The sequence below is a fragment of the Coturnix japonica genome, chromosome 12 (genome assembly GCF_054131305.1).
Source record: "Coturnix japonica strain WE chromosome 12, WE-NBRP24, whole genome shotgun sequence".
NCBI lineage: Eukaryota > Metazoa > Chordata > Aves > Galliformes > Phasianidae > Coturnix > Coturnix japonica.
In genome coordinates this window covers 13,438,925-13,560,820 of record NC_140674.1, presented here as the reverse complement: position 1 = coordinate 13,560,820, position 121,896 = coordinate 13,438,925, and the positions used below count along the sequence as shown (strand labels likewise).

The following is a 121,896-nucleotide window of genomic DNA, read 5'->3' as shown; positions in this document are numbered from 1 at the left end:
TTGGTGGCAGGCTCCGCACAACTGAAAGCAGAGCAAGAAAGTCTTCAGCCCTGCACAGAAGACTTGTCCACTGAAAGTAAATCTCCACTCTTTTATGATTTCTCTTTCCAAAAGTAAAGATTGTTGAGTCTGTGCTGATTTTGTGCATTTGGACCTTTGGAATAGTCCTGCTCCCCCCTGGGTTTTCCTGGAAGGTGCCCTGGAATTTGGCTGGAAAAGTTTGGGATTCCCATGTGTGGAGTTTGGGGTTTGGCTCCACACCTGAGTTGGGATGGTTGTCGGGGGCTATTGGTGTTGGCTCTGGCTGCCTGGTCCCTTCCTTTCCTGGCAATGTTCCTGCATTGAGCTGGATCATTGGGGTACTAAAGCCCAGTAGAGGAACTGAAGGGCCTGGGAATTACACTTGTACACATTATAGTTTTCCAGTACTCAGGCATTAATAAGTATGGAGAAATAAATGTTAACATATTGCGTGCATGTATCTATGGATGCTCTTGAGTGTGACTGTAGCAGTGCTCAACACGTCTACACTGAACAACAGCTTTTGATTCTTTCTAAAAATCCCTGCTTTCCCAGTTTCTGCCATCATTCTTTCCATTTTTTCCCCTCAGAAGTCCAGGACTCCAGTTACCTGCATGCCACTCGTGCTCAACTCCATTCCCTCCAGCCAGGCATGACCAGCTCCATCCATGTGGGGCTGATTGGTGGCAGCAGCTCCGGGCTCCCTCCTCCCATCCCCACTGTAGTACAACATCGCTCCTGCTGCCATTCTCCACATGTGGCATCTACAGAAGGCAGACTTTCCTTCTGCTCATGGCCACTGGAACACATGGCAGCAACCTGGGATGCTGAGGTTCTGCCTTTAGCCCAGCCTTAAGAACAAGACCTGGGCACTGATTTTGCCATGCCACTGGATATACCGACACCTGCTGGGATGAGGTTTTTCCTCCAGTATGCAGGCTGTTTTTTTGCTTTTTTCTCTACTGGCTTTTTGATAGCATCTACCTGGACAGACTGCTGGATGGTGAACGCTGATGATTCCCTGGAGGTAAGATCTTTTGGAGAACCTGATCTCTCTAGGACATGAGTTTGATTTCCGACATCATTGGTCCACTTTCATCTGGATTTCCCTTGTCATGAAGGATGAAAGTGGATGAAAATGAGATGAATGGCTCTGGCAAAAGCTGTGGAAAAGGGGGTGTTTCGTGTAATTCTCTCTGGATTCTTCTCTCAGGAAAGGTTTAGAGGCTCCAGATTTAAGTGTGCATGATCTATAGTGTGTCGCCCTGCAGCTCCGGCCTGCACAGCTATTTTGGAGGTGTTCCTAATTTTGTAGGGTCAGACTTCTTGGTGATAAAGTCCAACACGTGCATCTTCAACAAACATTTTTTCTTAATAGCCACTGAACTATAGAGCTAGCAAAAGTCTATGGGGTGCATAGGGACCATGGAGGTGGAAAACCCAAATCCTAAGTAAAGGGAGTCTAGAAAAGAATTGATCCCAGTATCCTGAGGCCGTGTAACCTTGTCTTTTTTGGCATGGAGGCACCTGTGCTGGGCTGTCCCTAAGCGTCCCATTAACACCCCCTGTGGTTATTAGCAGGCACCACTCTCACATTCCTGCTCTGAGTGTGAATACTAAATAATAGAGCAAAATGCCCCCAGCCTTAATACCTGACTGAATGAGCTCCCTAATGGCCCTAATGACTCACTGCTTCTCGCAATATGGGAATGCAGGGAAACCACTCATGGCCAGAAAGGCCTGGAGTACAAAACTGCTGGTTTTAGCTAGGAAAAAGGTAGTTCAAGTGAGTTTTGACTTCAGGAGAAATCACAGAATCATGGAATTACTGAGGTTGGAAAAGACCACTAAGATCATCAGGTCCTGCTATCAACCCATCACACCAGCCCTACTGACCTCATGTCATGCACTGTGAGCAAGGCTGGGGCAGGATTTGCAGTTGTTTGTGCTGGTAAAAACCATAAACTGCTTCCAAACATGCACTGTTGTGTGCACTCTGTCCCTCACTGTTGTAGCTGGATTAAAAGAATCCCTACCACTGCTAAGCAGTGCCTGGTTCACTCTTGTGCTTGGCAGTCACTGTGTGTTGGTACCTCCTACAGTGCTGTAAAACACCGTGTGCTTTCCTCAGGATGGTGAGCATGTGCTTGTTCTTTTGTTTTTTATTTTTGTATTAGAATTATTTTAGTAGCAATTATACATTACGCATAGGATATGATTATATGTATTGCAGTCATTACACAGTTGATGTTTTACATGCGTACTTGTGCTAGGGAAAGCAGGTCGTGGCCGTGTGTTTCACAATCAGAGCTGGAGATGGGAGCTTGGGATGAGATGTGCAGCTCCTCGAGAAGCCCTTGACTGGGTCAGGGAAACCAGAGCAAATTTGCTATGGGAGGAAAGAGAAATGAAGAAATAGTGGTTGGGTTTGCCCATGTTCAGTGATAACAAGAGTAAGTAACAACTGAAACATCCCAAGAAGCAAAAAACGTTCATCAAGTTTTTCCCAGTCTGGAAATTCACAAGCCAGATCAATGATCACTGATTTTGTATCTCTAAGACCTGCCTCTGTTTTATGTGGAAGCTAACAAAGCCTGGAATACTGTTGATGAGGATGTGAGGATGCTGCTGGTAAGGTTTAAAAAGCAATACTAATGTGAGCAAGTGAGGAAGTACTTGAGAGTAGCATCTGAATACAGAATAGTGTGAATAAACCCACAGAGATTTAGGATGAATATGAAATGATATAAACACAAGCGGAACAAAGTGCAGTTTAATAAAAATATGTTAATTTCAAGTGAAAACTAACATCTATGCAATTTTTTTTACATGAAAGTCTTCCCTTGAAAAATAACAGTCGATGAAACCATCTTTTTCCTGCATGACTCTTCATTTTTGTGATGTTTTTAATTTGATTTGCCCCCAGCATTCTGAGAACTTGCAGGTAGTTTTCATCTTCACAAAACAAAACTTATGGATTGTTTTCACTGAAACTTGGGCAATAACTTTTCTTTTACCAGTCTGAAATAGTGAGTCATTTGTAGACACCTGTAATCCACCATTCAGTATCACAGAGAGCATTACAGTTTGGCATGTACGCTGTGTTGTGGAGACAATGCTGTGGTTGGCTTCAGGCTTCAGTACATTCCGAATTAGACTTCATTAAGTGTCTGGGGTGCGTTATTATCTGCTTTGCGATTAACAAAGCATAATAAAAGGAAATTTGTTGCATCACCCAAACCAGTACACCTCCTGTCCCCTGTGATATACCCACTCCCCAAGTACTGTTTCCAGTGGGGTGCCCCTGGCAGCAGCGGGGCAGGCTGGAGTCCTGAGCTGCCCTCACATTATCCCTGCTCCTCCTATGAGCAATCCCAGAAGCGTTTCGGAGCTGCTGGTTGCCATATTTGCATGGGTAATGAAAACGCCTCCCGTGTTCAAGTGATTTATGGAAGGCTGGGCCAGGAATGCTATCTAACGCTTTAGGAGGATGGGAAATGATGAGCCATGATGCGACTGCAAGCTGAACAAAGGCTGGATGTCTCGACGATTAGTGTGATTGGTCCCACAGCTGGCAGTGTGCAGCAGGAGCCCCAGGGCCAGGATCAGCACTGGCTGCCCCTGCTCTTCCAGCTGGTGTTTATGGTTGAGTCATTTGGGGCAGCCCTTGAGAAGCGTCTGGGAAGGGGCTCACACCTCCACTCTGCACAGAACACTCCCTTATCCTGATGGGGCCACCTCCTCCTTGAACGAGGCAGGTCCCTATGAGTCATGGGAAGCTCCATCCTCAGAGCCTTCTCTGCAGGGAGGTGATTGGAAGGGAGTGGAATGGCAGATTCACAGGTCGTCTGGTCCATTGCCCTGCCCAGCTCAGCCTGGACAAGTAGCTGTCAAGGGCTGATCAAACCTCCTCTTAGATTATCTATCTCCAGCCAGCCACCCCTAGATTCTCCCAGTTTTCCTCAGAAATTGTATCCACCCCAACAGGGCTTTTTTTCTTTAATCTGAATCTCTTTTACTCTAATATAAAATCAAGAACAGAAATAGAAAACATTACCTTTTCTTTCCATCTTTCTTCTTTTCTCAGTACTTCACAAGTCGTTAACCATCAACATAGGTGAACCAAGACATTTACTGAACTGCCCATCCACTGCATTGGTGGATATACTAACTTAGGGCCTTTTTTCTTTCTCCTTAACCTATAGGTGAGTACAAAATGCCGTGGTCTGTGGTGGGAATGTGTCACAAATGTTTTTGATGGGATCCAAACATGTGATGAGTATGACTCCATCTTCGCTGAGCACCCTGGTACGTAAGAGGCAAAGATGTTTCCATGTGAGTTGGGGACACCTGAGCATAGGAGAGAGATCAGAAAGGACATCTCTTCTATTTAGTCACAGCTAATTTGGTGCACCCATATACTGTGGCCATATTTCTTCTCAGTTATTAGTCTAAGGGAAGCTGGAGGAAGCTTTACCCCAGGAAAAGGTGTTCCCACAGGACCTGACCCAGTTGCCCACCCTCATGTCAATTCCTTGTTTATTTTGCTTCTGTTCTGCAGTGAAGTTGGTGCTGACCCGAGCCATGATGATCACAGCAGATATCCTGGCAGGATTTGGATTTCTCTTCCTTGTCCTGGGACTGGACTGTGTGAAATTCCTTCCAGATGAGCCACTTATCAAGCTGCGTATCTGCCTGGTGTCTGGAGTTACCTTGCTCATTGCAGGTATTCTTGGTCCATTACCCGCTTTGCAGGGCATCCTTCAGCAAAAAGAATGAGATTTAAAGCCTTCCCGTATTTTGGAGACAGGAGCTGGTGATTTTCTAGAGAGTAAACACTGGGGAAGGATGTTTATTTGCTTTATTTGTGCAGTATAGCTTCCAGGACACTCTGCCTGCTCCTAGCAACAAATAGTTGAGTTTATCTTCTTCCATTTCACTTATTGGCCAGATTCCTTGGTTGCTGAGCTGACTGACTTCCACTTACAGCTGATTTATGGTGAGGAAGTCAATGCTGTAGATAGGGCAAAGAGACAGAATTGCCAGAGGGCTAGAAATGCCCTGGCACCCTAGTTCAGTTCCTGGCTCTGCCACAGATTGTGTGGCCTTGGGCAAGTCACTTAGCCCAGATCACTTCAGCTCGTTTGTAACAAAAGGGTAATAACACAGCTCTCCTTCCCAGGTGATAAATACTTTAATGTCTGAGATGATTTGCTATTACAGCCAGTGGAAAAGTTTTAAATGCAAAAATTAAGACTGCCAACAGGTTCCGAGTCATTTCATTTGACTTTATGACAATATTGAGCGTCCACCTCTGCTTCAGTGTATGTAGATTTAACATGAAACTCACCTCAGCTACTGGGTGCACATGTGAAATACTTAGAGAGGTTCTTTTAAATACCCTCCATGTACCTCACAAAATCAATCTGAAAATGTTGTTGAAGTTCTGAAAGTCAAAAGAGATTAGAAAATTTGTATCTGAAAGCAACTTTACAAGAAGCTTAGATTTTTTTTGCCACTTAGTGCAGAAATCTGTGTGAGTCATAGAATCATGAATGTTGGAAAAGACCACTAAGATCATCAAGTCCAACCATCAACCCATCACACCATACCCACTAACTCATATCCCTGTAAGTGCAATACCTCCATGGATGGTGACTCCACCACCTCCTCGGGCAGTCTGTCCAAGGAGGTTCTTCCCATCCTGAAGTCTGATCCAGGAGGCAGAAGGCTACAGCTCAGGATTTTGTACTTGTGGTTTCCTCATGACTGCTGTGGTCTGACTGGGAGATCTGTGTGTCACCTCCCTCCTGTCCTGCAGGTCTCCCAGGCATCACAGGATCAATGTGGTATGCCATTGATGTCTACGTGGAACGCTCCTCTTTGGTCTTCCACAACATCTTTCTGGGCATCCAGTACAAGTTTGGCTGGTCATGCTGGCTTGGCATGGCGGGATCACTCGGCTGCTTCTTATCTGGGTCCTTGCTCACCTGCTGCATGTACCTTTTCAGAGGTGAGGAACCAGGGCAGATCTGAAACAGTGAAGGGGCAGAGACATTGCTCAAGGCCTGCTTCAGGCCCACATGTCCTTCAGGGACTTCCTTCAGGATGGTTGCTCATCCTTCATTGCAACATCTTCAGCTGTAAAATGGGAATAGTGTTATTTCAGCAGCACTGTATGGCATATCAAGGGCTTTGGGTGGGAGCTGAGGTGCAAGTATGGCGTAAAATGTTATTATGTCGTATCTTGGAGTTCTTCTTCCTCTGTATTTTGAGGGTTAACAGTCTGAGAACCACAGAGCACTTGTGAGCAGATCCCATTTTTCTCCTCCTAGAGACCAGCTCTGGAAGGCTCCACTCTGCATACTCCTTGAGGAAAGGCTATTCCTCTGCTGGGACGATTGTAACAAATGTGCACTTGCCATCCTCACAAACAGCAACTGCCAAAATGTATGCCGTGGACACAAGAGTGTGAGAAGGAACTTTGGCTCATCGCTATCAGTGCAAGTGAAATAAATCAGCTGCTCCCACATCAGCCACCAGTTTTCAGCATGAATTACCTCAAACTGTATGACAGATCCCAATAGATGGAACTACAAGTTATGGGTGAACTGATGAATTCAGATTATGCCAAGAAGACACATTGAGATCTGGAGGTGATAGGCATTTCTGTTACTCCAGCTTCCTGGAGTAGTAGAGGAAGAGCAATCTAGAATCACCTGCTAATGCATATATACTTGCAGATCTCAGACCATTGATTTCTCCTGCTCCTTTCCTGGAGTATGTTGTAGCTGGGGAGACTTCTCAGCCTTCGTCCTAATGGTCTTCAGCTTGTTTTTGGGTCAGGCCAAGCAATGGCTCAGGGGACACTTTGGGGCTGACCATCTGTCCCTCCAGCTTTGTGCTTCTCTAGGAGCACACATGCATTTCCCAAATACTGGCTTAACTCAGGGTGCAAATTCCTCAAATATACACGTATACAGAAATGATTACATAAACACAAGACATTTTTGCCTTCAGTATGCATGTAGTACAAGGGTTAATTCTGTTCTCTGCATGCTAAATGTTAGCTTTGGAGGATCCATCTCCTGCACAAGAGGGCTAAGTAAAGGTCACAGCAGCCCTTAGGTTTGCTGGGTTAATGTTTTGTAACAGCCAGTCCAATGTTGAGTTGCTTCATTTGAATCCTGCTGACAACCTATGTGATGTTTTGATCAGTTGTTAATATGTAATGGCTCATGCACTGATTGATTGAACTCTGAATTTGATTTCATGACTACAGTGTGTAGTTTTCATTAGTTCACTGTCATGCCATGATGTCAATCTATTTTAGTTTAGTTCCTTACTCATTAGCAGTAAATCCTCCAGGAAGAACATAAGATTTCCTTTCTCTTTCAAAATCACATCTGGTCCCCAAGACTGAAGACGTTGCAGGTGAGCTCAAGGTATTAAGCTGCTTTCTTTAGTTCTTCCAAGTTCCTATCAGGGCAGCCTATTGTTGTTCTGGCTGGATGTTGGTTACAGAGGGCAGCAATGTCTTAGCTCTTTGCTAAGGTGATTTCATGCTCTACAAATAGATATTGATTACCCATTCTGATGTATGCAAGCAAGAGAGAGATAATAAAATGATGACATCTACAATAGCTGTTCTTTCCTGCTTACAGTAAATTGTCCTTTCACTGTCTTGATCAGCCTTGGCCAGAAGGGCTCTTATAGCAGCTCTGATGCAAACTCACTCTTTGTAATGGTCTTTGAAAGAAGCAGACAGGAATAGTTTGCTTTTGCATGGGAGGCTGTTCAGTTTACTTTTACCTACCTCCGCTAGGAGTATCTTCATATGTACTGAACTCAGAACTCAGAGTACACCAATATATTGATGATGTGTTGGTTGGGGACCTTATGTCGCACCTGACTGGGAGAACATAATCCACCTGCATCTGAAAGATAATAAAGGGCTGTGGGATGCTTGGCAAGTAGCATTCAAGATCAGGCTGGATGGGGCTTTGAGCAACCTGGTATAGTGGAAGGTGTCCCTGGGTTGGGAACTAAATGATCTGAAAGGTCCCTTCCAACCCAAACAATTCTATGATTCTATGATTATATTCATCCATTTTGACTTTCTGAAGGGAAGCAATATGTATTAGTAGGGGTTGAGATTGAGTTGACCCAGGTCAATCAGTCTGAGGAGATAACACCGTGAGGGGTTTGAAGCTCTAGTTTAGCTGTTTGCCCAAACCCCAAACAATACAATCAAATAATGAGAGTCAATTTACTGACACGTCCAAGATGAAGAGATTCAGTGGATATTCCACACCCCCTATTACCCTTAAGCAAGTGTTATCATAGTGGGATACAAATAAACATTTACTGATTGTTAGATGTCATTTCACCTTAATTTAGCCAGAGAGAATTTTGAAACTTCAGTGACCCTGACTGGATCATGAATTTCTTATCCTGTCCTTGTGAACTAACTTATCTTCATGCATGTACACTGATATTTTCTAAAATAGGGATTTTGCTGCTTTTCACATGCACTGATATTTCTGTGAATTCAGTACATCTGACCTATTATTTTCATTAGATAAGAGTGTTTCTTTAGAATTCTGTGTTTCTTTAGAATTCTGTTTTCCTTACATACTGTCACATTGCTGAGATACAATAAACACAGTTGCCTTTGAATGTCGTCTTCCTCTAATGCCTCTTCTAAGGTTTGCCCAAGGAGGTGTTTGGGTAGGTGATTCCTGGGAGGGAAATAACTGCTTTCTTGGAAGGTTTTAGGAAAATAGGGTGGGATTCCAGGCCTTTGCTAGTACCGACAGATGCCAGGCCCTGGTGCACTTTGGTAGTGGCAGCAGCGCTTTGACAGCTGGCCAACTCTATCCCTAGTTTTGGTACATCTACTTCTCATCAATTTTTTAAACTTGCAAAGAGAGAAAAATAAAATTCCACCAAGAAAACTAGGTTTTCTCAGCCGGGGCTGGAACCCCACTGTTTGCTCTTTTGCCACTTTTAAATACAGTGAACAAGAGATTAAATGACAAAAATACTCTGGCCAAGCACTGTCACAGGGAACAGAGGACAAATTTCTTTGGGTAGCTGTAGAGTTCCTGCTGTAAGATGCCTTTGAGTGAGAAAGGAAAGAGCCTGAACTGTATCACAGTTACCCAGAGAGTATTTGTCCCCAGCCTCATCTTCCTCCCTATATAAAAGCTCGTTGCCCAGGGTCTTAATGAACAATTCTAGTTTTTTCACAATATTCATGTGCAACCCTCCTGGCAGCCCCAGCTGATCTGTTTTGCTCAAGAGCCAATCAATGACTTTATTATTCAGCTGTTGACATGTAGAGGTAAAAGTCCAACTCTGCCTCTCCATGTTTTCTTTGTCTTTTGCTTCCAGATGGTCACCAAACAATTACCTACTCTTCTCCTCCCCTGTTCCCTCCTGTCAAGGTTTGTTAATGAGTGTCTTCATAAAAAACCTGCCTTTCAGGGGCAGCCCTTTTCTGGGCTTCTCTAGAGCAGCTTGCTATTTCTTCTCAAAGTCAGTGGGTAGTATATATTATAAGATGAGAGGAAGTCAGAAGGTCACAGCAGAACAAGCACGTTTTTGAAGTAGACCCAACTTGTAAGGCAATGAGTTGTAAAGAAATAGCTTATCTTTCCTTATAGCTTAGGAAACATCAGCTGAACTGCAATAATTGACCTTGTTAAGGGCTGAGTGCTCACAAAAGCATAGGATTCCATGTCAAGTTTCTGCTTTTGTAAGGCTGGAAACACTGGTCTGTAGAAACCTTGACAGGTAATGGCCTTAAGCTGCATAGGGGAGATTCAGGTTGAGTATTAGGAAAATTTTCTTCCCAGAAAGACTGGTGGTGTACTGGCACGGGCTGCCCAGGGAGGTGGTGGGGTCACTGTCCCTGGAGGTGTTCAAGGGACATGGTTATTATAGGCATGGAGGGGATGGGTTGGATTTGGTGACCTTAAGTGATCTTTTCCAACCTCAATGATTCTGTGATTCTGCCAGAGCACCAAGGAGTAAGGCTACATGCAGGATAAGGGGGGCACCTATTGTGGATCAGCATAAGATTGGTGGGGTTGTCCTGAATACACTTATAGAAGGAGGGAGCTCATTCCTTTCTTTGTTTTCACAGCCAGAAATCCAAAGACCAGGACAGCTCCTCTCATGAGCTGGGCTGTCCTGCCCACTGAGCTATCAGATCTTTCTCAGGGTGCTCCGCTTCCCCACCCCAGGTTGGCTTATTAAAAAAAAATACACCAACTCACCCCAAAACAATCCCACGTGAACCCTTTTCACACACAGCTCCCAGTCCTTAGCAGGCTTGGGAGCTGCCCACGACTCCCGCTGTATTGCAGAAGCGACTTGGTGACAACCAGTACCTCGCTTTACTGGAAACCACTCGTCACAGTTTTGATTGAGTCCTTTCATTTCTTTTTTGCCTGATGAAATCACCCTAGACACGAAGCAGAGCATGCACTACAGCACAGGATCACCAACCTCCTGCCAGCAGAACTCCTGCAAGAGCTGCAGCCGCCTCGGAGCGCTGCTGAAAGTCTCGCTTGCCCTCTGTTGGGTGGTTGGGGAAGGATTCACCTCCTTGGAAACGAACTCAGCTTGCTAGAATTTGTGAAAGAGCGATTCAGAGTGATGGAGGCACTGAACAGAGCTCTCCTTGCTTGTTAGCCTCTCTGGTCACCTGATTAGAAGGTGACATTCAGTGAAATAAGGGGGTGGCAGTGTATTTAGGGGCGAGCAATTAACAAGCAGAGGAGGGCAGTGTTTTATGCAGTGCATATTGCAAACAGCCAGTGGAGTGCACTTCCACCAAAGGGTCACTGCAGCAAATGCCGCGTGGAGGTTGGAAGGAAGCGGCAGCTGATTTAATGCCCACAAGCAGGCTGTGCAAGCTGAAGTGACAAACATAATCAAATCTCATGCTTCAGGGCATAAATTGAAGGGGCTGAGTGGTGGAAGCAGTTATGTGTATAAAAGGTCTGATTGTGAGAGGTGCTAATCACCTGCAGTTCAGCAAGGGAAAGGACACTCAGGGACTGCTCAACTTCTCTGCTGGCTGACTCCCTGCTTGCTAATTTTCCTTATTAATAAACCCTGTAATATTTCAGCCTGTTGGCACAAGCATTCATTTTGCTACAGTAACATTTATTTCCTCTCACACGAGAGTCAAACATTAAAGCCGCTTCTAAAATAAGATTTTATGGAGATAATTTGTAGTGGTGCTGGCAGAGAATTTGTCTCTCAAAATATGCTGTTATTCTTTATCTACCTAAGGTACTTATATAGCCTCATTAGGAGAATATGCAAGCACTTCATAGTCTTAGGTGGATTTATCTTCCCATTTTCCTCCTTGAGCAGGGTAATGGGTACTACTCCCACCCTAAGGCTGGGGAGATGCTCTAGGAGGTAGGCTGTGGGCTTCGATTCATCTTTTGTGGTACCTAAAATGAACCTATGTGCCTGCTATGCTTGCAGTTCTCTGGGCACATGGTAAGTTTAGCGTTTACCTTTGGCTTCTACAGTACAGGGCTCTGAATGCAGCCCCCACTGAGAGATAAGAGGAAAACAGGTCCAACTGACCCCAGCCTTAGTGACCTGCTCATGGAAAATTAAGGAAATCTTTGTCTTCGTTTGGAATCCTGCTAAAGGGGAAATTCTCCATAATTTTAGGAGTAGGTAGGTTATGACACCTAGAAACGGCTTGGGTGTTGTTGATCCTGCTTGGGAAGAGCTTCTTGAGTTTTCTCCCTATCCTGTCTACAGTGGTCACCTCAGAGAAAATAACAGTTTTTATCCTAATAAATACCTGTGACAGACCATCAAATCCCTGTCCCCACAACTTCTGTCCATGGGGAGTGACTGTGTGGGTACTGTGTGGGTCCTGAGCCACACAAGGCCTTTAGGTACAATAGGGTAAGAGTTGTGAATGGGGGTCAGTCATCATTAAATTAAGAATGGCTCAAGTGAGCAAATTCACTTTTTTTTTGTTTGTTTCACAGCTGCCAAGATTTCCACTATAATTCCTATCATTTGCTTTACTTCTCCTGGCTATAAATTTGCTGCCTTCTGCGCTAGATGAATCTGATATGCTGTGCTAAATATTTTAAATGTGGCAAACGATTCTTCATCACAGAGTGGCATGATTGCATTACAATGTATTAGAACAACATGACTTTGCCAGAGGGTGTTTGCTGGCATCGCGCCGAATGAAGGAGGCAGCTGAAGTTTGAGAAGTAACTATCGAGTCATTTATCAACATTCATTCCTAAAACACACGGGGCTGCACCAGCTCGAGAAAAATCTGCGGGCTGAGCCAAAAACACAGATCTTTCATTGAGCTTCTCAAAATTCAAGAGCCCTATCAAAATGTCAGAGTGAGCCCCTGTGACAGATTCAACACACGCTTCTGGCATTTATTGTGTTGCGTTTGGTCTCCCCTTTTAGGCTCATGTGAAATATGTGCTGCTTTTTAGGCTCTTGGCTGATTTTCTCTCAATAATGTAACACGATGGAAGTTCTCTGATGAACCAAGTGGAACAAGAAGTTGGGCACAATGATCCTCATGGGTCCCATCCCACTTGGGATATTCTATGATACTAAGATTCTACAAAATGCAGAAAGACAACATGTGGTGTCTAGAGTTTATTTTCCTTCATTATGTCCTCATAAGATGGAGGCAATTCAGTCCCCCCAGGGCTGAGCTGCAGGGTAGGAGAGGACCTCTCCACATTCATGCAGGCACTTGGAGATCTGGAGAATGGGCAGTGAGGGGCTTCGCTTGCTGGGGAGAAAACAAAGCAGTAAATGCAGAGCAGGCAGAGAAGGACAAGATCCAGGAGAAGAGGGGTGAGCTGGGGACAAGCTGTCAAACAACTCGGAAACAAGAAAGGCATGGGTGTACTTTGTGAATCACAAAGCCTCTCACCACAAACTCCAGATGCAAGAAGTGAGAACTGAGGAATCTGGGTGGGTTTGGGTGGATCCTCCCCGTGGAGATGTTTCTCATGACCACCCAAAAAGCTGGCAGTTCTTCCTCTGGGAAGGGCTTAGCTTAATCACAGAATGAGCTTTATTCCTCTTGGAGAGGCTAGTGCCTGGCCCAGCCTGCTGGCAGTACTCCAGGTCAGATCTGGGTGTTACATAAAGTCCTTATAGCCCCTTCCCCAAATTCTAGATGTTTCTGGGGGAATGTGAGGGTGGTTACTGCAATAAGCAGCATCCACCAAGACTCTTTCCTGACAGATATCAGCCCATTGAGATACTTGCTGGGGTGGCTTATGTTGACCAGGAAGGTGAGAAATTCAAGTCACATATTGGGAAGGGCTGCCAGGTGCCAAGGACAAGGTTCCTCATCCCTCCAGTGTCAGGATGGCCAAGCTCCAGCTTGGCATCTTTGGGACATGTAGACATACAGGGACAGCACTGAGTTCAGCTGCAGTTTTGGATGGGGAAAAAGATGTGGATGTGGCTCACTTAAGCCCTTAATCTATGGTCCAGTCATCAACCCAAGGTGTCCAGCTTGGGCACTACACTGTTCACCCAGATGCAGCCTGGCTGCCACTCACAGCTGTCCACCTTGTGTTGGTTTTTGGATGGAACCAGCAGGTGGGGGACCAGCGGGGTCTTGTAGTAGGCAGGAAGCAGGACTAACCACAGAAAGCATCCGAGCTGCTGAGTGCAAAGACGGCCAGAGTGCGTGGTTGGAGGCTGCTTCTCCGCTTCAGCCAGCACTGCAGGCAGCAGCAGATCCCACAGGAAAGGAGCAGGGCCAGGAGAAACGGTGTCAGGAACCTGAGGCAGAGGCAGTAGCGGGGGGGAACAGTGTCATCACCATCTGTGGGCAGCACCAACAGATGGCTGCGTGTCTTCAAATTAACATATTCATTAATGTATTTTGCAAATAGCTGTTAAATGTTGCATTTTCTCCATCAGTGTGCTGGACATGATCAAAGTCCCAGGAAACCAACATCTCTCAGTGATGAGTGCTGTCTGGAATTCAAGCATTTCTCCCAGAAATCATTCATCAGGTTTGCCCATCTCTGTTGTCAGTGTACAGTGAAGCCATGGATTAATGACTCCCATTAGTCAGTAAAGACAGAATACAGGGACAACCCAGAAGCAATGCTCTCCAGCTATCTGTCTCTCTTAATGCCTTTCTCTCCATATATCCATCACGTAAAATTATTTGCCAGCTTGCTCTCTGGAACAGATCTGAAACTTACCACACGTACCAGCTGCTAAAGTTTTCATCGTTCTGCTTGACGCATCTAACAAGGGAAAATAAAAGGAAGATTCAGTCCAGTGTGTACGGACCAGACAGGCTCCAATGCTTGTCTATCAGCATGAAGAAAAGCATCACCGGTAAGTGCATGATTGAGAACTTTTCCTCCATTGGGGGAGCGTGATCAGAAGCTTAGATGGGATGATGATATACAAAGCAGCATGCAACTGATTTGCCATTCAACACCAGCACCCACCACCTGAGTTTTTGCTGAAATCAGGGGTAAAAAGAGTTGCTGCCTTTCTTTTTCATTTTGGGAAGGAAAGCCATTGCTGTAAGCCTGCAATGGGAGTGGGTGGGAGGCAGAGAGCCACACTCACCTCTCACCAGGCTCACAGTCGAGCTCAGAGTCTGCTGGCTGAAAACATACATGGAAATCAGAGAGGGCAAATCATACTGTTTGTTGTTCTGTTTGAAATCAGTGTAATGACCAATCTTGGAAGGAAGTTGGAAGGAAGAGCAATAGAAGTGCACCTGCATGGGTGAAATCGCTCCTCTCCCTGCTCCCATCCCTGTGTGTCTGTGCTCTGAGCCTGTATTGAAATCAGTTGGTAATCTCCCCAACAGCTCGATAAATTCAATAGTTTGAAGATGAAAGCTAGACCAAGGGGAATGCATTTCCTTTTATGTGAAAAGAGAAGGCTGAGAGCCGTGAGAGGAGCAGTATCAGAGATCTGCTTACAGAGCTGGGCTCCATTCTGCAGAAATGTCAGCTGAAGAATTTCCTGTGCCTAATTGCTGGTTTGCAGCTATTTTCCAGTGGCTAATTGTGAATGTAGCTGTAAATTGGGGCCATTGTGACTGGATGTGTGCTCTGCCTTGCATTTTTCTATTTCTGGATAGTCGTAGTGCATCGTTCTTAGTGTCAGGTTTCAGGTGTATTCACAATTGCAAATATGTGAGCCCAAAACTTGTTCTTTGTGTGTATTTTCTACTCTCTGTTCAAGCAAGTTTACTTTTGCAAGCCTTGTTGACCTTAGCTTCAGTGTCAGATTGTCTAGGCAAAAAGTAACCGGACCTGTTCATCAGCAAGATTAAATATAATTCAATACAATCTTTGGACAATTTGCGTTAGATGTGTTACAACACTTCAAGCTTTGCTACCAAAAAAACCCTTCAGATCAGGCATAGAATTGCAACAACACCGGGAAACAGTAAACAAGATGGAAGAGTTGAGATATATTTCTTGGAAAAATGTATTAACATAATTCATAAAGTGTTATGTTACTTGGATTCTCTTCTTTGCAAGCCTGAAGGATGCAGAGGTTTCTGACTTTGAGTGAAGCTAGAAAGCTCTGTTGGGATTTAGAAATTTGTACTAAGTATGTATATTTGAGAGGTCTCATGTTACATCTCTAATTAACAGGACTTCCTGTGTCTCTGTAAAGAGCAAGAAATCACAGATCTCTATAGCCTGTTTAATCCTGTACACATTGCCTTTCGCTGTAATGGGGGCACAATCAGCCCCTCGTTTCGCCACTGGTCTGTAGGTATAATGAGTCTCTCATTATCTATGGAATTTCACGAGCGGCTGAAACCTGAACGAGGAACAGGGAAAAAGACAGAAGCTTCAAAACGAACTCTTTCAGACGTGTCCTTTGAAAACTGAGCTAATTTGCTGCGTCACACGTGCACCCTGGTGCAGAATATTTTAATTATTTTTTACACTTCAGCTGATTATTAGAATAACAGGTCAAAACCAGACAGCTGATTGCTGCGATTGTGTGTGCCCTGAGTATTCTTCATGGCTGAATGACAACCTCTGCGTTTTCCTTTATCATTCTTCAAACTACTTCAGCCCAGCTACCATCGCATAGTTGAGCTGCAGCAAAGTGCATCTCACTGGGCCAGTAATCCATCAATGCAGCCAAACACCCACTCTTGCTGCTGAAGACTCGTACTCTTCCATTTCAGTAACCATAGAGAGAATAAAAGATTAAGGTATTCAAGCTTTCTCTTCCTTACTTGGAAACGTTGTGAATATTAAACCCACCTCAAATTTACCAGGTTACCCCACCAAGAGAGAAATTGGTTGAAAGAAAAGGATGCTGATTAAACTCAATAAAAATTGAATCATCCCCTAGACAAAACTCCTAACATCTGAACATCTAACAACTGAAGGGTTTTTTTACCTGGAAGAAGATAAAATACAGAACTCCGGCTTCTGTAATCCATGAAGTAAAACACAAAACTCTGGGTCTCTGCATCACTAGCTGGGGAGATGCAGGAAGAGCTTTGTTTGCAGCAGTGATCTGGAGCTTTTAAAACTTCTCTGCACATTGTGCCTTTGGCCACAGAGCACACTACCCAAAGGCTTCACACCCTTTGGAAATTACCGCTAGCCAGGAAACAAACTCAGGGTTTGCATGGGCACACTCTAATAGCTGCTACAAGTTAAATGAACACTAGTTTGAGGTCAACACCTTGCAGGTGTTTTGGCACTTTCATAGGTGTTTACAAATTCCTGTTGCTGAATCTTAGTTCCATATTAACCCATGTCTGTTGTTAGTAGGACCTTCTGCAAATAAAGAATCACCAGATTTTGTGGATATGCTTTCATTACATGATGCCTTTAGCTGCAATTCTGTCATTGCAGGAAAAGAAATGCTGCCTTCAAGCCTCTGTGAGCTGTGCCTCTGACCTCAGCATGAAGGCAGCCCCTATCCAATCCACCTTCACCATCTTCATCACTGCTGAGTGCAGTTGCTGGTGTTGGTTGCAGAAGGGAACGCATCAGGAAAAGACTTACCTAAAGTGTTTTTTGTGAAATACCGAATTTTGTTGCAAGTACCAATTTCATGCTGACTGATAGCTACGCCCAGAACATGTAGTTAAAACTGGGATGGAACACTGAATCTCTGATAACCACAAAACAGGAATGATGCCAGGTTGTTTGGTAGCCAATAATGGGTTGTCACTGAAGCTTACAACCCGTGGCCGAGACACACCATTAGGTACAGCTCTTCCAGGTTTAACACAAAGAGTGTTGCTGTGAATATGTTTAGCAGTCGCTCCAGAAGTTAAGCATTATGTCGTGGTGCCATTACTTCAGTAATAATTGACAGAGCTAAGCTGATCTTGAGATATGTCTCCATGGTTTTTCCTCAGCAAAGAGGTCAAGATGTCTAACCAACTCTGATACGTGTGCTCGAGCCAGGTTTGATATTTATTTTTAGTGCTTTGCATAAAGCCTGGACTTCTCAAACATGCACTTCAGCTCAATGCTAATTCAAGTCAAGCTACTGAAATGATGCCTTCTGAGAAAGCGCCTCTCTTAATGCTGCTAAGAAGATGCGCTACACAATATAATGGTCTGAGAGTGTTGGTGCCCTGTTCAGTCCAGTCCCTTTCAATTTTGTCCAACTTCTTAGCTGTTTTCTAAAAAGAGAAAGACTCCACAGTATAAAAATGTGCAAATCCATGCTGGGAACCTTGTGACTCTTACAATTTCAGGCTTCAAAGAGATCATCCATCAGTGCACTAATTTCAGATTTCTTCCTCTCTCGATTACTTCCCCCCAAAGCTCCCTCCTGCGCTCCAGCGAGATGCCTCTATCTGTGTGCCAATGCTGTTGCACAGAGTGCTTCCAATTTACAGCTACCCAATGCATCATCCACAGTATTTAGAGGGGCAGGTACTACTACGAGCTCTCAGTACTGAAAAGTAATGCATAGCTTCAGTTCTTGGTCTGTTTCTAGGAGAAAAGGGGAAGAACTGCACCAAGACCTGTGGGAAGCTGTGATCCCTCCTACCGACTCCCTGTCATGTCCTCTGCTTTCTGCCATGATGCTGCCTCTGGGGCTTTGCAGTACCAAGAGACTCTTCTTCTGGGTAGCCTTGTGTCTGGGGCTATCTCCAGTCCGAGAGATTTCTCCAGACTTTTTATTATTTACCTTATTAAGGATGTATATACATATGCATTTATCCACCCATACGTATGCATGCTTAGAAAAAAATAATCCCTGCTCCTTTCTCCTCATCCACTTTCTGACAAAAAGTTGGGCATTACCTTCCTCCCCAGCCACTTACCTCACCTAATCAGTGGACTTTGGGGGCTGCTTTCTGATAGGTGTTAACTTGTGGCCATTAGCTTAAAAATCTGTTATTTCTTCATCACCTTACATGGTTGCTAGGTGACAAATCCATCTCTCCACAGCAGCGGGGGCTATTGGAGCATACAGCAATTTATGACTGTCCATTATCTCTTTTGCTTAAAGTGCTTGTGGCTTTTGATGGAGAAAGATGTTCAACTTCAGGATCACCTAAAGGATGATTAGAGTTTCTTCAGAAACTGTCTCTACTGGCTGGCTCTTGCTGAGATCCATGAGAGGGGATGGAAGAGTGGGAGACGGGAGGAATTTGGGAAGGACCATACCTGGCAGGGCCAAGATCAGATTATCAGACTGAATTTCAGGAACTGAGCTCACTCTTGCATGTATGTGCCCTATAAGAGGGGACTTACCTTATTTCTTTGAGTTTCATGATTATTTTCACTAATATTTTTGTCTTGAGATGAACTTGTTGGAAACAAACTGGGGACATCTGGATTCTGCTGAGAGGTGGAGGTGATTTATGAATGAACAGGAGCCCTCCCAGAGCCCTTTAGAGCTGGTAAGCCCAGCTAGCAGTTTAAACCCATTTAAATCTCTTCCTTAGCAGCCTTCAGAGCATTTGGTGTCTGCTAGGGATGCCTTCTGAGAAAGCAAACACCTTGTCGCACTCTGGCCAACCTCCCATTAGGGTCCAGAATGGGGTTATGAATTTTCCAATAAGGAAAGCAAGAAAAGTGAAGCAGAAAAGGGGGAAGTGGATCAGACACAAACACAAAAGGTAGGAAGGATGCAGACCAGGATGGAGAAAACAGAAAAATGAAACGTGATATGCAAGGGAGATGAGGAGAGTCAGGGCAGCCTGGAGTCAACCAACAAGATTTAATTAAGCATGTGTTGGCTGCTTTTTTTTATGTCTTGGTGTTTTCACATCACCACCACAATCAGTTTTTCCTGCAACCCAAGTCTGCTGGGAGCTCTCCCCTCCCTTCTCGGTTTTTCTGCTGTGCTTGGCTTGGTCTTTGCTTTTCCAGCTGTGTTCCTGGTGTCTGGGTTCAGCCAGGCTGCAGTCATCCCTCTCATTCTGCCCTTGGAAGATCTGGAGCTTTTAAATTCAGATTAATCCAAGGGTAACAGGGAAGATCAGGTGATGAACATTGCCTCCCTTTGACAAGAGGATTGAAGGAGCTTTGTTCTGATTCTCACGTAATGAAAGCTGTGAAGAGCTGCTTGCTCCCTACAAACTCACTGAGATAGATAAACCAGAACTAGGGAGAACTGCTTCAGGTGGTGGCCAGTGCCACCACGGGGATGAATGGGAGCAAGCCAGCTACAGATAAATTGAGGCTGGAAGGGCAGGGAAGGTTCACCCAGGCAGAGCAGCGGGGTTGTGCAGCATCTTGTCTGTGGGAGGACTGTGGGATAGAAGTCACTGAGATACCAAAGCAAATATAACCATTTCAGCAGGACTTGATCAGATGAGTCCTTTCCCACTCCACGGAAATCGCCCCAGTTGGTCCTTAGAACCCCAGATCAACATGTACAGAAATCAGCTGAAACTGCCCTGGGCTTCTGTGAGACAGGCAGGATGAACTCTTTACAACACGCCCTGGTAGAGCTGGCACAGCTTGATGTCTTTCAGGAGGATTATAGCTCATTGCTGCTTGCTGATGAATGTGGCCCTTTGTGAGCCTGTGCGGGGGACGTGCTGCACAGGGGGAAGGAAAGACTTCGGGCACTCATTTAAATGAGTGCAAACAAGGACAACGTTGTTCTGCTGCATCCTCCCCAGGAGCAAGGCTTTGCAGGTCACCCTCACATCTGAGTTGCTGCTGTTCCTGCCAGTCCAAAGCAGCCCGGCAGTGTGTCCGAGTGCACCAGCACAGAAGGGGGAGCGATGAAGGATTTTGCCTGGCAGAAAGCTAAGGGAAAAGGAATTTGCTTTTAAGTTCATTATTCAAAAAAGGGATTTCTCCTACAGGTGTGCACATGGTTCAGACAAGGACAAACCTCCATGGAGTCCTCAGATCCTTAATTTGCACTTCTACTGAAAGTCCAAACTAGAAAACAGTCCAAAATATAAAGTTCACTAAACTGTTGCAAGCTACATATTGTTCCAGATACCCCCATTCCAGCCCTATAATGAACACCTGACAAATAAGTACTGCAACAACTGAAATACTGGGCACGCATAAAAGGGTTTAGGCAGGAACTCTTGCTCTGATTTACCAGGGCAAGCAGCCTTTATAAGTGCACCTTTGCAACATGTGTCATATGCATGTTCACAACTCTGGTACTGACTCTAACTGACTCTAACCTATCTCACTATGCCCACTGACCACATCCCTCAGTGCCACGTCTCCACGGTTCATGAACACCTCCAGGGACAGTGACTCCCCCATCTCACTGGGCAGCCTGTGCCACTGCATCACCACTCTTTCTGAGAAGATATTTTTCCTAATATCCAACCTAAAACTCCGTTTTACAGAAGGTGGGAGACTTCAAAACTTGGAATTACGTTCTAAGATCTACTGCAGTTGAGGGAATGAATGGCAGTTTGGTTTCTTTTATTTCTAGCTTGGACATTAGGACCTGAGATAACTCCCAGCTCTGTCACCAGTTTTGCACATTGCCACTTCTGTGTATTGCAGCTCAGCCAGAAACACTTGAGAGACCCTTCTGCCATCTCACTCTCCTTCCCCAGAGTATGACAGAAATCAATTCAAAGGGCTGGATAACACTTGAGACTTGGTAATATAGAAGTAGAAGTGGGGATAAAGTTGATAAAACAAAAAGGAGCTTGAATAAAGAAAAAGATGGAGTATACCAGAAATGAAAACAAAGTAATCACCAGCAGAAATTTCAAGGTTTCTGATGTGAAATTGAGGCTGATTAAGGCTACTTGAATCCCAAAGCCCGCTGCTGTGCCTCTGTGCTCAAACAGGTCCTCTTGCTTTTTCATCAGCTGAAATTGTATTTGTATTTTAAATATTAGAAGTGGTATTTGCATTTAAACTCTTTTTTTTTTCTATTGATTTCTCACTCTCTCTGTTTTTTGGGTTTTTTTCTTCATTTTTGTTACTCTGTTGCCAGGAGAGAAGAAATTACAGTTAAAAAATTAAATGCCTTTTGTATTTTAATCCATGTAATTTACTTAGCTGCTGGAAGTAAAAAGACAAAAGGAGAATAAATTGCTTGAAAGCAGATAGAGGCTTCATTTTCCACTTCTTTTGAGTTACTGATATCACATTGGACACCACATGGGAGGTTTTGGCTGGGAAATTAACATGAGAATATCTGGCACATCCTAAAACACATTTTCAAGTCAATTTTCCAGGCAGAACCACTTAGCAATGAAGGCTGAAATACTTTGTGGCTGCAGGTCATTAGCAGCTGGCACATGCTCTATGTCACTGGGAAAGCCCTCAGTATGAGACTTCACCCTGCAGCGGGGGCTATGTGTGTGCCCTCCAATTAGGATAACTGCTGCCCTTTCAGCCTCATGCTTCCCCATCTCTTCCAGATACCTACTGGTTATTTTCATGGCCATGGCCATGTCCTTCATCTCCAGTTTTTGCCAGGTGTCATTTATGGGCTTATTTAGGGTTGTTGGGAGGTCTTAGCCTGTCCCCAATCCTCTTGAGCAGGGCTTTCAGATCCTCCTTTCTTGCAGGCAGAGCCAGATCAGGACAAGCTGCAACAAAATAGCTGCAAACCCAGAAACAGGGAGGATTTGTATCAGTATTTATGAATTCAAGAAATGCAGCTACAGCAAACCACTCTCCAACTTTCCCCTTGTTGCAGGTAAAAATTCAGATGTTCTGTTTGGAACACGATGAGCTGATGTATGAGGTGTGATGCTGGGACTCACCTTGTGCTCCCTAGGCAAGATTAAGCAGTGTGGGCAGGACTGTAGTGGGGATGCTTTACCTTCTGCCCAGCCATGGACAGGCTTTCTTCATAACCGGTTCCTGGCAAATCATCCCTTGATTTCCTCGCTGACTCCTGGTGCTGCTCTTTGAATTTCCCACTGGCCAAGCAACATCTTCCTAGCAAAGAGAAGGAAGAAACGCCCAGGAAAGCCAAATGTGAAACTGCTGCTGCACCACCTCACCCTCAGCCCCTCCAGCACTCTACAAATATTGGTTGGACACAGTCCTATGAGAGATGAAGAAAATATTTAGCTTATATACCTTTTGGGATGGTTGGGTACAGCGTCCAGAGACTTGGTGGCAGTGCTCAGGCTGGATTGCAGGAGTCTTGAGGCTCAGCATCACACATGAAGCATCACCTCCTGCATACCTGAGTGGCTTTCTAGAGGAACATTTTCTTCTTAGACCTCCTGGCAAAAACCTTAGTGTCGGCTCCTGCTATGGAGGATGTTACACCAAGGACCCAACTCTGCACTGGCCATAGCCAGGGAGAGCAAAGTGGGCCCCAAATGGAGTACAACCATCTGTGAATTTACTATTCCTTCTCAAATGCTAATTAGTTATTTACATAAAACTTTGGAACATTTTAATGAGCTGCGTTAATTTAGAATTCACAGAAAGAGAGCTATAAAAGTCTATTATATGGGATGCTTATTCAAATGAAGCTTGAAATGGCACATGGCAATGTATTCACAAATTTCCTGCCAAAACAGATTTGGAGCAAGGCAGCCGAAGATGGGTATTTCTGCCAGGCTGGGTACAGCTGAGGAGCCAGCCTTGCTCTGGGTGATGGCCCTTTCCCACTTGGGATTTGAACCCAACAGCTCCATGAGCACTCATTTTGTCTCAGCATCACTGTACATGACATATCCTAGGTGGTCTACAGAAGTGGGAGAATGGCCTTAAGCTAATTCCTTCTGGGTGGATACCTGTCAAGAACACAGACCCACTAATAGCAGAGCTGAGTTTATTTCATGGTTGAATTCCCCCATGTCTGGTAAGCTGTGTGCCCTGTTGTAGGGCTATACGTAGTTCTTTTCCTCTCTCCCTCCCTTGATGTCCAAGAAGGGCTAAGCTCACCTTGCAGAGTTTATGGAAGCAGCAGGGCTTCTGTCTTCTCTGCTTGGTCAGCTGTTTCTGGAGTTATGAGCCATCTGCTTCTGTAGTCATGTGTACAGGTTTGAAAGACAGAGATGCAGTGTGGATGGGCACTATAGACAACAAGCCTCCCTCCTGCCGTGCTCCCCTGTACCCACTGTGTGTCCATGCACCACTCCTCTGCCATCCTGCACTGGTGATAAGGCAAAATGTGCTCCTGCCTCAGCTGGACCTTTTTTTTTCTCAAGGCAGGAGGAAAAAGATTTCCTTTCATCGAGTTCTTCCTTTCCCCAGCACTAAATTCAATTAAAGCAAAGCTGCCTGTATGTGGCTAGACTGATAACTCTGTAAATCCATCTGCCTCAAGTTCTTACAGAATCTAAATTACACCATCACCATTAATCCCAAGACAGAGTCATGCACAAACAGCTATATAAAATAAGGGACACTCTGCCCTAGGACTTCTTTTGACAGGGAAAATTGTTTTCTACATAAAATATAACACATGTTATCTCTTGAGGTTAAAGACTTGATTCAATAACCCTAGAATTGCCCCAAGTGTGTTTTTTCTTGGAGACCATCTTCCCTGAAGGACAGTAAGTTCCAGCATCATGTCAGCATGTGATAGGGCAGCAGTCTGCAAGAAGAGCTAAAGGACAACATGGAACAGGGGCAACATTTAAAAGACTACACATAGAGCTCACTAGTGGTGAAATTAAAGCAAGAGAGAGTGACAACCTCTGCGCAATGACATAACAACTGCTCTCTAGGGGATCACAGACAGTGTAGGAGTATTTTTGTGTCATTTACCGAAAACAAATAGAAATGCCAAGAGTAGAAGCGTTGCACTGAAGTAATTCTACTCCACTAAAATCAATGGGTCAACTGAGCTTCGTATCCTTGTTTGGCATCCCATGCCTTTTGCAGACCGTTAAGCAATTAATGCTAGAAAGACCATGCTTTCAAACCAGAAGAGAGGTTTTGTCTGCATATATACCAAGGACGTCTGTCACACCACAGAGGTGTTGGAAAATGTAAGTCACTGCCACTGGTGAGCTAAGATCAAAGATTTGTTGAGAGAGACGAGGAGTGACTCTCAGGAGCAAATAACCTTTTCATTAACCTATGTGTTTTTCTTGCAGAATAAGAAGGAATAAGTCATGCTGCAAAACCTGTTAAGAAGGGGGAATGCATTCATGTCAGTGCTGTCAGGGCAGGCAGATAGAAAAGTCAGCACAGAGATGGAGAAATTCGACTGGATACATATGGGCTAAGTTGGACAAGGCTGCTTCCATTGCCAGTGCTTATGGCTCCAGGAGAAAGGCTTGTGGCATAACCGAAGACTGTGAAGTCCCATGGGAACAGATGTGTTGATTTGGTGGATGTCAGATGGGACTGTTTTTTCATTCTGAAGATAATCTTTTGAAAATCATTGCCATTCTCAAGGCAAAATGTTAAACATTTTGTGGCCAAGAATTTTCTTGATAGAAACAACAGAAAGAAATGAAGCTAGAAGGCAGCAGCAGCCAACTGGCAGGTAGTTCACTGGTGTAAAATACTTTAATCCAACCTTCTAAAGCTCATCAGAAGCTTTTATAGGCAGTGTGTAAATGCCCTGTGAAATACAAGGCTGCTGGATATTATTGAGGACAAGAGCAAAGCGCAGTTCTGAAAAGAGTTGGACATGGTCGTGGAAAAGGAGAATTTACAGAACAAATGCCTGTTTTTTGGAAAGCCTTTCAATGTTGATACATAAAATTGATTCACATTAACAGAGATGAAGAAGAAACATAACTTGAATTTTCTCCCTCCACTTATCTCTGGTCATTGTGAGAACTGGGATGCCAGAACTATGCTCAGCACAGCAATCCCTATTTCCAACGTTAGGCTCCTGCTGTTTATTCAGAGCTCGTCCATTGACCCATATTCCTGTCACAAACTGATGAAGCACACATGTCAGAAGGACTGCCTGAGATGTAAAGCAGTCAGTGAAAAGGAAAAGGCAACTGGAGGGTATAAAACAAGCAGTTTTTTACTAGAGACTTCACGGTGATGGAGCTGGGAGTTATGGCAGGGCAGTGGCACATGTCAGGATAGTCTGAAGGAAATAAATGATTGGAAAGCTCAGCCCAGGGAAAGCATTTGCAGTCCTGCACTGGCTGGGGCACATATCCCTTGCTCTGGGTGTGTAGAGAAAGGAGGCTCCCAGGAAAGGTAGGCTCTGTGTGGGAAGGGAGAGCAGATCTAATTCCATCAGAAAGCAGTTCTGCAAAGCTTGTGATTTTCAGATATTCAGATGCTGAAGAATTGCTCTTGGCAGATAGCAAATGCACATCACATCCTGTAAATCTTTCCTAAAAGGGCATCACAAATTAATCTCTCTGCTGGAGTTCTTTGGGTTTTTTTTTTCTTTTTTTTTTCTTTTTTTTTCTTTTTTTTTCCTCTCTCTCTCTCTCTCTCTCTCTCTCTCTCTTTTTTTTTTTTTTCTGAGCATCATTTATCAACTTAATTTAACATTGCTTCAGTTGCTAAGGAGCCATGATTGGAAACCAGCACCAAACAGGTTTGAACACTAATGCCTGGTCAGCAAATGGGAAAATATTCGAATAATCAAGCTGAAATCTCTTCTCTCCAGCCACGCTGTGCTCAGGGACATGGAAATGCTCCCTGTTATCTATAATAACACTGTTTATTAGTGGAGGGTTGGAGAGAGTAGCAGAATCACAAAAGGTTCAATAAAAGTGACATGCAAATTAATCTCATTAGGCTTGAAATTGAACTGCTTTCCACACTCCTGGCTGAGATAACTCAAGGATACCATAATTACTTGTGTCTCTGTATTGCATTTTGTATCATGATGCCTCTGCTACATACAACAATGCAGTAAATTTCCATCATGGGAAGGGAGACATTTACTTGGTGATAAGTGAAATGATGACTAAAACTTCATGAAGTATTTTGGGGATGGGGTGGTGAGTGGAGATCTTTACTAGGTTATTGAGTCATCACGAACTCCAGAAATGGAGAAATTTTGATCATCTTTGAAAGAATGCACACAATGGAGGCTGTGGGACTGGGCTGAATCCCCATGTAGGGTCGCCCAAAGACATTCAAACTGCCACTGGATGAAGCAAAGCAGAGAGATGGTAGTTTTTCAAGGTGAGTATTTTTCAAAGGAAAACATAAAGAGATGTTTTTAATTAGCTTCTGCAACATAACTAATAAATAAGCAATATAATATCTGTACACAGACACACACACATACACACATGCAATATGAAGAGCTCTTTTTTGCTCATTAATTCTGTTCAGAGGTAGAAAATCGCAGTTGAAAACAATCACTTCTATGTGGAAATACAGAATTTTCTGATTTTTTATTTTTTATTAAGCAGATACTTTGGGGGAAAAAATGGAGAAATAGAGGCCATAATATTTTGTTTCAAAAGGGTGAAAAAGATCAATACTTCCACTGGTTTGGTTCATCTCTAAAGCCTCACATTTCCCAGCCCTTCCAGGTAAAGCCAGCTGGGCAGGTGGGCACGAGCCATCACTCTGCTCACCCCATGGTGGTCACAGGTGGTCCCACATTTGCCCCAGCACTTCCACTTTTCTGTTGTATCTTCAGACCAAATCCTATGAACCTTTAAGCAATAAGCTTTGATCTGACATTGCATAATCTGCTGAGTGTATAGGAATCAGGAAGAACAGACTAATTCTTCTACCAGCAAAACAAGTTCAGTGGTACTGCCTGATAAAATACATAAATTAAAAAATCAGATGTTTCTCCTTTGGAGGGGCAAATGAGATGCTCCTTAACATTTGAAGTGACTTTCAGTCCACGTTTCCTGCTGTTTTTGTGGTCTTTTGCAGCATCCTCTAACTTCATTTTTGATCTTAAACACTGAAGATGGAATCATTTAATGCTCTTGGAAATTTGATCAATCATCTGGTGCTTTTGGAATAAAGCAGTTCGAGGCACTTGCATTTACTAAATATCATTAGGTCATGATGATGAAGTAGCAGTGCTTGTATCCCCCCAGCTTCTTGCAGGGAACACAAGATAGAGTTGTCTCTGTCTCAGCACTTCACAAAGTTCAGCCATGGATACTGTAACACAGCTCAGCAATGGGAGGAGGAAAGCACCGACCTTCCACATTTCTCTAGGCTAGTCTTAAAGGTTAATGGAAAGGGGACAACAGATTTCTTGTGTGTTAGTGCCTTGCATATTAAACCCTGTGTTGAATGCAGGGCTGGAATGTTGCTTGTTTTGTTACTGAAACTCACAGCAGCTGATTTTATCCATAGTGCCACCAAAATTTATCTACCTCACGCCTGGAGAGTTGTTTCAGGAAGAGATGACAGATGCTGCTAGCAATAACAAAAGCACATGCCCTTTGGAAATACAACCGAAATGCAAAGAACTCAATGAGCTGGTTCCAGAAGCACCAGCACACCTGGCTGCAGGGAGAGAATAATTCAGAGCTGCTCCCTAGGGATCCATAGTGCTCTGTTCCCTGTGGGTGAGGAGCCCAGTGGGACTCCCCATCTATGTCACACTGCTTGCACATAGTGATGCTTTGGGTTCATTGCTAGCAATGCATCTGGCTTGGTGTAATGCCTGTCCTACAGACTTCATGGCACTGAGCTGCAGAACTCTGATGGGCCAAACATGGATTCACCAGGAGATCAGTTAACCACAGCATTTGTTGTAAACTCTTTCAGGAGGGACTGAACTTCACCCTGTGATGTGGTCAAGTTGTTGGCTGTGCCTTCCTGCTCATAAATATATGCTGAATATTTCAAACCAATCATCCTTAAACTATAGATTCTTCCCTTCAGGTCATTCCCTAGTGACAGCTTGTGCTTTACATTGAAAGAAACTGCCTCCTCATCCAAAAAATGAAATGCCTTCCAGAATGGCCTAATAAAACCAAGCTCTCTCCCCATCTGCCACCAGGCAGGAGCCATTTCAGCAGCCTGCAGGGGCCATACCATTGCTTTGTCACAACAGCATTCCGCTGCATGCACTTTCCCTGCATGTTTCTTTTGCTTGGGCATGTAATTAAATATGAGTTACTCTTGCTGTATAAGAAACAGTACTTGTGCTTGCCCTTATCTTGAAAAATAATGTTTAAGGTTAAGATCATGTTTAAACAACAAGCACTTTTCTTTTAATTAAGATTTATTTGGGCTCCCATCTGTAGACTAAGCTATGAAGTCCTAATGAACAGATAGCCTAATTATGGTCATTCCGTAATTGAAATAATGGTGTGCCTCAGAACAAGACTATTACATTGCCAGATAATGGGCTAATGAGCTCCAAAGGACTAACAAAACCTTGTTAAAGACCTGCAGTTCTTTTGAGGATGTGCCAGCTTGCAAACACCTCATTGTAGTATTCAGACATGTAACATGATATATATAGTGTGACATGTCCAAAGATTTATATCTAGGTGTTGGTAATGGCTGCTGCCCAAGTGCATGCCAAAAAGCACGGGAATCAATTATTAATAAGAGACAGAAGAAAATAAGCCAGAGGAGACTGCATAAAGTGATGTAGGAGACAGATTAAGTGTATAAGAGGGAAAGTCAGTGGGAGTCAACACCAGAAGAAATGATCAACATCTGCTATAATATTGGTCCCATCAGCTGAAACCTGCTCCTTCCACACTTTGACTGATGAAATATGCTTGACTCAGATATTTTTTCTTGTCTAAATGACCAGCCCTAATCATGAGCTCCACACATTGCTGCTGTCTCCATCGTTCAGCTGGCCAGGAAAGAACAGATAATTACAGAATGTTTGTTTAGTAATTGTCCGATTCTATTTTGGAATTTGCTTCTGCTGCTAACGAATGTGGCTCCATTATGTCATTTATCATGCGAACAGCCAGGTTGAGGAACATTTCAAATCAGGACCTATTTTGGTTTGCATGAGATACAACCCCACAGAACGACTGACAGCATGTGTGAGCAGAAAAACTCCATGCCTGCAAATGATAGGTGATACGATTTCACAGGATAAAAAGCTTAAGGAGGTCTCTTCTTTTTACCAGCAGAGAGAAGTGCTCACAGGGAAGGCAAAAGTTGCAGCCCCAGATTTATCTTCATGAGGAAATTCAGATTACGGTTCGATATATTGGCTTTCTGGGAGACTTTTCCATAGAAAACTGCCACATACTGCAAGGTAGAAAACTTATTTAAAGCTTGAAGTTGCTAAATAGACTCTAAATTTACATTAAGTACAGAGGAAAGATGTAATTATAACTCAGATATAGCAAGACCAGGAAGCAAGCTCAGAGAAGGCCCAGCCAGCCAGTAGATAACAGATACATCTGGGCAGGGACATGGAGTCACAGGTCTTCTCCAAACACCTCCCTCCTCATAAAGCCATGCTGACCTCAGATACATAAAATTCCCTGAATGTAGCAACAGGTAAATAGCATTTTCCTAATGTAATACGACCCAGCACCATGCCCTCATTTGTTAGAAAGGGATCTCACATATCTCCTCTGTGCTATGGACAGGAGTCTTGCTGAGTGAACCCAAAGGCAGCTGGGAGCACACAGCTGTGTGAGAACAAACTGAACATTTTCTCTAAGTGTATTTTTGACCTTAAAATAATTTGTTAACTGATTGCACAACTGACGGTCAAGAAACATACCTCAAGGGACTGGTCAAAGCAAAAATAGCCATTATAATAGGGTGTCTTCCCAGTAACAGTGCTACAGAAGTTGTTTGACAATACTTTGGATAATATCTTGAAGGCTGTAGGTGACTAATAATAGCAGGCTATTTTTTTTTCCCCCTAGAAATATGAAAGTTAAAAAAAAAATAAAAATAAAATGATGGTTTCAAGGGACCAAAACTATTTATAAACTGAAGAAGAATTCAGTGAAGAGTTTTGACTAAAAAGGAGTGGAAGGGAGAATTTTAATGTTCTGGAAATAGAAGAAAAATCTTGAAAAAAAAATAAAACCACCAGGAATTTAAAGTATTTTTAATGGTTTTTAAGAGTTTAGTAGCTCATATGAAAGAATGCCTTTGCTGCAGATGGGATGAAGATTATATGTTTGTTGGGATGGACAATGTTGCTTTGAAATGCCCTCTAACTTCTGCCTTCTGAGGATGGCTCCCGCTGTACTTGGTGCAGGTGAGGCTACACCTCAAGTGCTGTGTTTAGTTTTGGGGTCCTCGATACAAGAAAGACTTTGAGGCCTTGGAGTTTGTCCAGAGAGGGGCAATGGAGCTGTGAAGGGCATCCCCACAAGTCTTACGGGGAGCAGCTGAAAAACTGTGGTTTTTCAGTATGGAGATGGGGGGGCTCAGGAGAGACATTATGTCTCTTTACAACACTCTGAAAGGAGGTTGTGTTGAGGTGGAGGTTCACCTCTTCTCCCAAGTAACAGTGATAGGATGAGAGGGAATGGCCTCAAGTTGAACCAGGGGAGGTTCAGGTTGAATATTGTGAAAAATTTCTTCTCAGAAAGGATGTTGATGCAGTGGCACAGGCTGCCTGGGGGGGTGGTGGAGTCACTGTCACTGGAAGTGTTCAGGAATTGTGGAGATGTGGCACTGAGGAATGTGGTCAGTGGGCATGGAGGTGATGGCTGATGGTTAGATTAGGTGACCTTGGTTGTCTTCTCCAACCTCTGTGATTCATTGGCTCAATGAGTCTGTGAGGGGTAGAAGCCTTCTGATCACCCAGGACCTGTCATCCATCCCCTGCTCAAAGAAATAATGCAGGGCAGTTTAAGTGAGAAAATAATAGAGCATTGGGTATGATCTCAGGCTTTATTTTCTCTCCATTTCAGCCAATTACCCTCCTCCAAAGTTTATCAGTCATATTGTGAGGCCTAAGTATTATACCCATGAAATGGTTTAACTCTCAGTCTGCCGAGCACATCTTCGCATTGCTAGTTAATAACTTGGGAGCTCCAGGGCCAAGCATGCCTTGTGTCTCTATGTCTCCAAGCTGATGGCTTTGTGCCACCAAGCAAGCATCTCAAGGTTCCAGGATGCCTTGTGCCCCTGTGAAATTCAAGTTCATTCTTTTTCTGCTCCCCTCGCTTCCTCCTTGCAAATTTATGACTTGCTAACAAATGCGTTGCTCTTGATTCCCTCCTCTTCAGTGATCTTTAAGATCTCTCATTTCATACGGAAGAGGCAGGTGGGTGATCCGCTTCCAAAAAAGAAGAGTTCCCATAAGTGTGGCTTGTGTCTTCAGGCTGTCTATATTTCTCTCCAGTTTCCCTTGACTTAATTCAATCTTTTTCTGTCAAATTACATAGAGGTAATTAACTGCCCTAACCAAAACATCTTCCTCAAAGGTGCCCACATTCCTGTGAGATCTGTGGGTTGTTGTACCCACACAAGCAGGCAGCATCCTTTCATCATTCTGCATGCAAATTCAATATTTCCTCAGCTGATCTTTACAGCTTTTCTCTGAATGTCACCCACAATTAATGAAATATTCCCCATCCTACAAAAAATGTTGTCCAACCTTTTTATGTCCTAGGAGGTTAATAATATTTATTGCACCTTGATACATTTTGGCTCAGTCCCTCTTCCTGCTACAGGAAACAAAATAGTCTTCAGCACTGCTGATTTTCCTTTGAAGACAGAAGAGGAACCTCAGAACTAAAAGTTACCCTTTTGTGCATCCCTACATCCTGTCCTCTGCTTTCACAGAGCTCATGATGGCATTTATAATCCCACTGATTTCCATTTAAAAATCGATTGCTCTGTTAGGCCGTTTTGTGGCAGCTAACAGGACTCTGCTCCAGAATTATTCCTCCCTGGTGTTTCAGGAAGAAGGAATAATGGGGTGCGTTCAGCAGGAGCTGCTCTCACCCTCTCCTGAGATGCACCAGCACATCTCCCTGCTCCTGCACTGATGTTGGCTTGGAGCAGCTATACTGAGCTGCTCTAACACGTGGGAAATCAATAGCAGTTGGGGTGGGAGGAATTAAACACAACCCTGGTAATTGTGCAAGTGCAAATTTATTACTCCAGAGTCTTCTCTGATGTAAATCCAGAGAGGTCAATGGAGTTTAAGCAAAACTGGCCATTCTGCTTATTTTTATAATGATGGATTGTTGCTACTGAGAGAAAGGAAATTTCAGGTGCCTGGAATTACACTAATGAGGGAAATGAGCTGCAAGGATGCCAGGAATCATTCTTTGTACAGATGGGTGTTTTACCTGACCGTAGAGCTGGACGTTGCCAGCACTTCCCCAGCATGAACTGCTGCAGCTCCGTTATCACAGGAGTAGAGTCCTGCCTCTGGGTTACAATATACCAGCCTGCTATTGAGGAATTCCCAGTTTTGGGAAGCAGAGGTATCTTTGCACATCCATAGCCTTGCTAATCTGCAAGTGCCCCATCCAGATACTGTGTAGGGTTTTCTGCAGAGTTTGTTTGCCGTTGCTCGTATAACCCTTCTCAGAGATACACACAAGGGCTGTTTTCTTTAAGAAATCCTTTATTTATGCACAGATAAACTGCAAGTCTAAAGGTTAATGTTGCTTCATCACTGTAAAAGTGAAATCAAAGATTTAAAAGGCCATTCTGCAGAATGATGTTGCATTTCTAGGGGAAAAAATAAACTGTTATTGATTATAATAACATGCTTTTGGAATGTGCTAATGGATATTTTTTTTCATTCCCCACCTGATATTCTCTCTTTTATTTTTTTCCATAAGCACTGCAGTTCATTACGGGAAAGTTACTCAGAAAAGCTGGGTTTTATTCAGGAAAAATAAAAAAAGATTATTGAAAGAAGTAATAGAGCATCAAAACACCTATACAAGCATATGTGAAAACAGGGAGAGGTTTTGCAACTGAAGTGTGATGTCTGAAGGCTTTTCCTGCTTTCGTATATTCTTTGAAGTTGACTCAGGGAAAATGTTGTGTTACTTCAGTGCCTTTTCCCTCTGTGTTGGTCAAGAGCAGCACTGTCAGCGAGCCATCAGACAGAGGAGTGTGGTGTCTGGAAACAACTCCAGAGACCACTCTGTGTAGAAATACCCAGTGGTAGGGAACTGTCCAGACATCCAAGGCTGTACTCAGACTATCTGGCTTTATTAGTCTGTTGACAGCCTGCTGCTTCCTGCTGCTACCGGTGAGCAAGCAAGGTGAGCTGCAGCTAATTAATGGCAGGGCTAGGCTCTGTTTTCAAAGGCTGATTGAGACAGATGCTGCTCTTGCTCTATGAAACACTCACCAACCCCGCTGAAGGGTCCCTACAAACGCCACGGTCAGACAGTTGATACCAATTGGGGGTGTTTGAATGTGCTGTGTGGATGGATGTTCATGCATCCTAAACCCAAACTGGGTGTGCAGGCGTGGGTCAGATACCTGCCAAACGTTGAAACCTTTGGCAGGATGAGAAGATAATCTCCATTGCTGATTTGAAGTGTTTTAGTTTGTATGAAATACAGACTCACAGGAGTGGAAAATCTCTCTGGCCTTAGGCAGTATCAAAACATTTGTGACAGAGATTTGAATGGACTTAGGTGCAAGTCATGTAAGGTCAAGTTTCCTTTTGTGAACTGTTTGCGTTAGCAGTGCTCCCACCGTGGTAACGCAGAGGAAGAGATGCTAACGACATTTAGCACATGAGCATGGACAACAGCTATTTGCTACATCCCCAGGAATAAATGGAGATGAACTCACAATGAAGCTGCGCTTCCAACCCCTCCTTGCTCTGCAGGGCTGTGGCAGAGTCTCACGCAATGTGCTTCACTGGGGAGCAAGGCAACTTGAGATCTGGTTTGGACACGGTCAACATGGCAAATAACACATGGGACATGTTAGTGAAGGTGATCAGACTCTGAAACAATTGCAGCTCATAGTGCATTTCAGTAAAGGAGCAGAACTCACCTGTCAGAAAGCCACGTGTGCCTGCATGACCAGCACAAGCTCCTCACTGGAAAATGTTCCCAGCAGAATATATGCATCCCTTCCACACGTGTGTGGGTAACCTCGGCTTCCATGACAGAAGCAGATGGGCAGCCCATGTGCTGCTATGCTAGCAGTGTCTGTCATTCTCTGGTTCTTCTATGTCCTGTATCTCTGGTTATCAGGCATGCTCTTCTCAACGCCATTTTAAAATGTAGGTGTAAAACACAGAAGGCACGTTCATTTATAACTACACAGACTATAATTATATGTAGTCTAGGGCTTGTTTCCTGAACTGGGAAGGAGGAAAAATGGGTTAGGTGGGTGTGAGTAAAGTAGCAAGCAGGAACACGTCTTTTAGAGGTTATGAAACCGCCTTGGTCTCCCAGTATCAGAAATGCTGGCTATGAACAAACAAATCAGAAAGCTGTATGCAGACTGTGAGTTGGGGCAAACACAAGAGTACTGGGAGCTGACAGGAGAATAGTAACAAGTTTCTGGTCTAGCCCAGGAACTTATTGCTAGAAGCACACATGGGGGAGAAATAAGATGCCACTGCTGCAGTTTAGTTAGGGAAAGATAAATGTAATTTTAGGATTAACAGGTAAGAAATTTCAGTGAGAAATGGGGACTTCAGTGTCATTGTATAAAGGCATCAGTAAGACCTCCTCCCACTTAATTTTCTAACTGCTTGAGGTCATCCATATGCACTTCAAGATTAATTTTAACCAGAGCAGAATCAGAAAAGAGGTCCAAGGTCAATGGAGAGTCATTTAGGAAAGAAGATTGAAAAACCAATCCTGAGGAGCTTGGGGGAAAAGGAGCCAAGAATGGTATCTATAAAAATCCTGGAGTGAGGAGCTGTGAGTGGAACAGCTTCTGAAATGGGAGCCAGTACTGGTGCCAGAACACGAGGTAACAAACTGGTGATGGAAATGATGAGGAGGCTTCTGACCACCAGGGACATGGACAGGAGGAGAAACAGGCAGAAAACGCAACCTTAAGTTGGTGTGTGTTTTTAAGTTTCACAGAGGTACCACATACCATTGTGCCTGATATGACAGAGAAATGGGCTGCACGATCCAGACTCCTGTGTGCTTTTAGCTCTAAATTGACTAACAGGAATAGCAGAACAGCAGCAAACCATGGTCAGTGTTGGCCACTTGCCACTGAAGTTCCGTGGAATATTTTCCTTGCAATTGCAAAGCCAGCAGTTTCAATGTCTTGGCTCAACGCAGCACATTCCTCTGCTATCTAAGTCCCCTGCTGTGGTTTCACCTAGTAATGCTACTCTTTGCTCCCTGCCCCAAAATTGTAGCACAATGCTGCTTTATTTTTGTGCTCAGAAATGTTTTCTATTTACTGAATTGCTCTTGAAACTGTAGTATAATTCACTCTGGGGTGTAACTGTGTTGCATTTTAACCTGCACAGAAATAGCATGCACAAGCAGAGAGAAATGCTGGGAGAAAAACAGCAATACAAAAATAATCCTTATGACAGCACTGAGCCCAAGTGAGCAATATTACCCTCATTCTACAGCAGGGAATTGCTTATTTATTTATTATTTATTTATTTTCGAATCTATATGCAATAAGAGTCTGAAGCATTTCTTATGAAAACAATAAGCAGGTGTGATTTGGGGCTTTGCTATTAGGTTTAGCCTTAAAACAATATCTAAAAATTTGGCTTTGAACTCATGATCTGTTCAAGGGTATCTAATGTTGAATTCTGGCTTTCCATGAGCATCCAGGGAAACTGATGACATTGAGGTAAAAACCCCATTTGCACCAATGGAGCTGGGCTAAGATTTTGGAGTGAGGTGAATTTCTTAGGGTGCATATGCAAGTGGCTGCTAACCTGTGTTACTAGTATTGCAACAGTGCCTGGATCTTCCCAAATGAGAATAATTACATGTCCCATCCCAGATCTGTATCTATGGATGGAATACATTGCACAGAAGAAGGTAGCATTATTATTATTATTTAATTCTTCCAGCAATCACCAGAGCAGCTGAGTTACTCCCACAGCTGCGTTAAAAATCATGACTAAAATATGCGATCCTTTTGTTATTTCATCTTCTGGGAGAAAAGTGGACTGTCTTGTTTCAACAAAAGATTTTAGGTGTGTATTTCTCTGGAAGAATGCTGGCAAATGCAGCTCACAAAATGTGCCTGGCTATTCCAGTTTTGTCTAAATTCGGTAACGTGGCTGAGTGTATGGATACCTAAAGTAGCTGCAGAGAGGACAGCTTGGATCCTGGCATGGAGAAAAGCATGGGCTGATCTGCTAAAAGTAGGGTACAGTCTGCACAGAGCTCTGTCTTGTAATCTTGGGGTGGCTTTGGGTGAGAGATGACTGGGACAGTCAACATTCTGTACAATCTTGCTGTGCCAGAGCCCTGGAAAGCAAAGAGTAGAAACATGCAGGAGGAAGTAACACTCCTGCCTCACACTGCAGGTCCTTCACACACAGCCATTGATCTTCAGGGTGTGGAAAATTAAGGTGATGATTGGGTGGGCTGAGGACAGTTCCCCCTTTGACAGAGGCAGTGTGCATGCAGCGATCCCCCTTTAGCATCAAAGGGCACACAGAGATGTCTGTGCCAGACTGCAAGATGTGGCCAAACCCTGCACCCCTGCACAGGATGCTGCAGGGAAGCTTCTGCAGGTAGAATGAAATGTGGACTTTTGGATATTCTGAAGCCATGTCCTGGGGATAATGATGGAAGTACTGAACTCAGTCCAACCTGGAAACAACAGTATAGTGAAGAGTGCTAAAGGTGCTGCAGCTTTTTGAAAGGATAGAAGTTTCCCCAGCACCAAAGACTTTGTGTCCAGACATACTGCTCTGCTGTCAGGCTGCCAAGAAGTGACAGAAGCACGAAGACAGCCAGGTCACCCTCTGGCAGGATGGGAGAGTGTCCTGGCCAGTCAGAGGCAAAGGAGAGCTCTCCTCCCTGCCCTATAAGGGCACTTCTGCACTACCACTGAAAGACATGACAATGAGGGCACACTGGAATACCTTTTGGAACAGAAGGCTGATGCTGCTTTAGTGGTTAATGACAGGAATTCTCTACCCTGAAGACACCTTGTGAGAAATATTTGGTTCCACGTTTTCAAGGCCAAACACCTGGCCCAGCATTCCCATCCGCTCTGCTCTGTGATATGCAGCCTCACCTTGAGCACTGGGTGCAGCGTTGAGCACTGTGGTGTGAGGAGGACATAAAACCTATTAGAAAGCACCCAAAGGAAGGCTATGATGTTGGGGAGGGGTCTGGAGGGAAAGGTGTGTGAGGAGTCTTTGAGGTTCCTTGGTTTGTCTGGCCCAGTGAAGCACAGACTGAGGGGTGACATCATGGCAGCCTGCAGCTCCTCATAGGGAGCCCTGCTGGTTGGTGACAGGGAGAGATACAGGGCTGGAGGTAATGGCATGGAGCTGAGTGAGGTGAGGGTCAGGGTTGAGCATGGTGGACACAGCCCCGAGCTGCCAAAGTTCATTTGGACAATACTTTCAGATCCAGGGCTTGGATTTTGGACAGAGCTGCACGGAGCCCGCGGTTGGACTCAGTGGTCTACGCGAGTCCCTTACAGCTCGGGATGTCCTGTGATTCTGTGATTACCACTGGCTACGATGTCCAGCAGAACGCTCCATGCGCCAACACGGGGACGCACATCACCCCACGCAGCCCCTTGTCCCCACCGTGCACGGCCCGCAGCTTCCGCGCTGCCTCCCGCTGCAAAGAGCTGCGAGCAGCTCGGGCCAGGAGAGGGAGCCATGCCCCACGAGTGGCCGCGTCCCCCGCCTCCTCCTCCTCCCGGCAGCGGGACCCCGCGAGCGGCGAGAGGGACGGGCCGGGGCGGGGACGTGCGGCCGGGGGCCGCGGAGGAGGACGAAGGAGAGAGCGTGGCTGTGCGAGCCCTCCGTGTGCCCAGGTGAGACGCGGTGCTCGCGTGGGGGGAACGCGTAGGAGGAACAGCGGGAGGGGAAGGGTGGTTCGGCCCGGCCCAGCCCGGCTGTGAACTTGCCCCACTCGAAGGGAAAGTTTAGGAAGGGAGGAAGCGGCTGCCGCTGTACGGCGTTGGGCATGAGGTCGTGCTCGTTGTTCTCTGTCCGCTGCCAGCCCGGCAGGGAAATAACAAAATACGAAAATAAGAAAGGATGAAAGAGAGAGAGAAAATAAAAGCGGAAATATTCAGCTGCGGTAGGGAAGGCGCCTGGGAACCCGAGGTGACGCTTCGCTGTGAGCCGTCCCCGCTCGGTGAGAGCTGCGGGAGGGGAAGGGGGTCCTGGTGCGCGCTGCCCTCTCCGGGACCCCGCACTGCCCACGGCTGAGAGCGGCCGGAGCTGAGGCTGCGGGAGCGCCGCGTTGCCCCGGAGGCTGCTGCTGCTGCTACGGCTGCTGCCCGGAGCACGGAGCGGTGCAGAAGCGGCCGCCTTCGTGACTTTTGGGCATTCCGAGCGCTACACGCGCTGATGGGTGCAACTTTAATTTTCCTCTGCATTTCAAATGGGTGAGCCAGATGCTAGAATGCTGGGGGGGAGAGGAAAGGGCACAGATTGAAGCCGTAGCGGGGGAAATAAAGTGGAAGAGACGCGTCCAGGAGAGCGGTGTAAGAGTGCCCGGCAGCACGTGTGCTTGCGGTCAGCTGTGCCCTGAGCGAGGCATTTCGTGAGGCCGTGGAACGGGTCAGAAAGGATCCATAAGGGCTCCAGCTCTGTGCTGTGTCGGTGCCACGTCCCCGGGTACACGGCTGGGCTCATTGCTTGGGCTGTGTGCGGTGCTCAGCGCCACAAGATCCTGAGCACGGGGCCTTGTGCTGAAAACCAGATAATAAATGCGCGCTCACAGGCATCATTCTGTCTCATCCTCTGCTTTGTGAATAGCTGGTTATAAAGCACAGACCAAAAACACACAAAAAAGCCCTGCTTGCTTTTGTGGATCTTCTTTTCTTATTAAGTGCATTTAGTTTTGTTGTCATAGGAAAGGCTGCTTATTTCTGGCTTTGGGAGATTGCAGCAACCTCCTATTATTGTTTATTTATTTATTTTTAATATTTGTTATATCATTTAAAAATACTTGTGTTTTTTTTTTTTGTTTTTTTTTGGTTTTTTTTTGTTCCTGGCAGTCCATCTTTTAACCGTGTCCTCTCTTGCATAAGCAGAACTGTCACTGAACTTACAATTCCATACACAGAGATCAGAGTATTATTTATTAACCGTGCTGTGGAGAGTCCATATTTCACAGTGTCGAGGGCCATTTATAACGGGTTGCTTTTGTCAGCTCCAGAAGATTTACGTGCTGAATTGTGTTCCGTGCAGGAGATGCTTCTCCTGTTTGCACTGGGAGAGCATCTCTGCAGCCCAAAGACTTTGGTGCTGGGATGCACCCTAATTTCTGCTCCCATTGTCTGGTGAGCAGGGAAGGGGAGTTCAGGGGTAAGATGGAGACCCAGATGTTCTGCTCACCTGGAAGCAGATGTGGAGTTATTCCTGCAGCTCATTCTCCATAAGAGCCTTCACTCTGTTTCTGAAAGGTGATAGATGCAGGATAATGATGGGTTTGGAGAATGGGGCCATAAGGATGTGGGATGATGGTAGCATTAAGTGTGAAGTCAGGAGCTGTTGCATGGAGGTAGAGCAGGTTATATTGCTGACCCAGTGCCACTGTGCAAGCAGGTGTCCATGCATGCAGCACTGTGAATTTCTTTCAGCATTACTGGATGTAGCTTGTACTCCAAGTGTTTGCATCTTGTTTGGGAAGAACAGTGCTTACTCAGGTCTGTCCATGCCTAATCTCTGCAAGAATCTCTGCAGGAAAGCTTGTGTCTGAACACCTCTTGGCTCTCTCCTTGCAGATCTCAGTGCAGATGCCCTGCGAGTGAGCACTGTCCATTGTGCAGTGGGGATGAGCCCTGAGCAGGGTTGGGCTGGAGCAGTGTCCTGGGTCAGGTCACCCTGCCCTGAAGTGCTTGAGGGGAAAGTGTAGTTGAGAGAGGCTTAGGAGGTGGATGGAGCCTGGCAACGTGGAGGGATGGAGGATGCCTCCATCGTGCTTTAATGTGCTCTGAAATCTTTGTGTAGGAAGGAGGAGCAGAGGGAGCTTTTCCCAGCCCTGTGCCTTCAGAATCAGCATGTGCCAGATGCCAGCAACAGGGATGAAGCATTTTGCTCCTTCAGAACAAGAGACAAAACCATGTTCTTTTATTCCTTCCTCTTGCTTATTTTGTTTGGATTTTATGTTGGCTATTTTGGCAGGCACTTGTCTCATATGTCTTCTCCCATCTGTCTTGGGTTCCCCACTGTTATTGAATGTCCTCCCTGTACAGCAGGACTTGCTAAAACTTGAGATGGAGATGGCTGCTGCAGCTGGCAGTGTGGCTGAGGGGTGCCGAGCTTGGCTTTCCTGCATCAGCAAGGTAGGCAGAAGATTGTAACCAGCATGTGAGTACATTCAGACTGCTCACAGCATCCTTGCTGTCTGTCCGGTCTTTTTTTTCATCATACAGCAACAAGGAATGCTTTGGGAATAAAAATAGAGGTATGGAAAAGCCGATATAAGCTGAAGTCTGTGAGCAGTGCTGTGGTATCTGGGAACTGAGACACTTTCTGTAGCAGAGCTCGCAGTTCAGACATTGCTCTCTTCCTTCCTCACACCACAGGCTCTGGATGGTCAGAGTACCCAGGAGCAGCACTCTGTGCTCAGTGGGTGAGGTCTGGTGCTCCTCCAGCTTCAAGACAGGAGCGAAGCAGAGCTTAGAGCTGTTTTCTATGCTTAAGCTGATCTTGCTCAAGCCCTGTGTGCGGGGGGGTTTCCTTCTTTCTGCAGTTTGTGATGCTGTGTTCTGCTCTGCCGTCAGCAGAACGGATGGTAGAGATTGGGTCACTGCAAAGCTTCAACAGAACTACTTCTTGTTTGCGAGGTATTTTAGGATTTCTCCTCCCCCCTCTCTGATGCATTCACAAAGCAGAAGGCTCATCTCACGTTTCTCAGCCGTCTTTTTGGGATCTGTATTTACGGGCATACGTATTTCATAGAATCACAGAAACATAATATCCCGAGTTGGAAGGGACCCATAAGGATCACTGAGGAGACCAACTCATTGTAGGGTTCCTTAAAAATAGTTGCTGGTAAAACAAGGTTTCTACTATGAGCAAAGAATCACATCTGTAGTCAGCCCCTTGCTAATTCAGCAGCTCTCGGTTTCATCAAATAGGGGCTATCTCCCCAGGAATTCCTCTTGACAAAGGGTTTCCCTGGAGCCTGCAAGATTATCCAATTACAGTTTTAAGAAAATTGCAGCATGGATAGCTGGCTAAAGATAGAAGTCTGAGAGAGTGAGAGAAAGGGAAGGGATGTGTGAGAGAGCCCGAGCTTCACTTTCTTCTCATACCAGTTAAGTGGGAAAAATTATATCTGTCCTTAATGTCTGATGTGGAAATGTGTATGAAGTTAAGGTGTGCAGCTGAATTCCTCCATGTGGAATAAATGGCACTCATTGACATTCGTCAGCACTTGCTGAATGTGTATGGAGACCAACAAGTGGAAGTTGGACTCTGTGGGCAGCATTTTCCTAGCAACAATGCTGACATAGCAGCTGGGACGCAGTGGGTCACCTCCACTGGAGCAGGCTTTTACTATTGCAGCATGGAGGCTCTTCTTCATGGCTATCAAAAATGCACTACTAGTGATGGTAACTGTGTTGCAAACCAGTGTTTTGTAGCTGAGCATGTGCTCTATCCAACAGCTTCTTTGTAGCTGCTGTAGTTTCCACTGAAATGAATGGGAGGCATAACTTACAGGGCAACTTTTGTGCGTCTCAGACTCCTCATTTATATGAAAAACAGCACAACCGAGCACTTGCACAAGCACTCCAGAAGTCTCTTCAGCTTGAGTAAGCAGAGGTGTTGGTAGAATCGGAAGAAGACTTAGAAAGTTTTAAAGCCAACTCTAACTAGGAAAGCTGTTGTGTGGTTTGCTTATTTTTCTTTGTTTTTTCTTCCTCCTGGTTTTGCTTAATCCCTTGCGTTACTGGCATACAAGTGTAATGGAAAACTTCGCATCTCTTAGGCCTGATCCTGTCTCCTCCTGTGATATTTTCGGGTGTTCAGAGGATGATTCTCATCTACTCAGCCACCGTTTGTGTAAGAGCTTGCAAAGCTGTGACCTAAATGTTTATCCTTAGAGCTGACAGGATGCTGTAGAGCCATTTAGCTATGTATTTATAACAATTATGTTGCTTGCTGAGAAAGACACGATGTTTTCTTCTTGAAAGAAGTTTTTACCTATATATACATATATATTTGCCTTTTTCTGCCTATTATTTGTGGTTGCAATTTGCCTTTCTTTCTCATTTTACCTTTTGTCCTACGTGTAAATAATGAGCTATTTACAGTTAATCTGAGCACAAGGGGATGAGACTTCTGGAGGGTGAAGAAGCTCCCATCTGTTTGATCTGCAGTAGCATTTTGGAGTTTGCCTTCCACTCGGAGAGAAGCCAGAACTTATTTCGCTCGATTTCAATTTTTTCCTTGCAATATTTAAACTGGATTTTTTAATCATTTAAAAACAAACAGAAATGGAAATAGCTTTTTCAGATGCTGCTTTGCCCTGTTCTTATCACAGCGTTGGATAAACCTGCACAGCTCTGTTGTATTGCTATGAAATGAGATGAAATCTCACTACCAAATTCTATAGCAAGAGGTGGGGCTTTATTCTGTAAAGGCATCTATTTTCCATGGTGGCACATTGCATTTCTGTTTATTCTGCCTGTGGGTCTCCTGGCCAAAGATGAGTTCTTCGAAGGGAACTGCTGCTTAACTACTTATTATTTAAGACAGATTCAAACTCAAGTTTTCTGTGGTGGGTACATGGTACATTTATTCCCATCAGCTCCGTTGGCTTCTGAGCTTGGGGAGTTAATCTGTACTTTGCACTCAAGTCATCTTTCATCTCAGCATCTCTAAGCTTTTTAGGGACATTAAGATGCACAACTATGGCGCGGGCAGAGGAGAGGCTGTTATAAATGTGGCTGGGGAAACGGAGGCATGGATTTCGGGAGCCTCTGCTAATGCGTTCAGTTCAGGGGACAGCCATTTGTATGCTGTCTGTGCCTGATTATCAGGGAGGCTCTGCAGTTTTTCACATACTTCAGCTGGTGATGGATGCCTCTGTAGGTTCTGTGTAGATTAACCAGAAACTCATATTGGTGTGCTAAACTAATAGACTGCTTAAAACACTTCAGCTGCGGGGACAAAGAGAAGCACAGCAAATGGCAGTGGCAGGAACCCCAAATTCTTGTTATATTTTTTTTTTCCCCTGCAGCAAGTTCTGTTACAGAAAGCAAACCTCACCAAAAACCAGAAGGAAAATAACCTTACCTCCATCCGAGCACAGTAACATCCAGGGCCCCACTGCACAAACCTATCAGTAACATGTTGATTCAAACTCTGGAAATCTGTACAAAATATTTACTCTGAAAGAGAGAGCTGTACAAACACACTCTAATACAAATAGTTGTATTGGTTGTGTTGAGAAATAGCAGTTTCTCCCCCTCCTCTGAACACAGCCACCTCCCAGTCCTTATTTACAAGGAGGATCCAGATAACGGGAGGAAGCGCCTCCCTGGCACATTGCTCCCATTGAGTGGCCCAGGTTGTGGATACCTTTGGGGTTGTTTTTCTCTTTGTAAGCTTTTTTCCCCCCCATACCTGCCAGGTGCACCCAGGCAGGTGGTGGGTGGAGTCGCTGTCTCTAGAGGTGTTCAGGGACTGTGGAGATGTGGCACTGAGGGACATGGTGAGTGTGGTGTGATGGCTTGGACTAAGTGATCTAAGTGGTCTTTCCCAACTTCAGTGATTCTATGACTGTCGTGTCAACAGGTGTCAAAGAGTGAGAAGAAAACCCATCCCAGATTTCCAAGGGCACTCACCTATCACTTCCTTACATAGATGAACCAACCCAGGACTGGGATCAGTGCAGCTCTGAGAATATTAGGGCACCAAGAATACGTTGGAAACTTCTCAGATTCTTGGCCCTTTGCAGCAGAGTTCTAACATGCAGTGGTATTTCCTCTTGTCACTGCTCCTTGTAGCCTTTACAAATGTCAGCAGTGCATATATTGCCTTTTGTTCGTCACACAGCTGGAGAAATGAATTCGCTGCCCCTCATGAGGTCAGTCACTCTCCACAGATAATTAATACTGATGACAGAGGCAGCTTCCTGCTGCCTGCAGCTTCCTTGCAGCCTCCCCACCGTGTGGGTGCTGTGGGTCACAGGACACACCTTGGAGAAGGCTCCTGGATGTAAAAATGCATGATGCTGTTGTTTGAAGGTTGAACAGAGAATTGTGTCCAAGGGAATTGGTACAGATAGAGCCCAAGTAAGACCCCTGCAGAGGAACAAGCTTGCATTTGTAGAAAGTGGAGTTAGAGGCCCAAGTAGCAAATGTGATACACGGGAGATGGGGAGGGTTGTCCCATTCTGCTTCTCTTTCTGCTCCTTTGTTTCTGTCTGTGCAAGGTTTGTCTCATAGCTTTGTATAACACAATAATGCAAGAATGCAGAAGCAAGCTGCTCTGCTCATTGCCAGGAGGACAAGTGGGTGGTGGGAAGGCGGAGGCCTGGAGGGGGCTGGAAGGGCTGTAAGTGGGGTGCTGCCAAGTTTCCAGTTCTTTTGCTGTTCATTTTTGTGTTGCTTTAAGGTCTTCTGCAGACTGATGTGTCAAGCACACTCCAGAACTGCCTGTATGAGCTGGGGAAGGAATTAAGTGTCTTCATCTTTTCTTCTTGTTTATGGATTTCCTCCCTCCCCTCCCCCCTCATAAGGCCAAATGTGATTAAATTAACAAGATTAATAGAAATGCCAGGTGTGGAAATGCTGTGTGGCCTCAATTTGTAAAAGAAAAGCTCAGCTGGCTTGCTTTTACCCTTGAACATCTTGCTCATCCCAAGATAACTGGGGTCGCTTGAGGAAATCCTTTCCCAGTGCTGCAGGTAGAGATCAGATCTTCATTTTCTGGCAGCAGCATGGGTAAGCCTGTCTGCAGAGTTGGAGGCTTAGTAAACTGCAAGGGGGTTATGCAGTGATTGCCCAATAAAAGGGCACTTGGGAAGGGAAGCCAAGCACTGTGATGCTGTGCTGTAGGGTGCTGGGGGTCTTTGTTTGCTGTGTGTGGTAATGAGATGCAAAGGAGTTTAGAGCACAGCAGCCATCCCAGATTAATGAGTGATATAGGGGAATGAGACAAAGTGAAAGCCAATATGTGTTTGGTAGTAAGTGCTTTTACTTAGGGAGAGAGCATTTTTTGATACTGAGTTTGATGCAGCAGGTGTTCAGCAGAGTGTGCAGTGCCTGTTGTGGAGGCACTTACTGTGCTTAGGACATGATCTACCTGGGAGAACTGCTTTGAGTCTAGGAGCCTTAGGCTGCTCCTATGGGAGGCAGTCAGTCCAAATGCTCAACCTGCCCAAGTCTGGGCTGTGCTCTGGGTTTTGGACTGGATGATCTTGGGATCCTTATAGTGTGCTCTTTTGCATGGTGTGGTTGTGCTGCTGTATCCATGCGGAAAGAGAGATAGCTTCTTAGGGAAGGCAGTGGAGCTGCCTACATCTAAAAGCCATTTAAAAAGTGAAAGGGAGGAATATATAAACTTGATGTTAATTCTCAAATGTCTCCGGATCCTATTTGAGAGCCCAGCAGGGCTCTTCCAGTGAGGGATGAACCTCACTCTGGATTCCTTGGGCTCCTTCAGGTCTGTAAGCCACATTGGTTGAAGTTTTCTGGTTTTATTTTATATGAAAACTTATTTGCTGATTTATTTTCTGCTGGGGCAGTCCAAGGGTATTTCACAGTGCTCTTCTTTCACTGTAACACCGCCATCCAAAATAGAAGCATTGTGTCTGGCTTCATGGAAGGTCTCAGCTCTCTTTGAAGCTCTGTTGGAAGCTTTTCATTCCCTGGCTTTTCAGACTTTAAAAAATAGAATATCTTGGCTGGATACCTTTTGCTTGAGCACAGAAGTGCTGTTGTAGGTTGGTGTTTGAACTGATCCGTGGCCTGCATGCGTGCATGCATTAGTAATGTGTACTGTTTGATTTCATAGCCGTGGCTTTGCTTGTCCATCTTCGGCCTCCTGCACGTATCTCTGGGTGACAGTCACAGCTGTTTGCCTTGTCCAGGTGTGCATGTATTTCAGAGAGGTGACGGGTTGTTGAGCTGGTTTATTTTAAATGTATGAAGTGTGGTGTGCTCTGCCTGCTAAAGAGCTGCCAGAGTCTGATCGGCAGCAGCCTGGGCTCCAGCAGAGCAGCATGCAGGATCTGCAGCGTTTCTGCTTTTCTAAGCCCTGAGGGGATGCTGTGAGGACTGAAAAGAGGCCTCACTGCCCTTCCTCAGGTGGACCTTTAAGCTTCTTCCACTCTACTTGTGTTGGTCACTTTTTTTTTTTCTTTTTTCTTTTTTCCATTTCTCTCATAAGGGAGGAAGAATAGCCACTTCCTCTGAATTGTACCTGTTGACTTTAACTCTCTTGAGCCAAAAGGACTCCAAGAGATGGCAGCTGTACGTCAATAAGAAATCACAGGTTCTCTGGTTGTTCTCCATCCCTATCTCCCTCTGTGACCCCTAGAGTAATGCACCTCTGTTTGCCATTTCATCCTTGGTCAAGTGTGTTTATCATCAGTAAAAGCAGAAGGAAGAGGTGTTTCCTGAGGCTGCATCTTCCTTCAAAGGTTATCTTAAAGCAAGGTGAAATTCTGAGAGGATTATGTCTCCTCAAACTGAAGGGCTTTAGTATGAAATGCAGGAGAAACCAAAACCTGTCCTTCCCCTTGGATGCCTCCTACTTAGCATTGGGCAGGAAGTTCCAGCTTAGAACTGCAGAATCCTTAAGGTCGGAAAAGATGTTTAAGACCATCCAGTCCAATTGCCAACCCATCCCCACTACACCCACTGGCCGTGTCCCTTAGTGCCATATCTCCACAGTTCTTGAACACCTCCAGGCATGGTGACCTCACCATCTCCCTGGGCAGCCTGTGCCAATGCCTGACCACTCTATCTGGGAAGAAATTTTTCCCAATATCTCTAATAATTTACTATTGGGTTGGCTGCCCTGCATTGCAGCCCCATGACATCACTGGGAGAAGTCACGTGAGGCTCCTGGGGATAACAGCACAGCATGGCTTATGTGGATGTGGCTGTATGAATCCCAGGTGGGATGTGGGCAGTGGGTGTCTGACAGCCCTGCTGGTCATCATCTTGATGTAGTGTCCCCAGCTGAAGCTGGGAGCTGGCTGGGGTTCAGTGCCGTGTTGTGTTCTTGGGAGGGATTTCCCCAAGGACTGGCAGAACCACATCAGGAGAAGCTTTGCTCTGGGAGGAACAGGAATGTAGATGAACTGATGTTTCTCGGTACCCCAGTAGCCACAGGAGGAGCAGTAAGGGCAGCAGGAGCTGTGTGAGTCGCAGCTAAGTGGCACCAAGATTTATGCTACAGTAATTCCCCCTATTATTTGACTCAGTCCTTCACAGACTGAAAAGCAAGAGTGTTTCCTGGAAGGCTGAAGGGCCTTTTCCCACTTAGTGGTTGTTTCTTTTTTTTTTTTCTCATTGCTTTTCTCTGACTGCCCTTTGTCTGCCTTTGGGATTCTTTAAATATGCTTTGACTATGCATTATCTTCCTCATAAGAAAACTCAGCAAGTGTGTCAAGCCGCCTTTTCCAGCACAGTATGGGGATGCAGGGACCAAGAGCACATGGTGCCATGGAGCAGAGGAGCAGTTCCTCTCCTTCATGCTGCCCAGTTTTGCAGCACTCAACCTGCCTGCTAGCAGAGCAAGAAGAGCTCTTGTTGTACATGCTTTGAAGCCCGGGTAGCATCTGACCAGAATCTTTCCTATCCCAGGCATATGTAGTTTAGAAGCAAAGCATCTCCAAAGTCAGTGTCTTCCTGTGTCAGCGTTTGTTTTCTTAGAGCCAGCCCAGTGCTCTCAAATCCCTCTGACTTAGAGGGGCTAAACAAAAAATTTCCTACGGGAAATAATATATAACCCCATTCAAATAGCCAGAGCAGGCTTTATGTTTTCCTCTTCCTGCAACTGCTTTATTTTAAATGCCCTTTCAGCCAGAGCACTTAGTGACGATGTTTTGAAGGGCGCCTTTGTTCTGCATACAGAAATGTGACTCTGGTGAGCAGCGGAAAACCTGTCAGAGCTCTCCAGGTGCCCGTGGTTTGAAGGGACAAAGGCAGTTTCTTGTAAATTGTGACATTGTTCTGTAGGATTAGTACGGTTGTCTCTGAGAATAGGTGTACACTGGCTGCTTTGAGAGCAGCTCCATTCGTTGTTTGATACTGATCTTGGTTTTTTTTGCTATTGCTTGGAAAGCTCTGAGCTTTTGCTGAGTCCATGCTGCTAAGGGTAATAGGAAGGGTATTTGAATGAAAGATGTCTTGTATGGAAATAGCCATGTTTTGTGTGTCATCAGGCCCATTCCTAGCCAGTATCAAATGCAAACCTTAAACCTTTCCACTACCTCAGCCTCTGGGAACAGGAGACCCCACCATGTCTGTGTACCCCTCACTTCTTTCTTTATTCCCTGGTAAATACAAGGTGAAAGTTGGATGAAGAAAGTGCTCAGAGACAAAAAGAAAACAAACTCCAATTTGAAACAAAATGAAAACATCAAGTAAGTTCCTTAAGAGCTCTATTAATGGCAGCGATGACTTGTTTTCCCCAACTGCTCTATGAATTATTATTAAAATGTTAATTTATGGAGGCATTAAGAACACTTCAGAGTGTATTGGTCTCCTGAGAAGCTCCTGGATCACTGGCAATGTATCTGAGCTCTCCAGCCTTCTCCTGGCAGCTCTGATTACCTGCTGTCTGCCTGTGTGTGATCTCTGAGCTGTATGCTCCTCTGCTCACTGATTTATTCCTGGCTGTGTTTGGCATTTGCTTTGTGTGCGGTTTCTCTGCCTGCTATAGGAGTAAGGTCTGTGGCCTCGATAGGCGGATGTGGCTGGGGGAGCCCTTCCTATGCATGTTGGGCTTTGCTCTCCCCAACCTCTGACTCCTCCAATTGCAGCCAGAGATGAGGATGTTGCAACCAGTTAACTGGGCAGTGATTGTGTCATGTACTGGTAGAAGTGCAACATGCTCTCTGGTGTCATGAAACAAAGAAGCAGGTTGCTGGAAAAGGCAGAGAAAACTCTTCTGTTCCCGTAAGAGCATGTGAGTTACTGTGCTGTGACATCGTGTTCTTCCAGCGTTACAAAACCTACCAATGTCTGCAATGGAATGGATGCAGTGTTCTTTTTCCTGGTGTCATTGGCAGAGTCATATCCTCCTGGAGAAATGTGACCACAGGACTGTCCTGGGAACACATTTCTAGGGCAAATCACAGATTTTTGGACTATCTATATTGCAGCAGCATCAGTGCTGGTGGCACTGAGGGATCTCAGCCCCTTTTATTGCCCTTCCTACCCTTGGGAGCTGTCAGAGCAGCCAAGGAGTCCCTTCCAGTAATAGTGTATTGACTGTGATCTGATAAGCTCTGCCCCTCTCATCACTGAGACGATCTGCTCTGGAGAGGCTGGAATGAACATAAAGTAAATCCTGTTGTTTATAGCAAGATAGACAAGAACCTAAAAATTGCCCCCACAGTGTGGGGATTTTAGGTATCTTGTCTATGGGAATGGAGTCCCAGTAGCTCTGAGACCGCTGAAAGGAGCGTACTCTTTGGAGCAGTTAATGGAGGTAAATATTAGCTCACCGCAGAGCTCGGGTATCACTGAGTGAAATGGAGTTTATTTTGGCCTCAGGCCACATGAATGGCCTTGCAGTAAATGAGAGGAACTCCAAAGTCAGGGCTGAGTTCAGACACATTTGTGCAAAATTCAAGAGGGAAAAAGTGGAAAATAGGGGTGAGTTAGGACACACTGTTCATTAATCTAATGGCAAATGGAGAGTGAACCATGAGAAATCTGTTAAGGAAATGATTTCCCCTCCTCTCCCAGTCTCTACTCCCTCTGTTCCAGCATCTCAATTCCCAGTTTTTGCTGAAATCCCATCACAGGTGCAGCACACTGGTTCTTTCTCCCCAGTCTGATGACAGAATGATGTTTTGTCTTTTCTAGAGTCTTCCAAAAGGTGGATGATCTTCATCTTAGTTCCTCCCTATGGATACTTCCTATGTCTTGGTGGTTATAGGTGGCAGCAGTGAAGGCCACTTGAGTTTGGGTGAAGGAGGAGGATGACCAGCTCCTGGCCACCTCCATCCCTGCTGCATACAGGGTTCCAGGGCAGCCTGCTGTGTGCGGAAGAGCAGACTTGCTCCAGATTCCCTTTGTCTCCCAGAGATGAGCCTGACCCAGGGAAAGCATTGTACAAATGCTTTTCTAATTCATTGGAAAGAAAAGATTAAATAACTGCTGCTGGGCTTTGAGTGGCTTACGAGCCCTATTCTTGCTAGTGCAGGCAATCTGTGCGATCTTAGCTGATCTCTGCCTTTGCTTGAGGTCTTTGTCCATAATGTGAGGGACATGTTTAAGGGTGGCTTACCTCCACACCTTGCAGTAGGTTCCCTGTCACCCCAGGAGCATGCTCCTGTAAGTGGCACTGTGTTCATTACTACTCTTCCCGGATGAGCTTGGCTGTTTCAGGTTCATCCTTTTAACCATGTATTCTCCCTTTGTAATCCAATGGTACCTTTGCTTCAGTAATGAGAGCATCTAGTACGTCAGCTTTCATGAGTAGCAGCTTAAGTTGCATCCTGGAAAACCTAGAAACACGGGGAAGCTTTAATTCTAATGAGTGAGCATTTCCAAGAGCTGAATGCCAAATTCCAGAGCATGTGGCAAGTGGGATTGGCAGCATACACTTATCTCAAATTACAGGGAACTGTACTCTCTGCAGCAGGAGCTGGGAAGCTGGGGATTTTCTGCTTGTGGATGGGTGCTGCGCTACAAGCATAAATGTTGGTTCAGGTCACTGCCAAAGTGTGTGTTGAGCCTGAGACTCATTGCTTGTACGCTGGAAGCATTGGATGAGGCATGATATGCAGCCTTATTGTGGGGGCTCCCTGCAGTTCTGGGGCTGTGAGCTGGCTGCTCCCTGGGCAGCAGCGTATGGACCCTGCAGGCTGGTACGGTGTAGGCGTTGGTTGCACAGAGCTGTGTTTGGTGCAAATGTGCTTCAGCACTTCCTGCACTTTTTTTCTGAACAGTGAGCATGTGCACTGGCAGAATGAGGTCTCGACATAGGACCTCTGTTTTTGGAGTCAAAGCTTAGGATTTGTACCCTGCTGTATGTGACAGGCAAAAGCAAGCTTACTGCTCGTGCTCTGTTCCAGTGACTTGAGTCAGTGAGCTCAGAGTCCTCTTCTGAGCTGTCGCCTCCTGGGCTGCCTGCAGGCAGGACAACATTGCTGTGAATTTCTTAATGAAATACAGAAAAACAAACAAAAAGAAGTACAAGAACTAAAGGATCTATGAGTGGGCGGAAGAATAAACACACATGCTCAGATTTTTTTATCTATTTTTTTTTTTTAGATGCCTGCAGAGTTGAAATGTTGTGAAATAACCAGAGCCCTTGGTGTGTTTTGCAGGATGAAGATGGTCGGTGCTGTGCTGCTGGTGACTCTGTGTCTGTGCGCAGTGCCCCTGGGCAGTGGCTCCGGTAAGTGCTCGTTTACAGGGGTGAAGGTGGTGTAGAAACCTGGCTGCAGCTCTTTGGAGCTGCTGTGTGGCTCCTGGGTGAAATGGTTGTGTGTAGAGTGCTCTGGCAAAGTGCATATATGCAGGGGTTGTGTAACACTCGCACACAGTGGCTGTGAGTGCAGCGTGAATGGGTACGTAAGCAAACAGTGGCCAGCTCAGCCTCTGAGTAACAGTGCTTTGCAAATCTGAGCGCTCTGCTTGGTCAGCGTTGTCATTCCCAGTCTGGAAGGGACAAAACGAGGCATGTGGCAACACCTTGTCACCAAGATACTGGCAGGACATGGGTTCAAACCCAAAATTCACTGTTCCTTCGTGGCTCTGGGGGGGGCTGAAGTTCTGGCTCTCAGCTTCTGACTCATGCCTCAGCAACGTGAGGGGAGAGGGGAACTTCTTGGGTAAGAGGAGCTCTTGCAGCCGTCTCACTGAGTCACTTTCCTGACAGGAAATATGCTGTCATGCTCGCGGCTCCCCTGGCACGCAATCAGCTGGGCGCTGGTAAAGAGGCAGATTGTGTGTGCTTCAGCTCCGGGCTTCCTCCTCGGGGGAGGAAGGAGACAGCATGATCTGCAGAAGGCAAGGGGGAGGGAGGGGAGAAGGTACAAGTCATGGCTTTGAGTGAACATGGTTCAGAAAGAGCCTTAGTGTTTTAGCAGGCCCCCTGGGAGCACTTGCTCCACTGCAGCACTGGCAAAGGAGCAGTTAAAACACATTGAGTTGATAAAAAGTTATTGAATGATTATAATCTTGTACCATCCTGAATGACTGGGGATGATTTCACACTGTGGTGCAGAGACTGAAGGTTTTTTCTCTGGCTTGCCTTAGGACTACTAGCCTAGGTCAGCTACAATCATCAGTAGGATTAGAGCCCTTGTAAAGGGTTTCAAGGACATAAGTGTCAAAGGGTGATGCATGGAACTTGTCCAGTTAAAGCACATTCCTTCTGCAAGTCCACTGCAGTGTGCATGTTTAATTTTCTGGAGGTCTGTGCATGGTGCAGGGTTTCCTTTTTCTTTGAGCATGCCATAAACCACGTTGGGCTGTCAAAACGTGCGCTACCACTGCATTTGCAGGGCTGTTTGTGTTTGGATCGAGGGCAGCCCTCTGTTATGTTGTGTGGTTTGAGGCTGAAGTCCATTTCACCCTTGCAAAGCCACAAATAGTCTGTGGGAGGCTGGATGTACTCTGATAATGGTACAGCATTTGAGCTGTCTATTCTTGGGGCTAGAGTAGTAGAATTGCAAGAGGGAACATGAGCTGATCTCTGAGCACCGCATAGCTGCAGGTGGGGCACTCATAACATGGCACTGCCTCCTGGGGTATTTAAGGCTCATTCTGGTGAAGCTTTTCAGGTACTGTGGTGCCCATCTTCAGGGTGCTGTAGTGGATAGGAGCTGTCTCAGTGTGTGTGTGGGTGTGAACTATGCCTGGCACTTCTGCAGGCTCAATTAGTGTGGAGTTGAGCCCCAGCTAATGATGTGGATTGGGTCTGTGCCAAGGCATGATCTGCTTGAGAAGAATGAAAGGGAAGGTGGTGAAGGAAGTGGGAGGTTAGAAACATCCTGAGAAGCTTTATTGCTTCAGCTGGATGCCTAAGCCTGCTGCTTGCTCATACTGTATGGGTGCATCTCTTGTGGTCTTGAAAGTAATGTGTGATCTGCAGTGCCTGGGTTTGAGTTCCTTAAGTGTGATCCTTGGGATACTTTGCAATGGTATTTAGGGTCTTCTGCTTTTCTTGTCTTAGGTCTTTGTGTCTGTGTTGCAGGATGCTTAATGACCCTGCTGTCTTGATAGCCAAAGAAAGGATGGCAAAACTCAGGAAACCAAATTTTTATTTTGTAATGAATTCTTTGGCACCATTGTTGTGATGCAGATACACATTGGTTTTTACATCTCTTTCAAGCCAGTCAAAAAGCATAACAGCCAGCATGAATACAAAATAATGTTACCCCTTTGTTCTCATACATGGCTGGCCCGTGTTAGATACTGACTTAACAGATAACTGGAGTGCATCTATAATCCTTCAGTGCCAGGAAGCACCCTCTTGCATAGGAAATTCCTCTGAAAGCTGCTCTAGGGTTGTCAGGCAGGCTGCAAGGCAGGGTGAGCCCAGCATGGGGTCAAATCCTGCATAGGCTGACATCTGCAGCCATGACTTTGAGCAGCCAGCAGCCCTGCTCTGGCTCAGGAGGTCGGTGCTGCTTCCTGCTCCCCTCCTGCACCAGCTCTTGAGCTCCCATCTGTGCACTGAGCAGAGGCAGAGCAGTTATTAGTGGCCAGGGGAAATTTGCAGATTAATAAATTACTGTCTGTAAAACACTTTGAAGATGGAAAGCGCTGTGCAGCTCCTCAGGATTATTACTATATCGCTCTTATTCTACTGATGGGGTTCCAGTGGCCTTATTTTCCTGATGATTTGTGACAGCCCCAGAAGCTGAGGAGCTTATTTTAGTGTGTAGAGTCAAAAGAAAAATAGATTAAACTGCATTATTGTCTTCTAAAGAGACTAAATCCCTCTCCCACCATCTTCTCCTGGGATTTCCTGGCTTCCTCCTACTCTTCCATCTCAGCTTCTAGCTGTCCTAATTCAGGATGTGATTTTATAACCATGCATACCAGTCTGAGTTACTGCAGTTATGGATTTTTATGGTACCTGTGTGCATGAAGAGATGTGATGCTGAGGTTGCATGGCCCTGAATTGGAGACAAACCCTGTGAAACAGGGGTGTGCAGAGAAGAGCTTGTTTCTGCTGCTTGGCTGCAGGAGGTTGTGAGGGGCAAATCTTATATAGATGGTTCACCTTACATTCTGCATAGAAGTGCAGAAATTCCTGGAAGAAAGCTCACTTGGGGATTGTCACTGGGATGGTGTTGGATGGTCACTTTTGCGGTCACAGTGTAGTGTCTTTTACTGTAATATAAACAGGATGGGAAGCACCCGAGACCCTGGCTTGATGCTATAGTGAGGCTGCACAGCTTTAATTCCATAAGTCCATGGCAGAGCCAGGAGCTGGGCCTGGACCCGAAGTCCCAGGCTTGTGGAAAAGCTTGGATGAGGCTTTGTCATGGCACTAAACAGGCAGACACCTCTTTGTGCTGCTTTTCCTAAGGATACCTTTGCAACAGGCTGTCCTGTTTCCTCTCTCTTCTTCCTGTGCTGCTCTACTTTGCTTTACACCAAACAGCAGTTTCCTGAATGAAGTGAGATGGAAAGTAGCTATTTGTTCCTCTTTTTCTTCAGGCTTTGAAGCAGTTCATACCCCTACCTTTATTGTTTTGATCTTGTGGATTTCCTCCAGAAAAACATGTCAAGCTTGCTAGAGAGAGCTGAACGCTTTGTTTTTTTGTGCTCAGTTACTGGAGGTAACCAAAATACTCTGCCAAGTTCTGTAAGCACAGCTTTAATCACAGGTAGAGCAGGTACAGAACTGCTGTGCAGGAGCTTTAAGACAAACAACATCCATTCCTTTGTGTTACAGACTGTGCATGTCTGGGTCAGGATGCTCTGAATCAGGAGCAGTGGACTCTGTTACAGGTTGATCACTTCTCTTTGAGCTCAGCTTTCAGAATCTAAAGTGAAACATGCTGTATAAGTGCTTTTGAGTTGAATCTTATATTCCAGGGAATCTCTCTCTTTTTTTTTTTTTTTCCTTCCTCATTTCTTGTCTGTTCTGCTTATTGAAATGATAACTATTTGGAGAGAGATGCTACTCCATCTGCAGCACCCTCTGGAGAGGCTTCCATGAGGGCACCACAGCAGTGCCGGATGAGCACTGGGAGATGTGGTTAATGTGAGCCATTCTAATTCCCACTGATTTCAGTGTGTTTGTATCTACTCAGAGAGATGCTCTCGTTTGTTCTGCTTTGTGCCACCCTCCCTCTGCTGTGTTGCTCCATCAGATGGAGTATCAGCCAAGTGGGAATCACTTTCCTTCTATGCCGCTGGGTTTCTTAGCTGTGGAACCCACCTCTATAGCAGAGCTTGCTGCTGTGCGGTGTTCTTGCAGAGGATATGTGTGTGAAAGCAGAACAGCAGACCCAGTGGAAGTGTGGGTGCTCCTGGCACGTGAGTACATACAAAGAGCTCCCACGCGTGGCAGCTGGCCACAGCTGGCACCTCCAGTGCTCTGAGTGCAGCTCCTCCATTCAGCCTGACTTCCTCTGCTTCCCACTCACTGCAAACTGCTGTGTGCCTGAAAGAGGGTGGGAGAGGCTTTTTTTTTTTTTAAGGTGGTAATGATTAATTCTCACTTAAGTGCTTTCCTGGACCAGCTTTCTGCCTCATTGATGCTGATGCTTGTGTCAAGCTAACCTCTGGTTTGGCTGCCCTCCATGCACAGAGGTGAGCTTGGATCAGCTTTGCCTAAAGATAGTACTGCAGAAGAAGGAAGAAAGCTGTGGGGTGCTGCAGCCCCATCCTTTACTCCTGTGAGGGGAAGAGCATCTCCCAAGCTGCAGCCCTGCTCTGCACATGGGGCTGGCCCCCTCCCACAGATTAGAGACTGATTTGGCAAGTGGCAGGGTAATTAGTGCGGGTATGATGGATGCTCTGTCATCAGAGAGGCTCTTTACAACTTCTATGAAGAAATAACTAGTGGAAGCCTTTTGTTCATAGCCCCAGGGATGGGGAAGGGAGAGATGAAGTGGAGGTGGTGTGGAGCTGGAGAATTTTCTTTTAAATGGAGGGTTTCTCTAACAGGAGAAGCTGCTATAGAGCAGTAGATATATCCCCATGAGCATGAGCTGAAACATACAGACCAAGCGAGGAAGACATTTGGAGGTAGCTTTTAATTCACCTCCAGGTGCACCCATCACTTTGCTGGGTTTTCATTTGTCAAGTGAAGCCCCAAAGTCAGCATGAATGCTGTACCCACTTGATTTAACTGGGAGCTACTCTTAACCTGAGTTAAGTATATAGGTATAAGTATATATAGCGTAGGGAACGCCTCAAGGGAGAAGAAACTCTCTTCCTAGGCCTAGCTAGAAAGGATAAATGTGAATGGGTGCAAACTGGCACAGCAGTGTTCAAGCTTAGGCTGCTTCCAGTAACTAGAGCTGAGTTCTTGTGTGTTTCTTGCATGTTCTTTCTTTGGTGCCCTCTTGAATACCATTACTGGAGTCAGGATCTATCAGTGTGTGTATGTATGTATGTTTATCAATGAGAGCTGATGTTCAGTGTGACATCCTGACCCTTTGAACTGCCTCCGGTGTAGACTGACCTCCAAGCATGAGCGTACTGTGTAAGCAGCAAGCAGTTTCTGAATCTCCATTGTGGGTTAAACAGTGGAGAGGGTGCTAAACGTTACGGTGCCCCAAAATGGAAATTCCAGTACTACTGATATCATGGAGCTGGGAGGAGGGAAGTTGTGTGGAGCACTGCAGCTTGTAGCCTTGGTCTGCATGTAAAGGAGGTCTTGCTCAGCCTGTGTTGTTTGGCATCTCTGTGGCAAGCAATGGGTGATGGCGCTACTCTTTGAGGGCAGTGCTGCAGGTTACACCTAAATGTGACCTGTATGGTGTGATGGCATCCCTGAGGTCACTTGAACTGGCCCAAAATCCCTTCGTACCACTCTTACAGTAAATGACAAGAGCTTTTTTTCCCTCCTTCTACTGAAAAAACAAGGCCCATACGATGATGTATTTTTTTCTTCCCCTGCACATTACTCAAAAGCAATGTATTTTATTTTCATTTACTCATTCAGTTAGAATGGGTAAGTAGCTTTACAATACTGATTTATGAACTCTTGCAAAACATAAGAGCTGGTCACGATTGCAAAATTCATTGATCTTTACTCCAGGAGTTTCAGTACTGTAATTTTTTACATAGTTTTCTTTCTCTCCAGCTTTGCCATTTGAAGTAATAAGGACAATTTTCCATTTTGCAGCCCATGAGGCCACTGCGAAATCAGGTGCAGGAAAGAGAACCTGTGTGTCATGATGTACAGCCCCAGGTCTGCAGGAAGACCTCACTCCCTTTGAAGGGAGAGGTTTTCTGTATGAAAACAAATGTGAATAGCAATGAGAGCTTTGTCATGCAATTAGTAGACAGTCAGTGGCAGGCTCATTTGTCTTATTTACTGCTCCATGGAAACTTGACCTAATCCAGCAGCTTGACCAGCAAGAACCAGCATACTGGTTCCAGTTGGTTTCTAGGTTTTCTACTGTGGTGGAGATGGGTGACCATGCATGGTGTAAGGCTTCCAGTGCTCATTTTGGTCTCTTAAAATGAGCCTTGCTTCTGGCTGCAGTAGCTGCGATCCTGCCTGATGTTTAGTTTTGAAAGTACCCATGTGTTTGAGGTGATGGGTTGTGCCACTCCTCAGTGCTTTGGGTTTTGGTTTCCCAGTACCTGGGCACTTGATAGTTTCAGCGCCTCCTCCCAGCCCGTTTTGCTCGTTGTCCAGATACCACAGGAGGAGCTGCACAGTTTGCATTTACATGATGTATGAAACAGCCAGAAAACATTTCTATTCTTATTGGCCCAGTTTTTGCCTCCCCATGACTAACCATCACTGAGCCACAGGAGTTAGTGGAGCTGCCTTAAAGCGCTGTGGGGCTGTCTTCCCAAAGGTTCCTCTCTTTGCTTTTTTTTAATTAAGTATGAATTTGGGGCCAAGCTACATCCCACTGTCTATTTAAGGAAGATAAAATGCCAGAAATCCTGCTTTGGGCCTGTGAAGTCAGTTCAGAAGAATTGGGCTCAAAGAGCATATTGTATTCTGTTTTTTCCTCTCTGTCCAAGTTCCTCTAATATCTGTGAACTAGAGAAGCTTTGCAGTGCTGACTCTGAGGTGGCTGCTGTGTGCTGTAATGCCTCTGCTGGGGGCAGCTGCAGGCAGCACCCCTTTTTTGTTGGACTCATTTAGGATTCTAAGATGTCAGGCTGTCCTCACTAATGCTTCCTGGCTGCCGCAGGGGGTGCAAGGACAGCATGCTGTGCCTCCTCTGCCCTGGCAGCATGGGCAGTGCAGGCTGCTCTCAGGTTAGCTGGTACCTTGTTTTGCTTGCACTGTGTCTCTTTGTGACAGGGCATCCTTCCGGGTGGAAGGAATAGGGTGAAAAGGAGCCTGTGGAGGATAAATGGGTGGTGAGTGTGCTGTGTGTTCTGATCCCTTTCACTGGAAGCTATTTAAAAATAATAATAATAAAAAATCACTGAAGAGCTGTTTTTCATTGCTGCTTCATTTCTGTCAGTCTGAGTCTGCCCGGAGCTTTGCAGATCCTGTTGGATGACACTTGGGAAACGCACTGGAGGCTGCTTGCTGATCCCCAAGTGAACCTCCTGCTGGCTCCTCCATTCTGGGTCTCCTGCCCTCCCAGCCTCCCTTCCCAGGCATTGCAATAAAGAGTCACTACATGTCACTTGGTAGTGTTTGTACTCCAGTAGTATAAAATGCACAGGGGTCTTACATATCTACAAAAGAAAAGACAGTGCTCATTCCTAGCTGGCCCAGTCTGACTTTCTCTAGCAGGTCAATGTGCCTTACCTCTATGGAGGGAACTAATGTCTGCGGTGTCCCATCTAGTTCAGGCACCTCTGTCCAAACAGACACCTCTGTGATTGTTTTCACTCAAAGCTTATCTTCCCACTGCAGTAATGTATAAGGCTGAGCTCTCCTGGAGCTCTTAGGGAAGCCTGGTAACAACAGTAACCTGCCATATCTATCCCCCAGCAGGACAATACCTTGGAAAAGTATAGGAAATGTATAAAGGAAGGTAAATGTTTACAGCTTCTCAAGAGCTGAACACAATGTTCTTGTTGTGCTTTGTGAAAGCCAAGTTTGCTTTCACTTAAAACACTGCCTCTCACTTTGGTGAAGGCATGACCAAGGATGTAGGGAATGGTGCAGAACTGTGTTTGTCTTGCAGCTTTGCAAGCTAAGGCACTTTGTTCTTTGTGGTTGTAGAACGTTGCGATGACTGGGGTGTGGACACCATGAAACAGATCCAGATTTACGATGGGGAACCTGCCAAGATCAAATGCCCACTTTTCGAGACCTTCTTGAAGTACAACTACAGCACAGCCCATTCTGCTGGCTTAACCCTGATCTGGTACAGGATTGGGCAGGACCGAGATCTGGAGGAGCCTATTAACTTTCGTCTCCCGGATAACCGCATCAGTAAGGAGAAAGACACCCTTTGGTTCTGGCCTGCTCTCCTCAATGACACGGGGAATTACACGTGCATGCTGAGGTAGGTTGTGTGGCACAACTTCTTTAACAGCAGAACTTTTGTGAAAGCAGGAGGACCATGCTGTTAGTGGTGGATCCTTCTGTAGAGAGGGAATAGCATCTACATAAGCATTAATGGGGAAAGAATGTTCAGATTATAAGGCCACTCAGCACTGAGCCAATTTACATTGTAGTAATGCTTGGAGCCTTGCAAGCATTAATGAATGCGCCTCTTCTCACTAACTACAAGTGTCCATGAAAGTGTTATTGCTGAGCCCATGGCAAAATCCATAGGCTCTCACCATTAAGAAGTGATCTGTATGTCTAGAGTAAAAATAACTTCAGATACAAGGGTGATGTTTTGACTGCATGATAATTTGGCAAAGATTCATGAGATTCAGACTTCTAGGAAATTAGAAGTGTCTCTAAGTGTGGTACAAAATGAACGTAGCAGCTGCTTTGCACTGAGCACAGGAGCTCCTTCTGATCTTTCTTCTATCATTGTATCTTTGGCATCATTTTCTGCTTTACCAGCAGGAGAGCGTATGTTGCTTATTAGTCATGTTTATAGGCTTTTCTGAGGTGGTATGGCCATCTCTGGTGCTTCCTTTCACATACGTACGTGAGTCAACTAAGGTTGTATATGCTTCATCAAAATGATGATGCTCATTATTGCAGATGTGGTCTTTATTCATTTCATTACCCTGCTGTAGGAGGAAGCTAGTCTTGTCTAATCAGCCCTATCCTCCTCTGTCCTTAGAAATACAACTTACTGCAGCAAAGTTGCCTTTCCCTTGGAGGTTGTTCCAAAAGACCAAGGCTCTTGTGTGAGCCATTCAATAAAACCTGTTGAGCAGATGTTCTACCTCGAGTACGCTAATGAAAAGATCACATGTCCAGACATTGATGGGTTTTACCCTGCTAGTGTAACACCGTCTGTCAAGTGGTACCAGGTGAGATGCACTTTTGTCATTATTTGGGCAGTGGGAGGATTTGGTGTTGTATCTGAAAAAACAGTGTGTGAGGTGAGAGCCATGGGGGTATATTTTAGAGTCTGTCCAGTGATTAAACTGTTCAGCTAAGGAGAAAAACTTCCCCTTCCAAAATCTCATGAGGTCAGGGAATGAAGTTGTAGAGTGAGGCTCTTCAAGGACCACAGATGCTGTTTGACACAAATGGTCAAACCTCTTTTCTGAAGATGGAGACATCCCTATTCCATTCTGCTCTGATAATCAGGATGTTTCCAGCCATCCTCAGGCTCGTGCCTACACAACTACTGCTGAACTGTATTACATTTTACTTCAGTATTTTTCTTTAGATAGATGCCTTTAGTCAAGAGAGAATAAGGAATTCTCGGGGGATGCACAGCCAGAGGGCTGTGGGACTGAATTCTCTAACAGCTTGTAAAGCACTTCAAAATTTCAAGATAGAAGGTGCTATGTGAGTGAATTTAATAGTAAAGAAAGTTGGCAATGAATATCTGTTGTTTAAAGGAAAAAATTAAAAATTTAAAGAATATCCAACTCTGAAATCCTTCAGGAAAAGCTTGCTTCTGTAGCCAAGAGGAACAGTTTCATTCTGATAGTAGAAATGTCTTACTTGTACTTCTCATTGAAATTCACATTTCAACAATCAATTAGGAGGATGAAACACAAAGCCCCATGGAAATCATTTTTCAGGCAGCAAGTCATCCCATGCCTAATAAAAAACATTAAAAATGGTATATGACCCCTGTCTTAAATTGCTCCGTTAGGATCTATCTCATTGGGAAATGCACCATTCAGAAATAATCTCTTAAAAATGTGCATGTCTTTGAGTTTTATGATAATGAAGATATCTTCTGCTTAACTGCTTCCTGAAAGGGGATCTCTAGGTTGTTACTTTACTGAGGTTTCTTTCCTCACCTGGCAGAGAGAGAAGAGTTACTAAGGTTTTTGTATTATAGATTCTCATTTGCCATTTGCCAATTCTGGGGCCTCATTGACAGTTGATGTCAGTCAGGGTAGCATGATTAGTCCTGAAAGAGTTAGAGATGCTGACACCAACTGGGGGACATGTCCTTTAGTCTTGGTATTCGTTTGTGAATACATCATCATTTTTTCTCCTTGTCTGTTTTTACTTCAGTTTGCAGAGATGTTCACCTTGATTGCAAATGCACTTCAGGATTGGAGCTATATATGTTTTTGAAACTGTCTATATTTGAGGTGGGATAAAGCTATTAAGATCATCTGCTTCATCACCTCTTTTTTGAGGTGAATGAACCAGTTTGTATTCCAGTGTTCTCAGGGTTCATGGCATTTAGGCCTGAGCTGCATCAGACATTCAAGTATCTCTTCATATTTATAATTTCAAAACAGATATTTGCAGTGTGATTTAAACCAAGAACTTTTCGAGTACCAAAACACAAGTGATTTTTTTTTCCTGACTCTAGTCCTGCAGGTTAGTGGATGGCTTCAATGAACGACACCCTCAAGGGACCAAGCTTGTCATTGGTGTTGTCCGCAGTGCATATGAAGGGAATTACACCTGCATTGTGACATTCAAGGACCATGGAAGAACATATAATCTCACCAGAACCGTAAAGATGAAGGTGGTAGGTAAGAATGACTTCAAAAAGTACAAGTTGCAGGTTGATAAGAGCAGAACTGGTGAAAACTGCTCTTGTCTGTCACAGGATTTCTGGTTCTGTTCAGCCTGTGTTACCCAGCTGACCTGTCACTGCTGTATTTTGGCTGCTGGGGTCAGCCTTCTATGAGTGCCCAGGGCATGTTGTACTGGAAGCTCCACTCACAACTATGTCAAATGACCCCAAAGGAATACCAAGGGTAACCAGGTTTTGGCTGATGAGATACAGCCCATGAGATGGTCAGGGGTACCCTCTGCTGGCACATGAGTGCATAACCCTGACACTCATTTTTGTCTCCAGTGCCCTTTGCTCATCATTATTCATGGGATTGTGCAGTCATAGCCTGCTTGTCCCAGTCCTCTTGCAATCTCAAAGCCTTTGTGCTGAGCTAAAATGATTTTTCATGGATGGGATTTCAGCTATCCAGTGCGTGGAAAGGTCTGCCCTATGGACAAGGGCTTGACCTACCTGCGAGTGAGTGAGTTGTAGATGGAGCTTAAAAACCAAGTGAATGGTAGAGCATGTGCTGAGTGCAATGACTACAACAGCATGAAGTGCAGAATTAAGTGCCTTTGATGAGAATTGATGTTGGCATCTTATTTTTTTAGGAGCAGAAATAAAAAGAATTTCTGGTATAGGTTCTACTTCATGGAAGATGCTGAGTCCTGGGGGATATGGAGCTCTTCAGATGTGGGAGGCCCCAAACCTTGAATCTGGACTTACCTAAACTTTGAAGGAGCCTCAAAATCTGCATCTGGCACTGCTTGGGGTTTAGGACTAGATTTCCCTTTGCTTAAAACTCTGCATTAGGATTGCCTCACAAATTAGATAGCAGCATATGTATGGGGGCAGGTGGGCATCATGAGTAAAGCTGCAGGGGTTTCTCTGTTCTCTCCCACAGGATCTCCAAACAACGCCTTGCCACCACAGTTCACCTCCCCAAATGAAAAAGTTGTCTACGAACTGGAAGCAGGTAAATGGCAATGCCTGCCATCCCTATGGGGACAGGGATGCGTGGCCATCCAGGCAGACACTCTCCTCTCCCTCTGCTTTCCCAGTGCTTCCCCTCACCAAGCACAGCAGCTGCCACAAGCCGTCTGGCAGATGGTTTGGGGTGCTATTTCTCCGTGGCGGAATAGGAGGGCATAGCTTTAAAGTTAATTTGTGCACACAGATTTATTTATTTATTTTTTTAAATATTCAGGCATGGAGATAGAGGACACTGTCGAACTGGAGCAGCTGTAGAAACAGATGAAATGAGAGCTCTTAGTTACTTAAAGCAATTCCTGTAGGACTTTGTATCAGTCCTGACCCTGGCTGTGGTTTGTTCCAACCCTCCCTCATTCAGCACCTTTGTGGCTTCTGCCTTCTGGCCACTTCTTTGCTCATCTCCTCTCCCTCTGGTTACTTCCTAATTAATGACAGCTCTCCATTTGCTGGCCTTACAGTATTGTGTAGTGGGATATTACACCACTTCCTCTACCCCATCTGTTCAGACTGATAGCTCTTTGGAGCAGTTCCCTACACTGAATGGATTGTGTCCCATTACACTGCTGTAATAAATGTCATGCCAATGATGATGATTACCAGCAGTCTTCACTTTAAAGCACTACTTCTGAGCTCAGAAGATCAGGCTTCTGCCACACTCTGTGACACTTGTGGGCTGATCATAACAACATTCAGGCTTCCAAGCCTGATCTCGAGGGGAAGTGGAGTGCTTGAAGCACTGTTTCCACACCAAAATTTTTCTCTTTAAGGTCACTGTCCCCTGTGCAGTAGGAATGCTTAAACACTGCTAAGGTTTCCAAGGAGTGGTTGGTGTGGAGAAGCTCTATTTGAGTGTGTCACTTGCTGCAGTCAGGGATTTTCTGGAGTATTTAGGAATCAGGATATTTTTTCCTGTTTATTTATGTCACAAGTCAACATGTCCAGGATATTAAACAGACATCAAAAGTCTGAAAGTGTGTGTTGACCTTGTTGTTTCCTAAAGGGAGGCAGAGCTCAGCCTGGTAGGACCACTGGAAAGCTCAGTGTGGTGCTGTTTGTGCTTTGTAGTACTTCACTGTGGCCATTTCTTCCTAGGAGATGATCTTGTTTTGCCCTGTGAGGTCTTTTTCACCTTTCTGAAGGACTCTCGGACTGAGGTGTGGTGGACCATAGATGGAAAAAACACAGATGACATCATGGAAGCCAAAGTCACACAAAGGTAACACTTGGTTTATCTAACTCTGACCTGGGTCCTGTGGGAGGGGTATGGATGCAGGTGGCAGTACTATAGCCCTGCTAGAGTTGCCTGCAGCATGTCTGTGGCTTTTCCAATTACAAGGGAAGTCTTTAGGCAAATGGTTCAAGGCAAGAGGGTGTCAGATCTTCTGAGGTCTCCTAAAATCCTATTGCTCTTACATTTACTCTGCAGGTACTGGGGCCAAATACTTCTCTAATTTTTCTCTTGCAAGGAAGGGAGTGTGGATCTCCACCTTCCCCCTTTGTCAGGAAGCCATGTGTCTGCACTGTGCTGCAGTGAGCTCCAGGGAGAAGGCATTTAAACCTGAACCTTGCCTTGCTTAAGAGGAAGGACTGTGGGAGCTTTGTCTCCTGTTTCTCATCATCACCCATTCTGATCCTGGTACCAGTACAAATAGCTGACGGTACTGTGAGATTTCAGAAACAGGCAGACACAGGTTTGTTTAGAGGAATGCTGTGAAATAGCTTAAATGACAAAATGTTTCAAGAGACAGAGGCTGAAAACAAATGATAGTGCTATGCATAGTATTGATTAGGAGGAATGCAGAGAGATTCAATTATGTGAAGAATCCAAATGAGTTTCAGAAACTTGTTTACTGGGTGCTGAATTAGATAGAAGGCAATTGCTACCTGATTGGTTTGCAAACCATTGTAGAGATAGAAGGGCAAAAGGAAATACCTGCAAAATGAGATTAACAGTAAGTTCAGGCAGAGAGAGACAAAGTGACATATTCGGGGTTGTGCAGGGAAAGTGGAGTGGAGTTGGAATCCTGAGTTCATGGGATCTATTTCTTTGTAGGCAAGAGCCTTCTTTTCCTCTAAAATACAAAGATACACCTGCAATTGGGAAAAATGAGTGGAGCTCAGAGGGCTGTGATCAGCTGCGGGTCTAGTTGGAGGCCTGCAGATAGCAATGTCCCCCCAGTGGTCAGTACTGGGTCTGGTCATCTGCAACTTACTCATCAATGACCTGGATGAAGGTCTAAGTGTTCAAGTATGTAATGCTCTAGTTTTCCTCTTGCAGTGAAATTCCTAGACGTTTTGAAGACAAAACTATCATAAGGACTTTAACAATTGCAAAAGCCACACCAGAGGACTTGAAACGTAATTACACTTGCTATGCCAGAAATGCCAGAGGGGAAAGCCACAGCCAGGCCATAGTGCACATGAAAGGTAAAGTAATTGCAGAGCATGTTTGTGAACTGAGGTATGCTCACATTGGGCTGTCCATCCTGCCTTGAGCCTTGCCCTGCAAAACAGTAGGGGAACAATTATTTTGTTCAGGCTTTTTTTCCCCCAACACACACTATTCTTTGCTCATAGATGTATTATAGCTGCTTATATTGCATTTGGTGGTGTGGAGCAAAGTATACATGTCTCATGTGCTCATGCCATTGTCTGGTGAGTTGTCTGGTCAATTGTCTGGTGAGAAAGAGAGGGGCAGAGCCTTTCTTACACCATCCGTGTACTACAGCTGATGCATATTCAAGCAGCTGGGTGGTTTGAAATGATTTCAGATTAGCTGTGTGTGTGAGAGTTGCTACCTGCTGGCATCCCATGGAAGGGACACTGCACTCTAACATCACGTGAGAAGTGATCTGACCATGATGTTCTGTGGTTTTACTCTTTGCTGTGATAATACTCCAATCTAGATACAGCCACCTCAGTGTGGTATGTATGGACTGTTCAAGCTTTATTCAGAGTGAAATTTTTTCCTACATCTTTTTCTTCAAACATATTTCTTCCTGTTTCACAGTCCCACCTCTCAGTAATAAGAACTGAGCCTTCAGTATAGGTATATAAGGTTTAATGAGTAAGGATATCCTTCTGCTTTATCAACTTCATCTAGAGCTTCAGTAAGGTGTATATTCTGCTGCTTTATCAGCCTCTTCTAGAGCTTCAGCTTCTAGACCCTCTCCTCCCTTCTCCCATATGAAAGATCGTGCTAGACACATTCTTCCTCCCACTTTTCCCTGTTAGGATGAGAAGGCTCACAGAGACCAATTCTAGAAGAGTTGTTTTTCTTCTTTCTTAGTCATCGTCCTCTTTCATTTTTAGTCCCATTCATTTGAAATGAACCTTTTCTGGATCACTAGGAAGGAACAATAGACCAAACAGAACTGAAAGACTGAGGTCATCTGCTAGTGCGTTCACCCTACCTAATTCTTCTGAGATGATAATGGTTGTATATGTAGCAGCCTTCAAGTTATTTCCCCAAACAGCAGTGCCTTGATTCTGTATCTCGTGGATTGGTCTGCACTATCCTCTTCTCTTCCTCCCACGTTTGCTCCTGCAGCAGTTGGGTGGGTTTGCTCTGAGCAGATCTGGTTACTCACAACCCCTCCTTTCTGCTCTGTTCCACAGAAACTTGCAAGATTCGGCCTCAAGCACTGCTGGCAGAACAACCTTGAACTAAGCTCACTGCAGACCATTCCACTGGGCATAGGAACACCAGGCATCCTAGAACCTAACCCCTTGCCACTTACCTTCCAGTTTTTAACAAGTAGCTGTATATGTTGGCTGCAGCTATTTCATTACATTAGGTTATATAAGCTTCCTGATTTTTCTGGATGCTTTCCCTTCTTTCCCTTGTACTTCTGCTTCTCATCACCTAATGAAACTTGTTAAATTCCTTGCATTTTCTCTTCGGTAATTAAGTTTCTAATAAAATTTAATAGATCTTGAAATTTGGTGGCTTCCATTCACTGCTCATATCATGCAGTTTGCCAGCATGAATGTGAGCTGCCACATGAGTCACTATTAAAAGAAAAAAAAGAGTTGTCCAGGACTACAGCTTTTTCTGCCCATAACCCAAAGAAGCAGCAGCATCATGACAGATACAATATGAATCGGAAGGGAGGCTGTGATCTTGTTTTGTTGCCTTTGTTTGAAAATGCTTCAGCTTTTCTGATATGATCTGATTCTTCCTCTGTGATAGGAAACAGTCAGGTCAAGACTAGTTATATCCTTGTCACATCCCAGAATGATAACACAAGAACTGTAGGTGTGTGATGAGGAGGGAAAGCAGTGGCCATTGCCTTTATGTTGTCACAGGTGAGCTTTGGCTGACTTTTCTTCAAGTATGTGGTGTTGTGTTGCCCAAAGAGGTTGTGTATCCTCATGAGAGGATCATGTTCATATACTGGCTTTGGGCTGTGCAAGTGATTTCCATCTACAGGTCTGCTGTCACATGTCCTGCCAGACAAGTTAGCTTTGGTTTGACCACCTCTGTCTGAAGGGCCAGCTTGGCTGTTGGCTTTTATTTCCTGGCATACATGTAGCACATGCTTGATCCTCCTTAGCTGAAGGTGCAGTCTGTTGGTGAACCTCGTCCCTTGTTCTTTTTTGCATCCAGTTGCAGCACCAAAGTACACTGTGGAGCTGGTCTGTGGACTTGGAGCAACCATCCTGCTCGTTGTGGTGCTGATTGTCATCTATCATGTTTATTGGCTTGAAATGGTCCTCTTCTATCGAGCTCATTTTGGAACAGATGAAACCATTCTAGGTAAGGAGATAAAGGTCTTATTTTATAAGTAATTGCCTGGCATTTCTGATTCTATGCGGAGATTCTCAAATCAGGAGCGATTTGCTTTAGAATGTGGGAAGGCATCCAAAAGGATGAGATCATTAAGTACCCTTCTTCCTCAGTATGTCCACATCTTCCCTGTGTTACTGGGAATTTCATGAGAGTCTAAGCTAAGAAATTGTTCTCTTTAGAATACGAGGGTGTTGGAATGCTCATTGCTCACTGGGTGAAGGGGATGTTATGGCTTTCAGGGAGTGTAGGCAGAGTGCAAATGTCTGGTGGGATTGCTCACACGGGTAGACAACAATAGGAGGATGCAAGAAGTGTAAGAAAAGGACATGGGGCAGAACAAGTTGGTTATGTTGCTGCAGCCTTTTGTCTTCAGCAGCCTAATAGTGTCTGGTTACCTTCATGTTCAGCCTGGTTAATCAGAGGCAGCACTGCTGCTTTAGAGCTATGGAAATTGATGTCTTGACCTGGGCTCAAATTGATTCTTTGTATTTACTTTTCCCCTGAAGAAAATCAAAGACTCAGCATGCGCAGTATCACAAGTGTCTCTTCTGCTGTTTGTATTTCTCCGCTCTCTCTCAATGCTCAGATGGGAAGGAGTATGATGTGTATGTGTCCTACGCACGCAACGCGGAGGAGGAAGAGTTTGTGCTGCTGACGCTACGGGGAGTCCTGGAGAATGAGTTTGGGTACAAGCTGTGTATCTTCGACAGAGACAGCCTCCCTGGGGGAAGTGAGTACTTCACAGGGGGCTGTGTTCCATCTTTATCCTCTCTTTATTGGTCTTTGAGGTACTGATCATAATGAATGAGTGTCTTGGGTTGGAAGGGACCCTAAAGATCAAGTTTCAGTCCCATGCTGGAGGCAGGGATAACGGACTGGGCTGCTAGCTCACATAGGGCATTAGTGAACACTTGGAAAAACCAGAACCAGAATAGAAAATCTATGTGTAACATAGCATAAAATTAGTTGTAATGGTTAAGAATATTTTGTTTCATGTAGGATGCAGAAAATCACTCAGAATGGAAGTTTGTGAAACTGGCACTGACAGAGCATCTTCCTCCTCTCAGCTGCTTCAGATTGCTGTAGGCCAGAAGTGTACTCACAAACTTCATGTCACTCTTCCTTTGAAGAGTTTCAGTTTCTTTCCAGCACAGCAATCCTGAGCTCCCTTGCCCTTCACCATCTCCTAAAACATGCTCCTGTCCAGGATCACTGCTGCTACCAGATTCAGTCCAGTGAGCTATGAGGACCAGCCCAGCTGAGCTTTACCTTGTTGACTCATGGCTGCAGTTAGCAACGCTGCTGGGTCCTCCCCATTGCTTCTTAGCTAGGGTTTGAATAATCTTCTTGGGGAAGCACAGCAGACCAGGAAATAGCTTTTGGCAGCTGGTGCCATGCCTCTGGAGTGTACATCTGTGTTGCTGGGAGAGTTATGTTGTCCTTGGTGAAGGAACAGTAGGAGATTGATTATCCCATGACTTTGCTGACAGGAACTAATCAAATGTGCTTGACAGCTAAATGAAGTTGCCTGTCAGTGTTATTTTATTCTCCATTGTGTTTTCTGACCACTCAGGAGCATTCCATTGTCAATGCAGTGTGGGAGACCCTGCAGCAGAGAGAGCAAGCACTGGGATTTGTGCTTACAGGGGATTTTCACATTAATTACAGAAAGGTGGCTAAGGACAATCTACATACAGGTTTTAGAAAATCAAAGATGATCCCCAGTTGCCATTATATTTGTCATTTTTTGGACACATCATTAAAAGTTCTCTGAATAGTTTACATGTCACTCTTAGCAACACTCAGATCTGCTTTCATCAATGACAGCAACAGGAAAAACTAGTGTAAATTGGTTGATATAACAGTATTTCCAAAGTAAATGAACCCACAAGAAACATAGAGGTTCCCTTATGGGACCATGGGCTAGTAGGTCTTGCAGAGCTTGGGAAGCACCAGCATAGTCTTTGGAAGGAGCATCTGAGGTATTTCATTGTCCCCTTCTAAAAGCTATGTGGAATCACATGAGCTGCTCAGCAGCCTGTTCTCAGACATCACTAACCATCCTGATGTTTCTTTCTCCCAGTTGTCACAGATGAAACCCTGAGCTTCATCCAGAAAAGCCAGCGTCTTCTTGTTGTCTTGAGCCCCAACTACGTCATGCAGGGGACACAAGCCCTGCTGGAGCTCAAGGCTGGTCTAGAGAATATGGCCTCCAAGGGTAACATCAAAGTCATTCTAGTGCAATACAAAGTCATCAAGAAAAGCAAAGTGAAGGAGCTGAAGCAGGCCAAGGCAGCCTTGACTATCATTAAGTGGAAAGGAGAGAAATCAAAGTTCCCAAAGGGCAGGTTCTGGAAAGAGCTACAGCTGGAATTGCCAGTAAAAAAAATTATCAGGAGTTCGAGCCTTGATGGGCAGGAGCCCTCATACGTCTCCCTAAGAAATGTTTGATGCCATCAGCAAAAAAAAAAAAAAAACCAACAAAAAACAACCCAAAACAAAAAAATCACAATCCAGAGCCCACCCACAAAACAGAAAAACTCACCAAAAATATGGAATTTAGAGCAGGGTCTGGGAAGGAGCTCGGGCTTGGTCTGTGTCCCAAGTATTTCAGAGGACAGTTGTGCCTCCCTACACCTTTTCTACTGTCCTGGCATTAGAAAGCTAAAGATACGTACACTTCTCTCTGTGATTGCACACCCTTGTAATGAACCACAGAAGCCCTGGTCTCAGGGTCTATATCTGGGGTCTTCAGATGGGGTGCAGCCAGCACCTTATCATAACATGGCCTGTGTACATGCCAGTGCTCCTTGATCCACTTCCTATGGCACATTCCTTAGCTTCCAAGACAGGGCTTCTTTCCTTTCCTCTTCAGTCCTGATTGTTGGACCCTATAGCATAGGCAGGGGTTCAGTTTGAATGGTGGCTCCAGTGTGGAGCCTTTCATTTTGACTTGGGCAGCCTGGAGAGCTGGGCAGCAGTAAACCAGATGAGGTTTAACAAAAGCAAGTGTAGAGTCTTGCACCTGGGAAGGAATGACTGCAAGTATCAGTACAGACTGGAGGATGACCTGCTGGAGAAGAGCTTTGGGGAGAAGGACCTGGGAGTCCTGGTGGATGACAGGTTGGTGATGTGCCAGCAGTGTGCCCTGGGATCCTGGGGTGCATTAAAAGGAGTATGGCCAGCAGGTCAAGGGAGGTGATCCTCCCCCTCTACTCTGCCCTGGTCAGGCCTCACTCAGAATACTGTATCCAGGTACAAAAAAGACAGGGATCTCCTGGAGAGGGGCCAATGGAGGGCCATAAAGAAGATAAAGGGCCTGGAGCATCTCTCCTGTGAGGAAAGGCTGAGCAATGTGGGTCTGTTCAGCCTTGAGAAAAGAAGACTCAGAAGTGATCTTATTAATGTTTATAAATATATTAAGTGTGGGAGTCAAAAAGATATGGCCAATCTCTTTTCAGTGGTCTTTGGGATAGGACAAAGGGAAACGGCCATAAACTTGAGCATAGGAAGTTTTGCACTAATATGCAAGGGAACTTCTTCACAGTGAAGGTGATGGAGCACTGTAGCAGGCTGTCTACCCCTGTAGCCTGCTGTAGGAGGCCTGCTTTGCGGGGGGTTGGACTTGATCTCTGGAGGTCCCTTCCTAGCCCTACAATGCTGAGATCAGTGTCCCAGCCCTGTAATCCTGATTGCTGTGGGACCACACATTTCTGCGTTGATGAGGGAAGCATAAACTCTTGAAGATCCTAATTTCTCCACAATTTTCTATGGGACCAGATGCATTCAGATAGTTCAGCAATGTGGGATTGCTGTTACAGAAGCAATGTATGTATACATATTTTTTAAATGTGCTCTTTTAGATGCTATTTCTATTGTAGTATTTCTACTAATAGGTGGTCAGTCTCTAGGACTCTCCAATCTTCTGAGCATCCTAAGTCCTTCAGGGCTGTAATGTTTGTAATCTAGGGGATACCTCTCATTAGCACAGGTCGTTGAGCATCTCTGAGAGATGCCTCTTTGAAGAGTAAGCTCAGGGATTTCACAAGCACTACAAGGAACCCCAGTATACTACTGAACCCACTTGCTGTTTCTCTGCTGCTGCCTGGGGAAAGCATTGTGCATGGTGCTGCAAGGCTTTGAGAGAACAGTGGTTATATGCCCAGCTCTCCAGAGAATCCAGCAAAAGTACTTTAGCTTATTGAAAGCTCCATCCAGCTGGGTAAGACTTGGTGTGCTCTGCCTGGATCTGAATAACATAGCTGTGTGTCATTTGGGGATGAGGTTTAAACTGGACTTGGTTTTACAGAGTAAACTTCTACCCCTCTTGTTTCCAGTTGCTGAACAGGGGTTGTATTTCAGTTTCTGCAATTTTTGCACAAAATGGAAGTATGAAACCCATTTAGTACAAACCCTTGCTTCAATAGAAGGCAACAAGCATAGGAAAATACCTTGTGGATTAACCCCCAGCATATGAGCCTTTCAGCAAAGGAATGCGGGTGTCCCCTCCCTTGTAGGACAGACCAAAGCTCAGCGGGACCCTGGCATTGATTGGTGCTGTTATTCACAACCTTTTCACATAATACTACAAGCTCCAGGGGTGTCTGTTCTCCTGCAGCTTCCCTACAAGGGCCTTCCCACTTAATTGTGGAATTTAGTACTACGCACACTAAGCACAAGCTTATTTTTTGTAGATAATGGGTGCTCCTGAGTCACTTCTGACTCATGGCTTCTATCCATTGGTGTTCAATGGGTGAAGCATAGCTGTTGATAATGGCATAAAAAAGCACTATGAGGTGGTTTCTATGCACTATTCACTCAGCTGCAAGGTTTGAGGGCCTCCTGGGGATCAGCCCAGCCTTGAAGGTGTGGGTCTGAATCCCAGCATTAGCAAACCCACTGCCTGTAGCCTCTTGTGCTTAATGGTGTTGTGGCAGGGCAGTAGGCAGCCCCAGCCACCCTCATCATTGGGGCAGGTACTGTACTAATGTGGAACATGTAGCAATTCCTTCTTTCCCACCTCCTTTTCCATCCCTTACCTGTTCTCTCCCTCACCCCCAAATAAGTTTTGCTTTAAGCACATGAAAACTTTCAGTCAGCTTTGCTGAAGGTCATGGAGCTCCTCATCTGCTCAGGACACGTAAAAGCTTTGCCATTGCTGAAACCTTCTTCCTGTGGTGGAAGATTGGAAGAGGCAGAGCTTCTTCCTGCACTCCAGAAAGCTTCATTGTCAGGAGGTAGCACCCAAGGCCATGCTAAGCTTTGTGAACCCATTGTAACTGCGTCATTTTGCCCAGCTTCCCATTTTTGTTAGAGATTTTGGCATCTCTGTGATCAGCTGCAAGAGATTCAAGCAGAGGGAAGGCGATGAGGCCAAACAGAACTGTGTTAGAGTCTAATCTGATTGTTTAAAATTTGAGTTAAAAGTATACATTGCCATGCGCCTCATGGAGATCTTCCAGGCCAGGGATGGCCCCCAGTCCCTGCTGCCATGTCGATCTGAGAGCTGCTCTGGTACACCTACCATTTCATTCAGTGCCCCATCTGGTTTCCATGGTGGCTTCTGTCACAGCGTCTGTCCAGTTCACTTGATTCTTTTGTGTCTTCATGCTGTAACCTAACATTTATCAACATGCAGCTCATACAGAGTTCCTCATTGTTATTTCCTAGAGAAACAGCCTTGCACGAATTGGAAGTATTTCTTTCCCTATACTGTTTGATGTCATGTAGCCGTTACAGAGTTTTCCCTTCTCTTTCTGTATATTTTTGCCTTTGTGTTATTTGGTCTGTGAAGCGTCAGTATTATTTTATTTTGCTTTTCAATAAAACATTTTCACTTTTGCATTTCAGTCCTTGTGCATTTGTCATGAGTATCATTTTCCTCCCCATTACATCTTCAAAAGGGTGTTAAAGAAAGATGTATGTAGTCTAAGTATCAGGATTGTTTGGGGATGCTGCTTTATAGGGGGGGATCGGCTGTTTCATGATGTGCCTGTGCAGATCGCATAACCCAGAAGTGAATATACATACACAGAAAGCCTTTAAACCAAACAAATGGAACCATAGAATCTTTTGAGCTGGAAGGAACCCTTAAAGATCATCTAGTCCAACTCCCCTGCAGTGAACAATGAAACACTTGTGATGGTCTCATGTGTCTTGGTCAGTCTAAAGGTGTTCCGTTCTCAGGAATAAAAGACATCTTCAGGAATTTGAACATGTTGCCTGTGAAAAAAGTGAGTTTCAAAATGTTGGAAATTTAAAATGGATAAAAGAAAACCATCACTGTCAGCACAATGAAAACACCTTATTTCAGCAGTTTTGGAATCACTCACATTAGTTGAACATGTTCTTTGTGTGCAGACGGGTGGAACAGGTGACCTCCCAGGGACTGCTCCTGCCTTCGTTTCTCCATGATTCTGTGATTCCACTTTTTAAAAGAAAGACCTTTCAAGCTAGCAAAGGAGCTTCTTCTTTCAGATGTTGAAGCTTGGCTGATTTCAAAATAGATCTCAGTTAGTTATAGAGAGGTTTGAATGAGGCCTAGACTCAGTCAATTAGGAGATTGGTGCGGATTCTTTATGCCTTTGAAACAGAGTGGTTAGAGCATTCTGCAGCTTTAAGTGACAATTCTGACAGAGCTGACTTCATCATCTACTTCTGGTTTCAATGAATCAGTGTTTTTCTGTATGTGTGTGGGTGGGGGGGAATCCCCATAAAACTTTTGTATAAGGAAATAATACTCCAAATAGTTCAATTCAAATTCCATTGTTAAAGAACAAAACAAAGTGCCCTACTTCCTCCATTAGGATATTAATTGTTCAGTCATTTTTCCTGTCCTAAGTCCTCAGTCACCAAATAATCTGGGGACAATGTGTTTTACATCTAGTCATGTCTTTGAAGAAGCATTTATTTTTATGGTCTTAAAATAAGACACAGTGCACCTACCACTGTGAGATAAGGAAACAGAGAGAGCCAAGGGTTGCAAGAATAGCAGCATGGCCGTCATGTGGAAGCAGTGGGATTGTTATTTATATGAACCTCAGCTGACAGAGGGGTGTTGGACACTGCTGCGATTCCTCTGTGGGGCAAAACCCTGGCCCCTGTGCAGGCATGAAGCTGAGCTCTCCTTACTGCCACAACCCTTCACATACCAGGAGGCTTTTCTTGCTGCTTACCCGATGCTCCTGTCCTGCTCAAACACTGTATGCCCTCAGGTACCGCACATCACCAGCACCAGCATGCAGGAAGTGGGTGGCCTTATATGTGTTATTTATTTATTTAAGTTTCATGGTTCTGTTAATCAGCCAGAGTTAATTTGCTAAGTGCCACAGCACTATTAATTACCATCCTTTCCGCTGCTCACCCATTAGCCATGACACCTTCAATATGCTTACCGCATCCCAAACCGTAGATAGAACTACAAGGACATCCTTCAGGTTTGCTGCTTTTCAGTGCTCATAATGAAAGAGATGCTGCCATTGTCTGGAACTGTTCCAACCGAGCATCTTGCTGAGCTGTACAAGCTGCAATCAACCCCAAGAAAAGCTTTGAAGGACAGTATTTTCATCCCCCCACATTGCAGAGAGGGGATTTGATGGAGATGTTTAAGGCTGACATTTTCCACTTTCCAAGTTTGGAGACTTTCATTTTAGGATGAGCAGAATGAGAGGGAGGGATGAGGGCCTTAGACTTGATGGCATGGTGGGGGCAATTGGTTCCCATTGGTGCAAGTGGCTGCCCGAGCTGCAGGCAGGTGACTTCAACCAAGACCTTTGTTTTTCAAAGCTCCCTTGGGCAGCAACAATGCCATGCAGTGCTGAGTATGGTCCCAGCTTGTCCTGTTGATCTGTCCTCTCATTTGCCACTTCAGCCTTCTCAAAAGCCAAATGCAAACCAAAAATGCTGATGTTGCTCCTGCAGGCCCAGCTGGCAATAGTGTAGGTCACCAAGTGAAAATTCACTGGGCTTGTGCCAGGCCTTTGGTGGGGAGGGGGGAATCTGTGCAGGTTTGCCATCCAACAGCTTCCTCTGGCTTTTCTCTCCCTGCACCCTGACCCTTGTGCACCCCAACTCCTCTCCCTTACGCTCTTAGATACCACTGAAGCGGTGTTCGACTTCATCCAGAGGAGCCGCAGGATGATCGTGGTGCTGAGCCCTGATTACCTGACAGAGAAGAGCATCAGCCTGCTGGAATTCAAGCTGGGCATCATGTGCCAGAACACCATTGCCACCAAACTCATCGTGGTGGAGTACAGGCCGCTGCAGTGCACCCACCCCAGCATCCTCCAGCTGAAGGAGTCCGTCTCCTTCGTCACCTGGAAGGGGGAGAAGTCCAAGCGCTCAGGCTCACACTTCTGGAAGGCCCTGCGGCTCGCGCTGCCACTGCGCAGCCTGAGTGCTGGCTCTGGCTGGAATGAGAGCTGCTCCTCCCAGTCAGACATCAGCCCTGATCCCGTCCAGAGGAGAAAGAGCCGGTTGAAAGGTCGGCCTGATCCGCAGGGAGTCCTCACACCCCCGGCTTCCACACCAAAGGCCAAGCACCGGGCCTCACGCTTCTTGGCCTGCCGGTGCTGCGGGACCTACTGCCATGGTGGCAGCAGACTGAAGCGCAAGCGGCGGGCAGTGGCTGAGCCCAGGTGGGAAACCCACCTCTGTAAGGCTGAGGGGCAGGGGGGGCCAGGTAGGAGCCGCCCTGAGCCCCTGCCTGCACAGGGCCCAGCTCTTGCCCTCTGCCATTACAGCGATCTATCAAACAACAATGACTTCTACGTCCTCTAGCTGAGAGACGGAGCTTGGTGGCACTACAGGTGATGGGCCAACAGAAGACATTCACTGGAGCCTCTGATGTGACATTTCTGCAGTATCAGAGGCAGACTTGGTGTCTTTCTACATTGCCTTGCTCGCTGTCAAGCACAAAGGACGGCAGCAACATCCCAGCTGTCTTGCTGCTGCTGATCTGAGCCAGGGACCTGCAAAGGCACACAGAGCAGCAGTCAGGGCTGCCTATGGTGGCGAGCCATTCTCCTTAAGTACATTGCAAAGTGGAGCTGAGCATGCCTGAGCATCTCCTCAGCATTTCTTGCGGGGGGACAGGTCCTGCTGGCAGGGTGGGACGGATGCAGGGATGCAGGAAGGGAGGTAGAAATGGTGCTTTAGGGGACAATACCCTGGGAAGGAGGAGGCTGCAGGGTTTTACAAACAACACTTTGCTAATGAGCTCAATGGGAGCCCAGTCGTACAGGAGTGCACCGTGCAGTGCGGTGCTTTATCCACTGTGGTTTAAAAGAACTTGGTCAAACCTTTTAAATCCTTTCTCTCTGAAATAAAAGTGAGTTCTTTAACCTGCTGTTGTTACCTGTGGTCTCAGGAAATGGTAAGTGCTGGAGCCTTGCTCACCAGGCAGCACCTGGGAGGTGATTTGCCCACTCTGCTGGAAGATACCCTGGTCCCAGTGCTCCCAGTCTTCTCTGGCCTTGGTCCCCTCCTGACTTCTCCAGTGATTAATTTGTTCTGCAGCTGCATGGCTGGTTCTGATCAGACTGACTGTTCTCTCTTGGATTTTCCTGCCTTGGAAATATGAGCAGAACCCTCAGGGTACACAGAGTGTGTGGCTGCCAGAACAGACCCCGATTTGATGTCCTCAGATGCAACCTTGATAAAACTGATCGAGCAATTTACTAGGGGCCACATTTCACCTACTATACTGCTGAAGTCATTATGATTCATACACCATTTTCGTTCTCTCACCAGCACCTCTTCTTCAGCAATGCCCCTCTGTTTTTTCAACCCTTTCTTTCTGACATCAAGTAAAGTTGATGGATTTTCTGTTACAAGGCACTGTAAGCTGAATCCTAACAGCCCTGCTGCAGCAGACCAAGGAAATAAAAACCAAAGCACTGGTGCTGAGTAGACCTAAGTAAAATAAGGGCAAAAATTCCCTACCAGCTCATGAGAGATAGAATGCTAGACTCCAAAGAACTCTTCAGGCATGAGTTTCTTGGTAATCTCAGGCAGATGCATTTTAAATGGCTCAGATGTTTTGTCCATATGTGGCCAGTCTGAATGATGAAATAGGATGGGGTGGGGAATGAGATATTTGGAAAGTGAGCCAATAAACTGCAGACTGCTTTGTGAGAAATTATCAAAATAATATTAATTGGTTAAACAGTCCTGAACTAGGCTGTCAGTGAGTCTGTCAGAGCTGAAAACAGGAGCTATGAGATTCAAATAGCGTGCAGTCAATCGACCTCCAGAGCCAACCTTTACTATTTGTTGGCATACAAACAGCTTCTATTCACCATGGCTGCTCCAAAAGTAATGCCACCTATTTTATGATATTGTCAGATGATGTCAAAAGCAGATACTGGTGGCATGGCAGTGGAGACAGATCCTTCCCACCAATACTCCATTACATTTTGTTGCCACATGACAGGTGTCAACAGAGGAACAGTGTGACAAAGTGGAATCTGATATGGAAGTGTATATGAATCAAAGGTGTGTCACTGAATTCCTCCATGCAGAAAATTTGCACCTAGTGATGTTCATTGACAGCTGCTGAATGGTGGATGTTGGCACAGAGAGGCAACAGGAAAGGACATTGCTGCTCTTGTTGCTTCAGCAGAGCTAGTGCAATTTTACTGCTCTTTCTATTTCCCATCAAACTGTTGCAAGGTGTTGGTTTCTCTCAGAACAAATGCTGAGAGAACACTGGATTCCAGTGTGTGCAGAACTACAAGCCTTTGCCTCTGAGGCCAAGCTCACAGAGCCTGAAGCTGTGCTGGATGGTTCATCTCTGCAGAGACAAAGGCACAAAACACTAGAACCCATTTCAGTTGTGTTTGTCTCTCTTCCTAAGCTTAGAAACACCCCCAAGCACCTGAACAAAGTTCTGTTTAGGACCAGAATAGACTTTTTTTCCCTCATACTTTGACTTCTGCTCTGTGAAAATCAGATACATCTGTTCATATCTCATCTGACAGTGACTGGTGAAGATGGAGTGTAGTCACTGCTCTCCTCTTTGATACACATGCTTTAGTCAATTGTATACAAAAATGCAATTACTTCCACAGTTACCTGTCCCCACAATACTATAATTATCCCTGTCCTCTACCCAGTTATCTGAAGAGATCACTAGGTTTATATCATAATTTCCAGTATATCCTAATATAAATACATTCAGTTAATACTCATATAACCTGGTATATCCTACCTTTGGTGTGCAATAGTACAAGGCTACTAGGTCATAATGTGCAGAGCTGTTTGTGCAGTATTTCAGCTGCTACTGAGATGTTTTTAATCTGTGGGAGGCTGGTCTTGAAAACACTGAACAGAGCTGGCTAGGAAGCTTGGGAGCATGATCCCCCTGAACATCAATCTTCACTTTAGTAACCAAAAAGCTGAGTACCCAGGAGGTCTCTTCATGGTAGATTCCATGTGTCTGTAATAAGCTGCCCCTCACATCTTCAGTCCTAACATCAACAACAGTTCTGTTCTTGGCTGTTAGACCAAATGCTGATCTTGGAGCATCAGAGTTAAGAGTATTTATAGCAGACGTATTCCCAAATGATGACAAGGCCGTGAAGGAACTCACACAAGCCAGAAATAGGGAAAAAATACAGAGGAGGCAGGGTTTGACACTTGAGCACATGGTTGTTGGTGATCCCTACCACTACTGATCATGCTGCAGAGAGGCTGCAGCTCTAAAAAGACAATAAATACACCACCCAGGTCCCTCTGTAAATACACATAAATGTTGCAAAATGGTTTTTAGAAGAATATGACTTGAATTCCTCATAACATTGGACACAGTGATGGTCAGGAATGTGGGATGCAACATTTACACCAGCATGCATGTAATCAGCATGATGATTTGTACCTTGCTAAAATATATCTGCCATACGGTCACTTGATTGCCATCAAAGAGTTTTCCAACTCATCAGCAGTTTGTACAAGTGAATAATTGACCTTATCCTTAAAATCATAGTTGCTTGATCTTTGTGTTGCCTCCCTTTCACTTCCAGACAAGGTTCTTGTTTCACTTTCCTCTGCTGCGGCAAAGAGACTTCTCAGGGATTTTTCTATCTTAAAGGTATTTGCACACTGTTGACAAATCATCTGACAATCTATTACTCATGAGAGGTTTCTTCTCAAGTTTTACAATATTTTCTTCCTTTTTTTTTTTTTCTTTTTTCTTTTTTTTTTTTTTTTTCCCTGTTTAATTTGTCAGCACTGTTTTCAGAATGTGGGGCTTCTCTTGCTTTGCTTTTACAAGGAGATGAAATCCCTGATCCACAGTTATTCCTGCTGCTCCTTCCTTTGTGTCACCACAGCTCAGTGGGAAACCAGACTTCACTGCTCATCTACTCCAACACCTTTTCCAAGGAGGTTTTATGGCTGAGATACCCTCCAGCACTCTGCCGGCATGATCTTAGATGAATTTTTTTGTTATGCTGCTCTGTATTTGCTTGGGGCCAGTGCATCAGGCAATCCAGATCACGTTGCATGCTTGGTGAAGCGGGAAATAGTGATGACAGGCAATCTTTGTGCCATCTGCCACAGTTATTAGCAAACGATGTTTTATTTATCTGCAGATCAGCCATGAAGACACTGACTCCCATTGGAAACACGTTCAGTGACAGGTTCTCATCTTTTGAGATCTACGGGTTAATGGATGAAGAACCAAAATCCTCCATTAATGCCCATAGAGTAATGCTTAACAGAAGACTCCAGTGTCTATACACCTACAGTTACCAGCCATGCTGGAAACACTGTTGATGGGAAAAGGCCATTTGAGAGGCTGTATTCCCATAAAACCACGCTTGTTGGCTACTAATTAGTTATACTGACACCATGAAATTCAATATGTGGGCAATTCCATACTTATCTTTCCAATACTTTGATCCATTCTGGCATTGATCCTGCAGTTGTCCATAGAGATTCACAAAAAATCAGTGTCTATTCATAGAAATTTTCTCTGTTTTGGTTATTTTTCCTCTTCTGATATCAAAACAGAGCATAAATAGCACAAGATGACATTAAAATTGTCCAAGACTAAAATGTTTTCTTAGCAATCTACATCTGTAGCAAAAGGAAAATATTTAATTCCCAATTTAACTTCTATTTTCTTTAACATAAACAGACAAAATGTGCTATGCCAAGAGTGTAAAAAATATGTCAGTATTACATTTCTGGATTTTGTTTTGTGTTTTGCGACAGCAAGTTTTGTTGAAACTAGTCCATTTGAAAGCACTTCAACTTCAGTGAAAACAGCATTTTCCTTTGAAAAATGATTCCCAATACAAACATGTCATCAGGTCTATTTTTGTCACCACACCAACCTTTTTCTATTGGCCCAGAATTCTTGGTTTCTAGTATTTGAGGTTTCCCAGTATTTAAAGATTTATTAAAGAATTAAGTCATGGATACAATAAGCTCCTCAACCAACACTCCAGCAACTGAAAAGGCTCCAACTGTATTCTTACAGCTAGTTGGAATAAATCAATGTTTGCGTATCATATCATATCAGCTACTGAAATCTCACTGTGTCTGCGTGTCAGGTCCAAGAACTTGGCTGTGGGTAATGTCTTCCTACCTCTTTCCTCTCATATATTGCCAACACAAATGGCGATGTCTCTGAAGACTGTAATCCATGCCTTCTGCTTTGCTCACACTCCTTCAGAGTACACTGTTGCCAGCGAAGGAAAATCCTGCTCCTTTCATGCTTACATTTTAATTGCGTGCTCCTTTCTGTAGGCAGACAAAAGTCACATCTATCATTTTATTTCACATCTCTGTCTCAAATGCATCTGCACCGCTTGTGGTGATGCACTGGAGAACAGCTGTTTGCTCCCATTCAGCATCAGGCTCACTGACATATGCTCATTTACCTGCATTTAACATTCTGATAGAGATGAACAGCATTCCAAACTAACTCACTACACCATTCACATGCATTAAAAAAAAAAAAAAAAAAAGAAAAGAAATACTGGTTAGTTTAATCTGCTCCAGAAGCACAGGTCTGACAGAGTCCTAGCTGAATAGTAAATGTTCAGTTGGTCTGCTCTTGCCCAGCATTTGACACAAAGCTGAATTAAGAAAACAGAGGGCACCTGGGCTAAGCCAGTGCATAGGAAATTGGTAATCACAGCCTGAACCTCTGATTAATCAGCTGAGGCAAGTGTTGGGTCAGCTGTGGGAGCACAGGTGAGAGTAATTTAGCTGTGCTTCTGGAAGGGGTGGAGCTTGACTCCATCTCCTCTAAACCTCATTTAAGGGCTGACCACCACTAAGGCAGCATCTCTTGGAGATTGCTCCTTGGTAGAGAGTGCCTCAGCAGTTCCCAGCAGACTGAAGACTTCCATGTGGGTGAGTTTTTCCTGTAAATAACCTTTTGGGTATTTGCAACTACCATCTTTACATTATTGTTACCACACAGCCAATAATACCCGCACCTTCCATCTTTGCTGTGTTTTGTTCTTAGAGGTGAGCCAGACCTCTTTCACACTCCTCCTCTTACGCCTGCCAGGCTCCCACTCAAAGACATCCTTGGGAACGTGCCCAGAGCTCACTCCGTACCTCAGTGCAGCTTGATTTCTTGCAATAAATCTTAAAAGAATTTTAGCTTTGGAGGAACCCACCAGCATCACCTTTTTAAGTAGATCAAAATTATTCCTTTCCCTGGAGACAGGGGAATAGGATTCTGAGTATGGAATGGAGTTGTAGGTGTCCCTGTTCATTGCAGGAGTTGGACCAGATGGCCCTTAAGGATCCCTTCCAACTCAAACAATTCTGTGATTCTATGAAAATGATTTAGTTCCTCATGTTTGCTGCTAAATTATCTGCCTCTAGTTCTTGTTTGTTTGCATCTTAGGCTTCCCATTAGACCTTGTAATGCATATAACCAGCACACAAATCCTGCTCCACACAGCAGGCTGGATGTTAAAGGGAGGCGAACTCAGCAGGTGGCTGGGGTTCATTGCCTGGCTGAATTCCAGCCTGTCTTCTTTTTTTCATTTTTTTTTTTTGTTCCTCTCTCAAGTACAGCAACTTTACACCTCTCTCTTGTAGAAGTGTCTGGGCAAATCACAGTCTCTAGCATATTCTTTCTTCCCAACCTCCACAGGTAAGGACATATGCACTGCACAGATAGCAGGAGACATTTTCTACTCTAATGATGCTCTGCTCTAATTCTAAGCAATTCCAGCTGTACAGAGCCTGACAGCACGGGCTGCTGAAGGTACACTAAGCCTCCCCACACTGACCCAGTGCACAACAAAGAGCTCAGCACAGCAGGTATTTCTGAACAGTGCCTTCACCAGCAAACACGGTACCCGTCTGCATGCAGACACCTGTGTGCCAGTTACCAGCACTGTGCTGGAGCAGATCTGAAGAGCCTGCAATATCACCTCCTGACACTGGTGGTTTCAGCTTGGTGGACAGCTTGTATTTAGTAGGCGATTTTAACAGAGGAGATGGAACAAGTAAAAATGTGACAGAAAAAATAGATCACATTGTTCCCATTAAAATAAATATTCACCTTGGCATTTTCAGCTGTACTCTTATTTATGGCAGTGACTTCTGTGACTTTCTTTCCCTTTTTCATTTTTTCCCCCCAGAAACAGCACTTGGCAGGCAAATAGCATCTCTCCATTACAGTACTATGAACTGAAACACCAGCCACTCATTTCACAGACCAAAGGTGAGTCTTATTATCCCCAGTTTTGCCAATGCTTTTACTGAAACACTAAAGAGTAACTTGCCCGAAAGCATGCTCTAGGACTATTGTTGAGAATTCACAGCTGCCTGGCTTGAACCTTAACAGCATTCCCCATTAGCTGCTGCCACCTTTATAACTCAACTGGAATACCTACTACATTATTTGATTTTCATTGCCTCCCTCTCAGGCTGGCATTAGGCCTTTCTTTTTAATACCATGTGCCTGAACTCCCTCCCTTTGCAACCAGGGACAGGTAGAAGCTCTTGCTGCCTCTTACCCAGCTGTAAGAGCAGAGCAGGTAGGATTAATAACAGACAGTGGCTACATCAGTATTATCCTTTTATTTTTTTTCTCCTAAAAGAAAGGGAAGGAAAAATATATATGTATATAAAAAGTCTACAAAGCTCTGTTCTATTTGAGCCAGCTGTTCTCTATCATCAAATAACACTGATGACAGGGAGTATCCTTACAAGCCCTACCTCTGTTGCTTAGAGTAACTCACTTAAGTGTTACCCCATTAACAGATTAGTCAGTGCTTGTTGGTTACATCATCTGTGCCTGAAGAATATAGAAAAGTGTGAATGTTACTATGTCTGAGGAGCAGGGTTGGATTGGAGTTGCTGTGTATTACTTTGAAAGCAGAGGTAGACATGGTGGTCACTGGGGATAACTTGTTCTATGGATTGTTATGGCAAAGTACTGATTACTATTTCCCTTAAGAAAATAACAAAGCAGTCTGGATATTTGAGTGTTTTTCAGATAACATGGTCTAGATAATTGCTCTTGATTTTACAGAGATGTCATTGCAGAGCAGAGACAAATCTTGCATCTGTTAGGCTTAGGTTTTTTGGGAGCAGTACAGTTTCTGTATTTTCTTTAGGGAAAGAAATAGAAGACAAAATTGCTGGTGCTTCTCCCTGCTGTTTTCAAACAACCTCCTTTGATATTTGGGGTTTCTAGTGCTTGAAAAGGTGACTAGACAAGACTAGATAGAAGATGCTCTTCTGTGTATTTGCACACCCTCTTAGTGTCAAGTGGACTTTTGAACTGATGAGCTCAATGCTGCTCAGTGTTTGTTTCCCACTCCAGGAGATGGTTAGCCCTTCTTATCAGTTTGCCCTACACTAGCTGTAGATATATGCAGCCTATCCTGGACAATCTCAGTCATGATAAAAATAAAACACATTTTCCATAGTGGGATTTCATTTTATTTTTTTCCTTAATTGTTGAATGTTCTTTTCCTCTGACTATCTACAACTCATTATCCAGATTTTGGTAAGAGATGCACACAGGGTCTTGCAAAATTGTATTCAGGACCTTCACTGCACAGAAACTGGATAATCAGTAATGACAAAAACCTGTGAAATCCATAACCACTTTGCACTTTTCCCCACTGTGCCATCAGGTGTAGCCAGTACAGGCTCATTAACACATTGGGAGCGTATCACATCCTTCTGAAGTGCCTGGAGGGTGGGAGATGTGAGAGGATTATTTTGTCTTATTCTGCTTTTTCAGAGATGTTTGTGAAGCCCTGTGCCCCTTATATACCATTTCATATACAAAAGCAATGTATTTGTTTTTAATCTTGAAGCTGGACCTTCCAGCAGCTGTGTTTCCCTCTTAACCCTTGCTATGCCCCCGGTCTTCAGCAGAAATTGCTGGTGTCATCTGCAGATGGTCAGACATTGCCCCTCAGGTACATCCTGAAAGGCAGGTTGCAGCACAGGGCTTAGAGAACATTTGAGGGCATCTGTCTCTCATGTTTCTACCCCAGGACGTTTGCACTCTGATCAGGCAGTTCTTTTGAAATGCCTTGCTTGCTCAGGACACTTCTGCATGGAGGCGTCATCACTTATTGCTTTAATATGCATAGTGGGAGCACTGCAGTATTTACTTTGCACTCAGGATGGGAGCTATTCCAGCCTCCCCACCCACTTCACACACATTTCAAGCTGCCCGGTCTATCTCAAGAGAGTGGAAAGTAGTTGCTAAAAATAATGATGTAGAAGTTATTTATGGCCTGGCCTGCATCAACCCTATGGCAGCCATTACACAATGATATACAAAGAAGCCCTTATCTGGAGGAGCACAGCCTGTCTTACAGCCCACAAGTTACCAATGGACAACCTGGCTTTTCAATAAATTCCTAGGCCTGGATGTTCTATTTAGATGCCAAATCTTGTCGAGCAGGATCTGTCAAGCTGCTTTCTTACACCTTCTGATTTGATGAAGCTCTGGCAAGGAGACATCACAAGGAGCTGCACTACTCAGCAGCATGGTCCCTCTCTTCCAAAAAACTGAAAGCAGACACAGCAGGTCTTCCTAGCTAGAATTCAGTTCAAGATAACTATTTTCTTTCTCTCCTTTCTACAAAGTTTTGAAGTAACCCATGGAATGGAAAGGACACTTATACTTTAGCTGATGTTGGGTTTGGGGCATAGTAATTGGATTTGGTTCACAAATGTATATTGGCTCTGGGTATCTTTCTCAAATCCTAGTGAAGCCAGAGGAAATTCAGAAAACCCTTGTTTTTATCTACAGCTGGGACTGAAGAATTGAAATGACTCAAAACACAGTGCAAGAAATACCCAGCCTTTTCTTCTGAACTCTCCAATATTAGATAGCTTTTGATTACACTCATTTCTTTACTGGTCTTACAGTTGCTGATCTTTAAGGTCTGTACTAAAATTTCCGGTTTCTCCTGTTATCGTGGGGATGTGAGAAACAAGCCTTTGAAGGTAAGAAAGTAGAAGATTCTTTTGATACAGCAGTTGATCTAGTGAGTGGCAGCCTTGTCCACTCAATGATCTTTAGGGTCCCTTCAGTTGGAGCCATTCTACTCATGGGATGCAAATAGAGAGAAGTTACAGAAATAGTAGCACTTTCTTGCCTGCTTACTTAGTAATGCGGTGCCCATGAGTCAGACGTGGCTGGAGCATTACTTCTTAGTCTGCTTATGGGATGGCAAAGGAAAGAGCAGTGGAAACCTCACCACAGCCAACTGAGACTCCACACAGTCTTCCTTTCCCCACTAGATCACTCACCACCTCAAGGAAAACACTTCTCATCAAATCCCCAGTGGCAGATTCTTATCGTGTTTTTCTTTTGGTACTAATGATGGGATGTTCAGTAATCGCTTGATGTCCTGACTCCTGGAAAGACTGATCCCCAGAGCACATGTTTCCTCCTCTTCTGAGGAGCATTACACTTGTCCTTCTCTCCTTTGGGACCTCTGCTGTAATCTTTGCCTCCTCAAATGCAATCACTAATGATTCAGAGGTTTAGTTCAGCTAATTCTTTAAGCACTCTAGGGGGAATTTCAGCAGCATTTGCCAGCTTGAACACATGGCTTTTCTTTAAGCCTGAATATTTCTTTAACTCATTCTTCCACTAAGCTGCTTCAGAGTAATCTGTTCCCTTACAACAATTAGCCATGCTAATTGCCTGGTTATAATTGACTTGTTTATTAAACATAGAACAAAGGAATTCTGAGTATTTCAGCCATGATGTGCTTTCTTCCACTGGTACCTTTTCCTCTCTGGGAAGAGTAAGGTCCTTTTATCACAGCCCATTACTCTCCTGCTTGCACCTCTGCCTCCCTTATTGCAGATGGCCAGGTCAGAGCACTGCACCCTCAGAGCTGCCTAGCAATACTCAACTCTCTGCCATTGGAAATTCTTCTCTATGCAACACAGATGTGAAGACACCCCATGCATCTGGGAAGAAGGAGGAGGATTGCTTATGGTTAACCCTTCCTTGCCGGTATTCCTGAATTGCTCTTATTGGACGATTCTCAGCTTCTTCTGCATGTGTTTGGAAAAAAGCACCAGGTTTATATTCCTGATGCTTTTCTACCTCTTGTAAGTGTCAAGAAGAGCTAAGGAACACTGAACATCATTATCATTGTCTTAATTATTTTCAGGCTGATCTGTTTGTGGAAGGACTGTTGGTATAGTCCTCAGGGTGGTAAGGCTAAGCATGGATTGGTACCTGCATGCACTGTAAGCAGTGGTGAATGGGGGCAAAAAATTTGCAGATATAAAGGCAGCACATATTTTAAAGGTACTTTTCTGTTTTGTCTACCCATGTTGAAAATTAACTTCAGGAAGAGAAGGGCCCTTTCCAAAGCTGAGCCACCAACATGCTCACCTTGCTTAATGCCATCTAGTGGCAGCTGGGAGATTAGAAGTTCTCAGAAGAGCACAAGTATCTCATCATTTGTGAAAATGGCAAAGCAACCAATAGTTTTTCTCAGTGCTGCAAACAAAATCAGATGCTGCTGCTCTCAGTAGCATTCTCTTCTAGCATGAATATCGCCACCAGATCCATAGCAAAGCTCAATACAGACAGTGGGACTGGCACGGCTGATATTTAGAAAAGCCCCAGTAAGAAACAATGAGTAAAAGTGATTTATTTGTAGGAGAGAACTGAAATAAACAAACAAAACCTCAAAAATACACGGTCAAAACAGAAAAAGAACTTCTTGAAAAACAACAGTAAGTACATCAGATGTGAACCTCTGGGTCACCAGCATGGATGTGGAGCCAGTGCAGAAGGCATTTAGATGTTTGGCTGCAGTCACTGTGCGAGTGTACTGCAGTTTCTTCCAAATCCTACAGCAGGTCTAAATGGTTTAAAAATAGAGGTAGGATGTTTCTCTTCTACCAACAGTATCCCAGCTGATGGCGATGATTTGCAGCAAATCCTAATTAAGAGTGAGTTCTTGGGTGCAATCATAGGTAATGAGGAGATAAAGCTTACTTTGGTTATATGGTTGAAATTTATAACAGGGCATTTCACCTCATAAAGCCTTTCCTCTCTTATTCGCTGGTTAGTTGAGGCAGACTTTAATTTCTACTGAGTCCAGTGAGTGGTTTGAGACAATGTCTTCCGGCCTGCCTGGCATGTTCTTTTTGATAGATATTTGCATAAATGCTCAAGACTTTTTCCAGGCTCAAGTTTTCCATTAAAACTCATTTATAATCTCAGATGCTTTTTGGTTGGTTGGTTTTTGGCTTAGTGACACTAGATTATGGCATCTTTTATGTTTAATGTTCATGCTTGAGTATTTGAGAAAACACCAGTATTTACAATTGGTTTAGGCAGATGCAGTTTGAGCTTCTATAGGATTCTTAATTTATATACGAAACCATGAAAAGGGATGTTTTCCATCACATAATTGCTCTGCATTCTGACTATGAGAATTGACAGTATGAGAATTTCCAAAGAGAAATTTTATTATTATTATTCTTTTTGCTAAGAAATACAGTTCCGTTTCTTGGATTATCTGTAGTAAAAACTTTTCTAATTTAGCAAAGATGGACCAATGATTTCAAAATTAAAAATATTTAGTATTTCCTTTTATAGGAATAAATACTGTCTCTGTACAGTATTTTTAGACAACTTGCTTTCCATATAGCTCAGCTATCCCAGCTATGTAGATATGAGCTGTAACCCCTGTCCTCCCTGCTACTGCTTGAACAAAGATCAGTTATTATTTTTCCAACTAAAAGCTCTTTTAATATTCACTTACACAGAGCACAGATCGTAAAGTCTATAGCCCCATAGATCACAAATTATGAGCTCATGTGCTGATGAATTGTCAATTGTTTCCAAAGGGTTTGTAAGCAACACAGTTTTGGAAAGGAATGTAGAGCCACTATTTTTACTTCCATTATTCAGCCATTCATTTTTCCCAACAAATAACCTCTTTTCAGTTCCAGTGCATGTGCAGACTAGAAATAACATCAGCCCTGGAGGATTTTCCTTTAATGCCCACTCAGACATTCATTCCTCAATTTAGGGTGTCTGTTCTCAGCTTTTCAGAATAGCTTCCCTTGCTCTGTGCAGTATGCAGTGCTGAGACTGCTCTGGGAGACTGATGTTCTCAGTGAGGCCGAAGTCAGAACAACCCCTTCGTTTGTCTACTGCCCTGCAGACGTAGCAGGGACCCGATTTAATAGATCAGAATAGATGGTACAAAAATCCTGTTTTCTGCTTTATAGTCGCTAGAGGGCAAAGCAGGTCTCTGCAAGGTAACCCTGCAGCCCAAAAGGAGATGCCCGGTTCAGCATCTGCAGTTTTGGCAGATCATTATAGCCAGGATATTACTGGGGTTACCCAGGTTTAATTCAGACGTGGTCAGAGACAATGATTCTTATGTGTTTCTGGGTTTGGAGCACAGCATTGGCATCTTTGATCTTGTTTTGCTTTTGTAGGAGCGTCTCTATGAGACCAAAGGGTTTTTTAGTTCAGAGTCCATCCTCCCATGTTCTTCCTTACCTGGAATATCCCCTCAGCCAGCTGTGGCTTTGTGGCTCAGATACTTTGGAAAGCAGAGCTGGGACCTTACTAACCAACATGAAATTTTCTTCTTGAACTTCTCTGAGTGCCTTTTGCACCCCCATTACTCTCAGTCATGTACATCATTCTTGCTCAGAAAACTGTATGTTCAGTTGGGCACTGCATGGAGAAAAATACTTCCTTTTGTGCCTTTTGAACACACTGCCTGGTTGTTCACATCACTTTCCTCTGTGTTGATGTTAGAAGAGAAAGCAAGTTGAAGTCACCTTTTCATCCCCAGCATGCCTGTTGTGAGTTACACTAGCTTTGCTGTGTTCTCAGACATTTTTATTTTATTCTTTTTTCCTCTTCTGGGCTGAAAATCTCTAATGTATCAGCAGTTTGGACATCCACTAAGTCATTCTTTCTGCACAGCAGATCAGGACTAACTCCCTGAAGTCAATGTGAAGCTAACCAGGAAAGCAGAGTAGGACTATGGGAGAGTGAAACCTGGATATGGTAACTTCAGAACAACAGGATATTTTCTCAGCATGGCTATGTCCTCAGTTTATTGAGAAAATTTATCTAAGCCAGGATAATAAGCTGTGTCAATGAAACCCTAAGTACCAAGTGTAGGAGTATATTCTGTTGATACTGTCCCCAAAGCAAGCTATTTTTCATACCAGTATGCGCTGAAATGTATTTGGAGCGTGCCTATGTGGCAAAAAGCCTTGACTCATTAAATAGAGAATTGTACTGCTGAACCTCAGATTCTCAGCATCTCAATGAACTCAGAATCATAGAACTGCTTTAGAAGGGAGGGACCTATAAAGCTCATCTGCTCCAGCTCCCTGCAGTGAACAGGGACATCTACAGCTCTTTCAGATGCTCTTGTTCGTCCTGACCTGGAGATTCTCCAAGGACAGAGCATACACCACCTCTCTGGGCAACTTGTAGTTTGTTTTTTTTTTTTTCCTCCACAGGAAGGGTTTTTTAGTCCACAAGACTTTGCTCCAAATAGGAGTCAGATCATAAATTGCACCTCATGTGTGCTGGTACACCTGACTGTGAGCCAAAACCAACAAAGCCTGTGCGTGGGCCTTGTTCTGGTGAAATAATTACCGTTGGAGTTGTGCAAATGCCCCATGTAGAGCCATTCAGTTGAGATCTTCTATTACCTTGACATGCCTGAAATGAACAGGGTGCATGTAATGGTTAGCATAGTCTATGGCAGCACAAAGGAGCCTGCAAAAGCCAAGGCTTCCAGTGTATGGATCATGGGTTTGCGCTCTCTGATGGGTGACGTTACTCAGATTTTGGGAAAGAACAACTCTATCTCACACTGAGCTGATTCTGGTTGCTTGTACCCGTGACACTTTGGAAAGATCACCACTGCATGGCCTTGTGACAATGTAAGGAGGGAAGGGCTTGCATTAAACTTTAACATAGCATAGGATCTTTTTGAAGGTTGGAAGTGCAAACTGGCGGAGTAGCCACCATCAAGTGCAGGAAGTAATCAAAAACAGAGATGTGGGGGACTGACCTTTATTTACTGAAGGGATTTCATGAGCAAGGCAGATTCCCATGACAGTCAATAGGAGGACATTCTTCTCTCTGATGCATCTACATGTGACCTTACTGTAGGAAAGAACTTAGCTGCCTTTTTTTCCCCCTTTTTTCTTCTTCTTTTTTTTTTCTTTCACCCATTTAAAATAAGACATCTGAATGCCTACTTTGGACTTTCTGATTGCTAAGCAGTTGCAGCTCACACTGAGCACAGGGATAATTGTAAGTTCTCATCATTTCTGGAAAATGGGACACTAAGTAGGTCATTACATACAGCATTAGCAGCCTCATTTTGGCCACCAAGCTGAAGAACTAGTGCACATTTGCACTAGGTGCAGATAGGCTGTCCATTCCTACAACATACGTGGCACTGCAACAGTGCAGGCAACCTGAGAATCTTCAGGCTTGGTGTGTGTGTGTGGTATTAAACAGTCTGCATCCTCTAGCGAATCACCCCTTTTCTGAAACCACGTTTCCAGAACGCAGAGGAGATCCATACCATCTTGACTGAAATCTAGAAGTGGCAATCAGTTTTATCTTTTTAGGTCATCAACCCAAACCTGGTTCAGGATGGAAGGCCATTCAAACAGTGGCTCCAGAGGTCTGTTTATCCTGATATGCTGTTTCCAGCAGTGACAAAAGCAGCACAAAGGAAAACAGGTGAGAACTAGGCAAGGAAGCAGGAGTCTCCCAGCTCAAAGCTACTTGATGCTCAGGAAATTCCAGATCTGAAATAAGGTTCTCTGTCATTAGTAATTCTCAGTGTATTTGTCTTTCCGGAAGTTACTCTGTCCTCCTTGGTCTCACTTAGACTTGTAGCATCCCCTGCGTATTTATATGGGGACAGGTTAAATGAAGTTAAAGAGTGAGTAGGAGATAGTGGATATGAGAAACAGTTGGAAGCAGCATGAAAAAGCAAGCTGATTCTCTTTTGGCTCTATTTCTCTTCCATACAATTACAAAGAGGCCTTTTCCCAGTATTCTGGATCTTTGGTTGTGCTGAAACAATTTGTGAAGAATTAAGAAAATACACAAATGCACACACACAAAGTATTAGGTATTTAGCACAAATGTGAGTAAACAAACCAACTGCGGGACGATGAGATGACCCCACCCAAACCCACATGTGTTCTATAGGTCCCGGAAACAAAACTGAGGTCTCAAATAGCATCATTGTACTACATTGAGCTCTCTTTTTTGAAACATTTAATGATAAATGTTTAAACAGCTGCCCTCATAGGACTCATGGAAGGAGAGCAGTAAGGCATTGTCTTGCATTAAAGCCACAACTGGAGCTTGGCCAGAATTGAAGAATTTGTAGGTGACCTGGGTACATTTTTCATGCATTTTGCTGAATCCCCTGCATGGCGTAACTCTCTGTGGGAGATTTAGCCAAACAGTTTGAAGAAAAGAAAGAAATGTGGACAAACCAGCTTCTGTGATTTATTGCCTCAAAGCCATTCACTAGAAATTGTCCCAGCTGGTCATAAACTACATATTTCCTACTTCAGTGGAGGGGAAGAAGGGTTCTGGATGCACATTTTACCAAGATAGAGATCTCTATTCTTTAATTTATCTCATACACTTAGGACAAATGAATGGTGGTGCTGATCTTATCCTCTGCTTAATTTCTTGTTGATTTTCCTTTGCTCTGCTCTCCAACCCCCCAGACACCTTCTATTCCCCTAAGGTCAGGTGAGTCTTACAGAAAGAGAAAGAGGCCCATCCCTTATGGAACAAAATGGGAAGTTTCTTGCATCTTTTTTTTTTCTTTTATATATTTGGCTGGATGATTGATTAAGCTCATAAATCAGAAACCTTGAAGTTCAAGACAGGGAAAACTCCCTACTAACTACAGTGTCTCCCCAGGTGTGATCCTGGAGTGTACAGATACTCAGGGAAAAGAGTCTTAAGCCGGTTGACTGTGATTTTCTTCCAAACTACAGGCTGAGATTGTAGGTCCATTAATTAAAAACACTGTGAAGACCTGAGTGTGCATCCGCAGTAATGGTTGTGTTCAGTTTCAGACTGTTTTGCATTGTGGAGCTATGTTAGGATTGCTTGAATTAGTCTCCTTTTGCAGAAAGCTTACCTGGAATATGCGATACGCTCTTCTAGTCACTGTTTGGCAAACAGTTCCTGGAACCAGACTGTGGACAGCACAAACCAAAAATATCACTACCACTAATGGAACCTGACCATGAAATACATTTACAGTGAATGTCAGGTCCTCAACAAAAATGTCCTGGTCCATGGCTTCTGTTAATCCACATTACTTGCTAAGGCAGATATGGTCTTAGAAAATGCATAGATGATCCTCAGTTAATTTGAAGGCTTCATGGCTGAGCAATTCCAATAAACCACAAAATAACAATAGGAAATTAAATGTGCCGGAGGCAAGGTGACGTGCGGCCCTTTATCTTGTGTGTCATCCATCTGCCCATGAGACATGTGAAATACAACTAACTAGTTTCTCTTGTGACAGATTGGAATTGTTTAAAATATGAATGGTCTTGTCCTGCAGCCTCCGGGCCCTGCAGCCAGAGATCCTCCAGAAGTGAGCTGGGGGTCATTTTGTTCCAGTGTTGGCAACATCTCTGAGTTTCTAGTGGCAGATTGTGAAAGGTTTCTCGGTTTATTGCTCGGGGCTTTCCATAAAATGTCTGAATGCAAGTCTCTTTCTCTCCCTCTCTCTCTGACACATGCAGGTGCTAACACCCCACCTTATGTCAACCACCATCTCAATAATAAGAGAATTGCTTTACCCTCAGTTTTTTACCCAGCTCCAGTCACCATCAATAGTTAAAAGGAAGTTCACGGTGGTGCTGCAAATCAGAACAAAACGTGGTGTTTGGCTCTGTTATACAATATATAGAGATTTTTTATTTTTTTTTTGTTAAGATATTTTTTAATTAAAAGTGGCAAAAAATATTAAGTATGTCCTGGAAAAGTTTAACAATTCTGATCATTTGCCAGAAAGCACTTTGGCTGAAAGTTTGCTTCCAATTAAGATATATTGCTTCTTCAATAACTGAAAGTTTTAAATATTCTTTCTGCAAGACATTTAAGGAAATTACAGGCAGTTAAAATGTAAAGGATTGTTAAGAACTCTGGAAAAGGAATATCCTACTAAGGCTCTTCTGTTCTGCTTTGCTTTGAAATCTATGAGTCCTGATGCGCTGATATCTTTACCATCAGCACTATGGAACTCACAGTCTACCTTCTCAATGTACTTTATCATCTCTCATTTCTGTTGATGCATGTAAAGCACTTTGGGGCTCTATTTCTTTCCAGACAGCCTCAGCCTTGTCCTCTTCTTGCCCACCTTTTGCAGATTACATGTGACATATTGCTTTTGCAGACAACATAGTTTATAATGGCTGAAAACAGTAATACCTCTTGCAACATCCACCAGCTTCTGCAGCCTTGGTATTTTCCAAAAGAAGTTTTCCAACCTGAGCACCTCATTTGTCCATTTTTTTTGGCTGTGTAAAGGTTACATCACCATGCTGGCTATGATTTCCTTTACTTAACAGATGCTGGTGATACTTTGTTTTGCAAATGAGGCATTTCATAAACAGTGATGAGGATAAAGAACTACAACATGCAGGGGAGGGTGAACAGAATGAGAAAGAGGGGGAGGCAGAGAGTGACTGTGCAGATAAATCCTCCACACTATTGAATCTTTTCTGGCAGAGGAAAAAACCCAACAAACATCACAGAAGTCACGCTTCAGTTCTCTACCATTGCATTATCTTTTTCCTTTTCATTTGCTAGTTCGAAATAACTGCAAGTACTTGAAACAGCCTCCTTGAAAATTAAGTGTACATTTCAAAGACTGTGTACAATATAACTCCTTGTGTTTGGCTTGGAGAAATGTTTGTTGAGTGGAAAGGAGAAAGGAATCTAAGTGGCTGGTAGTAATCAAACGTTCCACCACTGCCCAATCAAAATGCATAGAAAGTAAGGACTGGTCTTGACCATGCTGGACAGGAGTTGCATCTTGTGACCTTACAAAAGAGCCAGAGCTCTTGACAGAGCAATGAATAATCAAACTGTTAGCACTGATGAAAGAAGGAGAAGGAATTTTTGTTATTATTCCAAAATTAGCAACTTGATATTATTATTTTCTGTTGGCTCTCCAGCCCAGTACTTCCCAAGTAGGACTTGTGGTGAGCTGTCAGGGGAACCAATGATGAACTCACCCCCAGGTGACACACTCTACCTGCTCTACACTCCCCAAGCAAATCATGCAGGACTGCTGATCTGGATCACCTTTTGTTTACTGAGCAGTGTACAGATAAGACCTATTCGCTCAAATAAGTGGGTAGGACTGAACTTTCTTAATATGTATTTGTTCTGTCCTCATTTCTTTTCATTTGGTCCCAGGTGCCAAAGCCTGCCAAACACGTTACCATGATGATGAATATACTGAGGCGCTGGAAAATTAGAATTAAATATGTGTATTTTTAGTAAGTTGAGACATCATATAAAAAAGAACTCTAAATCTAGTGTAAATAGCTATCAACCTACTTCTGTTTGTGTTTCAGTCCAATTGTCTACATGTGTTATTCCTCATGTTTTAAAACAATACTTGAGCTGAGGTGATGCCAAGCTGCATCTCAAGATACCTAAGAAGCACGTACTCTACAAAGGAGAAAAACCTGGGCTCTTACTTCCTGTGTTGTCCTAAGCTTTGATGCATTTCTTTCCAACTTTCATAATTCTCTGTGAGTTAGAAACTACCCAGGTATGTTTTGGAGTTAGTTTATTAAATGGGGTTTTGCTTAAGCCAGGACTTGAATTTCTCCACCAGAGCAGATGAAAGATTTTCCCCAAGTAAGCTTATTTGAAGCCTCACTTTTATGAACACCTTAAGGAAACTCAGTTTTATACAAACATAAAAAGTACCTCAGTTAGTGCTTGAAATCATGTCTAGGGAATGCTAATTTGATATAGCAGTAATGATAATTTCTCATGTTTTGTCTGACTTTCAAACCAGAAAAGTCTGAAAGTTCTCTGGTTTTTGACTGTCATGGCCTAAAGCTGTCCCAGAGCAAAACTGAACGTTCCTGGAGTAGCCATAATTATAGTAGATTTTGAATTCCATGATGAAAACAGATGTGATTCTGCTTGAAATAGTGGCTATAATGCAATTACATAATTTCAATCTGAAAGACTATTTTGAAATAATAATTAAAAAAAAAAAAAACACTTTAAAAGTATTTTGTTGTGATAGAGAAGCTTATTTATGGCTTTTCTACACCACTCTGCTTTTCATTTAGTTGAAAAAAAAATGCTTTGGTTGACAAATAATTCTGTTAAAATGCCTCATCCCTGAAGGTGCCCAGGGCCTTGTGTGAGGACTTTGGATAGCCTGATTTGGTGGCACCAAGTAGCCCATGGCAGGGAGTTGGGACCAGGTGTGCTTTAAGGTCCATTCCAGTCTAAGCCATTCTGTGATTCTAAAGGTTTCCTCCTAGCTCGGTTCACAGCATAACAGGTTTCCTGCTTAAGGAGTGTGCACCTTACCTGCATCCCTGAGAAATAAAAAGAGGAAAACACTGTTGATTAAATAAATAGCTTTGTTCAAAGCTAATTTAAAGTTACTTTTTTGTATTATTATTATTCCAAGTACAGTTAGGCTGAGAACTCAGCATTATTTGAATTAATTGTAGTCAAGAATATCACAAGATGCATAAAATGTTATGGACTCGAGATGAACAAGTCTATGTATTTATGTCTATACTTTCACACATATCTGGAGTCAGGTGACTGGAACCTGCCAAAGATTGTGTAAGCATGTCCACCCAAAACCAGTGAGTCAGCAGAGGGAGCAGACAAGGATCCAATAAACTATTTGTCAAAGGCTTGTTCTAGTCCTAATTAATCACATTCAATAACAATTAAATCAGTCACAAGTTAAAAATTACCAAGCTAGCTGTATATACTGAGATGGATACATTCAAGTCTGAGATAAAAAAAGGGCTGGCAGAAATGAGTGGCATTGAATAAAGCAAGGATCTCCTGGGACATTTCTGGAAATTGTTCAGGGCTATTTTCCAGGTCCTTATTCTCCAAATGCTTCTAGTATTGTTTTCCATTTCTGACCTAGGCTGATCATAGCTTTTCTCCTCCACCTTTTCTCTTGTTGCAGGGGAAGAATGGAGACCATTGGTATAAACATGGTGTGGTTAATGAAGCCTCTCAGAGAAGAGCAGTTTTCACTCTATTAAGGGCTCTCCATATACATAACAAAGACAAACACTGGAAAAGTCTTAGAAAGATGAAAACAGACAAATCAATAAGTACTTAATATAATTAAATAGGGTCAGTCTGTGAGTCAATGGTCCTAGCATCTCCATTGTCAGTCCTCAGGCTGCTGGATACTGAACTCAGATTTACCCATAGGAAATACCCTGTACAGTGCTCTCCAGCCTCTCCTATAGATCATTTATTTACGTAGTTAGTTCTGTTGTCTTGCTTTTTGGCCTTTACAGCCTTTTGGAGTATGTTAACTGTTTATACTGCATCAAATACAACAGCGCTCTGACTTGACTTTTTGACTGGTGAAATGGGAGGTCAAGTGAAGTTTATCATCCTGGGCTTTATGGCATAAAAAATTCAGGGACATGAGTATACTTAAGGAGCAGAGAAAATCTTTTACCAAGGGGAAACCAGAAACACCTGACCAAACATTCTCAGTGATCCTGATCCTTTTTACAATAACATGAAAATGAAACAATGGAAATTATGAGGTAGTTCTCAACTTCTTTTCCCAGATAACAGCAATAGGACAAGCTAATAGCCATAACTTGTGCTGGGGGGAATATATTCAGGTTGGATATCAGAAAAAAATTTATTCTCAGTAAGAGTGGCTGGGCATTGGCACAGGCTGCCCAGGGAGGTGGGGGGAGGGGGGGTGTCTGAGAACCATGGAGATGTACTGGGGGATGTGGGTTAATGGGCATGGCAGGAATGGGTTGAAGGCTGGATTGAATGATCTCGGTAGTTTTTCCAACTTTTATGATTCTGTGATTCTATGAAGCCACCTTCTGTAAGCCAGATTTTGTTTCAGACCAACCTTGTCTTATTTTTACCCAAACAATTTTCACTGCTCAGCCAGTATTTAACTGGAGCCTAGATGACTTTTGTACCTATTCTGTGTGCATCCCCACACAGCTTTTCATCAATAAATCAGAATATTTATCTCCAATCTCACTTTGAGTTGAAAAACATGAACTCCCAGTATACAATTTTAGACAAATGTTTTGGAAACAAAGCTAATCAGAGCTGTTTTCTATTATGTCACCAACTGAAAGGCAGCTGAAGCAGTGGGAGTGGTTGGGCTGATGGGCAGTGCGTGTGTAACTTCTGAAGCAGCAGCCATGGGGAAGAAAGTAGTGACAAAATACACCCCAGCACCCAGGTGTGCCAGGGGAATAATTTCTTCAGCTGTGTGTTTCTGGATCCCAGCATGAATGGAGAAGCTTGTATGCTGTTGTTTGATGATTCAAAGTCAATCCAAATAACAGGAAAGAAACTTTCTATTAATTTCTTTAAGGTATTTATATGTTATACTGAGGCTTACTTGCTCAAACCACAGCTGCATAGGCTTCTCTGTAGAATAAATTACTATGTTAAAGGATAGGCAGTAGTCAAGCAAGGGGCTAACAGAACTCTCAGGTTTCCTAGGTGCTTCAACTTTCTTTTCTAAAAGCCAGTAGTACAGCAAACACCCAATCACAGCACTCAATGTAGGATTCTAAACATAGGTTAGGGCCCTGATAGCACTAATAGGCCTTAATTGCTCTGATCAGCCTCACCTGAGCCCTCTACCAACAGCCACTGCCCATTGGCTCAGCAATCTGAATTAAGCTTAGGCTGGAGTCTTCTGTACTATTTTAAGCCATATCTGCTGGGTTGTTCTCTTTTCTGGAACTGAATACTGCTGATTCTGGCTTAACTCTAGAAGCTCCTTAGTGCTATGTGCATGCCTGGCCATCATGAGATCTGGCCTGCTTGTCTTCCTTATTTTGCTTTGAACCTGCTTTGTCCCCATTAGCCAGTTTGCCTAGTCTCTTAGATCAACATGATTGCTTTATCTGGATGGCCTTATTTGGATGCTCTGGAATGGGATCCTTCCTGGTACGTTCCCGTGCTGTGAGCTCTTGACAGTGTTCTTGCTGAATGGAGAGTGCCTCTGCCTGTTAGTTGAAGATCTTATTTTTACTTATGGACCTGTGCAGTTTTCAAAGTATGTAAGTACATTGAAGGTACGTGTTTAATTTCAGTAGTTGCCTCCTGTTGTGACAGAAGAAGAGGCTCCTTGATCTATTGCCCACCACTCCCACAGACCTTGCTTTGAAGAGTGACAGCTACAGCAGCTTGTTCTCCACTGCTCTCTCCTTCCCATACTCTTAAGCTGAGCATAGTGCAGATGTTCTGGCTGTTGCCAGGACTCTGTGTTCACTGAAGCCAATCTTGGCAAAGTGTGGATCAGGACTGTGACCTCTGGGGATGTCAGTAACACGTTAATAGGCTTAACCAAGACCCCACAGCATGCTAAGCTTGTAAGCTTGTTTTGGCATGGACTATGCTTTTAGTGAATATGAAGCACTTACTGTTGTGTGGTCTTGGTCATGCTTCATGGTGCTGTTGTAATGTAAATACATATTATATTAATATCCCAGCTCTGGATGCCTTTGTTATGCTTTTCATAAGCTTACATACCAGAGAGAGCTGGAATTTAGGAGTTACCAGGAAGAGACCCAATTCTAAAGGTGATGCAGTTTCGGGCACAGTGTGGCAGTATGTAAAGATGGCTGAGGTATTTTAACAGGTAGAAATGGTTGTTCTTGGGGAAAAAATAATTAGGATTGTCTGTTCTGCTTGTTTGAAATGCTAGGTTTACTCACCAGAGGAAATTGCTCTGTTCACCACTTTTTATGCCATTTAAGCTAAGCCTACATCTTATCTGACTAGGCTAGGCTAACTCATGCTGGTAACAGATTAATCTGCTTAGTGGTTTTTGGAAGTCTGTTTTCATGGCATCTTTTCCTTTCTTTGTTTCTTCCTGTTTCCTCCTTTTTTTTTCTTCTTCTTTTTTTTTTTTTTTTTTTTTTTTTCCCTTTTCCTCTACACTGCACACCTAATATTTTTTAATGATGGGGAAAAGCTGAAATGTATGGAATATGGGTACTTAATGCAAGCCACCTGTGTGCAGTGGATGGCCTCTGTGCAGGCCAAGGATTGTACACCGGGCAGCTTGCACTGCAAACACAAGTTGCAGATATGAGAGGGTCATGCTGCTGTAGAGATGCGGTGAAAAGCCAAAACTGCTCACATGTGGCTCCCTTTCTGTAAGCTGTTAATTTGCACGAGTTGAGGATTCTCTTATACTTCCTCAAGGCTTCAGCTGTTCTTCTGGATTAACCTTCACCACCTCAATTTGTTCTTCTTTGTGCTGCAATTCTGCTGGCCTGCAGGGCTTGTTGGTAAGGCATGACTTTTGGGGTATATAGGCTGCTCTTGACCTAGCACATCCAGTAGTACCTGATGGTGTAAAATGCTTTTAATAGGACAGATCAAAACATTTTTAGAATCATTCATACTACTCCCTTGGAATTATAGCAGCTTTGTATGGAACTTGTGCAGTGAAGCTTGAACTTGTAAATACAACAGAAGCAGCAGATAGTTGTAATCAGAGTGCCAATAAGTGGTGTTTCATAAATGCTCTGCTGGCAAGGTGTTCTCCTGGGTATACTGTTATGCAAGCCGTTTCCCCTTAATTGTTGGTAATTGTTTTTGGTGTGAATGATCCCAGAACTAGCTTACTAAAGCAGATTTAAGAAAGAAAATATTTATAATACTCAAGAAATAAGTATAAAAAAGCCAGACTAACTCCTGGGCTGGTCTCACTGCTTGGATCTCTTTAGAAGTGTTTGATTCCTGGGATGTGGATGCCAATGTTGGCCCAGAAAAGTGAAGCTGCTTGTGGCTTAAAAAATAGCATATTGAGGGCTGATCTCCATATAAACAGATGCATAGGACAGACGTAATCTGGCTGTGAATGCAAGCTGGCTTCATCACCCTAACGGTATTTAAAACAGCTGATGAGTGGAGTAGATGGAATCTATAAACAAATATAATGACTGGATGTCTGAATAAACCACCTTCTTATTTGTCTACTGAACTATATAAATGATTAAAGGGAACTGAAGTGTGTAGAGATTGCTTTTGAAGCAGGAAAATACAACTGTGTGTTCTCACCTCCAGGGCTCAGAAGATAAACGAGTCTTTGAAAACAGTAATGTCAGGATAAAAGACCTTGTAAACCTGATTTTTAACCAAGTTACCTGCTGAAACTGTTACATGAGAGAGATGAGATCTGTGATTCAGATTACCCAAAGAATGGGTAGCTAGTCTGGCTACCAGCACTGTCACACATGATGAATAACCCAGGTGTAGGAGATACCTGGGCTTCTGATGGTGTCAGCAGCAGGTGGGCTTGGCTTGCAGGCTGCAATGGAAGTGGGCTTTGAGGGAGGAGAGAGGGATGGTCTGATTAGCAGGAGGAGTCTCCTGGCAGCTGCCAGCATGCAGTGGTGCTTCAGGTCAAGCGCATTTTCCAACCATGAGTTCTGAAGAATGAAGTGGTATGGAGAGTGTCAGAACATGAGCAAAATGCCACATGGTGCTGCTGTAGGAAGGATGCAGACACCATCTCAGTATGCCAGGAGCAGCTCTCAGTAGCTGTCTTGCTCTTTGTCTTATTCAGGAGTGAGCAGGGATCTTTGCTACTGCTAATACCTCACACTATGTTTGTTCTTCCTTGTATTTTATTCTCTCTTGAGTTAAACTTGTGTTCGGTGCTCCTTTCTTGTTCTACTTTAAATTCACAGAACAGTTAAATTCTCCAGCTTGTTTAACTAAAGGCTAAAGGGAGCAGAACTTGAGGATTAGCCAAAAATTTTCCTAATTATTTTGTAGTTGAGGTGTGACATATGTAAACATCTAACTGCTTCCCTGTTGTGTGACTCATGGCCACAGCACACGTGCTCCCCAAAGGGTAGTAAGTTGCTCTGGTTTCAGCTGGGACAGAAGTGATTTTCTTCTTAGTGTTCGATATCAGGCTGTGTTTTAGCATCTGTAGGGCACCATCCAAGTACTTTTTTAAAGCAAGTTTCCTTAACTAAGCGCAATTATGACCAAGAGAACTGATTGTTAATTGTTTTAATATGACTTAAAGTATGGTAGGGAATGGAAGATAAATCATTTAAGAAAAAGGTTACACTGAACTTTGGTTTCGACCAGCTTCAAGTTACAAGCATCATTTTTCACAGAATCACTTTTCTGCACAGTAGTTACAGATGGGCAGTGAAGCCAAGAGAGCTGCTTCCTCACCTGCCTGGCTCACAGCACATCACTGCAAACCAGGGCTGTGCTTGTGACCTATTTTGCATTTCTGCCTTATTTTGCATCTTGTTTGAGCAAGTACATACACTACACTGCTCTGACCAGAAGATGGCAATGAGAAATTAAAGTTTACTCTTAACTATTTCTTTTTCAAGCATTGTGTAGTGGTACTTGAAGCTTATCACAGCTCACATCAAAGGCTTCCAAACAGATTTTTTTAATAATTACACGATTCTATATATAGTATATTATATCTATATATAATACATGTTCAATTCTATACAGATCAGCTATTAGGGCAATGTGTCTGAGGGACAAGAGGTGATTTAGGACCACTTTTCCTATAACTGACTTTTCGTTCCTAGTTCCTAAAGGGGAGTAGTTTAAAACTGAGTGTTCCCTATGACCTACATGAATTATCAGTTCTTTTGAAAGTTTACTGTCAAACAGGAGATGGGCTTTGTTCACAGTCTTCACAAGATCGCCTTTGCTGATCCCTAGGAAGTGAGATCTGTTTCCAATAGGAAAAGAGCAGGAGATGATATGAATGCTGGGGAGGTCAGGCAGTGGCAGAGAAGAAATGCCACCAAGGGTGTTAGTATAAGTAATCAGATCCTGACATACTGACACATCTCTGCAAGTGCCCTCAGTTCACTCTTTGTTTTCCCTTGGTTTTACACCAAACTGTCAGTGTCCTTCACCTCTGTGGATGGTAGTAACAACTCTGATTTCACAAGACCATCCCTGTGTGTGCTCAGGCAGCACAGAGCTCTGCAGCAGGGAAGGGATAACTGTTGGATGAAAATCTGAAACTGGGGGCTTGTGTGTTAAAGTGTGCATTCAAATTCCTGTATTATTGTGCACAGGCTGGGGCTGTTCCTGATCTTTGACTTCTTACTGCAGTTTGAGCTTTCCAAGCTTAAGTGAGGGCCTACAGTGGGGGCAAATCTACTTGGGAAATTTCTCTGCTGAAGAGCAAGATCATAGACTGGGTTCTGCAGTCTTCACTTTTAAGATTCTTTGACAGGAAAACACCATAGTAAGACTTGGGGGGGAAGTTCTGCTTTCCCATCTTTTCTTTAACTTCTAGTTTTCTGCTTATCACAGGGAATTTATCACATCACATTCTTTCGTATGTAAAAGGATGTACTGGCAACAAAAATAGGGTCTCCAGTTTGACATTAGTGATAGTGCAGCAGTGCATGTGCTGGGCTTCTGAAAATCTGAGTCTTCAAAAGTGAAGTGTCTGAGGATTCAGTCCTGTAGGATGTGCACAGAAGCACCACAGGTGAATGCTCTCCCATTTGTTTTGGCAGAAGGGAGGTGCCAAGCAATCGAAACTTTTTTATGCCATGGCAAGCAGTAAATCAAGGCTCTGATATTTTAAGCAGTAGGTTGTGCAACAGCCATAAAGGAAGAATAGGAGTTATGCCAGCATGCTCGTTATTCATCATTTCCATCAGTTTAGCCAGTCTCAAGTATTCAAGTTGTTCTTTCTCTCATTTCTCAACAAGCATTACTTTATTTTCTAGGGAGTACAGAAATAAGAATAGGGAATGAACATAATGATGACAAATGGCTGCTTTGGCCTTCTCTGAGAAGACTGTGATAACCTAGGTCTGGTCTTTGTGTGCTCCTTCTGCTTCACAGTATGAGTTCACCAAGGTGGCTCTGTACTGGCAGGCCTCCAAATTGGCGTGTGTCTGACATTGTTCAGTGTGAACACTCTGTGCAGACCCAGGCATGCTCCTCTCTTTCTTTCTCAGAGTAAAGAAAACAAAAGGCCTTGGTCTCGAGTCTGTTGGTTTTGTCAGTACAAGTTACGGTTGCCTCCTTCACCTTTAAAAAGATGTTGCAACTCCAAGACCAGATCTACTACAACATTATCTGGTGAATTCCTCTAACTTTACCAGATACACAGCTGGCTTGGAGTTGACTGGTAATATTTCTGTGCTTCACCCTGGTTATAAGTAGAGAGGATCAGCTGAACATCGATAGATCACAAGTTGTCACTCTGTCTACCTGCTTGTGCAGCTAAAGTGTAGCTTTGGTGCAAAACTGATTTCAGCTAGGCTGCTGTAGGCAGCTGGGTCTCCCACATGAGAACGCTTGTAACTGATTGCTCTGCTTTCCCTGCCCCGTCTTTTCCTTCAAAGCTGAGAGTAGCTTTCCTGAAACAATTTCAGAACTCTTGCACTGGAAAAATGCAGTTTCTATAAAAATCAAAATACGTCAAGAAATGTTATTGATTTTGATATTTCCATTTCAGGTAGAAAATAATCCTGAACATGTTGTAGCTTTTTCATTTTAGGTATTTTAGAGATTTTTTTTCAAGATGAATGAGAGGCTGTGTCAAGCCCTCTATAAAACTGAATTGGTCAACTGCTTTCGTCTCAGCTTTAGGAGAAATCAGTCAACCTGTAGGTAGAAAGATTATCAGACTTCTCAGATTGATGTGAGGGATGAATTATGGTGGAACTGTGAAGCAATCTTACTGTGGATCTTTTAATCAGACTTTGTGTTAAGGTGTAAATCTGCTTTTTGTCAGCCTGACTACAGCTGCCCACTTTTGTGTTAACAAGATGTGTTTGGACTCCCAGCTTTTGCTCCGATATGTAAACAAGTATGAGGGTGGGAGTGAATGAAGGGGATAATGATTGAATAGTTATTAGTTAACGTTAACAACAGCTTGGTTCTATCAGTGTAATGAATGAAAGGTGATGTGAAAAATACTCGTGGATCCGTATCCTGTCCTTTATCCACTGATAAAGAAGTTTTCTCCTCTGAGATGCTAAAGTAGATGTTCATGACAAACTTAGCCAAATTTGTGGAAGACATGAAAGGGCATAGCATCTCAGGGAACCTCTGCCTCAGAGTGAAGCCCCAGTAATTTGGTCCGACGCAAATGGAATCCCACTCTGTTGTAAAAGTGAAATAGCCTTTATACAAACTTTATGCAGGGATGGGTGTTGTCCAGAATAGAGCAAACTCCTGCCCTGGGACTCTGAGCTATGATGGAGTCTTGGGAGGGGTCTTCACCCATGCTTACCTATTGGCATGTTAAAAACTGTGAAAGAGGTTAGGCTTTTTCCAGTTCTGAGGCTATCAGTTGGGTGGACCAGCTGGGAAGTATTAAGTAGAATCTAGGCAGTTGGTGGCTCGTATCTGAGAGACAAACAGTTATTCGACTCACATTAAACATTAAACATGAAAGAATCACATTAAAATGCCTTAGGAGAAAGGAATTAATTGAGTCTTTTTGATCTTTTAATCTTCTTTTGGAAGCTTTGACCCTACATGTGTCTGACTTGATGCACCCAGTTACATTTTAAACAACAGGGTTAAATTATTCTTTTGAAAACGCATGACTATGTAGCCAGGGTTAATACAGAAACCACCTGAAATAACCACCCTTTGAAATTCCTGAAGGAAGAGTTAGAGTGTCTGAGTGGGATTTCTGGCATTTGAAGAGAAGGAAGAGGATGGGGTTACAATGGAAATGTGTAACCCTGTATTACGGGGAGAAGTGATGGATGGTACCCTGGATGTAGTGATGGCTACATGCACATGGATGAGTGCTGAGTGACTCTATATGCATGCATGTGGCTTGTGGAGATGTGGCTGATTGTGTAAGTGTGGAATAAAAATCACTGTTGCAAAACTGAGTTAGGGACCTACAGATAATTTCATGTTCAGTTTCTAGCTCAAGCAGGAATAACTTGAAAGCTGAATAAAGTCTTGTCTAGGCAACCTCTGATCTACAAGCAGGAGGTGGTACACCACCTCCCTGTGGCCTTGTAGGATTGTTTTCTGCTTTTATAATCATGTATTTTATATGAAAGTAGAGATGTCCTTATTGTTCTATGGTTGACAGAGATGATAGATGAAGGCCAACCATTATACCAAGGAGAGGAAGACTGAATCCTGTTGCTCAGGTAATAGTGTTCAGTTTCATGGTGAATTAAAACTGAAGAAAAGGAAAGGATGTTCCTCATCTGTAGCTGGATGGAAAAGAGCCCAGGAAACCATGAAAGTCAAAATGATCAGCAAATGTGATTTTCTCCATGTCACTGAGCATTACTTTGCTTTCATGTCTCTTGATGTCCCGTTGCCTTAGAGTCAGGGAAGAGAGATCTTGGGTAAGTCAAGCGATTTGCTCTTCACTTCAAGGCTTGCCAGGGAAGGCAATGGGTATTCAGCTGCCTCACAAGAGCGGGGTTTGCTGATTCTATGGGCTAGTGGCCAGTATGTTTGCTTTGTTCATTGTAGCCTCTAGTGGGATGCGAAGAGTGCCAGTCACGGATTTCATTAATTTCACCATCAGTAGGTCTGAATTCATTGCCACTAATACAATGCCTTTTTCTATGTGCTGTGCCAGAGGTATTTTTTTGACACCATGTGTGACCTCCTGTTATTTCTCAACAAATGTTGGCAGGCACGACGCAGCCAGCAGAGCAAAACAGCACAGTGTGTCAGAAACTGCTGAGTGCATCCATGCTGAAATGACCAGCCAATCCCAAAGTGGGCAGAAAATAAAATCAGTATAAGGACTGAGTACTAACATTGCTTCCTTGCCCAGCTTTGCTGCCCTTTGCGTGAGCTGCCTCCCTTGAACTGAACTCCTGCAGCAACAGGAGCAGATTGGATTCATTTCTATCCTATGAGAATTTCCCCAAGCAATTGTTAACCGATGTTTCAAAGCTCAAGTAATAGGCTTACCTATCAGTTTACCAAACAATTTATCAATTAGTTCCTTCCTCTAAGCTAATACTGATCCTGCTTTTTGCATTCTATGGAAAGGTCTGACAAGGTCAGATCACTTGAAAATAACTAAATCATTATTTTTATCACTCTTTAACCTGCTTCTCCCACAGTGAGGTATAGTTTCTCCCCTTCTTGTTTCTGTGCGCTATTGTTGAGGAGGGGAGCAAGAGGGAGTAGTGTAGTTAGTGGCAGGCTTTTCCAGTGGCAGAAGTAGTTGTAAAGGCTTTAGGAGATCAAATGTAGGACAGGGCTATGCAGTGTTGCAGGGCACTTCTGTAGGGGAAACTGGGTTAGTTTCTCATTTATAACCCCCCACATCTTGTGGGAGGGGACATCTGTGCCATCCCAGAAGCTCCTTACCATGCTAACCCCATCCTACTGTGCCTCAGTTCAAAACTGTTCAGCTCATACCCTCAGGGTGGCTAATTCAGAAGAACATTTGGGCTCATATTTTCTTACAGAGTTTTGCTTAGCATCTCTCGGTTATGATGAAAATAATTTGGTCTCTCTAAGGATGACCATGGTGGAAGGCGAGTGTTCACAGAGTAGATTCATGCTGGGACACCCTCTGTACTCTGTCAGAGCTGTACACACATTTTGTGTGCTCGGTATGGGGCACTGAACACAAGTCTGGAGACATGTTCCCCTGCCAACATACTTTTCAAGAAGGCAAAGCAACAAGAAATAGCTTCAATACAACCATCCTGTAAGCCTGGTTCTGCAGAGAACTGTCATTTTTTTGGCAGCAAGGAGAGCATTTTAAAACTGATGAGAAAATGTAATGGACTGATTTACTTGGATGGTTCAGTATTTCTTTGACTTTAGCCAGGGGAGGCTGCAAGGGGGGTAGAGAAAATCAAACTGGAATGCAACACGAGGCTTGTTTGTATGCACTGGGGCTTGCAGGCACTTTCTGAACTTGTACCCACATGTGGGCCAAGTGGGGAAGGAGGGCAGCTAAAAGAGAAAGAAAGTAATCAGCCCTTGCAGCAGCAGAATAACTTCCAATGTCAGCAGCTGTGGGTGATGCCATGCAGCCTGGAAACGTTTTTGAGCAAAGTGTGCTGGATGTGCTTATGCCTGCACGTTCATATGTCCTCTTGGCAATGACTGGGATTTTTTGTTGAAGCTTCTCTGACTGCATCCTCCTCTTCCTCCCCCGGGACGGTCTGTAGAGTCGAGCCCACCAGGTGGCACTAGTGAGACGAAATGCCCCCGACGAAAGTATGCCTAGAGAAAGGTAGGGCCTTACAGACTGTGTGTTTAGGGACAGAGGTGTAATAAAACTCATATCCCCTCTGCAATAGAGAGCACAGTGCTGTATGTCTGGAGTAGCAGCAGAATGATTTCTACAACAGCTCCTGGTTATGTAATGGCTGAGAAACCTTAGCTGTGAAGCTGGCTGTACTTGATTACTTTGACTTCTGTGGCAGAAAACAGAGACTACTTTTGTCCCCTCTTCCCTTTTGATGTTGATATCCAGCAGCCTAAACTCTATTGCATCTGCTTTCACAGCCTGAGTACTCTGGGCACATCCCTCAAAAAACTGATTAAATAATAATAATATTAATAAAGTAGTTGGATACTGGCAGTTTTTTCCTTTCTGGTTGACCTGAAAAAAGTCTGGAAGTGGTCTTGACTTCTGGAGTTGTGGTATAGTGCTCATCATCCCCCTGTGAAGTGTGAATTAGATTAGGACTTGTTTTACAGGAAATCTTAGATAATGTCTACCTGTGTCACAGCTCTGCTCTTTGGGTGTAGCCCAGTAGTCTGAATAGCCCATGATTTACTGCCACCAGTGGAATGAAACAAAATCACTTTCTCTGATTTATATCCTCTATTGTAGTTAAATATTTACACAGTATTAAGATCTTAGTAATTGAATGGCTAGCAGATAGGCAGCAAGTGTTTATACACCTCTGAAATAGCCACAGGGCCATTGAGGTAATGATATTTCATACTGATAAAAAGGTCTTTCAGTAAGAAGAAACTTAAAGCTCTTTCAGCTCCATTTTGTTCTCAGGTGTAGCACTAACTCATGCAGATTTCAGAGAGTACTGCAATTTTCAGGCTGCTAAAAAATGACCCACTTATTTCAGAAAAACACTTGTGCTGAAATGAGACAATTATGGAGGAACATAGCAGCTTTCACACAACAGTACTGTTGAATGCTTCAGCTAAGAAGGCAATAATGAACATCAGATTGGTATCGGCCTTTGAAGGAAACTGAAACTAGCAGATTTAAACAATACCTACCAGTATTAAATCAGGACCTTTCTCCATTCGCTTGCAGAAAGGTGTCATTGCATATTTTGTGGCCTATAGGTATTCAAAATTAGCCCTGTTTCCTGAAGCAAGAAGGGATCATTTCATTTCTACTTGTTCTGTTTAATTTTAGGTCCAGGTGAGGAAACTGGAATTCAAACCAGGTACAACAATTGTAAATGAGTGCAAGTACTGCCAAACTAAATTCTAACTTATTTTACAGTAGTATTCTGAGCTTCTAAGTAGACCTGATTTGGGTTATGTATTGACAATCTGGCCAGTATCATCTGTTTTACAGAGAAAGGAGTTGGCTTGTGACTTCAAGCCCTGTAGTTTTATAATGAAAGATATCAACACTATTAAAAAACAAAACTGCATGGAAACTTCTTTTCCTTTTAATCACTGCTTGGAATTGTCAGATTTTTGAACTCCTAGGATTCAAGTGGGACTAGAAAGGTAAAGAAAAGGAGACTGATGGCAAGTGAGTTCTTATTCTGTCTTTTGATTACAAAAATCTTCACAGCAGGTGTGTCATGTAATTCTAGAGTGGATGTTGTGAAGTGAGGAGAAATGCTAAACATTTCAGGGGTCACTTATGATAATATGATTTCAGATTAGAGAAGAGAGAAGGTTATCTGGGGTTCTAATCAGTAGAAACAGAATTCAGTCCAGACCAATTAAAACTAAGTATCATTTCCAATACAGTAAATGTTATTGATTCCTGGATAGTCTATCTAACCCTACATTAAAAATAAAATAATTTTTAAAAAGTAATGATGTTTTTAACTTTCAGAACATGTTTCTCTAAGGTCCAAATGTTTAACTTGTATATTAAATTAAACACACGGTGCTTGAGATTAAAGGGGATGATGCTACTTAGAGATCACAGGGATTTCTTGGTCTTATTGTGCTACTCTGGAGCAAGTAGAATCTCCCTTATGTGAGGAAAGTTTCCTAAATAGCATTTTCTCTGCCTGCAGTGATTTGTAGTAGGATACTTTGGCTTGCAGCCTCAAGGCTGAGCGTGGCTGTTACCCAACTTGCTTGCAACCTGGGCAGTTGTTTGTTGTACCTGTCAATTGTGACAGCTTTACCAAGATGCAGCTCCAAGCACGTAGCATTTCTATCTGGCTCCTAAACCCCAGACATTTCATCTCACAGGGCCCTTTAAGCACTGGCAGCTGGGCTGCTTCTCTTGTTTTGCCACATGTGGTATGTGTACGTTGAGAGTGCAGCTGTAGAATCTGTCCCAGGAGACGCTCGGAGCAGGCAGTTTCAGGACCTTGGACAGGACCATCATCCGATGGCATGCTCCGTGCCCTTGAAAGCGTTGCATAGTGCTCACACTTTCACTTTCTATGGCTTTCTATCGGGGAATAACGTGGTGATGGTGAGGGATGATGTTGGATGTGTAAGCTTGGCTTTCAGATGCTCGTTTATTAGAGTGTGTTCTTTCAATAATAAGTTTCTGAGGAGGTTATTGGGAGTTTCAACTAACCATGATGGTATCACAGGTACAATCTGTAAGTGGGAATTCTGAATGAATTGAGGAAAAGCTCAGCCTTGGATACTCATGTCCCTGGTGATTTTTATAGTCTGCTCTTTGCACTCCACTGTTATGTTGATTTCCTTGGGCTGCAGCGCACATAAATATGTAGCCTTGAAATAACTCAATGATGCACAAATAATGGACCAGAGGAATGATATTTTAGGTGAATTGTGGCTCATCCAAAAATTATTTATAGACTGCTTTCTGTATTACAGGATGTCATCTACCTTGCAACAAGATAGGATGTTTATGAATTGACTGTGAGACTTATTGTCTTTTCTAGAGGACGAATGAGTTTAAAGCATAGGGTTCTCTTCATAAGCACTGAAAAAATGTCACATTTCAATGGAAAATAGATCTTTCTAGTCCCAACTGGTATGTGGTTACTAATAAACCTGCCCTCAGTCAGAGAGAAAAGTTAATAAGTAATATAGTCTTACTTTTGGTGTCAACTACAGCTGACTAAATAGAGATTTATGTTCTTTACTCGTGCTTTTCTTTCATCTTCAGTCTCTTTACATCACACCTTAGTACTGCTTTATAATTCATCACTTCAGAATCAAAATCAAGAGTACGCGGAGTACTATGATGAATCGGGTCACCCTTGATCACAATGCTCTGCTGACTAGGAAAGAAAGTACAGATCTATTAAGTGGCAGTCTGATGCTGCAAAAGCAACAGAGGAAAAGCAGAGTACTTCCTTCTGCCTTAGTTGCTTTGTAGCATAGAATCTATTTGAGTCAAAAAAGTGATGGATCACTGAAATGCACTGTGTAAGCCTAGACTGATCCAGGCATATCTATAGCTGTTGTATCATTATCTCTACTGTATTGTGAACTCAAACTGCATTGTTTCTTTGTGTGTCTCTACAGAGTAGAGTAGGTGTTATGTTGTGCAGTGTGAGCAACAGGTCTTCTGTTTAATGAATGCTTAAGTGTGAAGGTGTGGGCAGATATGCATCAATTAGATGTTATTTAGAGTTTTATTAGGCATAACTTAATGACACAGGTAAAGTTGATATTTACAGATAATCACAATCCTTTTCAATCGCAAAAATCCAAACATTGAGTGTTAAATTAAATTCTGTTACTATTAGCATACTTTCTTAAAAACATGGGGTGTTTTAAATGGTGCAGCTGCACATTACATTCAGAAAATACAAAAAATAAAAATAAAAAAATACAAATATGTTAACACAAAATGGGTATTTACAGATGATGAAGTTCACCACTGTCCAAAGAACCTCCCAGTTAGGCTTCCTCATCCTAGACACCTACATGCCTGAGGCTGCTCCTGGGCAAGAAGGAACTTCTCACACAAACTGCAGAAGCAAGAATCATGTTTTCTTGTTAAACTCTTATGAACTGCTCCGTGGTGTAGAAACTGAAGCACAAAAACAAACAGGCATACCAGAGCTGACATCAGAACCCACTCTGCTTATAGAGTAATAAAAAAGCAAAAGAATTTCTGTACTCACCTGGGGGCTGACTTGCTTATTGTGTGTTGGTGCTAGAGTAGCTTGTCTGCATCGTTCTTAATGATAATTCAGGAAATGAGTTATTATGCTCAAAAATGATGCTGTTACAGGAAAAGAAAAAATAACCCTTTATTTGCTTGTGTGTCTTTTGTTTCCTTTCCAGAATATTCCTTCCACTATAGCAACCAGCAGTACTGTTCCCATGGAGCAGATGACAGACACCTCTTCTCACCCAGGTATCCAAACCAGAACTTTAAGTTTGTATGTACAAATGAGGAGCAGCACCGTGGGACACTCTGCCCAGATGAGCTCCAATAAATCAAGCTCAGACAGAAATCCCTGCTACAAGACCTATACCTTCATGCTGAGCAAAACTCAGGAGCTCACAGCAAATACATTCAGGTAAATAATTCATTGAACTATGTTCTTATATCTAGAGTTTATTTGCTATGGGACAAGAGAACCAGCCATCTTTTTACAAAATGTTCTAAAGGTACAAGAATTGTTTGGTTCCACTGAAACCTTACTTGGGATTGCATCAAAGATCTGACAGCTTTGTGCTGGTTCTTTGCATGGGAAGTTTTCACATGAGGTGATTTGAAAAATGTGGAAAGGAAATGTCAAATGGAGAAATATTTTCTTTCTTTAGAGAAAACAAAACCTGATTAAATGTTTGCTGACAAAACAAATAATGTATTTGCTACTGCTGTTCACTGATAGCATTCAAACACATCAGCAATTGTATCCAGTAGCATTAAAATGTATATAACTTTCTCAAGTTAAGTTTTACAGCTGCTTTGGAAGACAAGGTATCTACAGCTATGTTGAGGGCAATTCTCTGGTCACACTGTCTACGTGCTGTTCATCCCACGTCACCACACAAAACAGGTTTTCCCATTGCTTATTCAAGTTAAGGTCAGTCATTTTTTATACAGTCATATGCACCAATAAAAACTCCAGTGACAACCATTTTCTTCAGTGCTACCTTATAAAGTAAGGCAAGAGGAGATTAGTAGAAGAGAACTGCCTTGAGTAAGAAATTAGCTGTTTGTAGGACAGTTTTTCTCCTGCTTCCATCTGAATACAGAGAAGTGCTATACAAACAGTGATCTTGTCTGACCAGATTTATCAGCAGACCATGTTTTAACTGACTACAATAGAAGCCTGGAATAAATTGATGTATTTATTCCATGTGTAGTGGTGGTATTTTTAATTCAGTGCAATAGTGGCTACAATCAATACTTTCAATTTAGCTATTCTGGGAGTCTGTCCTATGACTTCAAAGTAACTACAGAGAAATACAATTATTCAAGTCTTTTGGGAAACCACTACATAGAGAATCCCAAGTTCTCTATAGAAAAGTATATGCCCACTGGAAGGAAATGCCCAACTTATATAAGTACTTCCTTATCCTACTGGGGCCATTCTGAAAGCCAGAATAATCAACTGCTCCCTTCATTTCCAATACTTACGTATCAAACTACTATATAGCAGAAAACAAAGGTAATATGAAACATTACCAGTGAACTTACTTCATGTCAGTTGACTCCATATAATTAGTAGTATTTAAAAACAAACAAAAAACAACAACAAAAGTCCTGTGCAGTGCTGGAGCACCTTCTTGCCAGAGGTTTTAAAGCATCCTTAAGGCAGTCATGGTCTTAGCTACAGGTCGCAACTACCTGATAGAGACATGGAGAGGTAAGGGATGGTGCTGAAGGCTGTGGATTCCAAACACTAACCACTATGTGATACTGCCTCCCCAAGCCAGGAGAAATGTAAACATTTCCCATAGGAAGCATGAAAGGTACAATGGAAAGAGAAAGCAGTCCTAACTCTGGGCTGAGGTTCACTTCAGGTAAATCTCTGTATGATCTCATGTATCAGGACAAAAAGGTCAATGAGTTGTTCCCTAGAAACAAAACCTCTGTTTTCACAAGTGCAAAACAGACCAAGTGAAGCTGTACAATGCACTTCTGAAGCTAGGAGTGGCTTCCTTCTGTGGAAAGCATCCAGTATTAAGCTGGTGAATGGGGAAGAAATTTGGTGAAAAAGCTAGTGGGATGCTGCAGCTGAGGGGAATGCATCCTTTGCAAAAGAAAGAAGTGCTCTGAGGGTGCATTAACCACAGATGAGAAAATGTCTGCCACAAATATAATGGGTCAGGGCGTTGGCTGGTGGTGGTAATGTCACTACTTCAACTGTGTCTCTAAATCTAGTTCTTGTTCTGTAGCTTAAGCTGGTGAGAAACAGTGCTCTAACTTGTTAAACTCCTTTTATCTGGCAGATAAAAGACCTTTAAAATAATACAGAGAACATTTCTAATCACAGCAGAGGAAAATCTTCTGAATTTGATGAATCACTTGCAGTTATATACCCTCCGGGCAATAGAAGCAAGTCTTCTTTTTTTGATGTGCCCTCAAAAAATGACAGCACCATGTGTGACTGCGAGTAGGTGAACCTAGTATAACACATGAACAAAATTGCATGGGTTGCCTTAATCCAAGGCAATTTATGTAGCTAAGAGAGACCCAAATCACTCAGACACTGCTGATCCTCAGCCAGAGACTTATGTCATCTTTGTCATCTGTGAAGGTCAGAGAGATGCCAAAATGTATTCTCCAATCCCTTCTACTTTGAATGTGGGAGTGCTGAAAGTAGTTGAGTCTGGCAATCATCAGTTAACAAGGAATAGCTGATGACAGAAAAAACACAATGCAAGAAAAAGCATGCCTCTCAACACAGGCACAAGAGACTTATGTCCATCTGGCCTAGGGGAGATGCATGTCCCACTGTGATCTGGAACCACACCTGTGAAAATCTGTGAGGGAATAATGAGTGTGTATGTAACAGCAGCATTTAACAGAGTCCAGGGTGACTTATTTCTGCTGGCTGAACTTGTTTTGAGCACAGTACGAAGTGTCTGTTTCCTACATCCCCTATGGCTGACCCTTGACACAGCTGCCTTATTCAGCCTGTTTGGGCACCCAGGTGAATCTCCATCCTCCATCATCTTCTCTGCGCACAAAAGCTTGTCCTTGTTGGAAGGTGTGTGTTCTCACATTGCGGTGAGGACTTAGAAATGTTGTGAAGGCCACGTCTGTTTTGTTAGGTGACAAATCATTAGTCAAATATGGCAACTCATAGGCTGGAAGGGAGGAAATGCTTTGCTCTGGTGAGGAGATGTGTGGTGCTGAAGGAAACTGAGAAAGGAAGGAAGAGTCCTCACTGCATGGATGGGTACTGTTAGCTGGAGGCATGTGGCTGCATCTGTATGCTGCTGCCACTGCTTCACTGTGATCATAGTTGATGGCTTCACCAGAGCTAAGGCAGTATGTGTCTTTTCCAAGGTCTGAGGTCAAGGCACTGTAGTTAGCTGAAGATTCATCAATGGTGTTGACATCTTTTAATCCTAAAGTCTCCAAGACCCAGCTGTCCACAGCAGGGCTGGCTTGTTCTTCACAGGCAGTGAATTCATCAAAGAGGTTCCTTCTAGCTTTAGAAGCATGAGGAGTTTCATGAAGAGCAAAGCAGTAGTCCTCTTTTAATCTCCTTTTGGTGTTTTTGAGAATAGTAGAGGTTTTCTGGCCATGGCAGGATAGCACTTTCTATTAAAAAATAAATTAAAAGATGGAGAGAGGTTAAAAGCTGATTTTTCTAATTAACAGTAAACAACATATTTCTGATCTTTTATGTTAGATAGGTAAGACAGTTACTACTATCCCTATAAAAGATACTTTCTCCCATCCTTCCTCCTTAGTTGTATGGATACAACTAATTATTTTGTCCTTACAGCCTCTGCAACAACATAGTCTCTGTAAGAGAAGAATTTGACAGTGTCAATAAGGCCTGTACTTCGATTGCATTCTCACTCAGTAAGGCGTGAAATGAGAGCTCCTGCCTGGCTGTGCTGTGCTTCTCTGTGTTGGTGCTGCCAGCAGCACTTGGCAGGTGAGTGGGGTGTTGGGGGGGAACATGGCAGCCTGACAAAGAGGGAGGATGCTGAGGTAAGTCGTGCTGGGACAGGTGTGATCTTGACCAGGGAGCACATGGAACTGCAGCTGCCATGACTTCATGAGTTTTTTTCACAGTTAAATCTGGAATAGGTGTTGTTTGTTTATTTATTTGTTTTTTTTAAGATCAATGTTCTCATGCAAACAAAATGTTCCATTGGAAGGTGACAGAAATGAATTGTAGAACATAAATCACCTAAAAAGTTAAAAAAAAGAAAAGGCTTTTCAGAAGAGGTAACTGACAAAGCAGGCAAATTCAACAAATATTTTGATGCATTCCAATTTGAACTTTCCACTGAAGGAAAGAAAAGATTGGGACATAACACTGTTAATTCCCTCTACTTATAACCTAAACTTAACCAGGCTATGAGCTATACTGCCTGCACAGTTAAAACCTAATAGGATCTCACAAGGCTGGTTGTCTGCACTCCCAGACCTTCCATGTATTTTAATGGCATGTATCTATTCAACTTGTTTCTTTTGCACATGTCTATAGAACAGCTCTGAACACAATACCTTGGCTTTTTCTTCTAAACACTTAACCAGGGCAGAATTCAGGTATTGTCGGAGGTTATTATTTTCTTCATGTAACCTAGCAAGTTCCTCTTCCTTCTGAAGCAAAGTATCTTGAAGCTGTGGAATAGAGATACCAATGAATAGGTGTTGACTCTGTAACTTAATAGCAATTGCCCTATGGTACAAACTGCTTGGATTTGATGAACAGGGTGTTTGCTTTGTGAACTGAACCCATCCCCTTAAGCCTCTTGCCTCTGTTAGTCTAAGTGGCATGACTGTTCAGTTTTCACTTTTGACTTCTTTTATTCTTTAGAAAGTGTTTGAAAAGATTACTCCAGGGAAGAAATGTATTTAAAAAAACAGTGCAGAATAACAGCAGAAAAGAATTACAGGGGAACAGTGAGAAACTGTCACGGTCAAAACAGCAGCTACCGGATCTCCTCCTGAGATGCAGTAAGCATCCCTTTACATCCCTTTCATTCCAGTTTATAGTTGGTTGGTGGGGGAAAGGAGATGGAGCTGAAGGCTAACAACTGATTGGGCTTGGATGCAGAAGATGCAATTGCCATTCTTTGAAGTAAAGCACTATTCAGGTATTCCTTCAATCCTGGACACCACCATGCCAAGTGAAGTATATATATAGAGCTGAGGTAAGTCCTGGTCCCAATAATTGAACAGGTATGTTTTATTTGCAGAGCCCTAACAGTTTTATTTATGGGGAGATGGGTCTTTGCAGAGAATTCTGCTCCCTGATCACTCTGGAAACTGTTAGGAGGACTAGGGACCTCCAGCAGTGAATCCTGGATACCTGCTGACCATGGGGTGATAATCACTCATTTAAATGATCAGGTAGAAACAAAGAAAGTACAGCAACGAGAGTTTGATTACAGGGACCTTAAAGTTAGTATAAAAGTTTCGATCAGCTTCATTCTATCAAAATACCATCCCAAGTATCTCATCAGAATGATCTATCTGGGACTGTTCAGTATCATTCTGTTGCTTGATGTGATTTGCAAAGAAAAGAGGGAAAATGACAAGGAAATGCTTAATGGCCAAAATGATTGATCCTTCACGTGAGTAGGTGATTCTGGGGGAGCCGTGTCCCATGACAGTAGTCATCGTGGGTTCAGGAAGACGTAGATAATATATTTGTATTTAACAGCATGAGGTTCTGCAACGTCAGAGCCTGCGGGACTCACCAGCCGCATCCCTGGGCTTCTGTGCTGCCAAGGTGCTGTACGAAGGGAGACATATAGGGTACCCCATTCTAGCTTCGTAGAATGACACGGCGGAGGGACGCTCACGTCAAGAAAAGACCCAAAAACGCCCGAAAGCAGAGAAAGCCCCATTTGCCGCTGCCCCATCGGTGCAGGGTTCCGGGGCGTGGGGCCGTTACCTGCTTGTTCCTGTAGAGCTGGGAGGACAGCTGGTCTCCCTGCCACGCCTCCTCCTGGCCAACGAGTTCGGTGGCGAACAGCCGGCCTGGGAGACAGCACAGCGGGGTTAGTCCGCTCCGTCCGGCCGGTGCTGGACCCCTCGCCCGCCGCCAACGCGCACTTACCCTGCGGCCGCGCCTCCTGCCGGCCCTGGCCGTGCTCGGGCGGCTCCGCGGCGCAGACGGCGACCCACGTCTCCCTGGAAACCCCAGCGCGGACGGGCCAGGGGCGAACGCAGCCTTGGCCCCCGGGGAAGTCCGGCTCCGGGCACGGCCGGCTGCTGCTCTGCGGAAGCAAGAGGTCGTAGCCATGGGGCGGCCGGCGGCTGGGTCCCCCTCCTCTGTGCGTACCGGGGGGGAGGCGGTGTCAGCCCTGCCCCAGCGCTCCCTCCCCCCCGTGCCAGCTGTGGTTCGCTCAGGTGCCCGGCGAAGGGAGCCCCGCGTGCCGCTCCGGGAGCCGGTCGCCTGCTCGCCCCCCGGCTGCTGGCAGCGCTCCGCAGTCCCCCGCTACCGCCGCTGGGCACCGTGCGGTGCCGACCCCGCGGTAAAGGGGCTCCGGGCAGAGGTGTGCCGAGAAGAGGGCTGTTTCCTGTGATCCCTTGGGAAATATTACGGTTCCGAGCAAGTTAAGGAGGAGGAGAGGAGCTAGGCTGCTCTTGGCCAGTCCTTTCCTCCTACCTCGAGGGCTCGATTCGGCTCTAAAGCTGTTCAGTGTTAGCAGTCACCTCCAGGCTGCTTGCTCTACTCTGCCCCTGCAGTTCTGCAGGAGTCCCAGACTGCACAGTTGCTGAGCCTGGGGTTGTTTCTTGAGTCACCCCCCTTCCCTCCTCCAAATAAGCACGATCTGAATCTCTGAGCAGAGCCTGGAGCCTCGAGAAGGGAAACTGCTCATCCAAGGGGAGGCACAGCAGCAGAGATTGCTCCTGCAGGTGGTGGAGAGGCGTCTTCCTTCTCCATCTCAGAGGGCACAAAACCTCCTGCAAGCCCCCAAGGCAAAGGGACCAGCTGCTCCTTTTCTGCCTCCAGGTCGAGAGAAATGCAAAGAGCACTTACCATGTTAGTGGCAGAATGAAATGCAGGTCTTGGGAGTACGTTTAAAGCCCCAGCGAGGTTTAAATGGCTCTGAAGGAGGGGGAGAGGGGGGAAACCGAGGAGGCGAGTTTAATCTAAAGGAGCTCCCAGTGACGCTTCAGAGCTCTCCTGAAACCCAGCAATCTGATTTGGTGCAAAGCTGTCAAACTTGTGACGTGAATAAACAGCAAACTTGCTGAAATCAAAGTCATTCTGGTCCCACAAATCAACACAAGGAAGGAGGGAAAAGAAAAGAAGGAGAGAAGGAAAAAAAAGCCTCTGTACACTTCAGGACAGCACTGGGCTGGTGTGTCTGAGTTTCACTCCAGGAAATGAGCAGGGACCTTGGGAAGCATCCCATGTGTTCAGAGAAGGGCTGCTGGTGTTGCTGGTGCTTGTTGTTTTAAGTTGATTTGATTTGTTTGATTTTGAAGCTTTGCTTGCAGCTGTAAAATCCAGCAGGAAGAAGCAAGTTTGACAAGCATGTCTGGCTGAGGGAGTGGGTTTTGCATGGCTTCCCAGGAGTGTGTAGAAGCAAATGTGATCCAAACAGCTCTGTGAAGAGCTCTGATGAGGAAGAAAGCACAGATTTCAGAACAACACAGTCTGTAATGACAAACACCTGAAACAGTCTCACTTTATAGGGAATCAGTTTGCTGTTAAACCCCAGGATTCCTGGAGGAAACCTTAGGATAAAAATGCAATATAAACGGTGTAAGATTTACTGTCACAACTGTCATGTGGCAAGAGTCATATGCAGGTGTATGAAAAAGACTGTCTGCATACACAGTCAGTTCTAACTCAAATCAGTTCCATGACAATCAAAATCCATGGATAGGCTTGAAATTTTCCCAGGGGAAACAACAACAACAACAAAGGGAAAACAAAATCTGAGGGTAGTCTGTGCAGGGGCTGGTGTGAATAAGGCTACCAGCAGAGCAGCTGGTCCATCGAGATCCTTCTCCTGTCATGACTAGAGCTACTGAAGGGAGGTAACCCAACCTGCTTGAGGACACAACCTCCAGCTAGTAAAGGGTGAGGCTGAACCAAAAGCAGGCCAGGGTAGCATATGAGATGGCCTTTCATTCCCCGCCCAGAGGATGCTTAGTGCTGTTACCATATTAGCAAGGCTCAAGGACAATAAAAGCCAAGAGGGCCGCTTGTCAACCATTCTTTTCTTACTGGCATATTTTCCTAGGTTGCTGCCCAAGGTAAACTG

General features: G+C 44.1%; 4 protein-coding genes and 2 long non-coding RNA genes across 15 annotated transcripts in view; 3 read left to right on the top strand and 3 right to left on the bottom strand.

Moving 5' to 3' along the window:
* The first annotated feature begins 767 nt into the window (after positions 1-767).
* CLDN16 (claudin 16) lies at positions 768-8,700 on the top strand. Its single transcript, XM_015871504.3, has 5 exons — positions 768-1,048; positions 4,227-4,329; positions 4,583-4,747; positions 5,843-6,034; positions 6,357-8,700. The coding sequence occupies exons 1-5, from the start codon at positions 905-907 to the stop codon at positions 6,494-6,496; spliced, it is 744 nt and encodes a 247-aa protein (XP_015726990.2). The 5' UTR covers positions 768-904; the 3' UTR covers positions 6,497-8,700.
* A 3,983-nt stretch (positions 8,701-12,683) lies between these two features.
* On the bottom strand, positions 12,684-16,679 carry TMEM207 (transmembrane protein 207). 2 transcript variants are annotated; one of them, XM_015871513.3, is made up of 5 exons: positions 16,468-16,679; positions 14,656-14,693; positions 14,286-14,321; positions 13,706-13,845; positions 12,684-12,835 (listed from the first exon to the last, which is right to left on the bottom strand). In XM_015871513.3, the coding sequence occupies exons 1-5, from the start codon at positions 16,540-16,542 to the stop codon at positions 12,690-12,692; spliced, it is 435 nt and encodes a 144-aa protein (XP_015726999.2). In that variant the 5' UTR covers positions 16,543-16,679; the 3' UTR covers positions 12,684-12,689. The 2 variants fall into 2 exon arrangements, with proteins under 2 accessions (XP_015726999.2, XP_015726998.2); XM_015871512.3 differs by having other exon boundaries at positions 14,277-14,321; positions 16,468-16,677.
* Positions 16,680-38,175: 21,496 nt separating this feature from the next.
* IL1RAP (interleukin 1 receptor accessory protein) lies at positions 38,176-77,947 on the top strand. 9 transcript variants are annotated; one of them, XM_085513607.1, is made up of 12 exons: positions 38,176-38,249; positions 44,033-44,113; positions 51,920-51,990; positions 59,935-60,220; positions 60,959-61,151; positions 62,630-62,795; positions 63,726-63,797; positions 64,907-65,030; positions 66,093-66,241; positions 68,424-68,573; positions 69,193-69,336; positions 70,690-74,455. In XM_085513607.1, exons 3-12 carry the CDS (start codon positions 51,921-51,923, stop codon positions 71,055-71,057), a joined length of 1,722 nt encoding a protein of 573 aa, XP_085369733.1. In that variant the 5' UTR covers positions 38,176-38,249; positions 44,033-44,113; position 51,920; the 3' UTR covers positions 71,058-74,455. The 9 variants fall into 9 exon arrangements, 8 of the variants coding, with proteins under 8 accessions (XP_085369733.1, XP_015727349.2, XP_085369730.1 ...); XR_014933571.1 differs by lacking the exon at positions 44,033-44,113 and having other exon boundaries at positions 69,113-69,336; XM_015871863.3 differs by lacking the exons at positions 44,033-44,113; positions 70,690-74,455 and adding an exon at positions 76,699-77,947.
* On the bottom strand, positions 39,312-43,860 carry LOC146758858 (uncharacterized). The gene is made up of 2 exons (XR_014933573.1): positions 43,696-43,860; positions 39,312-41,578 (listed from the first exon to the last, which is right to left on the bottom strand). It is a non-coding gene; the product is annotated as an uncharacterized LOC146758858 (long non-coding RNA).
* Positions 77,948-82,910: 4,963 nt separating the features above from the next.
* Positions 82,911-91,367, top strand: LOC107318125 (uncharacterized). Its single transcript, XR_001557198.2, has 3 exons — positions 82,911-82,970; positions 84,221-84,303; positions 91,042-91,367. It is a non-coding gene; the product is annotated as an uncharacterized LOC107318125 (long non-coding RNA).
* Positions 91,368-113,133: 21,766 nt separating this feature from the next.
* Positions 113,134-121,896, bottom strand: part of GMNC (geminin coiled-coil domain containing) — a 14,046-nt gene continuing 5,283 nt past the window's right edge. Inside the window, exons 2-6 of the mRNA XM_085513507.1 lie at positions 120,030-120,204; positions 119,733-119,947; positions 119,568-119,653; positions 118,172-118,288; positions 113,134-117,250 (exon numbers count right to left, since the gene is read on the bottom strand). Coding sequence (XP_085369633.1) covers positions 116,609-117,250; positions 118,172-118,288; positions 119,568-119,653; positions 119,733-119,947; positions 120,030-120,204 — 1,235 coding nt within the window. The 3' untranslated portion in view covers positions 113,134-116,608. The remainder of the gene's footprint in view (positions 117,251-118,171; positions 118,289-119,567; positions 119,654-119,732; positions 119,948-120,029; positions 120,205-121,896) is intronic.

Excerpts from the sequence above, each read along its gene's own strand:
- CLDN16 (XM_015871504.3), top strand. The coding sequence starts at position 905 with ATGCCACTGGATATACCGACACCTGCTGGGATGAGGTTTTTCCTCCAG. Across the intron at positions 4,330-4,582 it reads CATCTTCGCTGAGCACCCTG|TGAAGTTGGTGCTGACCCGA; the intron begins GTACGTAAGAGG and ends TCTGTTCTGCAG. Across the intron at positions 4,748-5,842 it reads AGTTACCTTGCTCATTGCAG|GTCTCCCAGGCATCACAGGA; the intron begins GTATTCTTGGTC and ends CCTGTCCTGCAG.
- TMEM207 (XM_015871512.3), bottom strand. The coding sequence starts at position 16,542 with ATGCAGAGACCCAGAGTTTTGTGTTTTACTTCATGGATTACAGAAGCC. Across the intron at positions 14,694-16,467 it reads TGTATTTTATCTTCTTCCAG|CCAGCAGACTCTGAGCTCGA; the intron begins GTAAAAAAACCC and ends GTATGTTTTCAG. Across the intron at positions 12,836-13,705 it reads CAGCTCGGATGCTTTCTGTG|CAAGCGAAGCCCCTCACTGC; the intron begins GTTAGTCCTGCT and ends TTTTCTCCCCAG.
- IL1RAP (XM_015871863.3), top strand. The coding sequence starts at position 51,921 with ATGAAGATGGTCGGTGCTGTGCTGCTGGTGACTCTGTGTCTGTGCGCA. Across the intron at positions 61,152-62,629 it reads CGTCTGTCAAGTGGTACCAG|TCCTGCAGGTTAGTGGATGG; the intron begins GTGAGATGCACT and ends TCCTGACTCTAG. Across the intron at positions 62,796-63,725 it reads CGTAAAGATGAAGGTGGTAG|GATCTCCAAACAACGCCTTG; the intron begins GTAAGAATGACT and ends TCTCTCCCACAG.